This window comes from Balaenoptera borealis (assembly GCF_965194805.1).
Source record: "Balaenoptera borealis genome assembly, chromosome: 1".
Classification (NCBI taxonomy): Eukaryota; Metazoa; Chordata; class Mammalia; order Artiodactyla; family Balaenopteridae; genus Balaenoptera; species Balaenoptera borealis.
The window spans coordinates 115774113-115918291 of NC_138860.1; the positions used below are offsets into that span (position 1 = coordinate 115774113).

Here is a 144179-nt window from a genome sequence, read left to right on the forward strand (position 1 = left end):
AGAGGTAAAGCATTAAGATCTTTAATGTTAGTTGAATTTTTTTTTAACTTTTTATTTTATATTGGAGTATAGCCAATTAACAATGTTGTGATTGTTTCAGGTGCACAGCAAAGCGACTCAGCCATGCATATACACGTATCTATTCTCTCCCAGACTCCCTTCCCATCCGGGCTGCCACATAACATTGAGAAGAGTTCCCTGTGCTGTACAGTAGGTCCCTGCTGGTTATCCTTTTTAAATATAGCAGTGTGTACAGTTGAATTTTTAATGTTTAGAATACAAAGTTCTGTTAATCACAGAGGACCCACTTTGTCAATATTACTTGCATATCTTTAGAAGATAGTTTAACTCTTCAAGTAGTTCTAACTTCTCAGTCCATTGTGTAGCCTCTTATAATGGAGACAAAACTTTATGATAAGTCAAAAGCTTCCTTCAAAATCTCTCTCAACTCCTCCCTTTCCTCCATTTCCATGTGCACTTCTGCTCCCCCAGTTTAGCTCTCACCACTTCGTGGCTACACAGCGGCCACTGCCTCTTTCCCAGTTTTCCCGTCTTAGCTTCAGCCAGACCACCGTCCATGCAATCGCCCAATTTATTGCCCAAAGGTACTGCTCTCAGCACATACTATGAATGGCTGGCCATAGTAGCTGCTCAATACATGATAACTTCAACTTGCTTTGAGTAAGTCTCCACTGCCCAAAGGAAACAACTTAAACTCAAAGCCCTGATGGTTTGTAAATAATAAAAGACTGTGGTACAATAAAGAATATACTTGGTATTTGTCTATTCCTGGTACAGAGCTTCTGAAACCTTTGGAATTTCCTGAGTGATGAAGTGCCTTTGTTAAGTTAATGAGGTGACTCATCTGGGCCTCTAGATAGTTTCAGGATAAGGGCTGGACATCAGAAGGACCAACCATGTAATTAGAGTGTTGGAACTTTGGGCCAGCCTGACCTCTGGGATTGGGGGTGCCTGGAGATTGAGTTCAATCATGAGTCCGATGATTTAATCAATTATGTCTATGTAATGAAACCCCAATAAAAACCCTGGACACTGGAGCTCAGTGGAGCTTTCCAGTTAATGAACTCATAGATGTGCCTGGAGAGTGACATGCCCTGACCCCATGGGGAGACGACACTGAACTCTGTGTTCTCTCCTAGACCTCATCCCATGCATCTCATTTGGCTGCTCTTGGTTGTATCCAATAAAGTTGTAATCATTGAGCTCCGTGAGTCATTCTAGTGAATTTTCAAAATGGAGGGAGTCATGGAACCCCCAAATTTGTAGCCAGTTGGGTAGAAGAGTGGGTGGCCTAGCGACCTCCCAAGACTCATGGCTGGCATCTGAAGTAAGGGCAGTCCTGTGGGGGACTTTGCCCTTAATCTGTGGAGCCTGTACCAACTCCGGGTGGTCAGTGTCAGAACTGGGTTGGGGTAGAAACAGAGCCCACGGTACTGAGAAGCTATTACTGGAAATCTACGGAAATAGATCAAGTTACCAGAGCATGATTTTGTACATCATAGGTGTAATGGAAAGACTGATTTACTAAAAGTCTCCCCAGGACCACAAAATGATAACTCTGCTTCCTCTAATCTGGCTTACGTGGAACCTGTTAGGATGGCCTCGTGGTAAAGAATCATGTCTGTGAGTCATTTAAACACAAGAGGAGTCAAAATATTTTGACTAGCCTAGGGCAAGGCGTTTGGAATGCATTGTGATCTATGGTCTTAATTCCACAAGGTCCTACCAATGGTTTATTTTGGCAGAAGACAACACAAGTGTCCTTTTCCACTTAGTGTCTCTGAGAAACATTCCACCTAGACAAGACAACCAAGCCTGGCTGATGAGCTACAAGTCAATCGGGATGTTATGTACAAGGATTTGGAATTCTCTGTACTGTCTGCATCCCCAGTAGTAATTCTGAGAAGAATCGAGCTGCTAGTGCTGGTGGTAATAGTTATGGGAGGAGGGACGGCATTGCCTATTTATTGCTCAACAAGCTACCCTGTTTCCAATTTTGCCAGTAAAATATAGCAACAAAGGGAAGGAAAAAGAGAAGCCACAGGCACTGAGCACCTGTTGCCTACCAGGCTCAGGATGAGTGCTTTTACTTAAGCTAGCTTATTTCATCCTGGTAACCTCGCCGAGGAGGAGGTATCTTCATCTCCACTTTACAGACACTCAAACTATGGCTCTGAGCTCCCTGAGGTCTCCCAGCTAGTGAGTTAGTAAGCCGTCTGGATCCAAATTTAAACTCTACACTCAACTTTACTGCCAAGTTTCCAGCTTTGGGCCTCACCCTGGCAGCCTGAGTTACACTATGGTTTAGGAAAGCAGAGAAAGGTTATCTTTTCACCCTCAACTTGCCTGGGGGTTGGAGGAGAGTGGTGGAGGTGGTTTAATCAATCCTCAACTTAGGCTAGAGGAAGCATCTGAGCCAGTTTTCCCCAGACAAGTCAAAGATTGCCACTGGCAAGCAACACTGAAATCTTTTTGCAGCCTTTTCTCTCAGCATTCTCTCTTTTAGGCAAATTGGTGCTAATCCTGGGACAGGCGGCAACAAGCAACCATCACAGCCTCCTAGAGACGTCCTTGGTGCAGCTGCCCAGGGCCCCCTTCTTGTGTTTAGAACACTCCCGCCTCTTCCCCAAGTTAACTCTGCCTACTTGTGAGTAGCCAGCAGTGAGTCTGCAAGCAAGAATCCTTGAGGGTGCATCCCTCTGTCCACCAGAAGACCTGCTAGTGGGCTCAACACACGCTGAAACCACAGTGGGAGGACGAGGCTGGGGGCTCGGCACTGTTCAGTGTCTATTTGTCATTAGGAAGGGGCCCTAGCTAGTGTGGTTGGCTCAGGATCTAACACTGGAGGGCCTGGGGTAGAGCACCCAGTCCACTGGTGGCAGAGGCTCAAAGGAGTCAGACAAGACACACTGATCTTCACGGTGGCCCTTGGCCACCAGCAGGGCAAGCGGCCTAGGACAGCATCTCACCTGTCCGAAATTGTGAACAGACAGGACTGGAGTCTAGGCAGAATGCAGCCACTCCCAGACGGCACCTCGAGCTGAACAGTCTCCCTCCCGTCTCCTAAGGTTCCACAGCAGTTGATTTCCCATGGAAACAAGCAGAAATCTGTTTTAATCATCGGGCATTTTTAGTTTCCTAATTTGTATGGGAACCTGGAGATACAGACATATGGTACATTCATCATCCCAGAAAGCTACAGCTGAAAGATTAAAGCCAGTCTTAAAACTGGAAACCTTCAGCTTATGCCTTCAAGTGACTTTCCTTAATCTCAGAGACTGTCAGCAGTGCTGCCAAAAGACCTGGTTCTGTTTCAGCTCAGTCCTTCCAGCAGGATTTGCGTTTGAACCTTGGTGTGTGCTTCCCCTGCAGCACAGCACAGCCGGCCAGCTCTTGCGGTTCGAAGGGGAGCCCCCTTTCAGTGGCTGAACGAGATTGAGAGGGTGAAATGAGCGCTGGCTGAGTTCTAATTCTGACCCCGGCACAGACTAGTCCTGTGACCTTAGGTTAAAACTGAGCTTCTCTGTGCCTCGTTATCTTGCTCTGAGAATTTCATTCAGTCATTAGCAAATACTGAATACTTATTGAACATCTGTGGCAGGTACTGTTCTAAGAACTGGGAAGACAGCAGTGAACAAAATAGGGTCCCCACCTTTGTGGAGTTTAGATTCTATTGTGGGGAGATAAACAATAAAAGAGTAGGAGGCATAATATGTTAGCTGGTGATAAGGGTTATAATAAAGCAGGGGAAGGGAGTATGTGCGATGGGCAATTACCAGTTTAAGGTATGTGGGTCAAGGAAGTGCTCACTTGAGAGGAAGCAGCTGAGGAAAGGCTTGAAGGAGGAGTGAGAATGAGCCACGTTGATATCGGAGCATTTGCGTGGAGGCCTTGAAAAGGAGATTACCTGCTGTTGTTGAGGAATAGCAAGAAGTCCAGGGTGGCCACCCAGCCTCTGGTGTTTTGTTATAGCAGCTTGAGTGGACTGACACATAGGCTAGAGTTGGAAAGAGGGTATTTGTGACTAAGGGTGTCGAGAAGATCATGGGGAAGAGAATACCTGTGCACGTATCGGTTTGGAGAAGCTTTCTGGGCCTCCAAACAGAGAAGACTGTGAAGCTGGAGTTGAGTTGTGCAGTGGAAATTGTATTTAGCTTGCAAGGATGCCCAGGGCCTGGCTCAAGTAGGACCCAATGAAACTTACTTTCTTTATCTTAAGGATGAGAACTCCGTATTGTTAATCTTTGTATTCTTAATATGTGCACAATAAATTTACTTGTTTCTAGATTTGAATTTAGTCACTTTATATAGTTCTAAGGTACTAAGATACTGGAGACTTAAGGGTCAGGTCAGCGTAAAGTTCAGACTTCTGTCTAGAGCAGTTCTACTGAGCAGAAATGTAATGTGAGCCACACAGGTAATTTTAAGTTTTCTAGTATCCACGTTTTAAAAAATAAAAAGAAAGCAATGAAGTTGATTTTAATTACATTATTTAACTCTAAACACTCAAATTATATCCTTTCAACATGTAATCAATATAAAACTATTGGTATGTTTTATTGTTTTTCACTAATTTTTTGAAATCCAGCATATATTTTATACGTACAGAACATTTCAATTCAAAGTAGCCCCATTTCAAGAGCTCAGTGGCCACATGTGGCTGGTGGCTGTCATACTGGACAGGGTAGTTCTGGTGGCAAAAGGGAGGGATTTTCCTCTCTTGCTTTATATTTTTATGAGCCTGGCATTTGACTGCAGAAACGTGGTGTATTTTGTCAGTCAGGCTCAGGTATTACTTGTTCCTTTGCTTTATATAGCAGGCAGTTATGTGGTTGCTACTCCTGTACATGCTGAAAACAGGATCTCAAAGTGTCTTTATACCTTAACCACTTGGAACAGCAAATTCCCTGCAAGTCTCCTGCTTCACTTGTTCTTACCTCCCACAGGTAGGAACACACCCCAATCAGAACCACGAAGGAAGATCCAATCACAAAGCTTCTGCTGGTGTGGGTGGTCATCCTAATGGCTGCATTTAAAAATACTGCCTTTCTCTGATTTTATGTTAAAAATCTCTGTGATGAAAAAGCATAAAAATGCTGGAGGGGGGCACAAATAACTTAAAATTTATGGCAAGAGATCTTCTAGGCAATGGCATACATAAGAAATAAGAACAAAGGGAAAACTATCCTGAATAACATAGAGCTCACAGAATAAATGGGACCTTAACTTATATTTCTGTTTATAAAAATGACTTCATGTACTTTTGCTGACTTGTTCATGTTTCTAACTTACAGAATTCCTCCCTGACTCCAGAATGTTAACGTTGGCACTTAATGGGGAGGAATACTACAAGGAATCCTGTTCTAAGCACTTTGAATGTATTAATTAATTTAATCCTTATAACGGTCCAATGACCCGTATCATAAACCTACAACAGGTTTGACCTATACAAACAAACAAAAACCAAAATAAAATGATGGTTAGAGGATCAGGGGTGGGGGGATAAGACTGATGGTGTTTCAGGGTACAGACTTGTAATGAGCAGTGAATTTGCCATAGAGATCTAATGTACAGTTAATGAATATAGACAGTAATACTGTACTATAAGTATGTAATGTGATAAATAAATATCACCTTAAATTTACAAAATCTTATCTGTCAAATTTATCCAGTAAATAATCATAAAAAAGAAACATTAAAAAACCTCTAACAGGTTTGAATATCAGCTCTGTCACTTGCTAGTTAGCAAACTCTCTGAGACTCAACTTTCTACTTTGTAAAATATGAATAACAATGACTCAATTCACAAGACTGTTGTGCAAATTAACACAGATTAACAAGATTGTTGTGAGGTAGTGTGTGAAATGTACACAGAACAGTGCTTGACACAGTAAGGTCTCAATAAACATTACTACTATTATTGGTGACAAATGGTTACATTACAAATCTTGAGGAGAGAGCTTACAGATGTTCTAAGGGAAAGAGGCTGCAGGATTAGACTCTCTTCTAGCCTTTAACGGGCTATTATTAGACAGTGGTTTTCTGCTTCAAGAACCACAATTTCCCCTGTCTATATATTAGAAAGTTTTGGAGTCTATGCTAACATTCAAGGCATTGGAGAACTCTTTCTAGATTATCTAAGCCAAGAACGTATTCCAACATCACTGACATTTTTAAAGTAATTTTAAATAGGTATTACATGTACATGATGCAAAATTAAAAGAAAATACAAAAAGATATGCAGAGAGTAGGGTATACAGTGTTACGATTTTTTTGTGTGTGTATCCAACAGAGATATTGTGAATATCCAAGCTTACACACTCTCTCTTTCAAACATTCAATCAGCAAATGTATTCAACTGAGTCTATTGTTTTTACTGAGATACAGTATTGATTAGTGTTTCCCCAAGGACACTTTCTTACAGGTGCACAATAGCTACTGACTCTTGGTGATAGTCTCACCAAAGGCCCCAGAGAGGTGTCAATAATCAGGGAAAAGAAGCAAGCAGGGGGTAAGACGAGAGCTCAAGGGAGGAGGGTGAAGATGGTGAGTGACCCTGGCTGACAGACGTGGCTCTAAGCATTTTAAATGTACTGTCTTACTGAATTTTCCCAACAAGTTATTCTCTCCCATTTTGCAGATGAGAAAATGGAGGTGTGGAAAGGTTAAGTGACTTGACCAAGGTAACACAGCTAGAAAGTTGGGGAGGCAAGATTCAGACTTAAGTCTGGCAGGTTTCAAAGCCCCAAGCCCAAGGACTTCCACCCTAGGGGGAGGACAAAGGGATCAGGTACCCAGGAGGGTGGGGAGGGGCTGGATTGCCAGTTGTTTTAAATGCAGGGAGGGGGACTTCCCTGGTGGTACAGTGGTTAAGAATCCGCCTGCCAATGCAGGGGACACGGGATCGAGCCCTGATCCAGGAAGATCCCACATGCCACGGAGCAACTAAGCCCGTGAGCCACAACTACTGAGCCCAAGTGCCACAACTACTGAAGCCTGCGTGCCTAGAGCCTGTGCTCCACAGCAAGAGAAGCCACCGCAATGAGAAGCCCGCGCACCGCAACAAAGAGTAGCCCCCAGTCGCTGCAACTAGAGAAAGCCCGCGTGCAGCAACGAAGACCCAACACAGCCAAAAATAAATAAATAAAAATAAAATAAAATAAAAATAAATGCAGGGAGGGGTTGGGAGGTGAGATCTGAAAAACCTAACAATTATAACATCAAAACAACATGCAACAGGAAGAGACCATAGTCAACAACCCTTCTCTGTCTCAGCACCTCTTCAGACCTGTGGACTTTAAATGTTCACAGAGGTCAGCTCTAAGACAAGTACCCAATAATGGTGAAGTTTTGTTGGGGAAGACAGACGGTCTACCCTCGGTGCTGCCTTACTCCATCCCCAGAATCTTCACTTCAGAGGCTAAGTGGAAATCAGTTATCATCACTTGAGCACATAACCAAGATTTCTGTAAGTGAAAATTCCTGAAAAAAAATAAGATCTGTTCTTCAGTTCTGGTGGTGGTGCTGCTATAACAAAATGTCACAGACTGGGTGGCTTAAACAACAGACATTTATTTCTCACAGTACCGGAGGCCAGAAGTCCAAGGTCAACATGTCGCCAATTCAGTTCTCGGTTGAGGATCCTCTTCCTGGCTTGTAGACAGCTGAACTAAGATGAGGAGAGGGAAAGAGAGCTCCACACTCTCTCATTTTATAAGGACACTAATCCCATTGTGGAGGCTCCACCCTCATGACCTCATCTAAACCTAATTACTGCCCAAGGCCCCACCTCCTGACATCATCACGCTGGGGGTTAGGGTTTCAACATCTGCATTTTGGGGGGGGGACACTTACATTGAGTCCATAATATTAACAATGACAAAATAATGCATGCATACAGAGTTTGGCAGTTGGCACAGAAATTTCACATAAATCACCTCATTTGCACCTCACATATGTTATTGGTAAGTTAGTTTTTATTTTCCTTGTTTTAGGGATGAGGAAGCTGAGTTGAGAAGGATTCAGTGATTTCCCCAAGGTCACCCAACTAGTAAGTGGCAGCAGTGGGGTGCAAACTCAGGTCTTCTAATTCCAAATCCCGTGTTCTTTCAGCTGCATGAGGAATCAGGCCACTCTGCCTCAAGTATTAACAACAGCAACAGTGAAGCAGGAACAACAACTGACATTTATTTAGTGCCCTACTAAGTGTCATTCTCTTTGAAAACATTATCTCCTAGGACAGGTACAATTATTCTATTTTACATCCCTGAGAAAACCTAAAATTATCAAGATCAAGTCACTTTCCAAGATCACACAGCTACTACATGACAGAACAAGTATTTGAACCAGGTCTGGTTGAACCTAAAGATTATGTTCTTATTAAATGCTCTGCACTAGCGGCCTTTGAAATGCTCTTTGAAAAACAGTATGTAAGATGAAAATATTCTGTTAGACATATTTCTGGAGATTTTAGTCAAAAATGGATTTCTTGCCCTTTAAAAGCATTAGAGTCCTACAATGTACTCTATTGAAAGTCCTATTTTCTAGACACCACAGATGGAGGACAGATGTTTCTTTATGCTCTGAAAGGTCCACTCTATGTAGCTGACCATAATGAGACTGTATATTGTTCTGAATGTTTCAGAAAAATGGCATCGGACAGATCATTCCAAATGAAAGCCAAATCAAAGAAGTGACTGCATAGATTTGATGAAAACAACAACACAATGTTATTCAGTGGTTTGGGTGGGAACTTTTCATTTCAGAGCTCATTCTGAACCACACAGACATTTTCAGAGGCGCTCTACCCTAAAATTCAGCCTGAAGGCAGAGAAGTGCACGTATGTCTAATGGAGACTTATGTGATGGGGTGGGGTGCCGCAGGTCCAGGTAGTGTGATGCTGAACTTTCTTTCAGTATGTTACAGAATTACAGATAGAATAAAGGCCCTAAGCCGTGGAGAGTGAGTGAAAACTTTGCTGTGACTTAAATATGACTATTCACGTAAATGGATGCTTTCTGTGAATTCAAGAGTCATACTTTAGTGCCTGGGCATATTTTAAATGCCCACTCGGGAAGAATAACTAGACCTTTAAGATAATACTTAAGGTAATATGTCATAGCCTTTGTTGTGTTTTGGAGTCACAATTGCAAACTGTGAAAGTCTTTCAGGACCAATAAATGAGTGCACTTACGTTTTGACCACGCTGATTTCCAGGTTAGGAAGTCCATTTGTATTCCACAGAGAATCATAACATCTCAGAGCCTAAAATTGGCCTTAACAGTCACCAAGCTCAATGCTCCTCATTTTACCAAAGAGGAAACCGAAGTGGGCCTAGTCAGGGTTAGTGACATTCTGGAGTCACTTAACAAGCTGGGAGAATGTTCCCTGAAGACCTCAAGGACACTAGGTCCAGGTGGTGTTTGCAGACTTGGTTGAGTTTTTGCATAGTATCTAAGAACACAAACTCTGAAATCAGATCTGGATTCTAAAGCAGATTTTTTGTTTACTAACTGTGTGTGTTTTTGTAAAACATTTAACAAAGCCTCAGTTCTCTCATCTGTAGAATGAGCATAAGATTTTCATGCTATAACCTCATCATACCCATTATACCCTCAAATCATGTACCCAAAGTTCTACTGAAACTTCTTCATGCTGTTTGCTTGCCCACAAGCCTTCGACAACTTATTGTTTTCAGTCTGTCCACAGAAGTACCCACTAGCAGTTTCTGGCACATACACTTGTCCTTAGGCTTTCTGGCTGACCCACTGGCCCTGGGATGAGGTTTGCCAATGCCTGGCTTTCCACTTTTCATTCATTCTGTACCTACAATGTGCTAGGCACCATACTAGTTGAAGGGGATACAAAGACGAACAAGATTTGGTTTCTGTTGTCAATTTACTGAGGAGGAAATCTATAAATAACTTCACTACGTTGTTATAAAGTACAGGAATAAAAGCACTGAACTCCAACTTGGGGGAAGGAAGGTGGTCAGAGACAAAATATTTTGTCTTAGTCTTAAAGAATGAATGGAAGTTTGACAGGTAGATAGGTAGTTAGGTAGGTAGACAGACAGATAGATAGATAGATAGATGATAGACAGTCTTCCAAATTTATATTGAAGGAAGGGACCTCTGATTGAGAGAACAGCATGGGCAAAGGCATGGAGGTTTGGAAAGGTTTGGACTGCCACGCCGTTCCCTGTGCTGGGCCTGTAGGAATGCACATGGGAAGTCCAGCACTGCCCCGAGGATTTGGAGTCTGACCAAAAGCAAACCACTGGGGTCAGGTCACATGGCTGCTTTGCTAAATCCAACAGTGCACCAAAGGGCGAGAACATTAACATTTCCAGTGAGTCCCATGTAAATGACTGTCTCTTTCTCAAGGTACTCAGGTGGCGGTGGGGGGCTTCTTTCATACTGGGTGACAGAGTAAAGAGTCAACACAGTTACATCTCTGATGCTGACGTCATCCCCGTCATGTGGGCTTGGATTTCATTTTCTCAACCTTCTCTCTATAGTTACAAGAGGCAAGACTTCTTTTAATCACGCTGCCTGGCTGTGAGAGAACAGACAAGAGTGTGACTTAACCAGGGAAGGGGGGATGTGAGGAGCAGGGCCTTTCCCAGTCCCCCTGTGGTCCCTCCACAGGCCTTCCCTCTATCCCCTCAACCTTCCCCACACCCTGGTCCTCTCCCCAGCAGAAATGGCCCTACTGGGAGGGGAAGACAGAACCCCTAACAGGGCAGGGGTGCTGACTTGTCCAAGTGCTGGGCAGGCACCCTGGTTGCCCAGGGCAAAGTGAAAAAAAAAAAGAAAAAAGGACAAGGTTTAACGAGCTATGCAATCTTTCTCCAAAACCCACAGCTGGGCTACACCCGACCCTGCCTGTTCCTTCTCCCCCGACCCTTCCCGACGTGAAGCTGTGTGAACAGTGGGTCCAAGGGCTCTGTCCAGGTCCTGAGCACCACCCCATCTGCCCTCCCCAATGATGTGGAATTCTCACTGGTGTGTGCTGTCCACAGATTTGTGAACTCCTGGTACAGTAAAACACTTTTATGTCAAAAAAAAAAAAGAGTGTGACTTGACTTCTCAAAGAAGACTCTGACTGCCCTGTTCTCAGCAGTGCCCTCAGTGCTGGTGGATTAATGCTTGTTACCAATGGGAAACCCAACATGCCTTCCTTTGCACCGTAACTTGTTCACCTGATTGTTCCCAGGGAGATGAGGATGCTTCCCAGGGCATGGTTTTCTCAGCCATCTCTTGGCTGCCCCTCCTCTTCATATTAGAAGAGAGAAGAAAGGGAGGAAAGAAAGGGCCTATGTGCTCCTGATGGGTCAGGTTTTCCTTGTCCTGGTCTGGTGTACTTTTCTCATTCGGAGGAGAACATGCCCGTCACACGTCAGCCAGTAGGATGGTCAGACATTCACGGAGAACCTCAAAGCCCGGTGCCGAGGCTCAGGTAGCCATGGATGCTGTCTACACCAGGTTTACAGTCTAGTCAGGAACACAGACGTTAAAGAAGTAGTAGTTGCCAAGGTAATGGTATCTAGTATTACCAAGGTAATACTATGTCAAAGTAGAGTGCCAGTTGCCATGAGAACGCACAATGGGGGAACGTAAATCTGGTCAGGCAGGTGCTACCCTGAGGAAGTGAGCATTTAACTGGAGAAATGGGTGAACCTGAGTTAGTGAGACAAATGGAGCATGGAAGAGCCTTCCAGGCAGAAAGAAATACGTGTGCAAAGAGCAAGGTGGAAAAGAGCGTATTTTAAAAGATTTTTTTACCACCTTTGGAGGAAAACTCATTAGAGCTAACACGTAGTGCGCACCCACTGGGGACCAGACAAAATGCTAAGCATTGTACATAATTTCCTGGGATCCTCCTGAGATCGAGAGAGGTTTGTTTCCATGATGGTGGGACCCTGTTTGTCTTGTTCCCATTGATCCCACTGTATCCTCAACACCTAAGGCAGGCCCTGGTTAGGAGCAGACGCTAAATATTTGTAGAATAGAGTCTACATTTTACAGATGAGGAAACTGAAGCTCTGAGAGATAAGGTTACCCAAATCTTACTGGTAGAGATGAGACTCCAGCCCAGGGTGCAGCCGAGAGCCTTCCCGGCAGCCGGCTGACAGCCCAGCTCCAAGACAGTGGACTTGCTTTCTCCTCTTCTAGACACAGCAGAGCCACGTCGAGGCCTGGAGCAGTCCTGAGCTGGGCACCAGAGCACAGAATAGGTACACAGCACACAGCTCCAGGACAGCTCACCATGGGTCCAGTCAGCCTGATGGGCACACAGTCTGCCCTTGAGCTGGCACCCAATTGGGGCTTTACCCTAAATTCAGGGAGGAGCTGACATCTCTCAGTGCACCAAAGCCTGGAGGTGTGTCTCTCGAACTGGGAACCTGTTAGCTGACCAAACACTTAGGCCCAGAGTCCCATGAAACAGAAACCCAAAACTGAAAACTTGGAGGCATCTGTTGGTCCCAGATCAGACTCTGGGCTGGACATCAGTGGTGATGGATCAGCCTCAGATTTCACACTTCGGTGTTAAAGCCCAAGAGAACCTCCCAGGTCACCTTTGTACCTGTGCAACCTGAGGCCATTTCTCCTAGTAAGGGAAATGTGGCCTGAGCTGATGAAGGCCCTCCTGGGAATGCTCCTATCTGCCCTGCCCTACATGGCTCCTCTTCACCACACACCTGGCTCTCCTGATGGGGTGCTTGGCAGAGCAACACTTGAAAACCATCCCATCCTCCTTCACTTGCTATTATGCTTTAAGTTGTTCAGTGAATAAAAGACTTGTTCATATGTCATAAAAGTGAGTCATTTACAAAGCTAAAAAATAAATGTATGACATGCTCAAGCTCTTAAGAATATTACTCATTATTAACCCTCATCAACACTTCCCACTCACTGAGCATCTTATATAGATCTGAATACTGGAGTTGGAAGGCACCCCAGGGAACACCTAAGCTCATCCTCCCATTAGCCTCTGTTAGACGGGGACCCTGAGCACACTGGCGTCCTCAGATCACACTGGAAACGGCAGCAGCAAGGGCCAATGCCGAATCCTAGAAGTCACAAGGACCCCATATTCTCTCCCACTATGCGCTGGCCTCTGGCATCCTCAGCATCTCCAAACTCCCGAGCCACAGCTCACCCCGAGAAGCTGATTTCCTGCAGCCCCTCCGGTCAGGAGCTCAGCTGGGGCCTCTGCTGATTATCTGAGGCAGCACCCTAGCCATTTGGCTCATTTCCAGTCTTACAAAAAAAATTTTCTGTGGGCGCTCTTTTCTAAGCTGGGGTAGTTAGACTCACCACCAGAAAGAAAAAGGGAGGCGGGCCAGTTTCTTTCATCTTCTAGAAGAATATAAAAAGCAGCTAATGTAATGGTGCGAAGTCACTTGGTAAGTCATCTTTTCTTCCTGAGCCAAGCTTGGTGAAAGGGGTGGAGTGTCACGTGAGAGCTGCAGTCCCACTGTGTGAAGGGCCTTGGAGGCGGCTGATCTGGGCAGCTCACAGTGGGTCTGGCATGCCCCTTGTCTTGAAGGGCAGGCATTTTGAAAAAACCAAGGAGGAATGCCAAGTGAACCAGTGCTTCAGGGAGTGGGTTCTTAGAGCTTGAGGTGAGGCTTTCTCCATGCTTAGCAGTGTGTGTTCAGCTAATAGGCAGAGCCAGGGAGGGACACACCATCGGCTTAGGGTGAGGAACACAGCTTCTTATCTGTAGCACAGCAGGAATTCAATAAGGACAGCATCACCCGTCCCTCCTCCCCACTCTCCAAACGTCTACATCAGCAGAACGAATTTAGAACCAATTAAGCCTGAACTGTGATTGGTAGTCATTTTGCAAGTCTAAAATGTCTGCCAGCATCTCCCTATAATAAATCAAGACTCTCAGGGAGTTAAACTGGAACTGCAATTCTGTATAAAACCCAAACCGACTGGGAGCCCCATTTGTACCTTGAAGCAAAAGCCAAAATGTTGACAACTCTTTTTAACAGGATGAGGTCTTCATCCATCGTCTCCCACAGGGTCTGAAATTCAGAATGGCACTCTGTTCTTCTAATGAGAGCACATGTGCTCATAGTTTAGATTAGGACATTGAAATAAAAACTCTGCCGCTTCAAAAATAACCATGAAGTTTAAAATTACATTAGTCCTTTGGGTGAAATTGTTATATTTATACTAAAGGGTGTTTAAAACTGTGTGTTTGTGTATATGTATGTATCTGCATGCATATCAATCTTTTACCAGAATGTCTTGCACAGTCTAAAGGACAGAATACTGGATTAAGATGTCGAAACCCTAGGCTGTTCTCACACCACCATCATTTGCTTGTCATATGACCTTGGCAGCGTGCACTGTACAAAAAGCAGAAATTTGGTGGTACAGAGTCTCCAGTTCAAACCTGGGTCTGCCACATCCTAGCTATCTAATCTAACATATAACCCAATATGTCATTTAACCATCCTGGACCAATTTCTTTTTTCTATAAAATGGAGATCGTACCTATCTTAACACGTTTTAAACATTCGTGATGTTACTATGACAAATGCTTTAGTAGTTCTCAGTAATGGTAACTACTGATGGTTCCTTTCAGAGTCTAGTTTTCTTACAAGTGAAATGGGGAAAGAAGCCTCACATGCTTTGAGCCCAGTACTGCACTGGCACAGGAAGGGTTATTATCAGGATGCAGGACGTAACTAAAATGAATGCATCTTGTTAGAGAAGGCACAGGACCTGCAGTTAGGGAGGAGGCCTGGGTGCTATTCTTGGCTCTTCCACTAGGCTTTGCTTATAGACCATTTGTGCTCCTGAGAGCCAGACCCGAGAGTGGAAAGAGCACTAAACAGGGGGACATGCAGACTTAGGTGCCACCTCCCTCAGACAGTGGGTTTGTGATCTCGGACAAGCCATCTAGGCTTTCCTCTTCAGAAAAGTCTCCATGGTTTCTTCCAATTGGAAAGTTCCACAATTCTAGAATTACATTAGGAGATGAAGGGGGAAAATAAAAAGGTTAGGTGACTCTTTGGCTCAGGAGAAGGCAAACTAGGATAGATATGGAATAGGAGGAAGCGCTGGGCGTAAAGGTGATAGGAGACCAGTGAGCTCTGAAAACCAGAGCATGATCTGTGAGCCTTCAAACACCAGGTGGGTGAGAGGGGGTAAAGTGCTAATCTCGGGTGCTGTTTACCTAAACCTCTGAAGAAACGGCTTTGCAGACCTGTAGGTTAAATAGGATTCCTCTGAACAGTCATGAGATGTTGAGAAAGTTATTTTTTCATTTGTTTTCTCATCTGTAAAATGGGAATAACACACCAAATAAAACCTTGTTGGATGGATTGAGACAGCACGCATGAACAACCTGGGGGGTTACCTAGCCTGTAGCAGGAGGTAAATAATGTTACTGTTGTAAGTATTTCCCCCGATACGACGTTTCTCCCGAGGTGACAGACTCCAAGCTGAAGGAGCAGTGATGAAATGATTAGATTTTTATCTTTCCTCAGTTTGAAGCCATTAATGAGGCTTATGATGTATTGTTCTGCCCAGGTTATCACAGGTCTAGCGAATTTCCCTCAGGCCTCTTAATGCAGACTGAATCAATGCTCCTTCACTTGGCTACTTCTTCAGGATTTCCCTTTTCACAGAGCAGTTGCCTGAGACTGGTTCAGTCTATTATGAAAAGGGTGACAGAATGGCTCTTTTCTCCCCATAATGATCTGAGTAGTTTCTTTATGAAATACTATAGAGGCAATAAGACAAGGATGTGAATTCTAACCCACTTCAAGGAAAGACTAGAAGGAAACTCTCTTCACACAGGTGGCATTTGGTCTCCCCAGTGTTTAAACATTTGCCTGGGTACTAATTTACGAGGAGCACCAAATATCATTGGAATAATTGGTAATAGGTCAGGACCAGTTAACGCGGGTTTTCACATGCCATTCATTAGGTTACCAGCCTAAGGAATGCAAATTGGTCCTACTTCCATTCAGCACAGTGAATAAGTCTGTTATTTGGAATTTGAAGATTGTGACAGGAAACCACCTTGAAGGAAGGGAGAATCTTGATAACTGAAAGACGTTTATTTTTTCAAATACATTCTGACTTTATTCAACATGTTATATACAATGGTCCAAATCGATTATTCCTCTTCTGATAAAGTTACCACAACGTGAGGTAGCTGAGAAACCATCCTTTCCCTACTATAATCCCATTTGCCTCAGGTTCCTAAGGTTGCAAGCACGCCTCGCCAGCTGACAACCACATTCCCCTGGACATTGTGATTTGAAAGACATTTTTTTTTTTTTTAAAGATTTTTTTGATGTGGACCATTTTTTAAAAGTCTTTATTGAATTTGTTACAGTATTGCTTCTGTTTTATGTTTTGGTTTCTTGGCCACGAGGCGTGTGGGATCTTAGCTCCCCGACCAGGGATCGAACCCGTACCCCCTGCATTGGAAGCACCCCCTGCATTGGAAGGCGAAGTCTTAACCACTGGACTGCCAGGGCAATCCCCTTGAAAGACATCTATGTCGATGGGTACAAACTAAAACATCTCCCTTGATGTGATGGGTATTTAATACTCTCAAAGTTGGGATTTAGTAAAGGGTGATTTGTGTAAGCTTGGAATATGTGGTTAGGACAATGCTAAACAGCCCAGTCAGAGAGAGAGAGAGAGAGACTGGAGGGTGTAGGGCCTGAGATCTGGGAAGGGCCAAAAGAGTAGGATGCTCTGAGGGGGAAAAAGAGAGGGGAGACCCAGCAGCTGAGAGGCCTGCTCATGAGGCCTGGGAAAAGAGACTGTCTACTGGGAGTGTTTGACAGAAATGCTATGAGGACCCCTACCTCCACCTGTTTCTCTGCTCAATCATCTTTAAGCTCTACCTTACTCTTGTGAGAGTTTTGCTTTTGGAGAAGGAAATAGACAGCTGACATAAAGGTTCATGATTTTTACTAATAGAAAACCAGTTTCCCCCATCTCTACCAAGTACATATTGAATGAATATTCAAAGCATGTTTAAAGGGGTGACAAATTGTTACCTGCCCAGGGCACCTGCATGTCTGGTCTGGTCCTGGTGCCGGGCACTGCATGGGGTTTTCTAAGTGCATCTCATTTGAGATGGAGTCACTGAGATTCAGTGAAGGCCACTGAATTCTCAAGATCTTACCTTAGGTGGGGGGCGGGGCTGCATTTTATAAAAGCAGGGCAAGGAGAAACTGAATAAAAGGGGAGGAAATAGGAAACCAGACGAACTTCTATTTGATTTCTTCTCATCTCAGCGGCAGAGGGAGGCAGAGAGTAAAAAACGATGTGCCTGAGCCCTAAATGAATAAACAACAGGCCTGTGTAAAAAGGCACACAAAATTTAAGGTATTTGTTATAAGAAATAATTTGCAAAGCTTCTCAGCAGCACACAGGCAGTTCTATAGAGTCATTGGTATTTAGGAGGCAAGACTTAGAACTCTTGTCTAGAGCATGATGAGACAACACAGGGTGAAGAGAGACTCGTATTTTCCAAGTCGAAAAATGACTGCATTTTTCGCATGTTGAAAAATGACTTTTTTCTGATCCTTCGTTGGCATATTAGATAGACATTCCTCTGTAAATATGAGGCTGAGTTCAAGGTCTGGCTTTGTGCTTTTGGATAAACTGCTTTCCTCTGGACCTCGGAGATGAGAGGGACAGAGTAAACAAGCTAGGACCCTGGATTTCAGAGAATCCAGACTCATGTCAGAAACCCAAACATGAGCTGCAACTCCAGGGCATCAAACGGTGGCCTCAACGGCACCGACACAGCCTCTGTCTGCACAGCCAGGCCCCCTTCACAGCATGTTTGAAAAGTGATTTTGGAAAGTGGAGGCGAGTGCTGAACAACGTGGGCCACCCATGCTCATGGGGGCAGGTGACTGCCCCGTGGCCTGTTAGCACAGGACCCAGTGCCCAAAGCACCTTGCAGTGACGCCTTAGGTCAGGCACTGGCTTCGTTCCCTCAACATCTTCCCATTCCTGAGGCATTTAGGGTGAGGGAAAGCCTTGCCTGAAGTATGCATTTCCTGGGAAAAATAGGACCATCTGGTTTCCTTCATCATCTGGTTCAGTCTATAACGAGTTCTGTCCTCCAGCAGAGAAAAAGTTCTTACTATCTGCTTTCTAATGTGTCCCTGAAACTGTGTAGGTGGTTGAGAGAGAGAGTCTTCTATCCAAAAGTTCAAACTATTAAGTGCCTAGTTTACTTGATAATTCGTGTGTTTTCTCCCTTTACTAAACCTTCACAACATCTCTTGTCTTGTAGTTTTTTACCTTTTATTTACCTGGTCCACTATTCAATGCTAGTGCGAAACTAACAGTAGATGGAGAAACAGGAGCCAAGAAGAGAGGGAGAGAGATGGGTTGGTTGGTGAACATCAGTCCCCAAGGATGAACACTATTGGACAGATGGACTTATTAGGAGTGACAGATTCCACACCGTCAACACTCCCCCCCAGTGTACTCTAGGATCAATTCAACAGTTTTAAGGGACTTGATAATTTGTGGCCATTGTAGCATACTTTGAAAACTCATACTACTGTTATGAGATTCATACGTAAATCTAAAATCCATCATTTGGTGAACAATATAACAGTACAACTGCACAGGAAACCCTGGGAAGAGGAGGGAATCACTTCTGGAACTTGGGCACTGATACGTGTATACAGGTACAATTAGTCCAGTCAACTTCTTCCAATACTGAATCTGTTTTTATTTGCCATTTATTATAAAAATTGAATCTTTATTTTACACAAAAGTTATTTTAAAAACAGTAAAGTTTACCAAAACCTACTGAATCTCAGGCAGAGGGATTTACCACCAAAATGCAGATTTACATGGTAAACCTGAGGGCCAAAATCATTCAACTCAAGACAATCTCACATTTTCTAGTAATCCATTATCAGAAGCGAAAACCAATTATGTACATGTTTCAGAATATGTGACAAAGACAAAAAAACAAATGCTAGCCTTCACTGTGAAGCTAACCAAAGAAAATGTCTCTACTCAGGATTGGCCCATTATTTTGCTGAGAGTGAAACATTTGAAGAGTTTTTAAAATATTTAAGCATAAATATTTAGGTTTATATACAACACATATATACACAAACACATCCATTCTAATTCTATGCCCCTTTGTATTTTTTAAACTGCACCATCTCTGTTAGACATAATATATAACATGCAGCAGGCATTCCTAATTGTTTTCCCAGCAGTAGTGTACTATACAAGTCAAATGCAAAATTTAAATATGAATTAATTTCAACCAGAAGCAAGCTCAACTCAGTACTTTGGTTCATATGTTCTATGTTAATGCTTTAGGGTTGATGAAATTGTTCATATAAAAAAAAAAAAGTTGGAGAGAATGTAATCCATTACCAAAGGTACTTAGTAGATAGCTCCCAGTGGATGTAGAAGTGATGGACCAGAAACAGGAAGAAACCAATTAAATAGGACTGCAGTTTTTTTACCGCTTCAGCTTTCATATCCAGCGGAAGATAAGAAATAATTATATCCAGGGCATTTTGCAACAGTTACTAGTTTAGGCCATTTCATGTATATAATGTCTTCATAATTCAAACCAGGATGCAAAATAACTCCTCCCCCCTCCCACCAGCCTTCCTCTTGTTTCCAGAAAGAAATAAACACAGAGTCTGATGCAATATACGGTTCCTGAAAACAAAGTGGATTTACGGTTATATTCTCATGCTGTTGGTACAGATGAGGGATCACTGGATCAGCTCTAAACACTGCAGGGATGGGTCAAGTAGAACTACTCAATTAGGCATAATTATAGGCTCTGGCTTCCCCCCAAATAAATACATGCTCAAGTATTATCGCAAGTTCTCTAGCACACATATATTTTGTTACTATATAAATTTAAGGAGATGGGTGAGTGGAGAGGGAAAACAAAATACCTTATGTGGATGGGACAATGCTAAGAGAAAGTGACGATGGAAAGAGCATGTGATTGAAAATACAAGGAAATAAAGCTATAAATCCACAGAATAATTGTTTGATTATTTTAATGGTTTCTGAACCCATCAATATTATGCAATACTTTAGTTCAACATACAAAATTTGAATCATGAGACACCTGAAGAACAGAAACAAATATTTTCACTATCAAACAATAATGTTACACAGATAACTCACTGCAGCTCACCACAGCACACACATTGGAGCTATGCCACAACAATGAGACCTTGAGGATCTCTATTTACCCTGTTTAACACAAACATTTGCTAAGTGACAGTGAAACATGGTGATATCAGAGGAAAAATGAAGACTGAGGATGAAGAATGAAAACACCGTATCTATGTGCCACACAGATATACCCTGATGTATGTTAGTGAAGGAACACTACACCTTACAAGGAATGCTCAAAACCACTTAGGTCGCTGACCAAGTTTGAGCATTTAGTTTTCTTTTAACATTACAACTAAGAGAATAGAATACTCCATGATTACAAGTAAGGAATAAAAAATAATTAATATCCTAGCGTTAACCTACAACCTCTTACAACTTTGGAAAAATATTAAACATATCCAAAACTAATAAATTACATTTTGTATACGTGGGGCGTGTGTGTGTGCAAGCTCATCATTGTGTATCTGTGTGTGTGAAGGTAAATAAAATGAACCAATGCTAGCATAAGCCTTCAACTTTGTTCTGAATAACATCCATATTTACTTTTTGGAAAATGCACTACACATTCTTGGAAATCAAGCATCAACTAAAGTCTTAAAATTATAATTGAATAAACTTCATTTTCTTCATTCAAAATCCTCTTCCAAATTGAAGATCTGCTCCAACATTGCAGTAAAGGTGGCATCAAACACCATAGTTTTGTGTGTTAAGTGGTGGTTTCAGAGTTCATGGCATCAGTGCTACATCATTTCAAAAGTTACCTAAACACTGGAGTGTAGGATTGAAATAAAAAAGTAAACTTAAAAACTATGGCATCAAGAACAACAGAGTTTGCATTAGTAACCAAACCCTAGTGTTTGGAAAGAAGCTTACAAAACTCATTTATTGATCCTGATAGAAATTTAGAAGGGTGATAAGGAAGGTTTAGCTAGTGACTTATGCAGGTGAACAGAACTGGTGACTAGCCGGGAGGAGTTGTAGTTTGTCAGGGGAATAGTAGCAAATCTGAAATTTGTTTTAAAAACTCTTCCTTATAGAAGGGGGTAAGATTTTTCATACACATTATGGCTAATTATATGGCCCAAAACATTTAAACGTATTTCCATGTATCATATTCATGTTCCAAACATAAGATAATCCTATCCAACACTGGAATCGGTACACATGACAATTCTATTGTGCAACAGAGACGTGAAACATTAAAATGACAATGAACTCAACATTAAAAAGATTGAAAATAACACAAAACTCTAGATATAGTCAGAATCCGTTTTCTGAAATCCTACAAGAAAGTTTCATCAGTTATGCCTGGCTCCCTGAGAACTTGAATGTTCTGACTAAAGGCAAGTTTTGGTAAGAATTGCATTTTTACACTGTTCTTTCTCATTCAGAATAAACAATAATGTTTTAGGCAGCTTTTGGTGTTTTATATTTTTTATAGCTATTACTCAAATTTCATTTGATGTGAACAATTCTTTTCTCTGAATGTTAGTCCAGGGGTGTGTGGCAGGTGAGGGAAGCTACATTTTGCCATAACTTAGACTCACTTTCATCTTTCTGGAAGGGACAAAGCAAGAAAAAACATACCATACAACACAATTCCATGTTTACAGTACTCTTTACCCATAGTGTTTTCCAGTTTTGTCTAGGTGCAGTTAATAGATTACTTCATAGTTACATCCAAAATGAGACGGCATCACAATGCCTAGACCCATTAGAGAAAAACACATTGAAAATGTACATTTCCCCAAAATGAGTCAGTCGATTTTATTCATTTTATAATATGCATGATAATAAAAAGCCAAACACAAAGCTCTTTATAAAAAAGAGCAAAATGTATTCCAGAAAAGTTAGACAAAGGCATGAGATGGATTTGTTAACCAGGTCTATTTCTTTGTGAGCTTTGAGAACTCATTTTAAGCACTGAATTTTAAGCTGAGTGTTTTACATTATAATCCTATCTAGAGATCATGCAGATGGAGAAGAAAGTATTTTGCTTAACTCTTACTTAATTTCCACAGAACGCTTTAAAATCAGTTTTAAAGATCCAAATCTGCACCTCTCCCCTCCATCACAGTTTTTGAAGTAATTAAGAATTGTACCCGTACAATAGCACAGCACTAGGGAAGAGAGAGGTAGATGATGTGGCCATCCTCTTACAAGGAAACCCCCCAAATATTTTAGGGCATGAAACACAAGGCTTTCGTTATCCAAAAGTAATTAGTTGCAGAGTACAAAAACATTTTGGAACAGAATGTGCACAAATATGAGAATCATAAGCAGCCAAAACCAAGTATATTAATAGTAAATTCTTAAAGAAAAGGATGTGTTCTCTGTACCTTACAAAAATTATTCTCACAGATTTTGAATCCAAGATTATACAATAAAAAATATTTGTATGTTTTACATTTAATATAAAAATCATTAGCAAATAAAAAAGGCTTTGATGATATACAAGAAAAAATTTGAGCATACATTAATTTTTAGGATGCCCCGAGGGTGACATGTCCTAAGAACTCTGCTCCTGTTCTATGCAAAGGCCAAAGGCAGGCACTTTCTCAGGGTTCATCATTGTTGTCAAGAGAAAATCAGATGGAGGAAGACTCAAAACAAGCTGGGACAGGAAGTAAAAATTAAGCCAGAAGGAATTCTGCCTAGCACAATGTACCCTGCCTAAAAATATTTAAGACCATAAATCAAAGACAGTGCTCAGTGTACATCAAGGGAATTTATGTTGATGAGTTTATGGTCTAGGTGATAAATATCAAAACAGGAAGTCAGTTAAAACAAGTATGCAAATAAGTAATACCTAATCTTCAAAAGATACAAACTGCAATCTAGAGATTCAATAATTTCATGTCCCCATTCCACCCTCCAAGCGTACTTCTTTTATTTCCATAAGTTAAAGATCAATTATTCACAAAACTTTAGTTCAGTGTTAATACTTTTTACCTGTTTAATTTAGGGATAGACACTGAGTTGCTTTAATAAGACATTTGGTTATAGTTAGTCATAATTATCCATTGTTCACCTTTATAACTTAGGAAAACTGAGTTCTCAGATAAAGCCCTGGAGTGTACTTTTAAAAATTATTTTCCTCTTTAGGTCAACATTTATCTAAGCATGTCTGCAAACGTTCTGTTACAGGGGGAGGAAGAGTATTGAGCAAATTCTCCTCGACAATCAGACAGCTCCGTTTGAGGGACTGACATCCTTCCAGCTCAGGAGGAAGTGTTTCCAGGTAATTACCAATGAGCTCCAGGTGAGTAAGGTTCGCCAGCTCACCCACGTGAGGGGACAAGCTCATCAGGCTATTTTTCCCCAAAAGTAAACACTGCAGCTTTTTGCACTGAAACAGCCCATCTGGTAGCATCTCAATCTGGAAAGGGAAAAAAAGAAGCCAGTAAAACTGGTTTTTGATGGCCTACCATAATACATCTATTTATTTATACCCCTACCTTTTCCCCAAAACATTTTACAGAGGTACATATAACAATGATGATACACTTGAAGTAGATGGGAAAGATAAAGGAGAAATACGGACATCCTGACATGGAGTCAGGATTGAGGCTACCATGAACTTCTATAAACCCCTGCTGTATATGGCTGGGCAACAGATTTGGCTCTGAACATTCAAACAAGCAACTCTCAATTCTCAAAGGAAACCTTATCGGTTACATACTCATTTTCCCGGAGATAAAAAACAAACCAGTGACTGAGGAGAAGCCTAATTACTCTTGAGTCCTAGTCAGAAATCAGGGATCTCAAGAGTCCTCATAACGAGTTTACTGTGTGGGATAATGAGCTATAACCTCAAAAACATCCCGAGAACCCACACAAGGCTATTTTTTAGGGTTTCACAGTAGAGACTGAAAACTTTATTCTGTTAAAAAAAAAAAGCTGACAGGAGTAGAGACAAGAAGATATGACAATCTATACAATCTATACAGGATATGACAATCTATAGATATAGATATACAATCTACAGATATACAATAGATATAGATACACAATCTATAGATATACAATCTATGCAAGATATGACAATCTATACATGCACATTTCATTCCCCTCTACATACACACTCACGAGTATTTACTCTTCTTCCTGCTCTCTGAGAGTTTCAATTAAGTCAAAGGACACAGAGAAATCATTTAAAATACGATAAATAGCCTGCAATTAGGTCAACTCCTACAGCTGCTCAACTGAACTGCTCCCCTATTTGGTGGGAAGGTTGCATTTGAGTTTCTAAGGGAGCCACAGTGTGTATATGAAATAGGGTTTATTGGGGAAAGACACCCAGAGAAGGGCTGAGCACACTCAATGTCCTCAGCTCTCATCCTGCCACTGATGGGCAAGTGCGCTCCAGGAAGAGCTGGATTGCATGCACCCCATCCTGTAACATTCCCCATATTTATATAGGCCTGGACCAGGCATCTTTGCAACTATGAAACAATGTAGGCTCCTTTGTTCCGGAAGTGGCTTTGTTAGAAACAGGGATGAAAGGGGCGCTGCAGATTTCAATCTGCTCCTCTGATGGGCTAGTGTAGCCCCACTGAGCCAGTTCTCTGCTGGAACTTCCGGGGCCTTCCAGAACTGTCTCTTCAAAAGGATAAACATTCCCTATACAGCATAAAAAAATTGGTCAAATTGCATTCAAAAATGCTCATTATGTTGGAAAGTGCCTTCTCCATCACCCACATATACACTCAGTACTGGCTATCCTTGAAAATAAATCTAATGATCACTGTTGCTAAGTCAGCCATGCATTATAGCTCATCATTCTACACCAAAATACTAGGTATAAGCAAAGGAAAATATCTACCCTTTTATTTCATTCCTTCTTAAGAATGCAGATGCAAAACCATAGATATGTCAATTTCAGTATAGAGATACGACAGAGAGATGAGAGACAGAAGAAATGTAACCTCCCTCTGATTAGAGATTATCTGCAGCTCAAAAGTAGTGTCAGTGACGTACAAGTGGAGGGAATGATCAGTCCTGTGCAATGTGCTCAGGGTTGAGAGTGCCTGCTGGTGCAAAAGGAGTGACTTAGGCAAAGAGGCTGGGAAGAGGGAAGACTTGGCTCACCTGTATTCAGTGAATGCCTGCTGGGAGCCTCGTTTTGTGCCAGGTTCCCAGCTAGGCGTTGGGGATAAAGGGCTGAGCAAGACAGATGGGTCTTTAAGATCCACGCAGGGTCTCTCAACCTTGGCACTGTTGACATTTGGGGTGGGATAATTCTTTTTGTGGGGCTGTCCTGTGCATTGTGGAATGTTTAGCAGCATCTCTGGCCTCTACCTACTAGATGCCAGTGCCACTCCCCTCTCTAGCTGTGACGACTAAAGATGTCTCTAGACTAATGTCTTCCGCAGGGTAAAGTTGCTCCCATTTGAGAAGCACTGGTCTAACGGGGGAGAGAAGTATGAAACAATTATAGAAATCATTAGTCTACAATGGCTGTTAGGAAGAAGAGTGCCTTAACCAGGGCTGCATCAAGGAATCCCAATCTCCCTTCCTCATTCAGCTTCCAGGCCCCAGCAGGTGCCTTGCTTGATTGCACTGATTTCCTATTGAGTGAAGACCCTAAAGCCGTTGTCCTCATTCTTTTTCTGTCTGGCTGTCAACACTACCATGTCTCACCCATCTTCTTTCATCTCTTTGAATTTGTGATTTTAGCTTCTTCTCAGCCCCCAGAGTACAGGCGAGGGATTTCCCCAGGCAATGAGAGCGAGCCTCTGGGGTTGGCCCCTCAGTTGTGTCGTAAAAGTGAGTTAAGGACCGTGGTTAGTGGCACATTTCCGGAGCGGTAAGTATCGTCTCAGGGGCTTTCTCCCAGCATCGTCACCCAGCTCAAGCACAGGGCCTTAACTCACGTACTGGAATTCAATTTTGCTAAAGGAGGCTGGGCAGCTGTGTTAGAGACTCAAGACTTTCTTTCAAGTCGGCAGTTTTATCTTGAAAAATCGACTTACAAATTTTGCCTGAGCCAATAAATTTTTAAAAAATGTTTAGATAGCATTTATTTATACTGAATTCATTTAGCATGCTCTTTCTTAAACCATATAATACATGAGCCAGAAAGGAAAAAATTTCCCCAGTGGACCACTGATTTCTTCTCAAAAAATCAAAAGAAATGTTTACAGACTATCAGATGATAAACTATATAAACAGAATGGTTTTATAGAATAAACTGTATTACATATATTTAATAAACTATGAAATAAACTGAAGAAAAAACTCACTATGGTTACATTATCACTCTATATCCTAGAATTCTCTGGCAACCAAATACTTTCAACAAAATGTATTGAAGCCCCCAGAACATCCAAGGAAGGATGGTTCTCATCCTATATTCATGGCTGACACTGATAATTAAATATTCCACTGTTTCTCAGAGGCTGGGGCCTCATTTCAGAATTCTTTTTGGTGTCAGATTTCCTATCTTTCTGGCCATTGACACATGCTATCTCGGAACATGTCAACCTGAATCTATAAAATCCAATCATTTCAAGAAGCAAAGCTGAATATTTCCATATCTAAGTGGTAATACCAAAACCAACAAGGAGCATTGCCACATAAATGATCTGCAGAAGGAATTTCTACATTATTCACCTTCTGGGCTAAAGTCTTTGAGTTGCATTAAATGCAGAAATGGAGAAACTGGAAGACCTAGGTGTAAACTGGAGTGGTTTTTAAGATTTGAGGGAGGTTATTAAATCCTCCCCCTTTCCTGTGCTTCTCCGTCACATTCAACACCATCATCATCCGATTACACTTCGGCACTGGATAGAGGTGGACGCTGCCTCTTGCTCTCCCATCATCTACACACACCGCTGCTTCCCGTGGAACATCATTTGGACTGATGCATCTGAGCTGTAGGAGAAAGAGCACTAGAGCAGGAGCCGGAACATGGGTTCCATCCCAGATCCATCACTGGGAAGCGTCGGACCTCAGGCAAATTGCTCTGAGCCTCAGTTTCAGTATCAGCAAAGTGAAGGCAGTGGACTAGAACAGAGATTGGCAAAGTTCTTCTCTAAAGGGGCGGAACAGTAAATATTTTAGGTTTTGCAGGGCAAGTGGCAAAACTGAAAATATTATGTAGGTACTTATAATAACAAGAGAGAAAAAATTTCATACATTTAAGTGATGTAATTAAAAATACAATAACACAATTGAGTACAATTTCTTCGTAATACAGGCCCACTAAGGAGAACAATGCAACTTATTCATGGACACTGAAATTTGAATTTCATATAATTTTCATATGTGATGAAATATTATTATTATTCTTTTGATTTTTTCCCCCAACCACTTAAAAATGTAAAAGCCATTCTTAGGTCAGGCTGTGGGAGGATCTGGCTCCCAGGCTGTAGTTTGCTGACCTCAGGACCAATGACCCAGAGTGTTCCTTTCAGATACAACAGTCTCTTAATCTATATTCCTACTTCTAAATCATAATGATTAAACCTTTCCACAGGGTTTTGTTTCTTGATTGTCCTCTCCCAACCCTTGTGTATGCTACAACCAGAGCCTCCTTTGAAGGTACTGATTCAGGCTAACTAGCACCTTCAGGCTCAAGCCTCACCTCAGCTACTATCCAATGACTCAAACCTGAACTAGACTGGTAGAATTCAAGGCACTCTCCACCCTGACCCACCTTCTAAAGGCTCTCATCTCTTATTACATCTGCTGATGCCTGTTGCAATCCTCTGGGCATGACCTCTATCCTTTCACATTTCCCCAGTCAATGTTCTCAGGAACACTCTTCCCAAGAATTACCATGGAAAAGAACGCCTTGCTCAACTATGTGTGGCAAACGTTGCACACCATATCTCCCTCTTGGAGAAGCACAATGCATGTTCATAGGTTAAAGTCTCTGAGGAATCCTGCAGCAAAAATATGCTAAAAAATGTTTAATTTTTTTGGTGATAAAACTTATTACTATTCAGTGGAGTAAATTCTGGAGTGCCCTCTCAGTGAATGTCTGTCATTTGGGGGGCTGCCCCACATCTTCTATGTCCTGAGAATTCCCTACCTTATCTTGGTGGGACTCTTGGTGGGAAGCAGAGCCCACTTCAAACTAGAGGAATTGAAAACACAAGATCCTTGTGTTCCCAGATAACTTACAGCTCGAGTGTGAGCATTCTTAAGCTCTATCAGGTGCTCAGATGTGGACCTTGTGTCACAAAGAAGCAGAAACCATGAAGAACCGATTTTGTGGGAGGGCAAGGGCCACAGTAGCAGCAGCAGCATTTTCAGGGTAGCATTGGTGCCCAGTGCTGGTATGGTCAGTGTCAAGGTATCTTCTTCATTTTACTTTTCTACTATGATTTTGGCTGCATTTCTTTTGCTATCTAACTTTGTGCTTGATTGTTTTCCAAGCTTCATTCTTCAGCCTTTTCAGTGATAATATGAGATACATGACAGCCTTTCAATAAATGTCTTTTCTGCTTAACCCCAGAGTTAGTATTTGTTGCCTCCATCTATAAACCTGACACACTGCCCAAGTCTTTAAAAAAGAAGAGTCTTATATATACACTACCAAATGTAAAATAGATAGCTAGTGGGAAGCAGCCGCATAGCACAGAGAGATCAGCTCCATGCTTTGTGTCCACCTAGACAGGTGGGATAGGGAGGGTGGGAGGGAGATGCAAGAGGGAGGAGATATGGGGATATATGTATATGTATAGCTGATTCACTTTGTTATAAAGCAGAAACTAACACACCATTGTAAAGCAATTATACTCCAATAAAGATGTTTAAAAAAAAAAAAAGAAGTCTTTAAAAACTGTTCTTTCAGGAATCTTTACCAACCTCCATTCCAAATGGAGGAATCAACTCACGTTTCTGAGTATATGCACATCTAAGTATTTATGCAGCAGGTCTGATGTTTTATTTTCTAATTTTTATAAATATTTTGGTCTACTTCATAGACTCATGAGAACCTTAAGGTTTCAAGAAGGAACCTTGAAATTAGTTAAATCCCTATATGAAACATGAATCCTTAATTCCCTTTAACAATATTCCTACCAAGTGGTTAACAATTTATATCTGGACAGTTTTATTAATAAGAAAATCACTTCTCCCTTCTCAAATGTTCATTCAGTCTTTGGACAGCTTTCTGAGGAAAGATGAGAAATCTTCTCCTGCTTGTCCGAGCTCTAACACTTGCAGCTACTCCCAGTAAGCCTTCTTTCCTATGTAATGTCTTCCAAATATTCAAAGACCAATATTGTGGACTATTCTCTCTCCCTTCCCTCCCCAATACTTCCTATAATTAGGATACACTATCCCATCAGAGGGGAACTTTTCATCTCTCTGGTCACTGTCTTCTGAGTTCCAGTTTCTCCACATCCTTAGCAGGTAAGTCTCTTCATAGTTCTGATGAAAGTGGTCCTTACCCATTCAAAGGTGTCACGGTCATCATTATGGCCTGGAGGATGCTCCACAACTGCTGGCTATCACACTTCTGAGACAACACAGCCAAAGACACCATTGTACTTTGGCCATAAACTATCTTCAGCATAAGACTTTTCATATGCTACCAAGTACCCTTCAAGACAAAATATGTCTGATACTAATACCTAGTCTCCCTTTTAGACACAATCAAGAAGTCAGTAAACTTGGTGTCAAAGGTACCAATGATCTTAAAGTTAACACTGAACTACAGAAAGCTGTTAACCTGCTTATACATTTAGATAATTCATGGCCCGCTGACAATTTAATCAGCCACGACTTTCAAAAATGTATGGAGTGGTCAGGAGGAGCTTCAAGATGGCGGAAGAGTAAGACATGGAGATCACCTTCCTCCCCACGAATACATCGTAAATACATCTACATGTGGAACAACTCCTACAGAACACCTACTGAATGCTGGCAGAAGACCTCAGTCCGCCCAAAAGGCAAGAAACTCCCCACGTACCTGGGTAGGGCAAAAGAAAAAAGGAAAAACAGAGACAAAAGAATAGGGACGGGACCCGCACCAGTGGGAGGGAGCTGTGAAGGAGGAAAGGTTTCCACACACTAGGAAGCCCCTTCGCGGGCGGAGACTGCGGGTGGCAGAGGGGGGAGCTTCAGAGCCACGGAGGAGAGCGCAGCCACAGGGATGCGGAGGGCGGAGAGATTCCCACACAGAGGATCGGCGCTGACCAGCACTCACCAGCCCGAGAGGCTTGTCTGCTCACCCGCTGGGGTGGGCGGGGGCTGGGAGCTGAGGCTCGGGCTTCGGTCGGATCCCAGGGAGAGGACTGGGGTTGGCTGCGTGAACAGAGCCTGAAGGGGGCTAGTGCGCCACAGCTAGCCAGGATGGAGTCCAGGAAAAGGTCTGGACCTGCCGAACAGGCAAGAGACTTTTTCTTGCCTCTTTGTTTCCTGGTGCGCGAGGAGAAGGGATTAAGAGTGCCGCTTAAAGGAGCTCCAGAGACGGGCACAAGCCGCGGCGATCAGCGCAGACCCCAGAGATAGGCATGGGACGCTAAGGCTGCTGCTGTCACCACCAAGAAGCCTATGTGCAAGCACAGGTCACTCTCCACACCTCCCCTCCCGGGAGCCTGTGCAGCCCATCACTGCCAGGGTCCCGTGATCCAGGGACAACTGCCCCGGGAGAACACACGGCGCGCCTCAGGCTGCTGCAACATCATGCCAGCCTCTGCCACCGCAGACTCGCCCCGCATCTGAACCCCTCCCTTCCCCCGGCCTGAGTGAGCCAGAGCCCCCAAATCAGCTGCTCCTTTAACCCCGTTCTGTCTGAGTGAAGAACAGACGTCCTCAGACGACCTACACGCAAAGGCGGGGCCAAATCCAAAGCTGAACCCCAGGAGCTGTACGAACAAAGAAGAGAAAGGGAAATCTCTCCCAGCAGCCTCAGGAGCAGTGGACTAAATCTCCACAATCAACTTGATGTACCCTGCATCTGTGGAATACCTGATTAGACAAAAAATCATCCCAAATTGAGGAGGTAGACTTTGGGAGCAATATATATATATTTTTTCCCTTTTTCTCTTTTTGTGAGTGTGTATGTATATGCTTCTGTGTGTGATTTTGTCTGTATAGCTTTGCTTTTACCATTTGTCCTAGGGTTCTGTCTGTCTGTTTTTTTGTTTTTTTTGTTTTTTTAGTATAGTTTTTAGCGCTTGTTATCATTGGTGGATTTGTTTTTTGGTTTGGTTGCTCTCGTCTTTCTTTCTTTCTTTCTTTTTTTTTTGATTACTTAAAAAATTTTTTATTAATAATTATTTTTTATTTTAATAACATTTTATTTTATTTTTTTAATTTAATTTATTTTATTTTATATATTTTATTTTATTTTATTTTATATTTTATTTTATTTTGTATTTTATTTTGTATTTTATCTTATTTTATTTTATTTTATCTTCTTTCTTTCCTTCTTTTTTTTCTCCGTTTTATTCTGAGCCATGTGGATGACAGGCTCTTGGTGGTCCAGCCAGGCGTCAGGGCTGTGCCACTGAGGTGGGAGAGCCAAGTTCAGGACATTGGTGCACAAGAGACCTCCCAGCTCCATGTAATATCAAACAGCGAAAATCTCCCAGAGATCTCCATCTCAACGCTAAGACCCAGCTCCACTCAACGACCAGCAAGTTCCAGTGCTGGACACCTTATGCCAAACAACTAGCAAGACAGGAACACAACCCCACCCATTAGCAGAGAGGCTGCCTAAAATCATAATAAGGTCACAGACACCCCAAAACACACCACTGGATGCGGACCTCCCCACCAGAAAAACAAGATTCAGCCTCATCCACTAGAACACAGGCACTAACCCCCTCCACTAGGAAGCCTACACAACCCACTGAACCAACCTTAGCCACTGGGGGCAGACAGCAAAAACAACGGGAACTATGAACCTGCAGCCTGCGAAAAGGAGACCCCAAACACAGTAAGTTAAGCAAAATGAGAAGACAGAGAAATACACAGCAGATAAAGGAGCAAAAAAACCCACCAGACTTAACAAATGAAGAGGAAATAGGCAGTCTACCTGAAAAAGAATTCAGAATAATGATAGTAAAGATGATCCAAAATCTTGGAACTAGAATGGAGAAAATACAAGAAATGTTTAACAAGGACCTAGAAGAACTAAAGAGCCAACAAACAATGATGAACAACACAATAAATAAAATAAAAATTCTCTAGAAGGGATCAATAGCAGAATAACTGAGGCAGAAAAACAGGTAAGTGACCTGGAAGATAAAATAGTGGAAATAACTACTGCAGAGCAGAATAAAGAAAGAAGAATGAAAAGAATTGAGGACAGTCTCAGAGACCTCTGGGACAACATTAAACACACCAACATTCGAATTATATGGGTCCCAGAAGAAGAAGAGAAAAAGAAAGGGACTGAGAAAATATTTGAAGAGATTATAGTTGAAAACTTCCTTAATATGCGAAAGGAAATAGTCAATCAAGTCCAGGAAACACAGAGAGTCCCATACAGGATAAATCCAAGGAGAAACACGCCAAGACACATACTAATCAAATTATCAAAAACTAAATACAAAGAAAAAATATTAAAAGCAGCAAGGGAAAAACAACAAATAACATACAAGGGAATCGCCATAAGGTTAACAGCTGATCTTTCAGCAGAAACTCTGCAAGCCAGAAGGGAGTGGCAGGACATATTTAAAGTGATGAAGGGGAAAAACCTACAACCGAGATTACCCTACCCAGCAAGGATCTCATTCAGATTTGACGGAGAAATTAAAACCTTTACAGACCAGCAAAAGGTAAGAGAATTCAGCACCACCAAACCAGCTTTACAACAAATGCTAAAGGAACTTCTCTAGGCAGGAAACACAAGAGAAGGAAAAGACCTACAATAACAAACCCAAAACAATTAAGAAAATGGTAATAGGAACATACATATCGATAATTACCTTAAATGTAAATGGATTAAATGCTCCAACCAAAAGACAGACTGGCTGAATGGATACAAAAACAAGACCCATATATATGCTGTCTACAAGAGACACGCTTCAGACCTAGGGACACATACAGACTGAAAGTGAGGGGATGGAAAAAGATATTCCATGCAAATGGAAATCAAAAGAAAGCTGGAGTAGCAATTCTCATATCAGACAAAATAGACTTTAAAACAAAGACTATTACAAGAGAAAAAAAAGGACACTACATAATGATCAAGGGATCAATCCAAGAAGATATAACAATTGTAAATATTTATGCACCCAACATAGGCGCACCTCAATACATAAGGCAAATACTAACAGCCATAAAAGGGGAGATCGACAGTAACACAATCATAGTAGGGGATTTTAACAGCCCACTTTCAACAATGGACAGATCATCCAAAATGAAAATAAATAAGGAAACACAAGCTTTAAATGATACATTAAACAAGATGGACTTAATTGATATTTATAGGACATTCCATCCAAAACAACAGAATACACTTTCTTCTCAAGTGCTCATGGAACATTCTCCAGGACAGATCATATCTTGGGTCACCAATCAAGCCTTGGTAAATTTAAGAAAATTGAAATTGTATCAAGTATCTTTTCTGACCACAATGCTATGAGACAAGATATGAATTACAGGAAAAAATCTGTAAAAAATACAAACACATGGAGGATAAACAATACACTACTTAATAACCAAGAGATCACTGAAGAGTTCAAAGAGGAAATCAAAAAATACCTAGAAACAAATGAAAATGAAAACACGATGACCCAAAACTTATGGGATGCAGCAAAAGCAGTTCTAACAGGGAAGTTTATAGCAATACAATCCTACCTTAAAAAACAAAAAAAATCTCAAATAAACAAAGTAACCTTACACCTAAAGCAATTAGAGAAAGAAGAAAAAAATAACCCCAAAGTTAGCAGAAGGAAATAAATCATAAAGATAAGATCAGAAATAAATGAAAAAGAAATGAAGGAATCTATAGCAAAGATAAATAAAACTAAAAGCTGGTTCTTTGAGAAGATAAACAAAATTGATAAACCATTAACCAGACTCATCAAGAAAAAAAGGGAGAAGCCTCAAATCAATAGAATTAGAAATGAAAAAGGAGAAGTAACAACTGACACTGCAGAAATACAAAGGATCATGAGAGATTACTACAAGCAACTATATGCCAATAAAATGGAAACCTGGAAGAAGTGGACAAATCCTTAGAAATGCACAACCCTCCGAGACTGAACCAGGAAGAAATAGAAAATATGAACAGACCAATTACAAGCACTGAAATTGAAACTGTGATTAAAAATCTTCCAACAAACAAACGCCCAGGACCAGATGGCTTCACAGGCAAATTCTATCAAACATTTAGAGAAGAGCTAACACCTATCCTTCTCAAACTCTTCCTAAATATTGCAGAGGGAGGAACACTCCCAAACTCATTCTACGAGGCCACCATCACCCTGATACCAAAACCAGACAAAGATGTCACAAAGAAAGAAAACTACAGGCCAATATCACAGATGAACATAGATGCAAAAATCCCCAACAAAATACTAGCAAAAAGAATCCAACAGCACATTAAAAGGATCATACACCATGATCAAGTGGGGTTTATCCCACGAATGCAAGGATTCTTCAATATATGCAAATCAATCAATGTGATACACCATATTAATAAAGTGAAGGAGAAAAACCATATGATCATCTCAATAGATGCAGAGAAAGCTATCGACAAAATTCAACACCCATTTGTGATAAAAAGCCTCCAGAAAGTAGACACAGAGGGAACTTACCTCAACATAATAAAGGCCATATATGACAAACCCACAGCCAACATCGTCCTCAATGGTGAAAAACTGAAACCATTTCCACTAAGATCAGGAACAAGACAAGGTTGCCCACTCTCACCACTATTATTCAACATAGTTTTAGAAGTTTTAGCCACAGCAATCAGAGAAGAAAAAGAAATAAAAGGAATCCAAATCGGAAAAGAAGTAAAGCTGTCACTGTTTGCAGATGACATGATACTATACATAGAGAATCCTAAGGATGCTACCAGAAAACTACTAGAGCTAATCAACGAATTTGGTAAAGTAGCAGGATACAAAATTAATGCACAGAAATCTCTTGCATTCCTATACATTAATGATGAAGAATCTTAAAGAGAAATTAAGGAAACACTCCCATTTACCACTGCAACAAAAAGAATAAAATACCTAGGAATAAACCTACCTAAGGAGACAAACTACCTGTATACAGCAAACTATAAGACACTGATGAAAGAAATTAAAGACGACACAAACAGATGGAGAGATATACCATGTTCTTGGATTGGAAGAATCAACATTGTGAAAATGACTATACTACCCAAAGCAATCTACAGATTCCATGCAATCCCTAGCAAACTACCAATGGCATTTTCCATAGAACTAGAACAAAAAATTTCAAAATTCGTATGGAAACACAAAAAATCCCGAATAGCCTAAGCAATCTTGAGAAAGAAAAACCGAGCTGGAGGAATCAGGCTCCTGGACTTCAGACTATACTACAAAGCTACAGTAATCAAGAGAGTATGGTACTGGCACAAAAACAGAAATATAGATCAATGGTACAGGATAGAAAGCCCAGAGATTAACCCACGCACATAAGGTCACCTTATTTTTGATAAAGGAGGCAAGAATATACAGTGGGGAAAAGACAGGTTCTTCAATAAGTGGTGCTGGGAAAACTGGACAGCTACATGTAAAAGAATGAAATTAGAACACTCCCTAACACCATACACAAAAATAAACTCAAACTGGATTAAAGACCTAAATGTAAGGCCAGACACTATCAAACTCTTAGAGGAAAACAGGCAGAACACTCTATGACATAAATCACAGCAAGATCCTTTTTGACTCACCTCCTAGAGAAATGGAAATAAAAACAAAAATAAACAAATGGGACCTAATGAAACTTAAAAGTTTGCACAGCAAAGGAAACCATAACCAAGACGAAAAGACAACCCTCAGAATGGGAGAAAATATTTGCAAATGAAGCAAATGACAAAGGATTAACCTCCAAAATTTACAAGCAGCTCATGCAACTCAATATCAAAAAAACAAACAACCCAATCCAAAAATGGGCAGAAGACCTTATTAGACATTTCTCCAAAGAAGATATACAGATTGCCAAAAAACACATGAAAGGATGCTCAACATCACTAATCATTAGAGAAACGCAAATCAAAACTACGAGGTATCACCTCACACCAGTCAGAATGGCTATCATCAAAAAATCTACAAACAATAAATGCTGGACAGGGTGTGGAGGAAAGGGAACCCTCTTGCACTGTTGGTGGGAATGTAAATTGATACAGCCACTATGGAGAACAGTATGGAGGCTCCTTAAAATACTAAAAATAGAACTACCATACGACCCAGCAATCCCACTACTGGGCATATACCCTGAGAAAACCATAATTCAAAAAGAGTCATGTACCAGAATGTTCATTGCAGCTCTATTTACAATAGCCAGGATATGGAAGCAACCTAAGTGTCCATCGACAGATGAACGGATAAAGAAGATGTGGCACATATATACAATGGAATATCACTGAGCCATAAAAAGAAACGAAATAGAGTTACTTGTAGTGAGGTGGGTGGACCTAGAGTCTGTCATACACAGTGAAGTGAGTCAGAAAGAGAAAAACAAATACCGTATGCTAACACAAATATATGGAGTCTAAAAAAAAAAAAAATGGTTCTGACGAACCTAGGGGCAGGACAGGAATAAAGACGCAGATGTAGAGAATGGACTTGAGGACACAGGGAGTGGGAAGGGTAAGCTGGGACGAAGTGAGAGAGTGGCATGGATATATATACACTACCAAATGTAAAATAGATAGCTAGTGGGAAGCAGCCGCATAGCACAGGGAGATCAGCTGGGTGCTCTGTGTCCACCTAGAGGGGTGGGATAGGGAGGGTGGGAGGGAGGGAGATGCAAGAAGGAGGAGATATGGGGATATATGTATATGTATAACTGATTCACTTTGTTATAAAGCAGAAACTAACACACCATTGTAAAGCAATTATACTCAAAAAAAAAAAAAAATGGCTTGTTCCCTCATGGAGTAACCCTAAGCAGCAGAACTGAAGAGTATTGGGGTACTATTCTTCCTACATATATTCAGAGATTGCTTAATAAAAGCGTGTTAATCTGTTCACACTGGAAGAAAAGAAAAATTTATGGAGTGATTTAACTGTACAACAACTTGGTGAAACCAATGCCTTTCAAAAGAATTATTTATATTTTTTATTATAGGTTTAACAACAGAAAAAGTGTAACCAAAATCTAGTATTAATCAACTGCATAATTAAACGACACTAATGATAAATCTCTAGACCTGTAGTTTTCAAAGTATGGTCACCAGACCAGCAGCACCAGCTTCACCTGAGATTTTTAGAACTGCAAACTGCAGACCTACTTACTGAATCAGAACCCTGGACTGGGGCTCAGCAATCTGTGTTTTAACAGGCCCTTCAGGTAATTGTGATGTAAACTGCTAATCTAGATCAATCTTAAAGGAGTTTTAAAACCTCATAATCCTTTAAGACATGAAGATGTTTTGTTTACTGTATAATGGGTTCTATCCTTTTACATATGAATATAGTCATAGAATTCTAAAAGTCAGTATGAATTTTGCCTCATTCCCCAACTCTCTGGTATTTTTCCAACAGTCCATGGTTTCTGAAAATACTGTCTGGTGATTAATATGTTTACTAGCCAACACCATGCTTGTAGCTATATTTAACATGAAATATGAATTATAAAAAGTCCAGGAGATAGTAACTTTTTGGGTAGAGCAGAAGAAAATAGTTCCCATTTTTAACTAGAGGACGATCACTTTCATCTTTTGGCAGACCTGATTTCTGACAGGTTTTTTTTTCTTCTTCGCATATGGATGTTACCATCATTCTCTTGCCCTTTCAGCCAGCATGATTTTTTGTCTTTTTCCTCATCCTTCACATTTTAACCTAGGAAACTACTCATTTATTTTGTTTTTTCTTGTTTCAGCAAAGTTAAGTTTTCCTTAACTTGGCTTTACTGTTGCAAATTATGGTTCATTTTTAAAGCACAGATGCTGGAAAAAGCTTCTAAGGAGCCCTAGTGTTGCATTATAGAACCAGGCCTTTCATTTTGAATTGTCTTTCTAGACATGCATGGAGATTTCAAGTCGTTCTTACTGTATCACAAAAAAGACTTATGAATAATTCATGATCACAGTATTTTTAACAAAAAGTTCTCCTATGACAGATTTGGAAGCTGAAAAGTTTTATGAAACTTTCTAAATACTTAAGACTTTTCCAAAATGAAAGCAAGCACTGCCATAACTAAGTAATTAGTTTAAAACACTTCAATTGTAATGTTTATGTAAAAAACAGAGAAAGAGGATAAAGAGAACACTTGTTGAGTACCTACTATGTGCCATGAACTGTGCCAAATGCTTATATATTTTTTCATAAAATCTCCATGACAACTTGTAAATTAGATGAAAAACCGATGCTCAGTGTTTTGATAATTTCTCCACGGTCACATGTCTAGAAGTGGCAGTCAGGCCGAGCTCAGGAGGCTTAGTATGACTTAAAGTCCATTATCTTTAACTACATCACACACTGCAAACAGCAGATGCTCAAATGACTGGCCGAATAAAGGGCAGAATGGATTTACTTACGTTGTTGTTGGTCACAGCAAAGTACTGCAAATTACTCAGATACTGGATTTCTTCTGGAATGAAGGTCAGGTGGTTACAGCTTAGATCCAAATAATATAGTTTGGTGCATAGGAAAAGCTGCAGGGGCAGATTCTCAATGTTATTATGGTCCAAAGAGAGCTGCTCTAGATTAGATAATGCCCCAATCTGGGCCGGAATATAAGCGATGTTATTGTGCCACAACTTTAAGCAGGAAAGATTCTGGAGATGCTGAAAGCTAATGATCTCTTCCACAGTTTTAAGGTTATTTTCTTTGAGGTTTAACTCATGCAAATTGTTCAGACTGAAAATGGAGTGCGGAATGCGTTCCAGGTCGCAGCTGATCAGCTCCAGGCTTTTCAGATTGACCATCTTTTTCAAGTTGTTCAATACAACCAGCTTGCTCCCCTCGTTATCGAGGGACAACTTCTGCAGCGAAGGCAGGAGGTCTGTAATGACTTGTGGGATCCGGGAGATGCTGCTCTTCAAGTAGAGGGTCCTCAGGTTTTTCAAGTCCTGAAAGCCCTCCAACTGCATGGTACTCACCTGCTCAGGTAGAACACAGCCTGACAGGTAAAGTTCCTTGAGATTCTTCAGATGAAATACCCAGCGTGGAATTTTCCCCATTTCAGTAAATTTCAGGCGGAGGATTTTTAAATTCTCCTCTAGAAAGGCCAGGGCAGGATGGTCGACCACCAGGGACGAATGGTACACGTGGAGCTCCTTGAGGTTGACCAGCTGCGAGATTGCAGAAGGCAGCTTGACCTCAGGGATCAGCTCCAGGCTTAGCACTTCAATTTCTGTCAGCTCAAAGACATTGTCTGGAAGACCGTTTAGCATGAAAAGATGCAGTTCTATCTTGTCCTGGGAATTTTTCACAAGCTTACTTTTCAGTTTCTCGACCGTCCATTCGTTGTTGAGGTTGATCTGTTTCAGTTTGTTCTCACTGACCTCCGACAGGAATATGGAGAAGCGTTTGGAGTAAAGGGGATCATACTGATCCGCCAGATGGAGAATGAAGGCGAAGTCATTCTTGACATCCGGGATGTCGCTGTAGTTGCTTTTTTCTCTCAGCGCCTCAAAAGAATATTGCTTCAGAGAATTCCGCAGCATCCACCACAAGCTGTAGGAGGAGGTAAGACCATAGAGTATAACCAAGATGACATAAAATGAAGCCAGGACCTTAAATATTTCTGCCAAGGAGTAGACGCACTGGTAGCGCTTATATCCAGTGAAAGCCTGCACATCCACTGAACAGTCAATTTCAAGAGTAATGTAGGTTAAAAAATACGGAACGTAAGTTATGATGAGGACAAACAAAATGACTTTGACTATTATCTGCTTCAGATACACTCTATAAATGATATCCTTCTGTTCCACGTGCATGCGGAACCTCTTCACTTTTTCAAAGATGGCTTTGGCCTGTTCGCCCTCCTTCTTGTCCAGGACGCTAGAAGTTGGGCTTTCTATGCCAGCTGACTCTAAGCCAGGCTGCGGGTAGGGTAATGACTGCTTGTTGCAATCAACATCAGCTGAGCACCCTGAGGGAGAAAGCAAAACCTTGGACTTGGAGAGCGTCAGGGGCCTCACTGACTGCTCAGCTACCGTCTCTGACAGGGCACGGGTGGTCCACGGAGAATCGAAGCACTTGTGAAGGATGGCCACAAAATGCTCGAGCCTGGAACTGGTACTGGGGTAGTTCAGCCAAAAGTTGCTGCAGGCTGCAAAGATGAGCGTGTGCAAGAGCACCAGGTAGGGAAAGAACTTTGCGAACCAGTGGAGCTGCTTCTCATAACACACGGCGTCGATGTAGGAGTACTGCTGTCGGTGGAGGTCGTTCTGGATTCTGAGGGGGGGCGGAAGCGGCGTCCCGGGATCGGAGGACGTGTTCACGCTGGCTTTCAGGACGTCCCAAGGCACGGCGCAGTGATTGTCGAATTCCACCTTACACGGAAGACAGCACAGAACCCTGCTCTGTGTGAGCTGGAGGGCTCCAGCCAGCACGGCCACCAGCAGCATGATCAGGGTGATGTAATACCAAAAGACGTCCCACCACGGTTTTAGGATGTGATAAGACGACTGGGCGTCTGCTAAACATTTTAGCTCTGTTAGTGTAATCATGACTTTCCCTTGTAGGAGGACAGAAACTGGAAGAGGAAAATAAAAGAAAAACCACTGAAGCAAGTACCCCAAATAAGCTTAAACTCTTAGGCTTGTACATAACCAAGTAGGATTTAGCTCAGGGGCAAAACCTGGGAAGCAGGGCTGATGATCAAAAGGTATCAAAGTTTCCTGGTTTCATTCGAAACCTTAGGCTATGCCAGCTGAGCACTGTGAAGTCCCTTAGATGAGAGACCACTTGGTGACAGCCAGATTGGATCTGTAAAGGTATTTATTTGGTGCAGGACGTGAAGCAACTATCTAGTTTCCTCCTGCATCTTCATTTCATGCTAAGCTACTAAAAACCAGAAGCCGAATTTTCTTGAATCAACATTAGGAAAACTTGTTCTTATGCTACTAATTTCTAACGGCCACATTTTGTACCTTCCAAATGGTCTGAATAAGTTCTCTTTCACATTCCACTCCCAAGTCTGGAGCATCGGTTACAGCCTAAGAGTTGTGTTTCAACCATGACAAGGAACTTCCTTTGAGCAAGCACTGCTTTATAAAATTATCCCTTAGGATTAGAGGGATGTACCAATTCTATGTTCAGAACAAACTGTGATTTAATACATTATCTCCTTTCCCCCCAAGCTCTTGCTTTGTAACTTACGTTCACATCCAACTTAGAATATTTAAAAGCTGGCACAAAACGGTAATGGCTTAAAAAATGGATGGGGAAGAAAGCCCCAGTTACAACACTGTGGAAGGGACTCTCTCTCATGTTTAATGTTTTGATGGCAAAGTACTAATAGTATAAATGATTAAGGGCCCATGCTATTACTATTTTTGCCTTCAGAAAAACAAGGTGGATTTTGCATTTTCATATTTAAAGTATTCAAACAATGCTCTTTACAGAAATGATTTATGTAGTATTCAGCCTTACCTAAATCGTTTAAAAAATTGTTAACTAGTAAAATCCAGACCACCTATAAGATGGCACAGAGTAAGACAGATAAAAGGAAATATTTGGTTTATAACAATTCTGGTTAAAAAAAAATCACAGTAGCATGGTCATCTTTGCTGGTGGTTCAGCTGCAACCTTCATCCATGGACTTCTCTTGCACTTTTTTGAGTCTTAAGTCTTATCATCTTTCCTGGGTCTGAGTTTCTCTCTCTAGATACCCTAGTACTGGTAGCACCCCCAGGAAAAACTGTTTTGCTTTCATTGGTCTTCCTTCAAGGGACTGGTATCCTGCCTTGAACCCTAGAATCCCATTACAGAGGCTCTGATACCTATGAATAAGTGTCTTTTCTTTTGCTGGTCAGCCCTAACATATTCCTGACCATCTGACCATGAACCCTATACCTTCATGCTCTCCCCATTGCCAGGGCATCCCAGGATCCTTGATTTTAACTACTAGCCTGGAGCACCACTTTCCACCTGCATCCTATAGTATGATGATGGCCATCATCATACTATATGGATTCAACTTCCTCTTAGGACCTATGGCTTGATTAAATAATTTTCCAGGGCTTCCTTCCCTTACTCTAGTTTAGTGGGTCTATTTCTAACTCTCAACTCCTCCCCTTCTGCTTCACTCCACTGCAGTTAATCATAACTGTGTGTCAAGACAAGACAAAAACCAAAAACAAGAGGATTATATGCGACAGATAGAAAGTCTGGGCTTAGACCCCAAAATACCATCAACATGACGGGAGGAAAGGAGGGCAGAAAACATTGCTGGATGAACATGTGAAAAATACCTAAGGATTTTAGTTGACATGAATGCATGCATTAAGCTAATTGTGTCATAGCTATTACGCAAAATATAGCTATATGCTATCTTTACGCTAAATATAGCCATAATATGACTATAATCTGTGGCCATATTAAATCATGAACCCAGATAAAGGGTCAACAGTCCTTCTGTGTCTGCCTGGTAAGATCACACCTGTAACCCAACATTCAGTCATAGGTTAAAGACTAATCGGGCAACAAAATAATCAGGAGCTACTTGTCTACGAACCATTTCCTATGGAGGAACACAAGTAATTGATGATATTCAGCTGAGATAAAAGATGACTAGGGGAACCTGAGAATTTATCTTTACATTTTTGCAGGACTACCTCTTGGATTAAAGAATAAGTGGATTTGTTCCAGAGGCAGAACTAGGTGGGTGCACATTTTAGAAAGTGACATTGTGATTTAATTTGTAGTAGAACATCCATAGAAATAGTTCTGTGAAATAGTTCAGGCCCTTCTCCTGCCAGGGCTGAGCTGAATAAGATGACCATCCGTCAAGGATGTTGCAAAGGAATTTCTTGTAATGGATAAAGAAAGTGAACGAGATCATCTCTAAGGGCTCTACCAGCTCAAATTCTATGGCTTTATTTGTCCCCTCAAAGATGCTGGGAGTTATATTCATTTCAGATACACAACTGAAATTGTAGAAGAATGTAAACACAAACAGCTCTAACAATAAGGGTATTTGACAGACAGCAAATATTTATTCAACAAAGAGCACAGGTCAACATTGGCCAAAACAATATACTTTAAATATTTATACTTACTATAATGAAAAAAAATGAATCCAATAAGTTGACTGTGCTTCAGTCAGGAGGCCTACACCTTTTGAAATTTCTTAGACACACCATCTCTGTGATTGTCTTCATTCTGTGAGAAAGTATAGATATCTTGAAATAGCTGTGGTCATCCAAACAAACAAAATTGGAGATACTGTCGTTAGAGACCCTCTCCATCATAAGACATTACATGGCAAGTGGATTTTCATAGACCAGTTGACTTTTCACACTGGGAGACATTCTGGCAAAGCTATTTATATAAGACCCCATCCACATACCAGATTGCGCTCAGCCTCTGAACTTCCTTAACTTACAGAGAAGTTTCTACGGAAATTTAGATGTTAACATATTTTAAAATGCTGTATCTACAACACTTAGCTTTTTCCAAGCAGTCTCCATATGCTAATTTCGCTCATTCAATCCTCATACACAGTTGGTCTTATTTGCATTTATCAGATGGCCTGTCAAACCATATAATTTCTGTACTTTATCATACATCTAACCAAATGAGACTCAGTGCTCTTAAAATTTAGCCTACTGATTCATTAAATATAGTTACAAGTTAATAACTTTTTAAGACACAGCTCAGAAATATGACTGAAATTCTCTGAAATTATGACATTATTAAATGTAGCTACCCTTTATATTAAAACCTATTGGTTTTTGTTCCTTACCTTATAGGTTAATAAAAGTCATTTTTAGCATCTACTTCAATCATTTGCAATAGCTTAAATTACATATATACTAATTAGTTTGAAATGTGAGAACATTCTAAAACACACAAAATTTTTAGTTGGGTGTGAAAATTGCATTTTTTAGTGCCTATGTATCCTCTGAAAACTTGTTGAGAAGGTTTATATATTTGCCTGGAAGATACAATCCTTTTCTGGTTTATTAAGTACTCAAAATCCAGCTCAGAGTACTGACCCCAAATTGTATTTACGGTATTTTTAGCAATACTCTTGTAACCTTGTCATTTTCAAAGATCAAAGAGTTAGCATGTCTGAAATTTACTTTGGATTTACCAATCCATGTGTAAAGCCTTCTTTATAATTACTACTGAAGATCAAATTATTTTGCAGGCCAGAAAGCACAGTTAGTGTGTGACAATTCAGCTGTGTATTAATTCATACTTAGCACCACTGGAATATGAGTTTCTTATTCACAATTCATTTTTAAAAGACTGACAACATATGATACACAACTGCATTTATGTGTAGTTAAGCACAATAAAGACATTTGATCTGTGAAACATTTTACATATTCTTCCACTGCATTGCATCTGTAATGTGCCAGGAAAGAATTTATTGCATAACTCCAGAATGCTACCCAGCCATCATGATAATTCCTGTACAATACAGTTTCCTTTAGATATTGCAGATATATTTTCTACTTTAAACACAAAAAGAAAGAAGAGTCACAAACCTCCAACTACAGTAATATTTTAAAATAATCAGAATGAGAAACTACTATAACTAACCTGTTAGTGAACCACAACTGACTACAAGTTCACCATATTTATTCTTTCTTATTTTTATTTTATTTATTTTATTATTATTATTATTTTTTTTATTTGGCTGCATTGGGTCTTTGTTGCTGCGTGTGGGCTTTCCTCTGGTTGCGGCGAGCTGGGCCTACTCTTCATTGCGGTGCGTGGGCTCCTCATTGCGGGGGCTTCTCCTGTTGTGGACCATGGGCTCTAGGCATGCAGGCTTCAGTAGCTGTGGCACGTGGGCTCAATAGTTGTGGCTCACGGGCTCTAGAGCACTGGCTCAGTAGTCGTGGCACATGGGCTTAGTTGCTCCACGGCATATGGGATCTTCCTGGACCAGGGCTTGAACCCGTGTCCCCTGCATTGGCAGGTGGATTCTTAACCACTGCACCACCAGGGAAGCCCTGCCATATTTATTCTAACTGAGAATTATTTGTAAAGAATTTTTCCTGTTCATCTTTTTAAGAACTATAAACTTTTCCTCTAATCATCTAATTCAGATTTCCTTTGATGAGTTCCTTGTCAATAAGAGAATAAAAATCTGTTGTTAATAATCTAATATCTGTTTTCCTACTTTCAAAATACTTTCATTTACATTAATTTGTTTCATACCTACAACAAACCATTAAGATAAATATTATTCTTCACATTTAAAAAAATATTTATTTATTTATTTATTTTTGGCTGTGTTGGGTCTTCGTTTCTGTGCGAGGGCTTTCTCTAGTTGTGGCAAGCGGGGGCCACTTTTCATTGCGGTGCGCGGGCCTCTCACTATTGCGGCCTATCTTGTTGCGGAGCACAGGCTCCAGACGCGCAGGCTCAGTAGTTGTGGCTCACGGGCCTAGTTGCTCCGCGGCATGTAGGATCTTCCCAGACCAGGGCTCCAACCCGTGTCCCCTGCATTAGCAGGCAGATTCTCAACCACTGCACCACCAGGGAAGCCCCTTCACATTTTATAAACATGGAAAATAAGGCAGGCCCAAAGGAGTTATCTTGTCCAAGGTGACGAAACTGGCAAGAAATAGCAACAACTAGAACCCAGGTCCTCAGGCTAAAATCTCAGTCCTTGTCCACACCAGACCACACTGTCCAGATCATTCAATCCAATTAAGCCAGTCTGAGTTCTTTCAAAAGCTAAGAAAAATTTGAATATTTAACTCCCTCCCCTAACTGCAATGGACTGAATGTTTGTGTCGCTGAAAAATACATATTTTGAAATCCTAATCCCTCAATGTGATAGTATGAGGAGGTGGGGCCTTGGGAGGTGATTAGGTCATGAGGGTGGAGCCCTCATGAATGGGATTAGTGCCCTTATAAAGGGGACCCCAGAGAGCTCTCCTGCCTCTTCCACTATGTGAGGAAACAGCAAGAACGTGGCCATCTATGAACTAGGAAGTGAGTTCTCATCAGACACTGAATCTGCTGGTGCCATGATCTTAGACTTCCCAGCCTCCAGAAATTGTGAGAAATAAATGTTTGTTGTTAAAGTCATACAGTCTGTGGTAGTTTACTATAGCAGCCTGAAGGGACTAAGACATCAACTTACCCCAACATCTGCATTATAACTGGGTTCCATTTTAATCTTTGAAAGATAAGGATACAAAGGATATAGCTTTCCACAATGTCTCCGTTTACATACTATATAATCTGCTTTCTCAGCTAGACTTTTTCTACTGAACATTTTCCACTGAACAATTTAAGACTTTATATAAATATATAGCATCTGGATTTAATGATGTATGAAAAGTCTCAAGCATTCCTATATGTTAAATGATGTTAATTTTTCTAATTGAAGTGCTTAACTGGAGAGTTAGAGCATAGCTGTCCTTTGTCATTACAACATTTAATACTGTTTGTGTGTCCAGGAAATTTTTTCCAGACCATATTTTTGCAAACAATGAGGATCCAATCCAAATCAGATCTCTATTTCTAATATACAAATGCACTAAATCAGTTCAAAGAAACAAAGTTAAAAGTAAAGGATTTTATGGTCCTAATCCCATTCCTTTAGCTTTTAAACATTGTTAAAAAATCATAAAAGCTTTTCAAAGCAGATGAATTCATCTGACAATCTCACCCCAAAGTCTCTAAGACTGGAACAACAACACTCAAGTTAGCCAGTCTTTACTTCCCACTAGTCCTTGTTTTACTTTGAAAGCATTTCCAAAACAACCAGTGAAAAAATAAACAAATGATGATCAGATGGTATTTAGAGTCATTGTATAATGAGAACTGGATGCTACTTCAAAGCTCTCTGTCTCTGGCCCCAGGCAGGGACACAGCCAAACAATACAGAATGGGGTTTCTCTATACTACTCTCACTGAAAATTGATTTTAAAATCGCCTTACATCCTTTCAAAATGCTTAGTCCTACTTCTCATCAAGATGTTTCCTGGGTCTGGGCTTCCCTGGTGGTGTAGTGGTTAAGAATCCACCTGCCAATGCAGAGGACACAGGTTCGAGCCCTGGTCCGGGAAGATCCCACATGCCGCAGAGCAACTAAGCCAGTGTACCACAACTACTGAGCCTGTGCTCTAGAGCCCACAAGCCACAACTACTGAGCCCGCCTGCCACAACTACTGAAGCCCGTGTGTCTAGAGCCCATGCTCTGCAACAAGAGAAGCCACTGCAACGAGAAGCCCGCGCACCACAACAAAGAGTAGCCCCCGCTCGCCGCAACTAGAGAAAGCCGGCATGCAGCAACGAAGACCTAACGCAGCCAAAAATAAAAAAAATAAAAATAAATAAATTTATTTAAAAAAAAGATGTTTCTTGGGTCTAACATATATCTAACTGCAATTTTATTTTGTCTTTTTTTTTGTTGTTTAATATCTTTACTGGAGTATAATTGCTTTACAATGGTGTCTTAGTTTCTGCTTTATAACAAAGTGAATCAGCTATACATATACATATATCTCCATATCTCCTCCCTCTTGCGGCTCCCTCCCACCCTCCCCATCCCACCCCTCTAGGTGGTCACAAAGCACCGAGCTCTTTGAGTTCTCTCTCTGAGAAACGATGCATTAGTATCCAGGATTAATTTGCTCCTTTGCTTTATACTATTATAAATAACCCCCTGAACCACTCACTCTTCAGAAAACTGATGACAATTACTTAGCATTTCTCAAGCACTTAAATGATCACTAGCCAGACACTAGCTTTGAGATCTAGAAGGGAACTAGGATTCATCTAGTAAAGTGTTTCTCTAACATCAACGTTCATAAATCACTGGAGAGCTTATGAAATCACAATGTGATAGGTCCCACCCTTGGAGTTTCTGATTCATTAGGTCTGCATTAGGCCTCAAGAATGTGTATTTCTAACAAATTCCTAGTTAATGTTGATGTTGCTGGTGCAGAGACCACTTCTTGAGAATCACAAATCTAAGACAGTGGTTCTCAACTTCGGCTTCACATTAGAATCCCCTGGGGCACTTTTATAAGAAACTTAAACCCAGGGCCACTCTTAAAGAACACTTTAGTTGGTCTAGGTGAGGTCAGCAATTTTTTTTTTTTTCAAATCTCCCAGGAGGAGAAGCTCACAAGATAGATTGGCAATGAAATATCTGGGGAAAGTGCCAACTTTTTAAGTCTTCCTGAAGTTTCAGATGTCTAGAGTGCTCCTCCTCCCCACAAACTACAAAGTAACAGCTACCATCAACTAGAGGAACCTTCAGAGACTCAGGTGTACGGTAGGAGAACACTGAGTCACTGAGCTAGAGAGATTTGCAGGACGGATTTGAGGAGAAGGATTAGAAACAAGGGGGTGGCTGAAAGGCTATTTCAATCACGTGGGCCAGAAATAATATGGAGAACTTTTGTAATATATTTGAAAAGAAAGCAGTGAATGAAATAGTCACTGTAAATGAAAATTCAATGCCACTTAGCAACATCAAATGTCCTAAGAGAGGTCCATGGAGAAACAGGGTCAAAAGGATTCCGATTCTGATCCTATGGTATTATAGGATCTTCCACAGTTTATAGCACATGGTGTACAGTAAGTATTTGTACAATAAATAACTGAACGTACAAAAATGCAGAAGGCAGAAGAATATTTCGTTCACATGTTAGGCAGGGTGTATCTAAGATGATTAAGCCTTTCCACAGAGAGGCTAGAACTTGGAAGCATATAGATGGGAAGGATTTTGGCTAACTATTCTGCATATTCCAAACCTCAACAGCTTAAAAATAGTTTTATTTCTTGTGATTCTGTGGGTGGTTCTTTTATTTCCTGGTGTTGGCTGGCACAAAGATGGCTGGAAGGTCCAAAATGTCTTCATTCATCAGGTTGGTAGTTGGTGCTGACTGCTGGCTGGTACTTTGTGTGAGACTTCTTGTGGCTGTTCGAGTGTCCTCACATAGCTTGGTGGTTGGGTTCTAAAACAGTGCATTTCAAGCAAAGAGGCAAAACCTGCAGTTCTTTCATGGGATAGCTCTCAAAGCTACACGGTGTCATGTCCACTATATTCTATTGGTCAAAGGAGTCAGGTACCAGCCCAGATTCAAGGAGGCAAATGCCTCCTCTCAGTGGGAAAAGAGGCAAAGAATGTGCAGCCGTGTTTAATCCACTGCAGTCTACTCTCTGCCCACAAATGATTTACATTCCTCTCACATGAAAGCCTCACCCTCTGCCAAGCCCCCCAGACGTTTCATTCTGCTATGGCATCAAGTTCAGGCTTGAAGTCTAGGATCTTGTCATCTAAATCATGTCCAGTATGCTATGGGACAACACCCTTAAGATTCTTAGAAGCCCTTCTGTCTAGCTGAGAAGAGGCACTGCCTTAAATCTTTTTAAAGTCTTAATACAGGGTCCTATACCTGTTGCCTGGCTTTTATTTGTACCTTAAGACCAAGTTTTACTGCACTAGTGCTGCTCTGGATCTGATCTTTCAACCTGAGGCCGTTTCTTACTTTGAAAGAAACAGTTTTATTCACGACCCCAGAAAATTCTGGATTGGAAATATGTCCTCTAAAGTCTACTTAAAATCTGAACCGTTTCTTCTATAATTAATCTCTCTCTTACAATACTTTGGTCATAAGTGGTTTTAAAAAGTCAATTGGTACTTCCAAACTTCTGCTGGGAAATCTAAGCTAGATCCACAAATCGGTTAGGTTCATTTTCTATCTTCCATGTTACTGTAAGTGTCAATCTTAATTTTTTTGTCAATACATAACAAGGGTACCATTTTATATCCTCCAATAGCAATTTCCTCACTGCTCTTCGAGCCACCATTAAGAATCTTCTGGGACTTCCCTGGTGGCGCAGTGGTCAAGAATCTGCATGCCAATGCAGGGGACACAGGTTTGAGCCCTGGTCCGGGAAGATCTCACATGCCATGGAGCAACTAAGCCTGTGAGCCACAAGTACTGAGCCCGCATGCCTAGAGCCGGTGCTCCACAACAGGAGAAGCCACTGCAATGAGAAGCCCACACACAGCAATGCAACTAGAGAAAGCCCGCGCACAGCAACGAAGACCCAATGCAGCCAAAAATAAATAAATAAATAAATAAATTTTTTAAAAAAAGAATCTTCTTTTTAAAAAACTTTTATTTATTTATTTATTTATGGCTGTGTTGGGTCTTCATTGCTGCGTGCGGGCTTTCTCTAGTTGCGGTGAGTGGGACCTACTCTTCGTTGCAGTGCACAGGCTTCTCTTTGCGGTGGCTTCTCTTGTTTTGGAGCACAGGCTCTAGGCACGCGGGCTTCAGTAGTTGTGGCACGCGGGCTCAGTAGTTGTGGCTTGCGGGCTCTAGAGCGCAGGCTCAGTAGTTGTGGTGCATGGGCTTAGTTGCTCCACGGCATGTGGGATCTTCCCGGACCAGGGCTCGAACCCGTGTTCCCTGCATTGGCAGGTGGATTCTTAACCATTGCGTCACCAGGGAAGTCCAATAATCTTCTTACTTCCCCTTCAGGTTCACTGCTACCTGGTCTCAAAGCCAATGCCAGACGTTTTCTTGTGGCAACACCTCACTTCTAGGCACCAATTTTTGTTTTGGTTCTTTATTGCTATGTAACAAGCCATCCCGAAACGTAGCAGCTGAAATAACCATTCATCATTTCTGATGAATCTGTGGGATGATGAGGCAGTTCTGTTTCATGTGGTGTTGGCTGAAGGTCCAAAATGCCTCAGTCACAGGGCTGGCATTTTGGCTGGCTGCTGGCCTGGAGCTCAGCTTCAGCTAATGACCAGGGGCTTTGTCACTCCTCCACACATGGCTGTTTAGGCTGCCTCAGAGCAAGGTGGCTAAGTTCTAAGTAGGAACATTACAAGCACACAAAAGCAGAAGCTACAAATCTCCTTAAGGTCTAGCCTTAGAAATTACTCCACACCATTTCTTCCTTTTGATGGGGCAAAAAGGAAACAGATCCAGCCCAGATTCAAAAGGAAGGGAAATAGACTCCATCTCTTGATGGGGAAAATCACAAAGTATTTGCAGCCATCTTTAATCCACTATAGGAAGTCAAGAGCATTTAAGTAGTAGATAGTGCCACAGAAATGAATTAATTCTTTGAAAGAATTTAGTGAGTGAAGAATAGAATCTCTCTCCCCTTTATAACATATCAGATGAGGAAGGACTATCAGACAAGGAAGAGTAAAGGGGGATAGAATAGCAGGGTCAGTGAGGTAAAAAAGCAGCACAGTGTTTCTGGAGCACAGAAATCAAAGGGTCTGACATCATAGTCAAAACAGAGAAACCAAAGGAGAATAGTGATGTGTAACTATCATTCTGCAGCTTCTTACACAAAGCTGTAGAGTGGAAATGGATCTGTGAAACAATCAGATAATATGCTAAATATTAGAAAAATTACCCGTATCATCTAAAGTCCCAGGAGAAAGTTACTGAATACGACAACTAAGAGCACGTGAACAACTCTAGAAATCCTAATTAAATTGGAGTTGTTGAACTTTAAGGAACATTGTTTCACTATTCCTTGTTTCTGATGGTTATGAAATACATCGTGCATTTAATTTAGATGGTAATTGTGTTTTTAGAAAAAGACCTCTCAATTCTTTGATGCTTTAAGTAAGCTACCAGATTATCTAGACTACATTTAAAATGAAGAGAAGCTGCAGTCCTATTACTGTAATGTTAACACTAGAGCATAAGCCACCAGTGGCTACATAATTCCGAGAATCTGTAAACAGACAGCAACTTCAAACCCTTCTCCGCCATCTTCATTGTTTATAAAACTGTTCTCCTGACCCCCTCCCATCACCCCAGAGTCAGCAAGCCATAAAGTCGAGCCAAACCCAGTCCCTGTGCAGTCCCTGGGGAACCACACACGCTCTCCTTTCAAATGACTGGCCGATAGCAGTGATCATCAGTCCATTTGCTTCTACAGTAATTCTTCCATAGGTGACCTACCTTTCACAGCAGCAGAATCATATGGACTGTTTAACCCAAGAAGAAACCACAGAGATCAGAGTCTAACTCTTCACACATAAGGAAACTAAATTTCAAAGATGTTCAAGCAGCTTCTCTAGGGTCACAGGGTAGTAGAACATGGGCTTAAGGCCACCTTGCCTAATTTGAAAAGAACTAGGAGGTTGAGAGCATTGCTTCTGGTCACCTAGCCTAAGTAATAATAGGGCTTATTAATAAAATAAAACAGGGGTTTGGAACATGAAGTTGCAAAAATAGTCCAGAACATTTCTGTGTTATAATTTTTTAAAACTATAAATCAAAATGAGATTTTTCTTTTTTTTTAGCTCTGGGACACACAAACCAGTGTATTCTAGAAATACTTAAACATATGATTAAGCCACTAGTCTTAACCCTTTCTCTAAAGTTAACATTTATATACATTCAATTATGGAGGTTAGGACTACAAAGGCATACCAAGGAAATATGAGGCCTTGTTTCTGCTTTCATGGGATTTACAATCCTATTGTGGAGAGAAGGCATGCATAGTTGAGAGTTAGCAGCACCATCTTATACTGTCATTTCAGTGCCAAAATGAGTGGGATGATGGCCAAAAGTAAGCACTGCATTCGGTTCTACACAAACAAAATATCCAAAGAGAATGGGTGAAACGTTACTGAGAATGGTAAAGCAGTACTTGTCAAACAAAGGTCAGGATTTAGTCTGTTCATGCAACAAATATTTAGAATGTCTACTATGTGCCAGGCAGAGTTCTAAGTGTTAGGGAAATATAGATGTGCAAGACAGACAAGATCCCTGCTCTCAGGGACCTTACTGTGTAGTAAGGAAAGAGAGAAAACCAAATACACACACATGATAAAATCAGAAATGTTATGAAGAATACATAGCTACTTTAGACTGGGGAGTGAGGAAAGGCCTCTTTAGAAGGACTACCATTAGAACAGGGGTCTAAATGGAGCCTACCAGATGATGATACTGGGGAAGATCATTCCAGGGAGAAGGAGCAAGAAGCTTAGGATGTGTGCAGATCAGAAAGGAGGACACCTGGCTGGAATGTCAGAAGCCTGGGGAAAGTAGAGTAACAGAGGGCCTGCAGTCAAGATAAAGAGTTAGGATAACTATAAGTAGTATAGGAGTGGTGGAAAAGCCACTGAAGAGTCATAAGGAGAGAAGTAGCTGATCTATTACTAGCTTTTAAGAATTCGCAGTCAACTCAATGAATCAGCAGGGAAATGCGGATATACTCGAGAAGTCCAAGTATCTACCTTCATCTTTAAAAAGAAAGGTGTTCAGAATACAGCAGGGGATAGATCCACTGTCCCCACCACTGCTTTACCTGGACTCTATGTTCAGAGCTGAGTGACACAGCTTTAAGACATATGTCATATTCACAACACTGGAGAGCCATGCAATTTAATACAGTGTACAAATTAATCATTCATCATGTCAAAGTCAAAAGCTCTGCCACAGAGCTAATTTAAGATTAAACTTCCACAACTGTAAAAGATGAATGATGTTTGCAGGAAGCAACAGGATATAGAACTTGTTTATTTCTGACTTACCTACTCTAGAAAAGCATGGCCATGTTTTCATTACGGAAACATGGCAAACCAATTCTACACATTAAAAATGCTACCCTAGGGACTTCCCTGGTGGCGCAGTGGTTAAGAATCTGCCTGCCAATGCAGGGGACACGGGTTCGAGCCCTGGTCTGGGAAGATCCCACATGCCACGGAGCAACTAAGCCCGTGCATCACAACTACTGAGCCTGCATGCCACAACTACTGAAGCCCACGAGCCTAGAGCCCATGCTCCGCAACAAGGGACACCACTGCAATGAGAAGCGCGCACCGCAACGAAGAGTAGCCCCAGCCCGCCGCAACTAGAGAAAGCCCATGCGCAGCAACGAAGACCCAATGCAGCCAAATTAATTAATTAATTTTTTAAAATGCTACCTTAAACAAAAATCAGAAAAATATAGACATGGAGTCATGGAATCTAAGTCTCTCATAGACATTTATTATATTCCTTAGATCTTTAATGTTAAAAAAATGACAAATATCAAACACATACACATATCCTTTCCTACTACAAAACCAACAAAGGATAGGAAGATGACATTTTACCAAAATGTATACAGATTTAATTTTCTGTTTAATTGGTTTAAAAACATCAAAAGGACTTTACTCAAAACATCTGTAAGAATAGTAATCTCTTTTTACACACTAAGTATTCAGTACTTATTTGCCCCAAGCTACCAGTGTAATAGTAATTATCTTTACCATGTGTTCACAATTCAGAATATTAATCTTACCCTATGAATGCCTGGTCAACCGGAAACTCTGCAATTAGTTTCTATTTAAAAAATTCCTAAAGAGAAATCATAAACATATTGTTATATTTTATGCATCATAGGACTTTTTATCCACTTTAAAGACAATTTTATCCACTTTAAAGAGACGATATATCCACTTACGTGGTTCTAAAGTTTCAAACAGCTATAATAACTTTATGAAACATATAAAAGATAACTTTTTTAAAAAGCCACTGCTGTTAAAGAGATCACTTTCTGACCTCTTACAAAAGGTGTCAAATAAAACCCAGGGAGAGAAACAAAATCACTGTCACAAGCTACACATTTAATCCCATCAGCATGGCAATTTACAAGGCATAAAATATGAACTTTAAATTTTTAATGAAGAATGAGGTAAGCATTATGAGGCACCACTCATTTTATAAATAAAAGATAGAAAAACTCATTGAAAATATCTATGCTTCTTACAGAAAATAGGAAAACATGGGGAAAAACAACTTAATGTTTAGGATTGTTTTCCCCTTCCAGTTTTGTTTTTGTTTTTGCTGGCCTGCTAGTTTTACACAACTATGCCATTATAAAATTCAGTGTTATGATACTGAGATCTCTTTTTGCCTCATCATTTCTCAGAGGCTTTCTCGATGTTGTTGTAGTTTCTCGAAACATCATTTTTGAAGCATAGTAGTTCATACATGGCTATGTCATAGGTTACAAAATCATTTCCCTACTGAATCTTGTTTTCCCTTTTTATTACTAATAATGCTGTAAACATCTCTAACTCTGTTCATATGATTTCCTTTGCATAGACCTCCAAAAGTAAGAGTAATAGATCAAAGAGCATGAACATTTTAAGGCTTCTGATACATAACATCCAATTACTTCCCAAGAAGATTATACTAATTTTCTTTCCTGTAAACAATATGAGTAGTACCCTCACCAGATGCGGGAATCATCATTAAAAAGAAAAGTCTTCGCTAATTCCACACATGAAAAGGATCTTGTTGCTTTATTGTGCATTACTTTGAATTGGGTTGAATGCTTCCCAACATGTTTTAACGATGAGTTTCATTCCTCTTTTCTGTTTCACATTTACCTAAACCAGAGTAATATTTTGCGGAGAAGATATAAATGCAGAACTTAATGAAAGCTCTCTCACAATGACAACTTGTTATCTCAGAGTGCAGCCATTGCTGTCAAGTAAAAAAACAAAATGTAGCTCAGTTTCTTTATCCAGCCTAAAATCAAATCACTCAAACTAATTTTAGAAACAACAGCAAACATTATCACCTTTCTTCCTCCCCAGCAGCGAACCAAAGTATAAGTTGCAAGAATGAAATGTGAAAGTACTAAATGGCGACGCTTCTAAGAATAGAAATAAACAGTCCATATTAGGCAAGATCAAAACAGGACTTGGACTGTCACAGTAATTGTGACAGACCCAGCTGCCGAGGAAGCATCAGTGGGCTCCCCAGCTAGCTATGCTGGATGGGGGCTATAAAACCGGCTTTACCTACCCTCTGAAAAACATTTACTCTCCCCAGAGGCAAGACACAAGATGTGTATTTTCACTGAAAAAATCAATTCCAAGATAACCTAAAAAAATGTATCCTGGAAGATTTGGAGATGACAAGCCTAACACTGAGAGCTCCCTTTCTCAAATAAGAGCTCCTTTCAGAAGGTTCCCAGTGAGGGACACAGAAGGGAACGCTCCCAAGTGACTGTGGATTAAGAAATAATAGGGAGTAATCAGCTTTCTGATAGAAAAACAAAACGCCCCAAGGCTTTTACTTTGAAAACTGAGAAGTCTGGGTGCTCTTATTTCCTTCTGGTCAGTGGAGACAGCGGAGATTGACAAAACAAACTCCTTTGTAGTAAAAGCAAAGGCCTACTATAAAATCTTAGAATCTGAGAAAGGCTTTCCATTTGGGAGAATTTGTCTTTCAGTGATAGATTCCTTTTAAGATTTAGCAAGAAGTCAAGAATCTTTGCAGGTCAATATGGCAAGAATCCCTGCAATGTCACACTTATTCAACCTGCCTTGTGCAATTCCATAAGATTAAGGCTTTAGGTTGCGTAAAATTAAAGTATCCTATTTTCATCAATTTGAAAGGTTCAGACTCTGAATACCAGATTTACTGAAGAGAGGGACATTTCACTTCACCATCGGTCCCACCCTAGGATCACTCCATGAATCACCGCCATGAGCCACACTGACCTCCACAGGCTGCGTTCACTGCTCTTCCCTCTCCTTTCCTGGAATACTTTATCAATAGTTCTCTCACACTGTTTCATGACATGTAATAAGCTACTGCCTCAAGTTCCTTGAGGACTGGGGCAGAATCTCATTTACCTATATTCTCAGGATCTATCCCAGCATCTCTTTCCGAGGCTAGGTTAAGCGCCTCGATATTACGGCAGCTTCCCTGTACCAATTCATCAATGGGGTGTTGAAACATCTTTGGAAAGTTAGCTAAATTAAACTAAAATAGTATCTACCAGACTTTTCTCAGGGATTGTTCAGAATGCGGTTGGAAGGAAAGACAAAGAGTCTGCTACTTCTGGTCAGTTGAGATCCTGGCAACTGGCAGAAGTGGGAACTAGAGGGGCTCTTTGGCTACCCTCTTCTCTCTCATACAGCTCCTGGCTTCTCTTAAAAATGTGAACAAATATTTAACGAATAGCAGTCTGAAGTGACATCAAATCATTAGCCTGCCCAGAGTAACAAGTTAATAGCCCACCCAGGGTGCTCCCATGTCCCAGTTCTGCCCCTGCGCTCATCATGAGTATTGAGTAAGCAATTATTGAGTGAACCAATAATACCAGATCAGGTTTCCCCACCCAGTTAGGAACCAAGGGTATGGAGGAGCAGGCCTGGCTCTCTGAAAGATCTGTGCACACATCTGGGGTACAGACACGGTGGGCCTGGAAGGGTGATAAGCAAAGCAGTGGGGACAGAGCCTCAGGCATTTCCATCTGCTCCTGACAGGTACAGAGATTCAGAGGCAGAAGCTAAGCCTTCACCCTTCAGAAAGAAAGGAGAAAATTTCATATTTGCCAGCTTACTCACCAAACATGACATCTGACAAATCTGAATGCAGAAGTGCTGTCAAATTCAGCCTGACTGGCTACATTATAATGACAGTGAGTCAATTTGAATCAGTGATGGATCAATGGATAAATGCCACAGCAGTCTTAAATGACCTTAATATCACATCAAATTATAATTTCAAAATTCTTCTTTTGTACAAATTAACAGTATAATGCAACAGGAATAATGCTGGGACCAGCGGAAGCGTCAAGATACCACCCAACAAGGATACCGTGTGCCATGCTGTTCTGTGCCCATTTCTTGTCCAGTCTACCTTCTCCCAACACCACAGGCTCTGGGAAGGTGAGGACTTCCCTTGTCACCCAGGGCCTGCCACATATTAGATGCTCCCTAAGTATCATAGTTCCACAACCCTGTGTGCTATTAACAAGCTAACAATATTTCAGGTACAGGGGTGGTTTCAGTCTCATAAAAGCAGTAACTTCTGATAGGGATCACTATAAGGAATGCTGTATCTGCTCGACCATATTGTTAACTCAACAACAAAAATCAAATTGCCATGCATTGCAAATCAGACTAGTGTTTACGTCAAGCTAACTTCTAACCACAAAACACAAAAGTTTAATGTTCACCAAGTACTGAATGACCGTTAAACACAAAAGATGTTTAAAATAAACACTGCTACTCACTCAACCCCCTCCCCCCCACCCCCAACAAGTACTTGTTCCATACCTGGTGCTTCTTTGGCATCGAGCGAATGGTGAGTGTTCTACCGTTTCTATTAAACTGCATCACAAATAGCTGGTCAGATGCCTCCCTGCCTCTCACTATGAGCTCTTAGAAGAGTTCAGTGTGCAAGACAGGAGCTAACACACAAGAGATTCTCAGTAATTGTCTGTTGAATGGAGAAAGGTGGTGGGAGGTGGAAAGAGGAAAGCTACCATTTACTGGGCACTTAGTGAGGTACGTATTATGACCTCAACTCTAATGGTGGGAAAGGTGAAGATGGGAGGAACTGAGAAGCTTGCTCAGGCTCAAGCTCACAAAGGAGAAGAATTCACACCAGCTCTGACTAAGAGCCATCTGCTACACCACCCCTCCAATAAGCTATGTTAAAAGGAGTTTTACATAGAATGTGACATCACTTAAAAAAACACCGACAATCTATCTTTTAGAGAAACTGAAAGACAATCTAAAAATCAGATCTATATAGTCTTCCTGTTCATTACTCAGTATTGCATCTAGTGAAACAGAATCAACAACTGCTCCCTCCATCCTGCTTGCCTCTATTAAGTAATTAAGATCAACATGAACAGGAGTGCATCCTACTGGCACAACCTCTTACGGAGAAACATTCACCCACCCCTGTAACGACAAGAGGAATAACCCAAGTTTAATCTGTATTTAAATGATCTTTTACATGGGTTTTCTTCCTGGCCTTCCTATTAAAATGTGGTTAAACTAAATTTATGCCATATCACCTAAATACGACCTTCTTTCTGAATGACTTAATAAAGAAGTATCGCATGTCTTCAATCTGTTAGTTACTTTGTTAGGCTTAGTTCTTACCTGACACTCTTAGGAGGAAGAGAGTATAGCAGAATGGTTAAGATCAAGTTCTGACTGTGTCATTTACCACCTGCTTGATCTTAGATAAGCTAAGTATCAATTTTCTCATCTGTAAAATAGAGATAATAATGGAGTTGTTGTAAGAATTAAATGAGATAGCTATAAATCTAATGTTTAGCATAGCAGGAGGTACAAAGTAAATGCTCAAAAATGATAATTTATTAACTGAGTAGTAGGTTTATTTAAGGTGAATTCTTTAAAGGTTGGCTTTAAATTACCCTGTAAAGAGAAACCAGACTGGATATTAGGGGGTTTGGTTTTCCACCCAAGCTAGAGATTTCCATGCCACGTTTTGCAATGTGTCACATGACTCCAGTTACTAGAAAGTGTTGTGCAATATAAATATAAATGTAATTTACCTCTATTATTTAATATATGACACATAGGGAAGACCAAGTATCGTGAAGCCAAAACAATACAAGGTGATGCAACATTCGTAAAAAGTTAACCTGTGCAAGTACCCTCTACTTTTTGATGCAATGCCTGCCTTCCCAATCAAGATTCATGCTTCAGACAAGTCAGATATAGCCAGAATCACCCAAGGCCATGTTTTAAAATCTATAATCACAGATGCACAACAATGTGAATGTGCTTCATGCCACAGAACTGTACACTTTAAAATGGTTAAAATCGTTAATTTTATATTACATATATTTTACCACAAAAAAAAATCTATCATGTAAAACAGGAAGACTGTTCTGACTGCTTTAAAATGAACACAAATGGATTACACAAAATAAATATACAGCAGGCCCCTATGTACTAGAAAACATACCAACACATAAAAATATTATTTTACTGTGTCAAATTTGCTTTGTCCATAATTCATAGGTTATTATAATAAATACTAAATATTTCATTATCAATTTTTTGTTACCTTTAATTGGAAGGATTTGGGTGGGGGAGATATGATCTCACTAATTTGCCTAGAAAAGGTGTGGGTCTCTTTTATACTAGATAAACAGCCATATATGAAGCTAACACATTCAAATATCTTCTAGTGACTAGCTAGGTAAACACACACATGAGATCTTTTTTTTCTCCTAAAATAACCACTGAAGCACCCACATGTTTACAACAATCATTAATAACTTGAGATGAATTTGCAAAGTATTTGATCCTCTTGTTAATCTTCTTTTATTTAGAGGTCAGTTCAGCAGAAAGCATCTAGGACAGCCTTATAGGGTGCAAGTCGGGGTGAGGGAGAGGTTGGTGGTAAGGCAGAGAGATTGTGTGTGTGTGTGTGTAAGTGGTTAGAGAAGAGCCATCATAATCCTTTACCTTAGTGATAGCAGACATACTTATCAGGCACTTACACTAGTCAATCAATCAATCCCTGAGGCTTTCATAATAACGCGTATTTTTGTAGGACTGCCTTGTTACTTCCTTGGTCTCTGGATTATGTGTGGTAGAAATGTCCATTCAAGGCACGAGTGAATAAAGGTAGTGATCCATATCAAATGAGAGCCAATTTAATAAGAGCAATAGCTGCTCTGCCTCTCTATAGGGCTATACTGAAGAAGGATGAGGGGACTGTAGTAATGAAACGGGATGTTTAAATGAAGGAAAGTAACCATCACCATGGCACACAGAAGAAGACTATGAGGCATCACACCCTAACAGAAAGAACCCCTGACTAGGTGTCAGGAGACCCAATTTCTACTCTCTACTTTACATTTAACTGACAGTATAGTGTTGGGCAAGTCATCTCACATCATCTGACCTGACTTCCCCCTCACTTGTCATGTTCGAGAGAGAGACAAATGATAGCTGGACCCTCCACTTCCTGCATTCCACTATCCTGCGAGTTGATTAATTGCCGCTGGAGCTAAGGGAGACCTAATCTGAAGAGACTCCTATGGAGTGGTGAGAATCAAGAAGGGCTTTGAAAGAAGAAGGTGACAGCACCAGGAAAAGCATTAACTCGAAGATGGCTGCTGCATGTTTCCTTAGAAAGAGAGCACACTGAATGATCTGCAATTGGAAACTAATAAATTGGGCTGGCCAAAAAGAGAGAAAAAGTGGGTCATAGCAAGAAAAGAAGGTCATCAGGTCAAGCATATGAGGAAAGCATTGATTTTAATTGAAGGGAAAAAGGTAAGAGGGAACCTTGGAAGGGTCCTAATACTACCATCTCTCAGGCAGCAGGGTTCGCCAGGATTCAGTCACTGACCAGTAGCTTCTCTGCTCATGCACATGCTCTCCTGGGATGACATCCTCTATTCTTAAGAATTATCCAGGGCTTCCCTGGTGGCGCAGTGGTTAAGAATCTGCCTGGCAAAGCAGGGGACATGGGTTCGAGCCCTGGTCCAGGAAGATCCCACATGCCGCGGAGCAACTAAGTCCGTGCGCCACAACTACTGGGCCTGAGCTCTAGAGCTCGCAAGCCACAACTACTGAAGCCCTCACACCTAGAGCCCGTGCTCTGCAACAAGAGAAGCACTGCAATGAGAAGCCTGTGCACCCCAACGAAGAGCAGGCCCCACTCCCTGCAACTAGAGTGAGCCCATGCACGGCAATGAAGACCCAACGCAGTCAAAAATAAATAAATTAAATAAATTTTAAAAAAAAGAAAAAATAAGATAAAGGAATTATCCACCACCTCCCTGTAGATGATCCCCCAAAATTATATGACAAGCTCAGCTCCCTAGTCCTAAACTGCAGAATCATCTCCCCGCTATCTTCCCAGCTATGCACTGAGATGTGTAGAAAACTTAAACTCAGCATGTCCCAAACTGAACCTGCCATTTCTTCTCACACCCACACCAAATCTGCTCTTCCTGAGTGCCTGAATATTGGAAGCAACATTAACACTGATAGCTGAATGATGCTGAAGGTTGACAGCAACATCAAGAGCTCAGGCACCTAACCCCAAACCTTCTTTTCCTCTATTCTCTGAAATCAATTGGTTCTTTTCTTAAACTACTCCCTTCTTCTGCATCCCTGCTACCACTGCCTTGGGTGGAGCCTGCCTCATCTTTGGGGAAGACGGCTGAAATATTCTCCTCTCTTCCCTTCCTTAGTCCCATTTCCATGTTGCAGCCAGAGAGCTCTTTCTAAAACACATCACCTCCTGATTTGGTTATTTGTTATTATAAGGACAATGTCTCAGGGAGGTGGTGGGGGGCAGCAGCTGGCACTGGCACACGATGGAAACGAGTACTATCCAGCTTCTCTTGTGGTTTTATTAGCTCTTGCTATTTCCTTCCCAGGAATGCTAGTGTCTGACCGCAAAAGGCTGGGCAGACTGGACATATTCTGTGATCACCACTCACTTGAGGACAGCTGGAGTAGGGAGAATCACATGGCCACGTGGCTCACCCTGGGCACGCACACAACCTCACAAGTTGGATATGGCTGCCTTTAACTTCAGCTCATGCTGCTCGTGTCATGGATTCTGATACAGTTTGGACTACCGCTGTGAGGGGAAGGAATTTTTAAAGCCTCTGGCTCTGTTTTTATCTACATGTTACTGGTGTCTATGCTCCCAGATATCAGGCATTTTTACAGAAGTTTTATTCTACTTCCTGGTCAGCAGCAGTCATCGGTAGGGCAGTCAATTCTGGAGGCACAGAGTGATGATTACTCCTCCTGCTGCGATGTTGCCCTGTGAATGTTCTGGAGCTGCTTTAGGTAACTGCAAACTGCCCACTTTTTATTCATCTTCATATCTTTTGTTCCCCTAACCCTCCACTCCCCCCACAAGTGAGGGTAAGAGGTAGGGGCTGGTTTTCTCTGCTCCCGGTGTGGAAAACATGCCCTGGAACGATTCCAGGCCTGTCTCCACCGCCATCTGCATGGGCTAAAGCAAACCACTCGCCCAGTCCAGGCCGCCATGTCCTTGGCTTCAAAACGTGGCCAATCATACTGGCCCTGAGCTGACAGTAGTGGTAAAAGAAATACTGTGGAAGCATTCTGAAATCATTAAAGGTGCACATAAATGTAAAGGGGAACTCATTAGAGAAAACCATTTTTTTTTTTTTTTGCCAGTAAAGTAATTTTAGAAGGGGATGCTTTTGACCTTGGAGCATTATCCTAAACTGAAACAAAACAACCCATGAAGTGAGCCTTACTGACACCATCTTGGTTCCAAGGAAACAAAACGGCAAGTGTTACAAGGTCACTGACACCCCCTCACACTTAAGTCCTACTACAAAGTCAAAAAGAATTTTTTAGAAAGGCACAGGGGCCCAGGTAGCAATATGTGACCAAAACACAAAACTGGCAGTAGTCTCTTCACTGTGAGAAGACAATAACTTGAGCAGAAAGTTCTTCTCCAAATCCACCTTGCAATAATGGACTGAAAATGGACCATTCACACTATCAACTAGGGATTTAAAAAAGCAAGAAAAAAAACAACACCTGCAACCTCTGGCTCACAGTGCCAATGAACTGCAGCCATACCTGTCTGCCCAACCCAGAGAGGACTTTCAAAACATTACAGTCAGCCAAGACTGCTTACCTCTTCCAGCTCCTATTTTCGCTGGAAGAAGGTGTGGAAGTAAAGGATTGAGCAAGAGCATTAAGAGAGAAATAGGTCAGTTTCGAAAAAACCAGCTCTTATGTCATCTATGTTTCAGGTAAAAAGTCCACTTTCACCTTGGTGTTAAATCAGTGCTTCATGTTTGCAACTTGGTTAATGGCTGCTGGTGGTCAAAAACATTGGTTTTCATTTGCTCCTCTGCTGGAGCAGAAAAATGTCTGGTCTCCATTTACGGTAAACATAGTGAGTTGTCTCTTTTTCTGACATTACCTTCTCTGACGCCACCTGGGTGTCCTGCGATGCAATCCTATCCTGATACTTAAGTTAGTGCAAGATTCCACAGGTCTAAGTGCTCAGTCCGACAAGACTGCCCCCACTTTAGATGCCAGTCTCAAGTCCCAGGTACTCAGATTACCCACACTTTTGTCCAACTTAATTACAAATTCAGGGGCTCCCACAACCCCCTCCTCAAGGTTGACAATTCACTAGAACGACTCACAGAACTCAGGAAAACACTTTAGGTTTACAGGTTTATTGTAAAGGATACAACTCTGCAACAGTCAAATGGAAGAGATGCATAGGGAAAGGTATTTGGTGGTGTGTGTGGAGCTCTCATGCGCCGTCTGAGTACGCCACCCTCCCAGAACCTCGATATGTTCACTAACCTGGAAGCTCCCAGACTCTGTCGTTTAGGGGTGTTTCTGGAAGTTTCATTACATAGGCATCATTGATTAAATCACCGGACATTGGAGACTGAAAATCTCTAGTCCTTCCCCTGTCCTCAGAGGTCAGGGGGTAGACTGAAAGTTCCAACCCTCTAGTCACCTGGCTGGTCCCTCTGGCAACCAGCCCTCATCCTGAAGCTCCCTAGGGGCCCACCCACAGTCACCCCATTAGCATAAAGCCAGGTAAGGCTGAAAGGGGCTCACCATGAGTAATAAAAGATGCTCCTGTCAGGAAATTCCAAGGATTTTAGGAGCTCTGTGCCAGAAGCTGAGGGCAAAGACCAAATATAAATGTATTTCTTATTATACCACTCATAGCCTCCCACTGCATGAGAATAGTCTTACAGGAGGGCTAATTCTTATTCAAACTAGTTGCAATTTGAAACAGTGCCAAGCAGTCCACTTAGAAGGCCAAGCTCACCTGCAAGGGCCAAACAGAGCAGGCAGTCATTTAAGCCACCGGACGTCCTGAGTTAATGATTTAGAGAAGTTATGTCTTAAGGGACCCCTTCTCTGACCAGGCCCTTCACAATGTGTTCTTTTAGTTCTCTATTCCTTGTTTTCACAGCACTTAGCACACACCTTCGTGTAATTGTTCAATTGAGGTTTACTTCTCTCCCACTAAAGTATAAGCTCTAGGAGGTCTGGTCTACATGTCTCATGCTTGTCATTGTATCCCCAGGGCTTAGTAGGCAGAAGCTGCTAGTAAATATTAAATGAACATTAAAAGAATTAAAATTAGAACCCCCTCCCCCCCTTGCTTGGAGCAAAGACCAGAACAACTTCCTATAATCACCACAGTATCTTATCTTCAAATCACCTAATTCCACATGACAGGCAAAGGTCCCTGAATCCTTTAGGAGATAAAGTCTCTATTCCAGCCCTATCAAAAAGAGAAAAGAGATTTAGCTTAGCCATGGCCTTAAGAATAATTTGAGGCAGCTCTGGGGATACTGAAGTGATAAGAGTAAGGTCAGGCTTCTAAAAGAACCCACAAAGAACTAACAGGAATCAGGTAGATTGTCCACATTCCAAAGAAGGTGAGTGGTAGGGTTTCTGCATATTGGGTTGGCCTTGGGCTTTAGAATTCAGAGGACTCTGCAGCTTCACTTGGTGTGAGCAAAGAAGAGAAGCCATGTTCTCTCTGGAACTGTGATGGCTTCCCAGGAAAAAAAAGCCACATTCCCAGTCTGGAAGTTTAACACAAGACTTCTAAACGAGGGTGGGGCGTGGTCCGGCTCAGTGACAAATCCAGCTGCACAGCACGCCTCATCTCCTGTCAGTGACCTAGGTTTCTCCTTTGTGCACAGCAAATGAATCTACGGTTATTTCTTAGCAACAAACTTGAAGGTAGAAGGATTGCAGCAAGAAAGCTAATGGTGTCTTTTCTTCCTGTCTCCATTTTTTTCCCCCTAACCCATACACAAGAAATAACATTTTTCTATTTACATTTGACAACATCGTGTGTTTCCATTGTGGGAAGTCTTATTCACTGAAGGAAGGCAACAACTTAGTCACTGTTAGTTGAACAGAGATAGAAATGAAGAGGGCCCTATGTGCCACCAACTTGCGTCATGGCCAGAGATGGGGTACCAAGAGAGTATAGGATTGTCACATCTTGCGTCCACTAAGTGTCCTCAGCAATCATGACCTAGCTTCTGCTGGGTACAAAGCATCATCTTCCCAGATTCTGAAGGGGACAGAAAGGTGTCAAACTTAAACATGAACTTCAAAAAGACCTTATGCTTTGGTAAATAAAGCATGAATACAAGAAAGGTCAAACAAATGGATTACACAGTTATGTTTTAAGGCAATATATGCCAAAGAAATAATAGTCATTGCACAGGTGTCATGAGTTGGACCAAGAAAAGTGCATAGGATTTATATAAATGGGAGGTGAAGGGATGAGTGGTAGAAGGGAGGATTAGTATTTTATGTGAAGGAATGAGGAACAAACAAACAATAAAGGAACAAATAGGAGGAAGCCAAGGTGAATTTAAGGAGTTAGTGAAGAGACATGTGTGGATTGAGTGGAAGTTTTGAGACAGTAATAATGGAGATAAGAGTGGAAAGTAGATTTGGGTCAAATAAAGTCTAGAATGTCAGGCTAAGAATTTTTCAAGACACAGCTCAGCCCTTAGCATATAACAGGCACCTGAGAAATAATTGTTTTCAGATAAAAATATCACTTGTAGAATTAATAGTCATATATTTTTATGAGAGCAGAAAGGAATTTAGATTTGATCATACAAGCAGTAGGGAATCACTGATGGTATCTGAGCAGAGGAATGATGGAAAAAAATACATTTAAGGACATATCAGTGTATATTAGGGAAATTAATTTGAAAGCATCAGGAAGAATTCATTGGAAGGGATCTGAGAATGAGAGCAGGAAGCCTAATTCTGTATTAGGGTATATATCAGATCACCTTGTAAAATAAAACATAAAGGACTTCATAATTAAAATATCAAGTAGAAAAGTAGTTATGCTTAAAAAAATTACGCTTTCAGATTAGCCAGTAAAATGATGCAACTGGACAAAACAATTAGATTTTGAGGGAGCAGACTTTTCCTAAAAGTCTTAATTGATGTTTTCAAAAGAGAAATGGATTTGATTAGGTTTTCTACACTAGATGGTACTTGAATACTTTGGTGGAAATTAGATGCATTGGGATAAAAATATCAGTTTTAGAATTAGTAGCCAAATATTTCATGCAATGTTATAACACATAAGAACAGTCATTTAAAACACACACACACACACACACACAGTGGTGCCTGATACACTAGTGGCCATGTTAGATACACCCTGAGCAAGCCATTAGCCCAAGAGTATACTAGGCCTTCCTTTTGGAAAAATCATTAGGCATTATGTCACTCATCATGCAATCAAACCTCTGTTTAAAATCAAGTTACAATTACTCTAATTATGGGCCTACATTTCACTTGATTCACAGCTGGTGCCTAATCAAACAGTTCTGTAGGCTTCAACACAAGGTAACTTAATTAAATTCAGTGGCAAAACGTTTTTTTTTTTTTCCCCCTAAGCAACTGACTTACCAATTTAGGCAACAGAAATCTTATTTCTATAAAAATTACTACATGAACTAAATCTAAATCAAACCAAACTGCATCCATTAAAAAACAATATTCATGTCTCATAAATACTTTATTTAAATATTTCCCAGCAACAGCCTTGTGAGGACAAACCAGGAAGTGAAACCAAATATGATCACATTGTGAAAGCAGAGTAAAATGAAAGAGTACATTTGGAATTAGCTGAAGCACTATTAAGATTTCATTTAAAAACTCATTCCTTTGGAAACATCAATTTAATGAAAGCAGTAATAAGAGAAATTGCAAAAGCAGAAGTCTTCATTTTGTTGTCTGGCAATGTCCCTCAATGCAAATGCCTTTTCCTGTGGCCAGGCTGGCTCATCTGAAATGCTAGGTTTACCCGCCCACCTGGTGAACCGAGAACAGGGTTAAGCTATCATTTTCCTGCTACTAAGTCAGCCCTGCAACAAAACAATCACAGTCTTTAATGACTTACTTTGGAGAAATGTACCTTTTGCTTCTAAGGTAACAAGCAAATCCCATTTCTCCTAACTGTTTTGCTGGGATTACTGTCATTCCCTGTATTTTACTCTAAATTTATAAACTCCTTTAAAACAGGAACCATATTTTACTGTTGGATTAGTTTGTTTTTTAACTGAGTATGAAGACTCAGTGACCCAGACATAGCAAGAGTTATAAATATCTAACGATTATTCTTATTGTTCAAGGATAGTGTCATCAAACAAGACTTGTCACAGTTCATATTTTCCTTCGAATCAGAATCATAAATCCCTGCACTCCACCACCATATCCCTCATTCCTAGAAGGTTGCCTGTGGAAGAGGCAGCTAGAAGATACCTGTGCAAAAACAGAATGAATTCTCACTATTATTTTTTATTCTTATTTTTGATCTTAAGCAGGATTTGAGTAAGCTTAATATGAGAAATAATGCAATGTTTGTACGGGTATTTCTTAGCAATCTAAATAAGGTAGTTCCTAAACTACTTATGACTTCAGCAAGTAATCAGGTACCCCCTGTCAGACACTGCACAAACACAAGGCAAATGCGAATATCAGTGATACTCTGCAGACAAAGCAGACACACTGCTGCTACACACGAGAATGAAATTTAAAGGGAAAAAAAACTATGTAAGTAGTGACATCCATTGGCATGTATATGTGCCTGTATAAACATGTGTGCATAACAGTATACATAATCATGTGGGTAGTGAATTCGATAAACATTTGCGAGCCTACTCTATGCAAGAAGTGTATTACTCCTAAGAAGATGAGGTAATTCTATTGCCATCGTGTAAATAGACTGAAGAGACTGCCTCAGAGTCTAATGAGTTCGTCTATGAACCCATAAAGTAAGTCAGTATGGAGGCAGGCCAGTTGCCTAGGCAGTCTCCTTCTCTCTGGTCACCTCATTTTCTCCCGGTTACTCTCTCACTCCCTGTACTTTCACTCTAGTGCCTGATACTTTATGCTGTAATTACTGGATTCTCTTGACAGGGGAGAATGTGTTGAACATTTGCTGTGGTGTGGGCTAAATAGGACAAGAAGGAATGACAGTCACTAAATGAGAATTCATTTTACTTCTGCATTTCACCCCATATCTACCCTTAAAATACTCAAAGTTAGGGAGATGGGAAACATACACAAAATGAATAGGGAACAGGAATACATATAATCAAGGATTAAACAGTATAGTTGAGACAACAATGAGATACATCTGCATAATGCTTTAAAGTTTATGGAGCATTTTTTCCCATAAGTCATTTAAATCACTCACTTGACTTTACGATAAGGATACCAGCTCAGAGAGAAAAAAATAAGCTGCCTAAATCAGATGTCTGGTGAACAAGAGCTTGATCCCATAACTGACACCAAATACCATGTTGTTCTCACCATCAGAAGCTGCCTCTCAAAAAGGCCAACAATTATAGTTCAGGGAATGGAGAAAGCAGCACGGGTGACGTGCATCTGAGCCTTTCGGGATATGCAGGAGCTAGATCAGGAAGAAGACCTCCAGCTGGGGAAGGGCAAGAGCAGAGAGTCTTGAGTGGGGAAGAGCAATGAGGCAGCAGGTCCCACTGGGGAGGGAATCTTCATAGCCAGAGATGACTTCACAAATAAGTGAGGCACTAAGGACAGTTAGGACTTAAGATTCCAGAATGAAGAGTATGGCTTGACTTGACTCACAAAAGAGAACCATTATAGATTCTAAAACAGAATGCAAGCAGTGTTTTAGGAAAAGTAACCTGCTGGGGCATGGGAGATACACTGGGGCAGGAGAAGGGAGGGGAGGCAGAATGGAGGCAAGGGTACCAGGTAGGATCCTACTGCAGTAATTCAATAACTGAGTAGTCAGGACCTGAACAGGGGAGTGTCAGTGAAAAATGACAGGAGTGAATTTAAGTAGCAGTAACAGAAAAAATCAGACAAGTATTGGCTGATGGGAGAGATGAGGAAAGGAAAGAGGAATAAAGTTGGGTGAAAGGCTTGATCATAAAGTGTGAGTTAATATTCCAATATTCATTGGAAGATCAATGAGCAATCTGGTGAATTTGCTCTTTCACTATGAATCAAGGATAATTTACTAACATAATTAAGGTTTTATACCTTTATTAGGGATTTGGTGTAGCTCAGTTTTGACCAAGTACTGCTCTTGGGAGTGAACCCTGTGGAAAAGTTGAAGAAGGTGAGGTAAAAAGGCCACTTAGGTTCAGATCATAAAGAGACTTGGGTACCATGCTATGGAATCCATAAAGGTTTTTATACAAGGAAGTGAAATGATCTGGTCAGTGTCAAATTTCAAATTTAGAAATTTAGTATTTGCTGCTTTGGTAGCAGCATGGAGGGTTCATTAGAAGGGGGAATGTACGATATAGGTTAAGAGACCAGATCAATAGTCCAACGGATAAAAATAAGAAAGAAGGCTTGAACTAAGATGTGACTAAGTGTGAGGAGAAGGGGGGGATAAAAGCAAATAATTTTAAGCACTTTTAAGTACCAATCATTCTTTAGTACTTTCAAGCAGGTACTCTGCTAAATAGTTTATGGGCATGGATTCTAGAGTTACTCAGGTGTTGATCAGGACTGGTGGCAGACTAGATATTAAGGAAAGCCAAGACTCAAGGACAAGAGACCACCCTGGTTTTGGCCACAGGGTCAATGGTGAAAACTGGTCAGTGGAGAAGGCTGATGAATGTGGTTTTTAAAACACTGAGTTTGCAGTACCTGTGGGTCATTTAGGTGGTAAGGTCTAGTAGGCAGATGGAAATAAACTGGAGCCCTGGGGAGAGGAGAACATATGTGTTTGTTAGACTGTTTTTGCTGCTGACCTTGGCCATTGTTGGATTTAAAGGCTTGCACTTGGTAATTTGGAATAGAGAAGTAAATGTAGACTGAGTCCATCTCCTGCATAAAGGAGTTCATTAATACTTGCCTTTGTGAATATTTCCATTTAAAGATGAGACAATTTAATTTTTTTATGAAGGCAATCAAGTTGACTGAAACATAATGTCTATATGTTATAAAACACACACACACACACACACACACACACACACACATACACATCTCTTTGTGTGGCTTCTACTTGTCTGCCCAACTGGAGGTAAACAGGACGGGAAGATTTTAAATAACTTCCAGCCTCCCTGTTGTAGGTGCTCACTACCATCCTGATCATGAATGGCCAACTCTAACAAAATGTGTAAGGGCGTATTTTTCATTGTACTTCAGTGTAAAAAAGCTGCTCTCCCACGCTACTTAAACTTCATTTTGTGCTTTAAACCTACTGGTTGGTTGTAGAAACAGTGAATGTATTTAGCTCATCAACAGAGTTAACAGAAACAGGAAGGAATTTCAGATGTGGTATGTTTTGTATTTTTATAAATATTAATCTTTCCTTTGCTAGCTTTGATAGAACTGGGAAATGTATCCTTGGGGAATCCAATTCTGAAGAATACTTCCTGTTTTGTTCTTCTCTATGTAATTTATCTCTGTTTAATGTACTATATAATTGTCTATTTTCTGTGTCTACCCACAAGGCAGTAAGCTCTAAGAGCACAGACCTTTTATCTGTAAGGTTCAATGATGTATCCCCAGCTTTTAACTCAGATAGTAGGAGCTCAATAAATAATTGCTGAGTGAATAAATCACAGTCCTGTGATTACTGTACTTCAAGAACTTGACATGTGTTTTCCCTTAGCAATCATGACTCAATCTCCATGTCCCAACTTCATCTTGAACCATGCTTTCTATTTACATACTCCAAAGAAATTCTTTTAGGACCTATATCATGGTGGGATCCTGCAGGGCATTGCAGGTTATTGGTACACAGAAATGAACATGGGGAAAACTGTAGCCAAGTGTCAAAACCTCCCAGGTTCTCCAGGTGATTCCTCTGCGTGGTTCTGTCTCATAATGAAGAGTTATGATTCTTCAACCCTCCTACTCTGACTTCTGGTTTCCGAATCTCAATTCCTGTTTTCAGCATCTGCTTCAAGCTAGACTTCCTTTTGGTATTCTGACCCCAGGTTACCTGAGTTTGACATCTGTTATTTTCATTGCTTGACATTTTGATTTTGTGTGTGTGTCGGGGGGGGGGGGCGGGGGTTAAACCTAGAGAATGGTCTAAGCCTGTATTTCTTACACAGCCTAGAAACTCACATAACTTAAAATTATAAGATATTATAGACTACTTTCCCCTCAAGGTTCTTATTGCCCTTCCTTGTCCCCCTTATAAACCTAATAATTTCCGCACCACTCTGTCTGATGGGCTAATCACCGTGACCACTTGTATTCCTTATTCTACATAAATTTTTTTTCTGGTCAACTACATTTGGTAAGTAGGAATTATTATACAATCAAAGACACGAAGAAAACTACTACCATTCTCCAGATGTATATTACGAATGAAATTTAAAAGGACCTCAAACTTAGAAAAAAAGAGATGTATTCTAAGCTACAAATTTATGCTACAAATTACCCATTTGATGTCTAGATATATACTAGAAAAAATACTGTGCTTCTGCACTCTTTGTGAGATGCAGTCAGTACACAACCTAGGCTATGTGTTTTAAGTCATTGGATTGGGTCTAATTTAATTCATAGGCCAACAATTCCAAACACATCAATTTTACCAGCAAGGCAATGTTTAGAAAGGCTCTCTTCATCAGCAGAGAAGACAATTCACTTGACAGCACTCCTTTCTTGAGAAATGACTCAAATCAGTTAGACTGAAAATAAATCTAGAGGGCACACAGCTGTCATACAGCCCAAAGTAGTCCTCTGAGCAATAACTTGATTCATTTTTCCCTATCTGTACAACTGGTTCTGCAAACAGGATTGCAATCCAACAATGCATTTTTGCCCCACTGTGAAGAGAGAGCTTTTCAGTGCCCTAGGGAAGGCTGTGTTGGATTCCTTTATACTTACAGGTATGGTAAACTGCACATAGTGATTCCTTTATTTTATTTAATGAGAAACAGACATTTAAGCTCAATGATCTATGTCAACCAGTTACAAATAAGGTCTCTAAAATTAGAGAATAATATTTTATCAATGTTAGCATCAAAGTTTGAGGGACAGACAGGTACCAGACTGTCTCCTGGGTATAGGCAACTTATTTATTTATATTGTAACATTCCTTAATTATTAACTTTTTATTATGGAAAATTTAAAACATACACAAAAGTAGAGAGAGTAGTAGTATAATGAAGCCCATGTGCCCATCACTCTGATACAACAATCATGATACCCACTTCAACTGGATTATTTGAAACAAATTCTAGATATTATATTTTATCTGGCTTATTTCAGTATGCATCTCCAAAAGGTAAAGAGTTTAAAAAATATAACCACAATATCATAATCATACCCAATAGTGTGCTGGTAGGTATTTTACAACCAGTTCTCTGGCCAGGGGGGCGGGGAGGGAGGAGGGGGAAGGCCCTAATTTGTAGTCTTTGCCAATTTCCGTGGGTTTGATAAGAAATGTGGAGCACACATTCAGCACCTCGACTATGCGGAGACATTAGATATAAATAACCTTAAGAGCACAGATAACAGCAAATTATAGAAAAATTAATAGGAAGTGATAAATTTTGGGTGTTAGTTTTATTTTAATACTTCAAGTTTGTATAATTTTTTAATGGTTGTGTTTAACAACTGGCTTGCAAAATTCCTGAAAACGTAACAATCGTCTCTCGTCAACTCTAGCATACCACTGAATCACATCCAAATAATTAATAATTCCTTAATATTACCAACTATCCAAATTTCTCTCCTATTTTTCCTCAGCAATAGAGAAACATTTTAAGCAGGAAGGAAGAGGGAACTTTGCTTCAGAAAGCTACACCAAAGAGTTAGGCTTTCTAAACGGTTGGGTGCTTCTGTGTGTAACTGTCTGCTGTTAAAGGCTGTTTCCAGGAGGTTAAATTAGGTGCCGTCATGCACATGTGCCTCTATATTACTGGGCAATCAGCAGTGTTTTTACTTCGCTTTTACTGCCCATTCTCAGGCACACGAGAGAGAGAGTTTAAAAAGGAGTAGAGAAGGAACTTGGCAGATGGGAAAATAAGTCCTTTCCAGATAAACAACCATAAAATGATGGAGTGTTCTACAAGAAAGATTCCTAAGATGTGACACCTTCTGTCACACCACCATTGAAACTCAGTTTGTAAAAGCCCTCTTTAAATGTGCCTTCCAGAACTGAATACGGCATGTCAGGTGTGGTGGCGTCTAAGAAACCCCCTAAGTGGGTCTGTTGTCATCCTTGACGAGGATGCCAGGCTGCATTGTGACCCCACCTTCAGCTCATAGTCAAGTCAAACTTAAGTCTAGTAAATGAACCAGTGTCTACCAGCGCTCACCCAGACTCCAGAGTGTACATTCATGAACTCCCTCCCACCACCAAATCTGTTTCCAAACTATCTTTCCAACATCATTTCCCACTGTGCCTTTGAACAAACCCTTTATTCCAGATAGGCCAGCCTACCCACTGTCCAAAAACAATACATACCATTTTCATATTTTAAACTTTTTATCATGAAAAATCCCTAATATAAAAGTATAAATAACAGTATAAGGAAGCCCCATGTACCCTTCACTAAGCTTCAACAATTATCAACTCATATCACACCCATGCCCAGGATTATTTTGAAGCAAATCCTGGACATAGCATTTCACAATTATTTCAGTACTGCATACATTCTGTCCTGTACGTCTCTGCTCAGATATTTCCCTTCCACCCCCCCTCACCTTTCCAAATTCTATCTCATCCTGCCAGGCTCAGCTTGGGTCTCACTTCCTACATTGTTTCCACTGAACTTGTCACTTAGTTATATGTCTCCTTGGGCATCTCTCTTATTGCTGTCCTGTTGTTCTGTACCTCCGAAGCTGTATACTCACAATGTCATTAGCCTGGAAAGCAGGAAACTGCTCTCACTACACAGACAGTGCAATGATAATGCTTAGTAGGAAGAGTACTAAAGAATAACAACCTGGTTTTAGAAAGTTTATTAAAATTTGGTACACCAATTTCACACAGCATATTGACTCAATTGCTTATATGGCAAACATCTCATGGCATAGAACAGGGTGTGCCCACAAAGTATGACAGGCCAGAAAGAACACTAGACATGAAGCTAAAAGAACTAGTTCTTCTCCTAGTCCTTCTGTTTGTGCGTTATTTTTGGGTATATTGAGTGACTTCTCAAACTTCACCTATAAAATAGGAATTAACGGTAGCCATTCTCTCTCTCTCTCTCTCACTGGAGTGTCAGAGTCAAATGCGATTATGTATGTAAAGATGGCCTTGTAATTATAAAGCATGTTGTTGATACACATCATTACCTGTAAATGCAGAAACGGCTGGCCATCTGATTTGATAATAAGAAAAACTATTGCTTTGGATCCTGAATATATGAGAATAAATTTAAGCTCTCAACAGGGAAAATGGGAATGTGAAAGATAGTATAGAGATCAGATGGGATTTAGAACCAACAAAATTAACCCTAGAGGAATTCAAGAGCATACCTAGATTCTAGTTCAAAAACCACTGCCTTATAATTAAAACAGACCAATTAAAGGTCCCCTAAAAAGAGACTGCAAAGGAAGCAAGATATACTGTCAGCTATTTAAGAAAAGTTCCTGTTACATTACTTAAATGAAAAGGCAAAATTCAGTATCTGATGCCCTCCTTCAAATAAAACTGCAGAATTATCCCCCAAAATGGCTATAATTCTGAATTTATTTTCTCCTAGGACATTTTCAAAGTCTTTGACTTCTCAACTTTTCCTTTTGCTTTGTCAAAGAACAATCATTACTATCACTCTGTAAACATTTATCATATTACACTAAACACTACTTAAATTACAATAGAATTGAGGTCTCTCCTTCCTCCAGCAGAAAAGAGGATAGATGGCTTTATCAAAAAAAATGCTGTTCTGCAACTGACACTGCAAGCTGTCATTGGAGTCCTATGAGAGACAGGTTCAGCCTGTTTAAACCATCCATTAGAATATTAATATTATACGTTTTCTTGCAAGTAAATGAAAATTAAAAGGGGTGAGGAAAAGGCTTAAATTTTTTAAAACTCTGGATAATCTAGGCTAATGTAGAAAAAAGGGTTTTTCAACTTTGGACATTAACAGAATTTAGCAATAGTTGGTAAAAACAACAGCTGCTAAGCCTGGTAAACCCCCATGAGATTATTAGGTCAAAAATCACAGAAATACACAGAGAACATTTCAAAACTCCCAGCACACTGACAACAAAGCACCAAAATGAAATCTCATTAGGAAAGGAAATGTTTTTAGAAGGAACGTTTTTTTAAATAAGACTGCTGCACCATGTATAACATCTCTGAGAACTTCACTAGAGAGGAAAAACACAGAATCAAGAGTGAACTACAGAATAGTTTCCTTCCTCTGTTCCCTTTCCCCTCTCATCATTCTCCAATGCACACACCAGGCAACTCTGCATCCTTACAACTCATTCTCCATTCACACATACACTGATACAGAGATTGAAAAAAAAATCATCATTTTTCAAAAATGAGATCATATTGTTAGAATAAACTTTCTCTCCTCTAGATCACTTTAAGATAAGGAAACTACGAGTCACTGATTCAGTCACCTTCATGCAGAACAGGAAAAGAAACAAAGGAGCTCCAAGGCTTCTTACAGATAAAAATGAGAATTCTATGCTATCTAGATTTATGTGGCTTTTGAGTATTGTTACACATGCTGATCAATTATCATGAAAGACTTTTCAAAGTTAAAGTCTACATATCTCAAAATATGCATTAAAAATGTGAAGGACCATACTTTTTTTTACTTGTTCATTTGCTGAATAATTCAAGGTTGAATTTCAGAGAATGTGAAGATTGAACAAATTTCAGGCTATAACAAAAACTTAGAGGCTTTTCCAATCTGGTCCTGGGACAGCTATAATTTCTTCTAATTTGTAGTGTTCCTGTACAATCAATAACTATATAAAAGCCTAATTTTCCAGCACTAAGTAATCTGACTCTAAAAATAACCAGGAAAAAGTCCATTTAAGCCTAGTTAACTGAAACAACAAATTATAAATCATCAAAAGACAAATCAAGCGGAACCTACCCTAATAGTTCTTCCTAGGTAGATAAGACAAAACAAGCCCAGTGTTTTGTGAGGCCCATATAAGTAGCTGATGTGAGGCTGAAGCAGTCAAGTTCGCTCAGTATATTGTAACACTCAGTTGGGGAAGCTAATGCTCACTCACCACAAGATAACCACATGTAAATACTCTACTAAACCCTTTACATCAATTAACTTATTTATGCTCCCAACAACTCCATGAGGTTATCTCCACTTTACAGATGAGGCAACTGAGACAGAGTTATGGGATTTATCTATGCCTGCACAACCAGTAAACTCATAAGACTAGCAAGAATGTGAATAATCTTCAAAGAGATCTTTGAGGGGAATAAAAAGTAGCTCAGCTCAATAAAATGAATAGCACACTAAACATACATTCATTCATTCATTCACCCCTTCCTTCAGTCATGAGTGTAGTAGGAGAAGTCAGCAAAACGACTAAGGAGAGTGAACTCTTATCCTGACTAACATCTACCTTATTTGGGAGCTAAGCTACACAGTCTCTCAGAAGGGTCAGCTTAATCGTAAAAATAGAAATAGTTCTACCTGGCCTTTCTCCCTTCACGTAGATGATAACATCAAATGCAATGGATACTCCTTTCGCCCAGGAGGCATCAGAAAACAATTGCCCATGAAGGGGGAAACTCCTGGCAAATACAAGCCCTGCTCCCCCCATAAAATCTACCCAACGTGCCCACAGTTTTCAAGCCTTCTGGGAAACAAGGAACTGTCCTGTGTGGAGTGATTACCTGCTTTCCACAGACTTCTCCTGTGCAAAAAGAGTCATTATTCTTCCCACAGAACACACACTACTTCTCCCAGGTCTTCTCTCTTTTCTAGTAAGACACTCATGTTTAGAAGCTGTCTTTTTTTTTTTTCTAAAATTAATCTTCACAGCATCTTTCTTTTTTTTTTTAATTAATTAATTAATTTATTTATTATTTTTGGCTGTGTTGGGTCTTCGTTTCTGTGCGAGGGCTTTCTCCAGTTGCGGCAAGTGGGGGCCACTCTTCATCACGGTGCGCGGGCCTCTCACTGTCGCGGCCTCTCCCGTTGCGGAGCACAGGCTCCAGACGCGCAGGCTCAGTAGTTGTGGATCACGGGCCTAGTTGCTCCGCGGCATGTGGGATCTTCCCAGACCAGGGCTCGAGCCCATGTCCCCTGCATTGGCAGGCAGATTCTCAACCACTGCGCTACCAGGGAAGCCCTAGAAGCTGTCTTAATCCATTCGGGCTGCTATCACAAACTCCCATAGAATGGGTTGCTTAATCTACAACATTTATTTCTCACAGTTCTAGAGGCTGAGAGGTGCCAAGAAGATTCAGTGTCTGGTGAGAGCTCACTTGCTGGTTCACAGAAGGACCTCTTCTCGTGTCCACACATGGTTGGAAGGGCAAGGGAGCTCTCGGAGTCTGTTTCATAAGGGCACTAATCCTATTCTTGAAGCCTCTACCCCCATGACTTAACTACCTCCCAAAGACACCCCCCCCCCAATACCGTCACCTTAAGGGTTAGGTTTTAACATATGAATTTTGCGGGGGACATACTCAGCCTATAGCAAAGCTATGATTTTTAAAGTTGTGCTAATATAAGTACATTCACTGGTAACCTGAAATTTGAGGATTTGGGGGACTCCATAAATAATCAGAAGGAACTTAATCCCTTCCTTCTACAAAAAACTGAAAAGTTAGAAATTATAGTAAAACTAGTAAAACTTCAGTAAGCATAGTTGGACTTACGTAATTACCATGGGATGCTTGTGATGAAAGAAAATGAGAATATGTACTCCTCTGACCTCTTCCTCAAGTTTTTTTCATATGAGCCTCCTCTGCTCCATCCCCACTGCCCTACTGGGTCTCCCAACATGATCTCTCACATTGCCAACACATCCTCCACATGACGGCCAGCATCACTTCCCAAAACAAATCTGATGTTACCTTCTGCTTCAAAACCTTCCTTGTGGCTCCTGGGCTCCTCCTGATGAAGCTGAGTGCTGCTTATGGGGTTAAAAATGTATCTCTTAAGGCCACCCCAGGCAGAGGCTGAGCCAGAATCAGCACTGGGAGTTCCCACTCCCACTCTAGTCTCCAGTGCTCTCATTCTTCCATTCATGACACAAAGGGGAATAGCTGACTTTGGCAGGGAGGGCTACACTGGGTATATACTTAAAAAACTCAAAGTGTGAGATTGATTCCAAGCATATTTTCACATCAGTGTAAGAGACATTACAGCAGATAAAACTGGCACAGTACTATTTCATCAGGCAAAAAGAAAGGAGCCACATGGCCAAAGAAACAAGAATTTAGAGCCAAAAAGAACTTCAGGACCTCATGCCACAATGCAACAGACACATAGAATGTTCACCTTCTTTAGCTCCAAAAATTTGATTCACATCCCATGACTTTACATACTGAAACATTGTGCTAAAAACTATTTTCCCTCTACATAAAACACAAACATAAAACGTAAGTGATGCAAAAGTGTTTTATAAGTGATTATAAAACATAATATTCAATTTAAAAATAAGTGTCTAGAAATTGGAATTGGTTAATTAGAATATTTTATTTAATCTTTGGGTATTTCATTATGGGTGTCTAAGAACCTGATACTTGAAGATGTAACATATGAAAGAATGAACACACATGTGGGAAGGTTAAAAACTACCTGTGGCCACCTTCTCCCAGATCTTATGGAAAACACTAATTTCCATAACATAGAGAGAATATTTCATTGTAATTCTAAAACAAGCACAAAATAAGTGCACATTGGTTTAACCACTTATTTTTTAAAATTCAGTGGATGGGAGCAAACACTGCAAGCTATCAGTAATCAAGACAGATTTTTAATTAATTTTTTTAAAAAGTCTAATACTGACTAAATACTTTGAAGGGAGGAAAACCTAAGCTGGCAAATCTCCTCTACTGAAAGGTTAAGTTGAATAATACTAACTCAAGCAATAGGATTAACAACTGGTAAACCGTAAAACCAGCCCAAGATTCCTCCCATGTAATACGCTTCAGTAGATTTGCCTTTTGCAGTGGGGTGACTCTGTGGCATGAATTTCTGTACTACATCCCCTCCACAGGCTCCTAATGCTCTTTGCTCACCTTCATGATTATGGGTAAAGAAGGGTCTGGTGAAGTGTAGAACAATGGGAAAAGTAGGGCCTGAATCAGCTCATAACCCCAGTGCCCCCTCCCAGTTGGGTTGGTCCAGTTCTATCACCAATAAAGAACCACCCATGCCTGAAAAAACCTAGATCCCTTTTTAGCATTGTGAACCATGTTGGAGATGCTTATTATATCTGCTTTGTTCTCTATTTCTACAGTGCCCATCACCATAGCAACAAGGCACACAGATGGAAAAGTAGGCTAGAAATACCTAGAAATGGGGGTGGGGATGGGGAATATGGAAGAAAGGGCCTTTCACTGGTTAAGAGAGAAAAGGCTAGAATTCTTCTATCAACACAACACTACGGGGCACTTCTAATGGAAAAAGTAGGTTTTCTTTGCAACAACAGAAAGCAGCCTAAAAATTCAATAAATATCAGTGCTTGTAGGAGGTAGAGTGGCTAACTTTTGGAGGCTTTAAAGCCAGGTATATTTTATTAGAAAATCTTGTGTGAACGTAAAATAGATAGCTAGTGGGAAGCAACCGCATAGCACAGGGAGATCACCTCGGTGCTTTGTGACCACCTAGAGGGGTGGGATAGAGAGGGTGGGAGGGAGTGAGACGCAAGAGGGAAGAGATATGGGAACATATGTATATGTATAACTGATTCACTTTGTTATAAAGCAGAAACTAACACACCATTGTAAAGCAATTATACTCCAATAAAGATGTTAAAAAAAAAAAAAGAAAATCTTGCGAGCAAATCAAAACCTTTACACAGCAACCAATTTTGGAAATTACACATTAGTTCCACAGTGTGGATGATTACTACTTAAAATTTTTGGTTATTTTGTTGTACTAAAAGTTGAGACATCTGTTAAGGAAGTGTGGCTGGGAAGATAAGTTGATACAATGAATATTTTCCTGAAAGTGACAAGTTTATCTTCCAAGTTTTTGTATAAAATGTCCCCAGAGGAAATCACTGGGTGGAGTGGTGAGCCTGGCTGTTGTTTCACCCTAGGGAGTCCCTGTCCCCTGTCAAAACTGGGACAAGCCCTTTCCCACCTCCAGCCCCTCTGCTGTCTGTAAGAACATCTTCACACTCCAAGGTCTCCATTTTGGTTTTTGTTTGTTTTTTCCTTTTCTACTGCCAGCCTGAGTCCTCCTTGTTCATAATTTTCTAGGGTATTTGGAATGCTTGGGATATTATTTATATTGTTACTGGTCAGGAAGTAGAACAAGGAGCCACACTGGCCACATAAGCTACTTGGGGAGGTTTTCTACGTAAATAAAAATGGTGTAGATATTAAAAAAACAAGAGATGCTTTATGGACCAAATTGAGAAAGTTTAACACTAGCAACTTAGAGAGTTTAGCAGAAAAAGCAATGGACAACTTTATGGGAATCTTAGGTCCTTGACTCAGTCGCTAACTAGCTGTGACACTGGATGATTTTTACTTTGCCTTTTTCAACCTTAGTGTCTTATCAGTAAAAAGAAAAACTGAGATGGAACAGGGATATGAACTTGAGGTGTTCTAAGGAGGATTTCAAGGCATGTTAAAATGTTATGCATATGTGTGTAGTATTCTGGGAAAGACCCTCAAGGATGCCTATAATATAAAAAAGGTTAAAAATCGATACTCTGTAAGATCTCTTCCACACAACTCTAGAATACCATGACTTGAATCAACTTACCCAAATAAACTCAAGGCTTTGAGCTCAGACTCAGGTGAGTGTAATACTCAGGTCTTCTCAAAAGTCCTCACCCAAGGGACGCTCTCCCAGACCACGCTGTGTCACCAACCACTACCAGCCGCCAACCACTCTCTAGCCCTGTACCCTGCTTCATTGTTCATCAGAGCACTCAGTACATGATATTATATGTTGGATTTGCTTATCGTCTTATCTTCCCTCCTCTAGGATGTACGCTCCATGCTGTTTTCTTCATTGTTGGATTTATTCTCAGTGCCTGGCAAATATTAAGTGCTCAAAAAATATTGAATAAATTTTTTCTTAATCCATAAAATGAATCATGGCAGACCCAAAATTCAAATACATTTTTTTTCTTTTTAAAAAATCTGGGGGCCTGCTAAGAGCAATGTACTCTACTAAGCATTTTGTGAGCATATCTGTCTTACTTAATCTTCATATGATCACATTAAGGCAAGCTTTTCAATTTTTAGAGCCTTCTATAAAATAACACATCTGGGAAAAGGAGGCAGGCAATATACTGTAGAAAAAGTTGTTTCATCAGGTACCAGATCTACAGCTAACTTGTAGAGTCTGCTGCGACAAGCCACAATCCCCTTATAAACTCAGTATCCACATTTGTATCCTGGGAATCACACTTGCCCCATCTCCCACAGGTCATCAGGAGAATAAATATGAATATAAATGCTTCAGTATGTGAGAAGTGATGTACAAATGTATAATAGAGTAAGTAACGTGGTGGGGGTCCCTGTAAAGTGTTTCAGGAGAGATTTGCTACAAGCTGCTGGGAGAAGGCAAGAGCACAGGGGACATCTGTACAGTGCCCTTACATACAGGGTGTCAAGAGCATCCAGGATCCAGGAGGACCCAATAAAGACTTACTGATCAATGGGAATGGCAGCCAGGCTCAACTCCTCTCCCTTCAGAATGCATTACTCTGTAAAGAAAAAAATGTCCCAAACCTAGCCTGGGACCAAACCTTTTTGCATGTAATTCACAACCTCCTCTTGGAAAGAAATTAGCATTCCTGATAAAACACTGCAGGAAACTGTTTTTCAATGGGATTAAGACTTGTCCTTAGTTATCAGTCACCCACTGACCTAGGTGACTGTCAGTCAAGCACCTGGTGATCCTTACCAACATTCTATTTGTATATAGTCTAACAATGTGTACAAAAAATTATGTATTATTTCTAAATATTCTAGGAGAGTTTGAGTGTACATTCCTAAAATGGATAATGGTGATTCTATCACTTTGGTATCAAATTAGCTTCCATCAAGTCTTTTTAAAAGAACCATGTTCTTTCCCTTTTGAATGTTCTTGTCCACAAAGAAGAAATCTTTAAATTGGCCTATTGGGGCCTTTTTCCTTAGAGTTGATAGCGAATTTGACTGAAAAGTTTTCTTTAGCACCCAAACCAGTTGATCTTCAAAGTGGGGTAAGGGGTTTGGGGGCTTTTTGTTTTTGGAAGGAGGAGTACTCTGGTAGAATCTACTTCCAGATCACCAATTAACCCTCGTCTAAAAGTATGTGCTTCAGAACACCTGATGTCCAGCTGGTTCCTTCTGGCCATCTCCCTTTCTTCCCTTTTCACAGTCATCTTCTCCCCACGTTCCACAAGAAAGGTAAAAACATCTCACTTCTCAGGAGTCTGCTTATGGTGCATTGTCTTGGGGAGTAAAAATCTCCAGGGCTCCAAGCTGAGGGTCATTTGAAACACCTGTAGGGTTATAGATGTTAAGAAAGTGATTGACTTTCAAGACTGAGAAATCCTTTTAGGAGCTGGGGAAAGTATCCATTTCTTTGCTTCAAACAACACTGGAGGGAGACCCAATCAAGCTGTTAGACAACAGAACATGGAAAATCATTTTTGTGATCAATCACTAGGTAACTTTTGTCATACACCTCAGGAGTTTAAAAAATAGAGTGGAATTATACTGCCTTCATTCCCATACACTTATTTATGTGGTAAGGTGTCTTAAACATTTACATTTAAAAAGAAGCCTTGATTATGAAGCCTATCTTATTTTAGCAATAAGTTTTACTTATGCATAAATAAACTCTTTTTAAGCCCCAGGCATCTCACTGAGAAGTTATTTTCCATAAAATTTTACCTATGCTTAATAATTATTCATCAAAATTCTAATATACTTGTTCTGGTCAATGGTATATTAGTCAAAATCATAAAAACTCAATCCAAATGAAATTCTGTTTAACATTTAGAGGCTTATTGTCACAAGAACTTAAAAAAATATAGTGTGTATATATGTGCGTCACAAGAGTATGATAAGGTAATCAATGAAAGATTTTCAAACATAAGACTGTTAAATGGGGATTAGGTTATATAGAAGAAGAATGAAATGAGTTCCACAAGGGAAACAACTATGTAAAAATTCCCAGCTTTTCTAGACCAGCTTGTTTGTGTGTTTTTTAAATGGATGACATAGTAGATATGAAATCACTGTGGTATTTAATTTAGCTTCCAATGGGTACATTAAAAAGAGTGTTTTTTAAAATCAATATTTATAATATCAGAAGTGCCATTTTTTACAATTATAAAAAAATTTAGATATTAACTTTTAAAATGTATGAGGAGAGGACATAGTGTTTCAAAATCCTTTTAGGGGGTACTGGACAAAAAACATTACCAGAAACTTTATTCTAAATTGCCTGTAAGGACTTCCCTGGTGGTCCAGCAGTTAAGACTCCATGCTCCCAATGCAGGGGGCCCGGGTTCAATCCCTGGTCAGGGAACTAGAGCCCGCATGTCACAACTAAGACCCCACGCAGCCAGATTAAAAAAAAAAAAAGTTGCTTCTATCTTGCTGTACTCTGTGCCCAAGTTCAGTCTCCAAAGCCTGGAATTGAAAGCACCCTTGGAGATCCTAAACTGCCTGTAAGCCAAGAACCTGTGCTGACCATCTAAAATTTTGACTTCTTATAGAAAGAGCCAGAATTATTTCAGTAAAGTCCAAAAGCTGAGTCAAGCATCCCCTGCAAATGGCCAAATCCAAAACTCTAAACACAGTAAATGTTCAGTAAACACTAGCTCATTAACAAAATATTTTGGTCATTCAACTGATATCTATTAACAGCATATATATAATAACTCTTCTTCCTACTTCTAACCTTCAAGGAAATCTTTCAAATTTCCAAATACCAGTCAAAAGTACATTATTGAAACAAAGCCCTGGACTAGATAATAAGTATACTGAATTTTACTGCCTAATTCTTTCCCACATATCAGTTTACATGCCAAGTATAATGCCTAGCTCAGGAAGCTCACTCGGGAGATGAACAAAATAATCTTTATCATGAAGGAGCACCTAAGAGGAGGCAGAGGCATTCTCTGGCAGAGGGAATATAACAGATGCACAAGCATCAGAGGCAACACAGGGAAGGGATTCAGGAGCTCTTACGAGTGGCAGGCAGAGGGAAGGGTCTGGAATGGTCTTTCACAATAGGTATGCTTGAACTGACTCTTGAAAAGATGGGCAGGTGTTTGACAAGGGGATATGAACACAGATAGAGAAAAGGAAAAAAAAAAGCCATGGAGGGAAGGCATCTGGCTACCTTGTACCTTCCTCCCTGCACTGCAGACAGTTTAGGATGGCTGGTGCATGGGGGTGTGACTGTGCGCGCTGTGTCCATGGTGCACGCGTTGGTGATTTAGAAATGATGGGGGAGCGGGGAGCGGGGGGCAGTGAGAGGTGAAGCTGGAGAGCTGTAGAAGCAGACGGAGGAAGGCTGTTATTATATGGCTCTCCAAGGCATTGGAATCGATCCTTTGGCAAAGCAAGTCATTAAAGGATTATCAAACCAGGTAGTCGTGGTATGAAATTTGCCTTTCACAATGATTATTTTCCTGTTGTGTGGACAACCAATTTGGTGGGGGGAAGATAGGAAAGACTACAAACTGAACTACCATTTGGAGGCAATTAGCAGCAGTCCTGGAAAAGACTCGCGGCAGTCAAGAGACTGTAAAGGAAGGGCACTGATGGGAGGTACCTTAAGGCTGTGGCCTCTGGACAAACTGGTCACCATCATTTAAGGAGCAGTTAACGGGGGAACAAAGCAAAGAGAAGCCCAGAATGAGTCCTACGCATTTTAGGGTTATGTGATTGGGTAAATGGTATTGCTATTTACAAAAATATGGACTCTAAAGATGATTAGCAAGTTTTGGTGGGGGAAATAGTATCTTTGGGACACTAACTCCAGGCCCTTACTGTTCCATCAGGCAGGCAGCACCGGTGATATCAACCCCATTTTAAGTTCAAAGGGGTAATTTTTTTTTTTTTGCCCAAAATCACATATAGCAGTTTGGGGAGCCCACTACATACCAGGCTTAAGGGCAGATATACAAGGGAGACAAGATCCATGCTTTCACATAACTTATATTCTGGTGTGGGCGGGGAGGGAAACAGAAGATAAACAAGCCAGCAAACAATAAACCAAAGCCTGAAAGACTATGACTGGAGAAAGGCAAGGGTACTTTATCTGAGGTGATCAGGGAAACTATATCTGAGGTCGCTGGAGCTGACCTTCCATTGAGAAGGAAGCAGCTATGCAGATTCATAAGAGGAGAGCGGTCCAGGCAGAGAGCAGCAGCTGAGAAGCCCCGGAGGTAGGAATTCCAAATACCGGGCAAGTGGTGAGCCAGAGGAAGCCCCAGCTCCAAAGGCATTCCTGCGAGGGTGGAGGTGAAAGCCTTGCGCCCCCTCAGGGCAGTGCTAGCAGAGCATAAATACTCTGGGAACCTGCCCACCAAGCACAGCATTGTGCATCTAGAAACTGCACCATGACTCACACTTTTTGAAGACAAGTCATAGCTCAGTTGCCTATTTCGGCATTGAAATAGGGCCAGGAACAAACTCACTTAGTTTTGCCTGGAGAGATGAACTTTAAAATCTTCAGATGAACAGAATTCATCTTAAATTCATCTGCTCAGAGCAAGAAACAACCTGCAGTCCAATGGCAGGCGGCCCTGCCCCCAAGGCTCCGTCATGTTCTCACATGCTACACGGGAGCTGAGCCTCCCAGCCACCCTCCAAGGCCCTCAAAGGGACTAGAGAGGCAACATTTTCCCTAAAGGATGCCCCATTAGCTCAGCTGGACAGGATAAGGAGAAATGGTACCCCACTGCCAAGGTGCCAAGCTGGGTCCTGTCAATGAGAGCCTGAAAGCCTTGGGGAGATTGGATGTTGGGCTGCCTGCTGGCTCCGAGATGCGCCATCCCAAGCACGGCAGTCCAGCCAGCTCTCTGGAACACACTGCCTACGCCTCCCCTCCTGTGGTCATCTTCCACTCTGCTTTGTGGTCTACCTATTCTGCCAACATTCCTTCATGTGCCCCCATTCAGCCAAATGGCTTCAAATTCCCCTCGCTAAGGGTGATGCAGATCAACCCTCTGACCCTCTCTGAAAAGAGCCTACTTTACAGCCAATTTTCTCAGATGCATCTGCTTGGTGTATCCAAAAGAAAAACGCAGCTGAATTTAAAGTTTGTCAATATAGCATGAATAAATTATAAAAGAATTAAATGGTTCCTGAATTAGGTGACCCCTTTCAGAGCATCACACGGAGAAGTTATATATTATGAACACTTACAGATGACTCCAAACATTACGGCTTCTTTGGAATGGTGCTGGAAACCTGTGGCACACTCTGATCCCTGCTTAAGGCAGGCTCATCTCGTGTCCAAGCTCATTTCAAGCCACACTTCCATGACATCTCTTTGCTCCCACTCCCTGGCCAATTTTTTGTTCCTAAAGTCACCATACAACCTACAACCATAAGACGCTTGCACATACTTTCACAGCACCTGTACGTCTCCTTCCTAATAACATTGGTAGTAGCAATTTTTCATGTATTTGCAGTGATTGATTCTCCTGTCTCCCCCAGTAACCTGTAACCTCCATGGTGGTATGGACCACGTGCATTTTTGCTTACTGTTGTGCCCCTAGAACCCGGCACAGTGTCTGGCACACAGTAGGTGCTTAACAAATAGCTGCTGAAAAAAAATACTATGAAATATACTCATTGGTGGAATGTTTCTGCTTCTGAGAGTGGATGTGGGAAAAAATCATTCAAATCAAGGCTGGAAAAGGTTAAGGTTGAGCTATTCTGGTTTTTATAAAATATATATATACACATACAGGAAAGACTTTGCTAGGTTTAAACTGATCTTGGGGACAATTCTCAAAAAGTCTGACTAACAATTTAACAACACTCATTTGGATATGTATGGAGGTGACCAATTTTAAAACTTTTTTTTAATGGAATAAGAGTTCATTTTCAAAAAGGTTCATCTAGATTAGGCCAAATTAAAAAAGAAAAGCTACCACTTACTTCATCAGGCACAGCTTATTAGGTACTCTACATACATTTTTTTCATTTACTCCTCATATCTGAATCTTACCCCCAGGTTACAGATTAGGAAATTGAGGATGCAAGAGGCATACTGAGTAAGTGGGAGAGCCAGGATTCATATCTAGATCTATTTGATTCCAAGAGCTATATCTTAAATCTAAGCCACACTATAAGCTAAGAAATAGGTGTGACATTGAGTTATAATGCATTGCTCCCTCCCATGATAAGGTACAAGACTACAGTCTAGTACCATCAATTGGGGCCAGTATTTAAAATAGGATTTGGATGCCAACGATGTGGTAGCAGAGAAATGAGACAATTCGTGAAAAAGGAATAAGGAGGAATATGAACTAACATTTACTGAAAGCTTGCTTTATGCCAGATACTGGATACTGGATTAGATGCTTTCATGTTAAGATTTCTTTTAATCCTAAGAATCCTGTGAGATGGATAACAATAGTCAAGAAAAAAAAGGTGTAGAATAACAGTGGTGTTCGACTACTCCAATGTTCCTTTCCCCCATCTTACTAAGGATGCGAAAATCCCACGTTTTAGCTGGGCATAAGGTTGTCTACAGTAAGGACAATATTCCCCAGTCTCTATTCCAGCTAGATAAGGCCATATTGCTAAAGTCTTGTCAATGAGATATAACAAGAAATGTAAGACAGCCTCCAGGAAATTTCCTTAAGAGACCCTGGGCTCTTGCTTTTTCCCATCTTCTTCCGTTCCGTTCGTCCTCCCTTCTACGCTTGGAACCTGGATGTGATGGCTGAAGTTCCACTTAGGACCATGAGATTGAGGGCCTAATTTGATGTTTGGTAGTTCTAAAAGGTGGAACCAGCCTAGGTCTCAGAGGATTTGTAAAATCGTAATACCAGCTCTGGACTGTCTCTCTATAAGCTTTTTTTTTTTAATGTGAAAGAGAAACAAACATCACTTTGTTTAAGCAATTTTTCTTTGAGGTCTCTGTAACTGACAGCTAATCTTAACTAATCCAGCAACTCATCCAAAGTGATAGTGTAGGGTTCAAACCCAGGCTCATCAGTCTGCACAGTTCACGCTCTTAGGCAGAAGCCTGAAGAACTCCTGATTATAATCTGCAATAGATTTGAGGGGGAAGTGTAAAAATGCTGAAAAATATTTGAAAGAAGAAAAGAAGGAAGGTTTGAATATGATTTCAAATCTGCATACCTGAGACAATCAAAGGGAATGTGCTACTCGACAGTAAAAAATTTAGTCTCCATCAGAGATGGGCAGAGGAAGATCTCAGTCACCTGCATGGAGCTGGAAAGAGAAGAGAAATAGAAGCTGTGTAGCTGATAATGTCTCTGAAAGATGCTGTTGACCGAGGAGTGGGCATTGTAGGATAGAGCCCTGAAAATGGCCACAGGATGAAACAAACAACAAAGAATTACAAGGAATCCTGAAATTGAAGAAGCAGGAGATGAAGTTCAAAGATACACAGTCTGGAAAGAAACAAGCAGAATCATATGACCCATATCAAGCAGAATCACATGACCCGTATCAAGACCAAAAAGGCAAAAGTAAAGGTCAAGGTTGAAGCTCTGACAACTCATTTTTATTCATTTCCTTTACATGGATTCACAACAGCATTGCAGAAGTGAATTTAAATTGTGTTGCAATTGAGTAGAATCCTAAATAAGAGGAAGTCATAGAACAGGGAGTTTATTATTACCCTTTGTTCAATTTCTAAATGAACAGCACTGAAAAGAACTTAGCAGAGAGATACAGTGATTGGAGTTAGGCCTAATTTTATTTAAGATCAATCTTAATGATCCAGAAAAGGAAAAATAAGTTGTTGTGTCTGCCAAAGACATTATTTTAAACACGAGAAAAAAACCTAAGTCATAATAAAGGTGTGTAGGAAGTTTAGAAAATATAGATAGGAAATAAAATGCAAGTGGGCAATAGCAATAAAAGAAAAGGCAGCAATATGAAAACAGACATGACAGAAATTAGAATGTATTTTACAATTGGTTAAAGAAATTCTATACTATAATTGGGCCTCCCAAATTCCTATGAGTGGTCGCAGGTCTGTACTGTTTGCAGAGTAAGCAATACTCCCTGCGTCAGGAAAGCAGCGAGGGACATGCTATATAGGAGGCAATGAAAACCATGCCACCGAGTCTGGAGCAACACGACAGATTCAGCATATATTTGTTTCTGATAATATCAGTGTAAGCTAGAAGGATGCTGGAAAGAGAAGCAAAAATGAAATTTGGAAATTCAACTTGAGAAACACTAAATGAACATCAGATATTAAATAGGCTACTTTTTATGGGCAGTAAAAAATCAAAAAGGAACATAAAAATACTTGGATACCATCAAAAAGGATTTTAAAATTACAAAAACTTTTTTATAAATAAAAATTTTGGCTCAAACAAGAATCTTCTACATATTACTTCCAACCTTCAACTCCAGAAAACAAAAAAAATCACAAATTTCAAACCACGGCAGGAAAATACCCACACGGCCTAAAAAAATGTGGAGGGATAACAGAATATTATTCAGTACTAAAAAGAAAAATTATCAAGCCATGAAAAGACATGGAGGAAACTTAAATGCATAATACTAAGTGCAAGAAGCCAATCTGAAAAGGCTACAGACTGATTCCAACTATAAGACATCTTGGAAAAGGGAAAACTGTGGACACAGTGAAAATATCAGTGGTTGCCAGGGGTTGGGGGGGCAGGAGGGATGAATAGGAAGATCACAGAGGAGTTCTAGGGCAGTGATAATATGATATAGTATCATACTCTGATGATATTATAATGGTGGATACATGTTGTTATATATTTGGCCAAACCCATAGAATGTACGACACCAAGAGTGAACCCTAATCTAAACTCTGGTCTTTGGGTGATAATGATGTCTTAATGTAGGTTTATCTATTGTATCAAGTGTACTGACTCTGGTGGGAGATGTTGATAATGGGGGAGGCTATGCATGAATGGGAGCATGGGGTACATGGGAACTCTCTGCAGTTACTCTCAATTTTGCTATGGACCTAAAACTGCTCTAAAAAATAAATTCTATTTAAAAAAAACAAACAAAACTTGAAAGACCTGGTACCCTTTTCCAGAGATATTGATTAGGGCCCTTTTCATTTTAATTAACGTTGGTGCTTTCATTCTGAGGATTCGGAGGAATGAAACAGCAATGGGGAGGAGAGTGGTCTTTAAAACGCAAATCTTAACTAGTCAAATGAAATCACTCCCAATGTGAGAATCTTCCTGTTAGGCTGGACATGTTGGAACACTTTTCCAATTTAAGAAAAAAAGACCGTTTCAAAGAATAGTAAATTTAATTCTAACACGTAGTAGATGGATAGTAGGTATCATGACTCAACTGTACACTCAGCAACAACACTGTCTCCCTCATTACCTGAGCTAAGAGTAACATCTGACATGTTAGGGGCCCACTCACTTGTGGGATTGGCTGTCATTTTATATCCCTTCAAGGGTGAAGCTGTTGACTAGGGAAGCCAGGGGCAAAAGAAAGTCACCTTGGCACTCACAAATCAAAGAGCATTTTCGGTTCTCAGGAGGTGGAACCTCAGCACGTGGAGGGTACTGGAATTTTTAAACAATTATACTGCAGTTTGATTGCTTCTGTGTACTACAACCTGACCCTTAGGTTTTAGGAGACCTAACAGTCTGATAAAGACACATACCATTTCATTTCCTCTTAGAAAGCAGTGTACACTTTGCCTATTTTAAGTTGGTTAGCTATTTGCAATTTAAAATCTTCATACCGATATCTTTTTACGGACTTAAAAAGTTTTTGGCAAGGCGAATTTATTCAAGGAAGTTCACGGGCAGGTTTTCGTTTTTAAATCAGGTTTATCCTTTTTTCTGGGAAGGTGGGAAGAGGGCTGCTGAGAGGGAGTCTTTCTGACCACAAATAAGTCTTTCACAAATGTCATCTGACTAAAGGCAACCTATGGACTTTGGGAAGTCAGGTGAGGACACAGAGTGACGAGCCAACACCCAGCCTCCCCCCTCTGACCTCTCAGCACCTGCTCAACGGTTTCCCAGTAAGGGGAAACTCTTAGCTTCTCTCTCGAAATGGGTATAGGTTGCTCCCTTCTCCCTCAAACAAACGAATGCCAACACCACCATTAAATTGCAGGCGAACAATTGTAGATTTCCCACGAGTAGAAAATGTTTGCCAACAAACAGCGCCAGGGCAAGGGGCAAAGGAGAGCGACCCAAGGGCGGACGCCCTCCGGAGAGATCTGCTCATCTAGGGAGGGCGAGAACCCGGTTCCCGCACCACCCCGAGGACTCACACTCAGGTGCGGCACCGTGACTGCTGGGGGAGACATGCGACCGCCTCGTCGCGGCGCCCACTCCTCCTGCCCCGAATGATCCCAGCACCCAGAAGTCCCTCGGGGGTATCATTCCCCCTCTCCTAGAGACGAGGGAGTGGCAAAACCGCGCCTCATCTCTCTAGCGCAGCCACCTGCCCGCAGGCCCGGCTCGCAGGTGAGGCGCGGACAGGTAACCGCACCTGCTGCGTCCCCTCACCCGGTCCTCCGCCCCCACCAACTGGGTCGGCTCGGCTCCTCCTCGGTGACCAGAGGCGTCCCGCCCCGACCTACCTGCGTGCCTCCGGCCCCGGGATCCGGCGCTCCTCGCGGGGTGCGCCCCGCGCCGCTCCGGGCGCGCCGGCGGCGGCCCCGCGCCCGCACTTCCTTGCTGCCGGCTGCTGCGGGCTCAGCGGGAAGCCCCAGCGCTGCCAGGCTCACCGCCTCCAACCGGCTCCATTGTGACGCGGCGCGTTCCGCCGGCCAATCGGGGCGCGGCGGCGCGAACCGCTGACTAAGTTCGCGGGGGGAGAAGGAAGGGACTGGGCGGAGGCAGGAGGTGGGGGCGTTGGCCGCGCGGCGGCGGTGGCGGCGGAGGAGAAGGAGGAAGGGGAGAAACGGGTAGCAGCTGCTTCGGTAGTTGCTCCTGCTGTTAAATTTGCAGCAGCCTCGGCCCGAGTGTTTGCCCAGCTTAGGGACTGCGGGGGCCTGTGACTCACCCCTTGCTGATGGAAACAAAGCGCGGCTGCCATCACCGGGGAGCGCGCCATGTGGCCGCCCGGCCCGCTCGGCGCAGCCTCGGGTGCGCAGGCAGCAGTGCACAGCTCACGTCTCGCTGGGGCTAGAAAAGCGGGGGGCTCTTTTCAAGAGACGGCAGAGGGGCTTAGGGCTATCCAGGTGCACATGCAAGGGACTTTGGAAGTACAATATTTATGTGTCGGACCACTGCCTTCTCATATGTGCACCCCGAGTAACTTGTTATTTACATAACGTGTTTTGAACCTGAAGGGAAGGCTCGGGTGGAGCTTGCGGGAAATCCCTTTACCTTTCCTTATACTGCGTACTTAGGATGCAGGGCCGAGCCCCTGTGTGGCAGTTTACAGTTGTACCAAACTAAGCGGCTTAAGATTCTGGGCCTCCAATAGCATCCGTCTCTCTCATATGTCGTTATCCTCGGGATGGGGAGGGAACAACGCGGTAGAGGAGTCTCGCTTTACTCATAACTAGGCTTTTAGTGCTAAGGAACTGCCGGTCTACCCTATCTACTGACCCGCTCTTTTCCCTCTACAGTTAAGTGGGAAAAGTTACAATGTGCCTTACAGAACAAACAAAAAAATCCAAACCTAGGAATTCGGGGGACAAAATTTTTATCATCCCCATTCACCCCCTACTCTCATCCTCACCCCAGATTTAAGACAGTCTTTTTGCAGACTATCATCCTCAACACTGCGATTCAATTAGGCAACATTTATATCTTTGAGTTGCTATGGCAATCACATTACCATTAAAAAAAAAATGTGCGGGAACCTCCGAAAGGAATAAAATAAAGACTATAAAAGACTCAGCATTTGGAGCATATCTGATCGTTTTGTATAAATGGGAGTAAAGAAAATGGAACAACTGAGTTATATGAGACCAAGTGGTGTCAGACAGAGACTGCTGAGATTAGGACTACAATTTAAATTACCCCAAAAGGGGATAAGAAGGTTGTCTTTGTGACACAGCTCTATTCTCTCCTTGTCCACTCCATTCTGGGTTGGCAGCTGTCTTGGAGGAAAGGCTGAAAGGGCATTCCTTCATTTAGTCATTGATAGAGTTTTTATCGAACTTATGAGGGTGAGACACTGTGTATGTACAGATCTGTTAAGCTAATTTAGATTGGAATTTGGTCCTCAAACTGCTTACAACCTGGAGAGGAAGATAAAAAGTATTCAGAATTAAATATGAAACGAGGAAAAAAGTGAGTGCTATGAGAAATACTGATTGACTGTAAAGTCATGGCATTAAAATTTTTAAATGTCTAATTTTCCATATGTGTCTTTGAATGTTTGGAAAGGCATATTGTCTCCCCTTCCAAAACCGCGAACAGAGAATCCATTCTTCTATCACAGCAATATCACTACTTGTGTGACTTGGAGTAGTAACTTAACCTCCTTGGGACTCAGCCTCTTCATCTATAAAATAAGAGGTTAAAAACTAGATGATCTGTTAAGATTCCAATTCCAATGAAGGTATGAATAAAAAAGTGACTCCCATGCTTGGTAACCCAAGTCACCATTAGCAGGAAGTTAAAGTGCTCAAGTTCATTAAAACTGTATTAGCTCTGGGTTCATCTCAGATATGTGGCTTATGAATGTATTTATTCCAATTCTCATTAACAAAATCACCCTCCATGGTGACAACATTTATTACTGACATTGAAGAAATTGGGCTTCTGAATTTGTGATATATTGCTTCTGGGAATCCTCCTCTGAAACTGTAGCATCAAACAGATGTTTCTCTCGTTTCTTCTTCCTTCTGTTTCACTTCATATAAGCTCCTGCTTATATCACAGGAGAAAAATGAATGACCCCAAATGCTGTTCTCATAGAACTTTAATACTCTGCACATGATTCAAGCTCATAAAGAAGAGTATTTAGTAGTAACTAGAAATTATTGGCCCTGGGTAGGCCTTATAATGAGAAATAAAAATACTGTTTGACTTTTTATGCCTGTGCCCAGTTTTTCTACTACACTGTAATCTCTTTGAAAACAGGACGGGTGGAGTCTTGAAATATGCTCAGTCCTTAGAGGAGTATCTGAAATTCTCTAAGGGACTCTGGTCAATTATTTTGATCAGAGGAAGTCAGTTATTCTGATCAAAGGAAATTCTAAAAGACTCAGTCACTATTTCCACAGCCAAATTCGTTGAAGTCTAAAATAGTGTTTAAAAGTCCCATCATAGATATTAAGCACTTATTATGTCACCATCAGTATGCTAGACATCATGGACAATACCAAAAAAGCATCAAACTTGGTCCCTGAGCTCAGCAGCTCATAAGTTAGATGAACACATAGAAAACAATCAAGTGCTACTTATGCGCCAGTGAAGAGAGGGATCAGTGCACATGGTAATAGACAAAGTCTCATGAAGAAAGGGAAACTTTTAAGTATTGAAAGAGAAGCAAAATTTAGAAAGACTAAATCCTATACCTTTGTCTTATCTACCCCAAATATTGTCTTAAAATGACCAATCAGGGCTCAGTCAATCTCTTTCTGGTAAGCCGAGACTGTCTAGAAGAAGCAGAAGTAGAAATACTTTATTTTCTACAACATCCCATTGAGTAGAATAGATAGTGGTAGGTTGATCACATTCATATGAAACAGAGGATGACTATGGATAGCACATGTGGCTGGTTCCTCTGTCGAATGACACAAATAATAGAAATAAAAGGATCACTGCAATTTGGTCATCTGGTTGTTGAACTGCATGACCCACATGAAGTAATCAACTAACTCCTGGGTTTGGCAGGTCCCTTTTGAGCTGATTCCCTGAAAAAAAATAACCTGAGTGACATCAGCATTAAGCTATGCTCCATGCGGCTGCCTTGATAAGAGTTCCATTTTCTCTTTGTCTTGAGAATTTTTATGATTAATGGAAGGCAGAATATGATCCAGTATTAACAGTTCTTTCCTAATTCTAAAATTATTTCTGATAATGAAAAATCCTCTATTTCTTTAAATTAATTAAACATTGAATGTCTGCAGTGTATAAAAGAAAGCACTGGACATCTGACAGAGGTGAGGGAGAATACCAAGATAAATATAATAATTCCTTTCCTTAAAGATATGTACTCTAGTGGAGAAGGTTTATCCAGATAGCATATAGCATCTTAGAGGGGCGGTGAGGTTGGTGGGCTATGTAGGGTTGGAGGAGAATCATATGAACTTGGGTCTGAAGAAGTTTGGCTAGCTTTAAGGTTCTAAATTGAAATACTGCTTTTAACTATTGTCTGAGCATTATGGTTCAAGTTTGTTAGTTCTACCAAGACATCAAATCAGAAGAAAAGAACAAGAGCAAGAAGGCATGGTTTTGCATTCTCAGAACGTTTTCCAGAATCCTCCTGGTTCAGCTGTGTATGACTGAGCATATTGTCACTGATAAAGAATTTTTATTTATTTTTGACCAAACACTTCACCATGTTTTCCTGACCTTTTCAATCTCCTGGTTGTAGAGGCTTAACATGAGCTTCCTTGGGCCTGGGGAAAATTCTGAGAATGAGCTCAGTAGTGAGAATTCCGAAGATAGGATGAGTAGGACATTGCACATGTTTTTGGAATAAGGTAGCTTGACTAGAAACTAATTGCGCAGGGCCGGCTGTGCACTTCTGTGTGAGTTGATCCTTTATCATGGTCCCAGTATGGAATATTCATGACTAGTTACTCTGTGTTCTCACTACCCACTGTGCTGATTGCCCCCTCTGCCTTAAGTATACACTGCCCTTTCCTTATGAGACAGGGGCTAGGAAGATGACTTTCCAGCCTCTTCTCCGAAGGAAAAACAAGAATTCCTGCAGCAGGATGCCCAACATTCCCAGTTGATCTGTCTTCTGGGAAGATGCCCAAATATTTCTTTGGAAGTTTCCTACACATCCCATTTAAAGACTATATACTGTCATCTGGGTCACATATTGGAATCCACCACAGAGCAGCCAGCCAATTATTGAATCTTGTCCCTTTCCAATCCATAAAAAGAAGACTTCTAAGAAAATATTTGCAAGTGAAGCCAGACTGAAAGCTTAGAATTAAAGCAGAGCTGGTGCCCCTCAGCTCCTGCAAAGTGGTCTAAAAAAAGCCCGGAGGAGTTCTGCTAGTGGCTGAGACAGTGCTTGCTGAGATCCCTGTGAGGATTCAATCTGTGTTCCCTAAACCATGTTGAAACCTGGTCAAAAAGTTTCCTGGTACTGTAAAAGCAGCTGGTATCTGAGGGTCCCCAGGTCCGACACCAGCCAGACAATGACTCTCCCCACCAACTCCCACCCTTTTTTTCTCAACAGCTGTCTGTGTATGTGCTTCTGTGTGTGTGTGCTTCTTGGCCTAATATAAGGCCATCTGTTAATTATAATACACATCGAACACTAGCCTTCAATTCTCATATAAAATGATTCTGTAAGAGTAGGAGCTAATATATATATATATCTGTGGTTTATTAAGAATTTTTAAAAATCAAAATAAATTGTAAAAGAACAAGATTCAGAGCATTTTAGAGATGGAGGAGAAAGAGATATATGCCAGAAAGAACACAGAACCTGGTGTCTTGGGTTCTACTGGTGGCTCTTCTGGCCATGAGGCCTAGGGCAAGCCACTAACAGTCTAGGCAGGAGTTTCTAATTTCCAATGTGTTTAATATATCTATCCTGGACTGTATAAGAAAAGAAGATAAGTATAGTTCATGTTTCAGATATCTCAGATTTCATTTCATTTTAATCATTTACCATCCAACAAATATTTATTCTGTGCCTACTACGTGCAAAACACTATGCTGGTTTTTGGGGATACACTGGTCCATGTGATAGATGTGATCTTTGCCCTCCTGGGGTCTATAGTCTCCCAGCACGCCTCCAGGGAATATAAGACTGGACATGATAAATCAGTGAGGACTGACTAACCAAACTCTAGTGTGTCCCCACAGCACCATACTCTCTGGCTTTATCTCCTGAACTCTATGTACCCAAATGCAGACACACCTTTGAATTATCTGCTTCTTCTTCTACTAACTTCTCTCTGCAGACTTCTTTACATCCAATTCACCATCTGCATGAAATTGCTGTTTTTGGAGCATAATAGAGTAATAAAACATGTGCCCTCAAGAAGCTTAAAGTTTTTAAAACCTAAAATAATAGAGGCAAATAGGTAGCTGGTTATATGAGCAAATATGGGGCCAAGTAGGATCTCCTAATACAGGATATTATCATGGTTCAGAACCTACAACTCAAATACACTTTATAATAGCTGTATGTAACTAGATTACCTTATGAAAAAGAATAATAAACCAGGTAATAAAGATAATAAATAAACCAGGTGTCCTGTATCTCATTACAAAATTGAAGAGCAAAGGTAGTCAGGTCTTACACTGGTAGAGGAAAGAGTGGGTTAAAGTAGGGAAGACTTCGCAGAGAAATTCAGACCTAATGGGTAAATTACTTAGGGCTCAAAGGAAGCCTGTTGTTTTGGTGAGCAGAACAGCTTTTGGTGGCTGACAAAGGCCTCTGTGTAGGTGGGGGAGTTACAGACAGCTTGATTACAAGTAAAGATGAGGCAGAAGCAAACTGAAGGATGAAAACAGATATATGGGTGGGTGGAAATTTATAATTTTATCTTCTTTGAGTGAACTCTATTGTCAAATAAAATTCCTGGATTTCCTTAACTTACTTACCAATTCAATAAGCAGATATAATATTTTGTTCTCTAGGGTCCTCAAGGACAAAATATAATTATAATACAAATAATTTCTATTTATGGACTATTTTATAGTTCATGCAAATCACTCAAATAGTGTATTATAGGTGTTTCTAAACAATATGCTCTTACCTCTATAGTCTGTATAACTAAGAGTGATGGCATCTATTAGCAGTTTCTAGCCTTGCTGAGTCACTCCGTTAATCCTCCTGCAGCTCAGTCATCATTCAGAGGCCCAATAGGTTGAAAGTTGACAGCTGCTTAACTACAGATCCCTAACATCCTCTGGAGGAATGCTGCGAGACTGTGGAACTCAGGAGGGCAAAGGTCACATCCATCACATGGACTAGTGCATCCTCAGAAACAGGTGCAGTGTTTTGAATGTAGTAGGCACAAAACAAGTATTTGCTGGGTGATAAACGAAAGAGTGAAATGAAATGAAGTCTGAGACTTCTGAAATGCACATCTTCTCTATCTTGTGTATTCTAAGGGTCATCTCAGGATTTAACCCCTAGCTCTGTCCACTTTAGTTCTCATATTTTAACATGTTCTTACTTGATTGAAAAATCAACAAATTTAAAAGACTGGGATTTGGAAGTGGGAAGGAGTACATGGGGGTGAGTCAAGAAGACAAGGGAATGATATACAGGTGGCAACACTTGTCAAAGTTAGCTAAAAAAATTACTTATTACAAGATTACTTATTATATTTCTCATGGCTATGTATGTCTTCATCTCTTCCTCCTGGTAACATATACATCCACATTGAATTAGGCCACTTTTTCCAACTTGAGTGTCTTGTGACTTTAAAGTGCCATAATATCTTAAGATTTCTTTGATAATTTTTGACCAAAGGATTGGCTTTAGAGATGCTGGAAACCATTTTGCTAGCATAAAGTAACAAGACAGTATAAAGACATGAGTCAGAAAGTCATGACCATCTTTAGAAACAGTTACTTGAATATAGCATAGTGTAAAAGCATGGATTCTGGAACAAGACTACTTGGATTCAAATCGTGGCTTTGCCCTGATGAGCTGCTTGATGTTTGTCATTACTTAATTTCTCTGTGCCTTAGTTTTCTATTTGGAAAATGGGTTGTGAAGATTAAATGAATAGTATGGTTAGAGTAGCTCCAAGCACATAGTAAATCCCATATTAATCTTAGCTTTTATCATGATCTTGGGGAAGTAACTTACTGGGTTTAGAGTTTCCATGTATAAAATGAGAGACTTTGACTAGATTATCTCTAAGGCCCTCCTGTACTTACTGTTTTCAAGTGAAGACAGTCCAGGCATTTTTCTACCATATATGTATGTGGTTAGAGATGGGGAAGTGCATGAGTAGTTAGTAAATGCTTTCCTTGACTGATGGAAGACGGGGCTATTGGGAGATTGAGATAAGCTTCTTCACTAGACTCTAAATTCCTTGAGGATAAGAAGTATATCTTTTCCTCTTCAGGATCCCAAGGACTAACATGGTACCTGGGGAGAGTGAGTGCTCTATAAACTGTTAATGAATGTGGAATAAATGCCTGTGTCTTATGTTCCCAGGTGTGTGGGAATGGAAAAGAGCATAACTGCTTCCTAAGCCTTTTCTAGCTTAAAGCTACTTACACAAAATATTCAAGAAACATTAGTGCTCTCTACTGGAGATATTCATAGTGCAGGAATTCATGATAGATTGGTTTTTTGATGGCAGATTCTGATTTGAGTTCAGAAGTCTTGGATTTTAGAAATAGAATATAGCAGGTAGACATATTTTGCTGTGTTGCAAGTACAGATTTGGTGTTATGGCATTGAGAATGGCGTGATTTGCACTAAAACCCAAGACTCTTTTCCTTGCCTTGCATTTCTGCCCTTTCTCCAGAGCACTTGTATCTACACCTTTGTACAAATGTTGTGTTCTTTCTCATTCATTTTAAATAAAAACAGAGGGGTAGCATTAAATAAAATATTAATGTTAAGAAAGTGAAAAGACAACCCACAGAATAGTAGAAAATATTCACAAATCGTATATTTGATAAGAGGCTTGTATTCAGAGTATATAAAAACAAAACTCAACAATAAAAAGAAAAATAACCCAATTTTAAAATGGCAAAGTATTTGAATCAACATTTCTTGGAAAAAAAAAAAGATACTGATGGACAATAAGCACATGAAAAGAGGTTCAATATCATTAGTCCTTAGGGAAATGCAAATCAAAATCACAAGGAGATACTACTTCAAACTCATTAGGATGACTAAAATAAAAAGAAAATGAGAAATCTCAGTAAGGATGTGGAGATATTGGAACCTTTATAACATTCCTGGTGGAATTGTAAATTGGTGTATCCACTTTAAAAAACAGCCTGGCAGTTTCTCAAAGTGTTGAACACAGAATTACTATATGACCCATCAATTCTACACCTAGGAATACATTCAAGAGAATTGAAAACACATGGCCACAAAAAAACCTGTACATGAATGTTCATAGTAGCATTATTCATAATAACCAAAAGGTAGAAACAGCCCAAATGTCTACCAACTGATGAGTGAATAAACAAATTGTGGTATATCCATACAATGGAATAATTTGTGACCATAAAAATAATGAAATATTGATATCTGCTACAACATAAACGAACCTTGGAAACATTATGCTAAATGAAAGAAACCAGTCATGCAATGTTACATAATATGTGATTCATTTATACGAAATGTCCAGTATAGGTAAATCCACACACACACAAAAGAAGGTTAGTGGTTGCCAGAGGTTGGGGGAGAAGGGGCAGAAAGTGACTGCTAATGGGTACAGGGTTTCTTTTGGGGGTGATGAAAATGTTCTGATATTAGATAGTTATGATTGTTGCATAACTCCATGACTATATGAAAAAAACAGTGAATTGTACACTTCAAAAAGGTGAATTTTTTGAATTGCGTCTCAGTATACCTGCTGTTAAACAAAATCGATGTCCTCTAAATATACACAATTCTAATAACCATAGGACAAAGTTTCAGGCTTTGCTGGATCTTTTTAATCTGGACATTGCCCTATAAAGATCTCCTGTAGGGCTATGCCTGTCAAGGGATTTCTGTTTTTTTTTGTTTGCTTTTTTTTTAACCAAAGAAATAATCTGAGATTGTGTCTTTTTTTTTTCTTTAATATATATATTTTTTTAAATTATTTACTTATTTATTTATTTATGGCTGTGTTGGGTCTTCGTTTCTGTGCAAGGGCTTTCTCTAGTTGCAGCAAGCGGGGGTCACTCTTCATCGCGGTGTGCAGGCCTCTCACCATCGCGGAGTCTCTTGTTGCGGAGCTCAGGCTCCAGACGCGCAGGCTCAGTAATTGTGGCTCACGGGCCTAGTTGCTCCGTGGCATGTGGGATCTTCCCAGACCAGGGCTCGAACCCGTGTCCCCTGCATTGGCAGGCAGATTCTCAACCACTGAGCCACCAGGGAAGCCCTGTGTCTTTTTAATACCAAAAGAACTGATTAAGAAGTGACAAAAGCAATCTAGCAGCTTATTTTGGTTTTATCAAATTTAAACTTTTTGCCTTTTATTAAGCAAACTATTAGTTATATTAATTTTTAAAAATAAAAACTATAAAAGAATGAATCCTCTCTCAAGTATTCCCCAAACTGTGCATTTGGGGTCTTATAATAAATGCTGTCCAGGACTTAAGGATGATGTGATAGGGGGAACTTTATGTAAACACAGTCACCCCTCTGTATCCACAGGTTCTGCATCTGTGGATTGAATTTTAATTGGCTGTTGATTGAATTCACAAATGCAGAACCTGCAGGTATGGAGGACCGACTGTACTATACTATAGGGATTTGAGCATCCACAGATTTTGATATCCGTGGCAAGTCCTGGAACTAATACCCTGTGGATACTGAAGGAGGACTATATATTTCTCTTTTCATTTCTGTCAGTTTTTGTTTCATATCTTTGGGGCTCTATTGTTAGGTGCACATATGTTTATAGTTGTTATATCTTCCTGATGGATTGATAGTTTTAGCATAATAAAAAGTCCCTCCAGCTTTATTTTTGTTGTTTGCATGATGCATCTTTTTTCATTATTTTACTTTCAATCTATTTGTAATTTTGACAATAACCTGTGTCTCTTGTAGACAGCATATATTTGGATCTTTTTTTTAACCCAGTCTGACAATCTCTGCTTTTAGATTGGATTGTTTTGTCCATTCACATTTGTTATTAATATAATTGAATTTACACTTCCCATTTAAGTTGTTGTTTTTCTATGCCTCACCTTTATTTATTTTTTTTGCATTAATGCCTTCTTTTTCATTAATTGAATATTTTCTAATATTGCATTTTAATATCTTTAATGATTTTATTGCTTTATATGTTTAGTTATTTCCTTTAGGGCTTACCATATACATCTTAACTTATCAAAAAAAGTTTCAGAATTATACCAGCAATTCCAGGGCAATGTAGAAACATCATTCCCATATAGCTCTATTCTCTTTTCTCTCTTATTGTGGTATTACTGTTATAGGTATTACCTCTATACATGTTATAAACCCAACAATACATTGTTATAATTATTATTACTTTACATAATTTTATGTCTTTTAAAGAAGGTGAGAGAAGAAAGGAGAGCAAGTATATATGTATAGCTTTTGTTATATCAGCCTTCTTATTTATCATTTTAGGTTCTCTGCATTTGTTCCTATGGATTCAAGTTAAGTATCTGATGTCAATTCTTAACCCAGTATGGCTTTATTCTCACCAACCTCCTTGTGCTGTTATTGGCGAATACATTAAATTTCTGTATGTTATAGGCCCATCAATACAATTAAATATACATTGCTTTACGCTTTTTAAATGATTAAGAGAAGAAATGATAAGAAACAGGCATTTATACTCTTTTATAATAACATCATTACCTTTATCAGTGCTCTTTGTTGTGTGTGTGTGTGTGCGTGCGTTGTGTGTATTCAAATAAGTGTCTGAGGTCCCTTCCTTTCAGCCTGAAGGACTTACTTTAGTATTTCTTGTAAGGCAGGTCTGCTAGCAACAGATTCTTTCAGTTTTTCTTTATCCTAATATCTTTATTTCACTTTCATTTTTTTTGAATGATAAATTTGCTGGATATAGGATTCTTGATTAATAGTTTTTTAAATCTGAGGACTTAGAATATGTAATCCCATTGCCTCCAGCCCTCTATTGTTTCTGATAAGTCAACTGTTAATCTTATTGGAGTTCCCTTATAAGTGAGGAGTCATTTTTCTGTTGCTGTTTTCAACATTTTCTTTGGAAATTTTACTATGATGTGTCTATTCATGGATCTTTTTTAGTTTATCCTATTTGTAGTTTTTTGAACTTCCTGGATACGTAGGTTTATAATTTTTCAGTAAATTTGGGAAGTTTTCAGCCATTAATTTTTCAAATATTTTTTCTGCTCCTTTCTCTCTCGTTCTTTTTCTGGTACTACCATTACATGTCTGTTGGTACACTTAATAGTGACCCACGTTTCTCTGAGGCTTTGTTCATTTTCTTTATTTTTTTCCTCTCTGTTCTTTGAATTACATAACTTCTATTGATCTATTTTCAAGTCCTTTAATTTCATCTTCCGCCAGTTTAAATTTACTACTGAGCCCATCTAGTGAATTTTAAAATTTCAGTTATTTTACTTTTCAACTCCAAAATTTCCATTAGGTTCTTTTAAATAATTGCTATCACTTTATTAATGTTCTCTATGTGATGTGACATTGTCATCATGCTTTCCTTTCTTCTAAAATCATTGTTTCCTTTAGTTCTTTGAACATATTTATAATGGCTTCTTTGAAGTCTTTTTCTGATAAATCTGACATCTGGTCACTCTTACGGGCAGTTTTATTGCTTGCTTTTCTTCTGGTATACAGGTCATATTTTCCTGCTTATTTTTCATGTCTCATAATATGTTTCTGAAAATGAACATTGTAGATAACATATTGCAGCAACTTTGGATACTTGGCTCCACCTCTCCCCTCTTCTGGGGCTTGTTGTTGTTATTAGCTTGTTTACTTGTTTAGGGACTGACTTGGTTATTTTAGTGAAGTCTAGTCCCTGACCCTCCTCCTCTGCGCCCTAAACACACATAAAGTCTCTGATGTTTTTCCTCAGCGGTTCATCCTTGGATGTGCCCAGTCATTCTGGGATAGCAGGGTTTTAGCGGGACTGTTTGTCTATTACCTGACCACACCCACCTGTGAAAGTCCACTAATGTCTGGTTAATTGCTCTATTGTTTGTAACAATGCCCTGGGGAATAAATTGCTTTACACATTAATCCAATCAAATTCAGGCTCCTTTGAAGTGATAGTTCCTGATAGTCAGTGTTTGAGGTTTATTCAGATTCTAGGAGGGTTCTTGCAGCTGTTTTCTTATTTTTCTCCAGCAACTGTTTGTCTTATCATTTAGCCTATATATCCTCAAGTAATTTATCAATCTCCTTCCAATTGCCTCTAACCAACAATTCTACTGTTTTTTTGAAAGTACCCTTAGGCTTGAACTTCACATGCTGTTTCAGATAAAGTTGATTCCTTTGGGGAGAGAATTTGAGCTCTTCGTTCTATGGCCGGCCTTTTCTCCCATGCAAAATCTCTGAGCCACAACTCTGGTGCTGGAGTAAGGAACTATAGCTCAATTCTCTCTAAGTGACACCCCAGCTCAAAGAACTAAGTGCTCAGTGTATGTGGGGGCACAGCCCCAGATGTCCTTGGCTTGTTTCCCTTGGCATAAACCCCCTGTCCTTTGGGCTGAGGCAAGAGCAATTGGGACCTTGATGTCCTACCATGCCCAAGGTAGAACCTTTGTCTCATGAGTGGGAGAAGGGAGACCCCACCCCTTGGCTGCACTTATCCAGAACTTCACCTCAGCAACAAGTCGCTGGGGGCAGCATGAGAAATGCTGATGTCTTGTCCCTCCCAGGAAGATAGGCTTCCAACTGGGAGCTGGGGGGAGTCAGAACCTTGTGTTCTCGGCTGTACCAGTCTGGGTGGAGTTCCCATCTCATTGAGCTGGGAGTGGTGAGGGATAGTATGGGTCTTGGTTCAAATACCACAGACTCTTGTAGTTTTATGGAGTTTTAGTAAATATTCTTGAGTAAATGTTTCCTCACTTGCTGTATGCCTATAGGGCCATTTCTATTTTTGTATGCCCAAACGGCCAACTACTTTTAAATGGCTGTTTAAAAAATACTTTTCATCAGTTTTGCTGAGGAGTGAGTCTGAGTTGCACACTGTCATGCCAGAAGTGGAACCAGGAAGGAGAAACTGAGCCAGTATAGATTAGCATTGTCTTTAGCTGAGTGCTTGAAGTATTTGTGGTTGCTAATGGAAGGCCTAAGATATATTTGTAATACTACTACTACTACTACTACTAATTTTCTTAGGTTAGTATCCCAGAGGCAAAGCCTAAGATAGTAGTTCCTGTAGATGATTGGTTGATTGAGTCCTCTTAGAAGAAATCTTTAGAGAAGTGGTGACGTGGGAGAATACAAGTTCCCAGGCATCTCTCAAGGGAGGTGGTGTGGTCCTCTCTAGCAGCCAACACTCATAGCATCTAAGGATGGATACTCTGTAGTAAAGAGACTCAGAGTAGAGTTCAACAGCAGCTGCTGTACGAATCTAAATCAACCGGTCATGAAAGTAATTGTAGTAATAGTAATAAAAATAATATAACAGATACTTTTACTGGCCACTTTCTGTCTTTCAAGAAAGCTTACACTTACTATCTCTGATTCTCCTGACTACACAGTAAATTAGATATTACTCTGTCATTTCTACAGATGAAGAGATCAGACCTGACCTGTTCTAGGTCACTCAGCTTGGTTGTAGGTATTAGTCTCAGATGCAACCTGTCTGACTCCAAGTCCTGTCCTCTGTCCATTATCTACACAAAACTGTCCAAGAAGAGGTAAAGAAACAAGGAGTGAAAGAAAAATAAAGGGAAAAAGCAGAGAAATAGTAAGCAAAAAAGCACAGGCATGCCTGGGAGTGCATACCAACAGCCCCAGTAGCTATTCATTAGCACAAATACCCTTGGTTTTGGCCTAAGCCTTCTGGGGTCAGCCTTGTCAGGGCCCAGCAATGCTGAAATCTCTTGGTTAATATCATCCAAGGAGTGAGAATTTTGGGGAAAATGTACATGGGCCCATTACCCACTCAACATGCTTAAATTATTTGGTTTAGCAAGGAGCAGAGCTATTTCTCTAAAACAAGAATCCCACATGGCAATATTTTCCTTCAAATTAATTGGCAGTGGAGAGACTTCAAGTGGTGCTACATACGCCCTAAGCCCCATTGTGGTTCAAGTGCTAAATGTTTAGGTGCTCTGTGAACATCAATTTAAACAGCATCCTGCAGCGATTTATACCAAAGGAGCCAGATTTTTGTAAATAAAAGATACATGCACCTGGTCTCTTTTCAATAAGTGACAATGTGATATTTCTTAATAAGACTGACGTAAAAGAAGTCTTACAGGTCGAGCCATACTCACTGTTAGGTGCAATAAATGCTTTCTTTTTACATTGAAGATGTTTCGTGAAGTAGATTGTAGAGATCATTTCAAAACCTTTCCTTTTTTAGATTAGGTTAAAGAGAAATTGCCATTCGGTAAGAATACAATTCTACTTGAATGATAAGTTAGGCATCTAACTAAACTGATCTATGCCAGTGAACAGTGTAGTTGAAGTTAGAAATCACTTTCTCACTTTGTCTTGCTAATTTAAAACATATTAGCATATAAGTAACTTTCTCAATAGCACCTGTGACTCCAAATGGTATGCCATTTGAATATCACAGAAATATTGGAAAGTGGTGATTTTTATCTCAAAACAGGAACACTCCTAATCTCCTAAAACAGAAGTTATGCTTTCAGACCTAGAAACACCAATGCAATCTGACAAGTTAATAACTCCAACAACAAAATTACAAAGACTTCATTGGCATATGAATAGTGTGGAAGTTATAACAAACACATTTGAGAAAAATTTAGATTTATTATATTCAAACAAAATCCTTTCAAAGTTTAGTCTCACATCTGCTTTTTCAATGCCAGCCATGATTAGTAACATGATTGAACCATATTTCTAATCTCTTGGGTTTCACATTGTTTTAATTTGTCATGCAAGAATATTTTTTAGCATATGGCATTTCAATATTTTTTAAGGTTTCTTACAGCAGTTTCTAGGAGAGTTTAAAACTAAATTTTCCTTAGAAAATGATTCCTTGTCTGTACTAGTAGAAATAAATTCAGAAATCACAGCTGGATTAGACAGAACACATGAAGCAATGATACTAATGACTGATATCTGTTGCTAGAGGACCACTTCTGATGTTTAATTCCTTACAAAATCAGACTGATCTATGATTCACTATTATTTTTTATTATTATTTTGATTTTATGATACAACTAGAACAATGGACAGTACTTTAAGACATAATCCAAGAGGAAAATAACCTGTACTCTGCATACACCAATTTTTAATATTTCTATGTGTTTTCTCTCGGATGTATTCCCTTTGCAGTGAATTTTTATCTTCAGTGGCCCTATATTCGCCTTCAATGCCCCACAAGTCCAGACTCTCGGTGGAGGGGATAAGACCTTCTCCATGCTTTCAATCTTATTTCTCCTTTTGCTAACCCTTAAAAGTCTGACCCAGTTAAATCAATTCAAGAAGTGTCAGTGTCTGACAATAGCTTAATATTTGTTAAAATCAACAGTCACAAAAAGTCATTAAGCATCTACTATGTACTAGGTGAAGTATATGCTTATATTCCATGTTATAACTACACACGAACATGCACACGCACACACAAACGCACCCATCAGGCAGGCCCTTTCCATGGAAGACTAAAATGTAACAATGGCCCTGTTACTCCAAAAAAAATCAAATATTATTCCTGACAAGAGTATGTTTTTAAATACAAAATATAATAAACATTATGCAATAATTGCAACATTATGCAATCTTTTTCAAAGTCTATTGACATTGATGAGTAAATATATAATTATAGGCTTACAGAGAACTGAGAAGAGACCTATCCCATTTTAGGCAAGATCTTCGTATAGGATCCAGAAACCCAGAATGACAAAACAGATTAATTAGGGGTGATTATTTTTTCCAAGCAAGGATGCCACCTCACATGATTCTTTTAAAGTACGAACTCTGATTTAAAATATTTAATACTTCGATTTTAAAAATTCATATTTGTGCACTAGCTTTACCCGTAATCATTTCAGAGGCATAGATTTACCTCTCTGAGCTACTTTCTGAAAAATATATCCATATGGACAGAGAGCTAAATTTAGGTCAAATTACTTTTTAAAATTTAAAAACATTGTGTTTGATTGTCTTGGAACATTGAGGGTAGAGAAGAAAGAAGCAGAAGTAACTAATATTTATTTAATATTTAATTTTTCCAGACTCTTTGCAAGGTGCTCTGTGTCCTGCTCAGCATTAACAATTTTTGAGGTTAGTGTTCCTATTCTTACTTTGTAAATCAGAAACAGAGGCCCACAAATAACCACAGTAATACAGCTAGTAAGGACTGAAAAGAAGTTTATAATCCAGAGCCATAGGACTCCGTAGTGCATGCCTTAAAAACAAAAACAAAAACAAAAACAACCCAGTTTATCAACCATAAAAAAAAGCAACTTAAAAAAGATCCTTGATTTTGGAAGAAAATAGTATGAATATTTTTTGAGTACAAAGGCCCACATTGTTATACTCCAACAACATGTAAATTAACTTTTCTTTTCTAGTTAGCTTGCTTTAAGGTAAAACAATTTAGGCCCTTGCAAATTGTGGATTTAGCCTCTTGAAAAATACTGAAAATTTACCATGCATGAAGAAAACAATTCATAGCACACTGGCATATTAAATGCTCAGTTTTTATGAGCAAGCCATGCCAAATATAAGGTAATTTTAGCCATTGAAGTCTGTCTTTATGTAAATAGATGTCTGTTCTCACTGGTGCCATCCCGGCAATACAGATGGGCTATTTGTTGCCTGGTGCCAGACTGTAGAAAGATCTTAGAGTACCACAGATTGGTCTGCTGTTTGAGTTGGAACTGAACCAACGACCATATGATAACTGCAGTCATCTATTTTGATAGTCAGTTCTCTTCATTAGTATTCATTTTTGCTCTGGGGATTCAGCTCTCACACTAAGGGTGGGTCCCTAAAAGCATCTGGTTTCCCCCTTCCATATCACTGGCTTTGGATATTTTATTAATTGCAGTGTGAGTTGGCATCATTTACTAGTTTCAGATACTCTTCAAATGCCATCAGTATAAATAATCCTTTGTTCCTTCTTTGTGAAAAAAAAATCACAGGGTTCCGAATCTCTGGCCCATTACGATGCTGTATTTTATTTCATTTTTGATATAGAGTGAGCATAGCCAATCTCTCAGAATGTGGTGAAAGATTTTTGCCGCGTGACTACAACATTTTTCTTGTATGATTCCATTCCATACTGACTTTCCTTTAATCCATCCTGTCTATTCTGGGAAATCCTTCTACTGCTTCTCTCCAACTTTCAACTCTTTTTCAAAGTGGTAGATGTCACATCTATGCTACTTCAGAACTTTCATGTATCCATATTCAAGTAATGCCTTTCAACACCTTTACACTACTATATGAATATGGACCAAGAGGACTCAGGCAACTGAGGAATCTAGGTTATGAAATGCCTGGTTTATCGTTTTCTTGACCCACCCTACCTCCAGAGTAAGAGTAAAACCTGGAAAAATACTCAAATTAGATTCATGAAAATTCTGAAGTGGCATAGACGTGACATCTATTATTCTGAATGAATCCTATATATTAAAAGCATCAGAATATCCTATAGCATGCCAGTGTGGCAGCAATACCGAACCCTGCCTCAGAGTCTGCAAGACCTAGAAGCCCCATGAGATACAGAGAATGACAGAACTTCAGATGACACATCAGATGTCAGCACATATGCTGCCCTATCTTATGCAAGCAACTACATTCTGGGTCTTGAGATGGAAACACTAAGATTCATTTATTCCTTGTCTTACTCCTTTATTCACACAAATGTTTATTGATTGCCTACTATGTGCCAAGAACTCTGCTAGGAATACAGCTCACGGTCCTTTTCTTGGCATCATGGTGGTCTTTTCCCTCCTCTCCCCACAAATCACAATGGCACCACAGTTAAGTATTTGCCAAGCATCTGTGCTGTGCTAGGCACTGTGGTGGTTATTTACATAGTACCTCTCATTGTCATCATAATCTTGCATGGGAGATAGTAATATTCCCACTGTATAGCTAAGGAAACTGAGACTCAGAAAGACCAGTTATCTTCTCAAAGTAAGTGGTGGAGCCTAGAATCCAAGAACCCTAGTTTGGCTGGACTCCAAACAGCTGTACTACAGCTCTTTTTCCCAACAGGCTGTAGAAAACCCTCCTGCACTGAGAGTTAAGGTGCTCAGCGAGCCAGACCAGACAGCTCCCGCAGTACTTTGGAGCAGTTCCAGCTCTTGGACAAGAAGCCTGAACAACCAGGGCTAAGTTCAGGCTTCCTTCCCTCTCTAGGGTTTTGGCAACCGAAGGTTCTTCTCCTGAAACCAGTCTTTTTCTCTTGTGTCTCTTGCCAACGGTTGTCTAGTTGCCTAGTTAGCAGATTCAACTCTTATTTTCCTCTTTATAGCCCTTCTCACCTGTGTATCAACAAATTTAAAGTCATTTGTTCTCACTTGTTTTTCCTTTTTCTAAAATGCACTTAGTCTTTTCCTACATGTGGTTAAAGTTTTTCTGTCATTTCCTAGACCTATTTAATGCTTTATTTTCTGGTGAATGTATGCATCCAATTATCAATTCTTCCCCCTCCTATCCTATGCTGCTTCCTTGCAATCTTACTTATCAAGCCTGGTCTCTGCTGCTTCTGAGCAAGAAATATTAGGCAAGTTGTCTCACCAGTATGTGCCTCAGTTTCCTCATTTGTACAAGGTAATAGTACCTATTTCATAGAGTTGTTGTAAGAAATAAATAAAATAATACAGTACTTCACGATGACTAGAACTTAGTAAGATATAAATGTTAACTGTTATTATTGTTGAGGTTTAGTAGCGCATGTCAATTCTTTTCATCAGAATAGGCTCATAGGAGGGACTAAGACCTGGCAATAAACCCACCTACAGGGGAGCTGGCACCTGATGCATGTGCTGGGCTGGAGGTTTAAGCTGTCGTGTAAGAATGCTTTCTGACTTTCTGAGGGCTAGGTCAGATTCAGTCAGGCAAATAGTTGGTAACAGAATTGACAATGATGTAGCAGGGAGTTCTGGCATTTGAGAAGATACAGCAATGAAGACTTGAAGATTTGTCAAGTGATATGAAGGCTAGGTTCTCTAGGCTGATTTCCAGGACAGGCCCCCAATCCTTTGGAAAGGACCTTTGAAAGAAGTTCTGGTAAGGAACTGGAATATAGGAGGGTAATCAAGAACTTGGAGATGGTCAGAAACCAACTGTAAGCCACGGAGGTAGATGTCAAAACTTGGGAATGCAGTGAAGGTCCAGATATCAGACGTGGGGCCTCACACCAGAGTCAGATTCAGAATAGAATAGAATAGAATAGAACAGAATGAAATAGAACAGAGCAACATGGGGCTCTGGGACGTGAGGCTGGGGCAGTCCCAGGCCAGGACTAGGGACCCAGCCAGCTGGTGAGGACTTGGATCCAGACCCAGCGATTCTGGGTAGGGACAGATATAGAGATGAGAAACCAGGCTGAGCTGGATCCTTTATAAATCTAATATTTTATTAGTCTATATTAGATTTATACACCCTGAGAGTTTAGATAAGTATGTATATGTAGGTATCTTGATGTGGTGTTAATTAACTTCTTATTCTGCTACTACTGTGAAGTATCGTAGAGATAATGAAAAATAGATGTGAAGGTGATTTTTAAGTTTTTTTTTTTTTTAAGCTTTTTAAATGTAAGGAATTGTGGCTGTTATTTATAATCATACCTTTTCACAACAGCAATGAAATTTTCCATTTAAATTCTTGTTTTTCTTCATAATCTAGCCTGAATAATATTGCCATTAATATAAAAACAACTGGTATATTGAATAAGCATGGTTTGAGGGATATAATAAGAAAATCAATTTTTTTTTGTCTCCCACTGATACTTTAAAGTGTATTCAGTAAGATAAATGTTTTTCCTGCGGCTGAGTAAAAGCTCGAGGGGATTTAATGACAGAAAGTCCCATGGTTGCTTTAACTTGCAAAACAGAGCTTGATTCAAAAAGTAGAATGTCTAGGCTAAATTTTAGTTTCATTTATAGGTAAGAATTCCTTCCCCTTTCCTTCCCCCTCCCATCCCTAGCTGCCTCCTCGCAACCTTGTCAGGGAGGGACTATGGGTTGCTTGTCCCACCTAAGCAGCCTCAGGGACAGACAAGAAGAGGACCAGAAAGTTCTTGCTTAACTGGTACTTTCATTCTGTCTCTTTGCTCTCTGGGCCTGGGTGATGTTTAAAGCTGACGTTCTCTCTCTGGGGCCATTCTGGATTATCTGACAGCTCACCTGCTGGGCGTCTCTGACCTCCACTCCACAATGTGGGTCGTGCCCCTCGTTTGCTGACTACTGGCTCCCTCTTAGCTTCTAGGTTTTCAGCAGTCCACCCAAGCCCAGATTCTGTTGGGATCTCTTGCCATCAGGCCAAAGCCCTGTTTGAACAGATGGGAGCACTTTTAAAATGATTCCAGGATGAGAGTCGACCTGTAATCAGTCTCTGTTGATGAGCTAACAGCAGCCAATCTCTTGGATGTCTCTCTCCTGATACCTCAGGCCAACAGCCATAGTATCCAGCCACAGTCCTCAGACTTGTCACACCCCAGTCCAGCTTGCTTCCACAACTGCGGGGAACACAGATTGTCTCCCAGAGTCTCCTTCGGGATTTCCTCGCCTCATTTGAAGAAGGACAAAGCTCTTTTCAATAGGTAAAACTCCTTTATAATTCCACCCTCTCAGTCTGCCCTCAACCTTTTATATCATCAAAGTGGGTCAGAGATTTTAAAGGTACCAAAATTGGTTCTCATAATTTTCTTTGAAAATATATACGTGGTCTGGCATCTCACTTTGGAATTCAATATCTATTGTATTGTGATGCATGAGACAAAATTTCCAGTTTGATATCCTACCATATAAACAAAAATGTATCAGTCAAAGAAGCTTCTCAACTATTTATGTTTAGGATACAGGGAAATTAAGAGTTCATTAGGCTATAGAATCACTGGGAAAAATAAGAATCCTTACTTATTCTTAGAGTTCCAAGTCCAAGTATCTCCTGATCATAAGAGAACAGGGAAAGTACGCTTGCCCTTTGCTTCCACTGTACTTGGTATATCACCACTATCATTGCTCTCACCATTTAACTTTTACATTTACTAGATTTTAAGATCCTGGAGAATAAGGACATGTACCTAATTTTCCTTGTATTTTTTGGTACCTAGCATAGTATTTGGGATACTGAGGAAACTTAATAAAAGTTTATTAAGCTAACTTAAAGAGATATGGATTTCTACTTGGGCTCTGGTGGTAACTGGGTGAGTGGCATAGGAATGCAGTATCCCTGTTTCCTAGGCTCCTTATCAGTAAAATGGGGAAACTGCTGTTATGCTAATTAATAACGATGAAAACTATTAAAAATGACCTAAAAACCATTCTGAAAACAAAGTGATTTATAAATGCTAGTAATTACTTCTATTATGCCCTATCTCTTGCTGCACCATTTCTACAGATGTGCTATCAAAATGACCTAGAATCTCAGATTTTGCCAGGCTTGTTGGTCGAGGGGGTGACCTCTGTGTTCCTCTACAGGATTTCTTTCTTTCTTTTTTTTTAATTTTTTGACCAAGGCGCATGCAGCACGCGGGATCTTAGTTCCCCCACCAGAGATCAACCCATGCCCCCTGCAGTGGAAACATGGAATCTTAACCACTGGACTGCCAGGGAAGTCCCAATATAGGATTTCTTGATTTCACGGTCCTTGATAAGTCTTTATTTATTATGGATAAAAGGAAAGAAGCTAAGGCAGCTTTTGAACTGAATTATACTTTTTGTTTTGTTAACCATGAAAGGTCATAGAGTGACATCAGAAGTGGTAGGAATAGCACATAGTCAATTTTTGAAACATCTTTTTTAGAAAAGAAAAAAACCTGGAAAACCAAGAGAGTCCCAGTCTGCTGTTCATATAGGCCCATCCAATTCAGCATATGTCAATGTATCTCTCATCTAGTGTTATATAAAAAACTACCTCAAACCTTACCAGCTTAAAACAACAAACATATTTGTTGTTTCACAGTTTCTGTGGGTCAGAAATCTGTGAAAGGCTTAAGTGGGTGGTGTTTCTCAAAGTTTCTCATGTGGCTTTAATCAAGGTGTCTGCCAGGGCTGGAGTCATCTGAATCTTACCTGGGTCTAGAGAATGTGCTTGGCTGACAGCTACAGCTGTTGGCAAGAGGCCTTAGTTCCTCTCCTTATGGGTCCTCCATAGGAGTGTTCATGACATGGCTCCTCACACAGTGAGTGGTCTAAGAGAGAGAGAGAAAGAGAGGCAGGAAGTGTGGGTGGTGGGTGAGGAGACAGAGGAGAGAAAACAATTCCCCAAACAGAAGCTTTAATTCTTTATAATCTAGTTTGGGAAGGAACATACCATCACTTCTGCCATATGCTCTTGGTCACACAGACCAACCCTGGTACAGAATGGGAGGGCACTACACAAAGGTCTGATACCAGGAGGTGGGGACCACTGGGATTCGAGGAAGCTGGTTATGGCAATGTGTCCTCTGGCCCCCACTGATTCACTTCCCCTCCTACTCTCACCTCCTCCCATGGCCCCCATTGCAGCATCTGGAATCTCATCATTTAATCAGGTCCAGGTGTGGATGAGGCTCCTTGGGTGTATTTTCTTAGGTATAGTAACCTAGATCTATATATTTGTGAACTAAAGAAACAAGGATCTGTTCCTCTCAATATTACTCAGTCATAAAAAAGAATGAAATAATGCCATTTGCAGTGACATGGATGGACCTAGAGATTGTCATACTGAGTGAAGTAAGTCAGAGAAGAACAACTATTGTATGATATCACTTATATGTGGAATCTGAAAAAAATGGTACAAATGAACTTATTTACAAAACAGAAACAGAATTACAGATGTAGAAAATATTCTTATGGTTACCAGGGGAGAAAAGGGGGGTGGAGGGATACATTGGAGATTGGGATTGACATATATGCACTACTGTATATAAAATAGGTAACTAGTAAGGACCTGCTGTATAGCACAGGGAACTCTACTCAATACTCTGTAATGACCTATATGGGAAAAGAATCTAAAAAAGAGTGGATATATGTATATGTGTAACTGATTCACTTTGCTGTACAGCAGAAAGTAGCACAACATTGTAAATCAACTATACTCCAATAAAAAAAAAAAAAAGAATCTGTCCCTCTCAAAACACCCAGTGATCACTGGTGTGAAAGGCACAGGATAACTGCTATAGACATTTCTGTACAAAAAGGGGGAACTGGGTCCCTCCATTGGGCTAAGTGGCCTGTATTCCTGCTCCCCTGGCACTCTGCTTATTACAGTCTTACAACTTCAAAACCGCCGTGACAGCCTCAGGAGCAGGGACCTGGTCAAAAAGGGACTCAGTACCTAGTGCCATCCCTGGCACATAGGTGGGCTAAAGATACGTTGTTATGGGAGGAGAGAAGATGGCGGAAGAGTAAGACGCGGAGATCACCTTCCTTCCCACAGATACAGTAGAAATACATCTACACGTGGAACTGCTCCTACAGAACACCCACTGAACGCTGGCAGAAAACGTCAGACCTCCCAAAAGGCAAGAAACTCCCCCCGTACTTGGGTAGGGCAAAAGAAAAAAGAAATAACAGAGACAAAAGAATAGGGACGGCACCTGCACCAGTGGGAGGGAGCTGTGAAGGAGGAAAGATTTCCACGCACTAGGAGCCCCTTCGCGGGCAGAGACTGCGGGTGGCAGAGGGGGGAAGCTTCGGAGCCACGGAGGAGAGCGCAGCCACAGGGGTGCGGAGGGCAAAGCGGAGAGGTTCCCGCACTTCCCGCACGGAGGCTCGGCGCTGACCAGCACTCACCAGCCCGAGAGGCTTGTCTGCTCAGCCGCCGGGGCGGGCGGGGCTGGGAGTTGAGGCTCAGGCTTCTGTCGGATCGCAGGGAGAGGACTGGGGCTGGCTGCGTGAACACAGCCTGAAGGGGTTAGTGCACCACAGCTAGCCGGGAGGGAGTCCGGGAAAAAGTCTGCAGCTGCCGAAGAGGCAAGAGACTTTTTCTTCCCTGTTTCCTGGTGCGCGAGGAGAGGGGATTCAGAGCGCCGCCTAAACGAACTTCAGAGACGGGCGCGAGCCGCAGCTAACAGCGCGGATCCCATAGCAACAGGGGCGCAGAGGGAAAAACGGAGAGACTCCCGCACAGAGGCTCGGCGCCGAGCAGCGCTCACCAGCCCGAGAGGCTTGTCTGCTCCCCCGCCGGGGCGGGCGGGGCTGGGAGCTGAGGCTCGGGCTTCCGTCGGATCGCAGGGAGAGGACTGGGGTTGGCGGCGTGAACACAGCCTGAAGGGGTTAGCGCACCACAGCTGGCTGGGAGGGAGACCGGGAAAAAGTCTGCAGCTGCCGAAGAGGCAAGAGACTTTTTCTTGCCTCTTTGTTTCGCGGCGCGCAAGGAGAGGGGATTCAGAGCGCCGCCTAAACGAACTCCAGAAACTGGCACGAGCCGCGGCTATCAGCGCGGACCCCAGAGACGGGCGTGAGACGCTGGGGCTGCTGCTGCCGCCTCCAAGAAGCCTGTGTGCGAGCACAGGTCACTCTCCACACCGCCCCTCCCGGGAGCCCGTGCAGCCCGCCACTGCCAGCGTCCCGTGATCCAGGGACAACATCCCCGGGGAGAACGCACTGCGCGCCTCAGGCTGCTGCAACGTCACGCCGGCCTCTGACGCCGCAGGCTCGCCCCGCCTCCTCTGTACCCCTCCCTCCCCGCGGCCTGGGTGAGCCAGAGTCCCCGAAGCAGCTGCTCCTTTAACCCCGTCCTGTCTGGGCGGGGAACAGACGCCCTCAGGCGACCTACACGCAGAGGCGGGTCCAAATCCAAAGCTGATCCCCAGGAGCTGTGCGAACAGAGAAGAGGAGGGGAAATCTGTCCCAGCAGCCTCAGAAGAAGCGGATTAAAACTCCACAAACAACTTGATGTGCCTGCATCTGTTGAATACCTGAATAGACAACGAATCATCCCAAATTCAGGAGGTGGACTTTGGGAGCAGGATATATTAATTTTTCCCCTTTTCCTTTTTTTTTTTTGTGAGTGTATATGTATATGCTTCTGGGGTAGATTTTGTCTGTATAGCTTTGCTTTACAATAGCTTTATTTTACTTCACTATATTATAGCTTCTTTCTTTCTTTTCTTTCTTTCTTTCTTTCTTTCCCTCCTTCCTTCCTTCCTTCCTCCTTCCTTCCTTCCTTCCTTTCTTTCTTTCTTTCTATTTTTTCTCCCTTTTACTCTGAGCCGTGTGGACGAAAGGCTCTTGGTGCTTCAGCCAGGCATCAGGGCCGTACCTCGGAGGTGGGAGAGCCAACTTCAGGACACTGGTCCACAAGAGACCTCCCAGCTCCACGTAATACCAAACGGCAAAAATCTCTCAGAGATCTCCATCTCAACATCAAGACCCAGCATCACTCAATGACCAGCAAGCTACAGTGCTGAACACCCTATGCCAAACAACTAGCAAGACAGGAACACAGCCTCATCCATTAGCAGAGAGGCTGCCTAAAATCATAATAAGGCCACAGACACCCCAAAATACACCACCAGACGTGGACGTGCCCACCAGAAAGACAAGATCCAGCCTCATCCACCAGAGCTCAGGCACTAGTTCCCTCCACCAGGAAGCCTACACAACCCACTGAACCAACCTTAGCCACTGGGGACAGATACCAAAAACAACGGGAACTACAAACCTGCAACCTGTGATAAGGAGACCCCAAACACAGTAAGATAAGCAAAATGAGACGACAGAAAAACACACAGCAGATGAAGGAGCAGGGTCAAAACACACTAGACTTAACAAATGAAGAGGAAATAGGTAGTCTACCTGAAAAAGAATTCAGAATAATGATAGTAAGGATGATCCAAAATCTTGGAAATAGAATAGACAAAATGCAAGAAGCATTTAACAAGGACGTAGAAGAACTAAAGAGGAATCAAGCAATGATGAAAAACACAATAAATGAAATTAAAAATACTCTAGATGGGATCAATAGCAGAATAACTGAGGCAGAAGAAAGGATAAGTGACCTGGAAGATAAAATGGTGGAAATAACTACTGCAGAGCAGGATAAAGAAAAAAGAATGAAAAGAACTGAGGACAGTCTCAGAGACCTCTGGGACAGCATTAAACGCACCAACATTCGAATTATAGGGGTCCCAGAAGAAGAAGAGAAAAAGAAAGGGACTGAGAAAATATTTGAAGAGATTATAGTTGAAAACTTCCCTAATATGGGAAAGGAAATAGTTAATCAAGTCCTGGAAGCACAGAGAGTCCCATACAGGATAAACCCAAGGAGAAACACGCCAAGACACATATTAATCAAACTGTCAAAAATTAAATATAAGGAAAACATATTAAAGGCAGCAAGGGAAAAAAAACAAATAACACACAAGGGAATCCCCATAAGGTTAACATCTGATCTTTCAGCAGAAACTCTGCAAGCCAGAAAGGAGTGGCAGGATATACTTAAAGTGATGAAGGAGAAGAACCTACAACCAAGATTACTCTACCCAGCAAGGATCTCATTCAAATGTGATGGAGAAATTAAAACCTTTACAGACAAGCAAAAGCTGAGAGAGTTCAGCACTACCAAACCAGCTTTACAACAAATGCTAAAGGAACTTCTCTAGGCAAGAAACACAAGAGAAGGAAAACACCTACAATAACAAACCCAAAACATTTAAGAAAATGGGAATAGGAACATACATATCGATAATTACCTTGAATGTAAATGGATTAAATGCTCCCACCAAAAGACACAGGCTGGCTGAATGGATACAAAAACAAGACCCATATATATGCTGTCTACAAGAGACCCACTTCAGACCTAGAGACACATACAGACTGAAAGTGAGGGGATGGAAAAAGATATTCCATGCAAATGGAAATCAAAAGAAAGCTGGAGTAGCAATTCTCATATCAGACAAAATAGACTTTAAAATAAAGACTATTACAAGAGACAAAGAAGGACACTATATAATGATCAAGGGATCGATCCAAGAGGAAGGTATAACAATTGTAAATATTTATGCACCCAACATAGGAGCACCTCAATACATAAGGCAAGTACTAACAGCCATAAAAGGGGAAATCGACAGCAACACAATCATAGTAGGGGACTTTAACACCCCACTTTCACCAATGGACAGATCATCCAAAATGAAAATAAATAAGGAAACACAAGCTTTAAATGATACATTAAACAAGATGGACTTAATTGATATTTATAGGACATTCCACCCAAAAACAACAGAATACACATTTTTCTCAAGTGCTCATGGAACATTCTCCAGGATAGATCATATCTTGGGTCACAAATCAAACCTTGGTAAATTTAAGAAAATTGAAATCGTATCAAGTATCTTTTCCGACCACAACGCTATGAGACTAGATATCAATTACAGGAAAAGATCTGTAAAATATACAAACACATGGAGGCTACACAATACATTACTTAATAATGAAGTGATTACTGAAGAAATCAAAGGGGAAATCAAAAAATACCTAGAAATAAATGACAATGGAGATACGACGACCCAAAACCTATGGGACGCAGCAAAAGCAGTGCTAAGAGGGAAGTTTATAGCAATACAAGCCTACCTCAAGAAACAGGAAACATCTCGAATAAACAACCTAACCTTGCACCTAAAGCAATTAGAGAAAGAAGAACAAAAAAACCCCAAAGCCAGCAGAAGGAAAGAAATTATAAAGATCAGGTCAGAAATAAATGAAAAAGAAATGAAGGAAACAATAGCAAAAATCAATAAAACTAAAAGCTGGTTCTTTGAGAAGATAAACAAAATTGATAAACCATTAGCCAGACTCATCAAGAGAAAAAGGGAGAAGACTCAGATCAATAGAATTAGAAATGAAAAAGGAGAAATAACCACTGACACTGCAGAAATACAAAAGATAATGAGAGATTACTACAAGCAACTCTATGCCAATAAAATGGACAACCTGGAAGAAATGGACAGATTCTTAGAAATGCACAACCTGCCGAGACTGAACCAGGAAGAAATAGAAAATATGAACAGACCAATCACAAGCACTGAAATTGAAACTGTGATTAAAAACCTTCCAACAAACAAAAGCCCAGGACCAGATGGCTTCACAGGTGAATTCTATCAAACATTTAGAGAAGAGCTAACACCTATCCTTCTCAAACTCTTCCAAAATATTGCAGAGGGAGGAACACTCCCAAACTCATTCTACGAGGCCACCATCACCCTGATACCAAAACCAGACAAAGATGTCACAAAGAAAGAAAACTACAGGCCAATATCACTGATGAACATAGATGCAAAAATCCTCAACAAAATACTCGCAAACAGAATCCAACAGCACATTAAAAGGATCATACACCATGATCAAGTGGGGTTTATCCCACGAATGCAAGGATTCTTCAATATACGCAAATCAATCAATGTGATACACCATATTAACAAATTGAAGGAGAAAAACCATATGATCATCTCAATAGATGCAGAGAAAGCTTTCGACAAAATTCAACACCCATTTATGATAAAAGCCCTGCAGAAAGTAGGCATAGAGGGAACTTTCCTCAACATAATAAAGACCATATATGACAAACCCACAGCCAACATTGTCCTCAATGGTGAAAAACTGAAACCATTTCCACTAAGATCAGGAACAAGACAAGGTTGCCCACTCTCACCACTATTATTCAACATAGTTTTGGAAGTCCTAGCCACAGCAATCAGAGAAGACAAAGAAATAAAAGGAATCCAAATCGGAAAAGAAGAAGTAAAGCTGTCACTATTTGCAGATGACATGATACTATACATAGAGAATCCTAAAGATGCTACCAGAAAACTCCTAGAGCTAATCAATGAATTTGGTAAAGTAGCAGGATACAAAATTAATGCACAGAAATCGCTTGCATTTCTATACACTAATGACGAAAAATCTGAAAGTGAAATTAAGAAAACACTCCCGTTTACCATTGCAACAAAAAGAATAAGATATCTAGGAATAAACCTACCTAAGGAGACAAAAGACCTGTATGCAGAAAATTATAAGACACTGATGAAAGAAATTAAAGATGATACAAATAGATGGAGAGATATACCATGTTCCTGGATTGGAAGAATCAACATTGTGAAAATGACTCTACTACCCAAAGCAATCTACAGATTCAATGCAATCCCTATCAAACTACCACTGGCATTTTTCACAGAACTAGAACAAAAAATTTCACAATTTGTATGGAAACACAAAAGACCCCGAATAGCCAAAGCAATCTTGAGAACGAAAAATGGAGCTGGGGGAATCAGGCTCCCTGACTTCAGACTATACTACAAAGCTTCAGTAGTCAAGACAGTTTGGTACTGGCACAAAAACAGAAATATTGATCAATGGAACAGGATAGAAAGCCCAGAGATAAACCCACACACATATGGTCACCTTATCTTTGATAAAGGAGGCAAGCATATACAGTGGAGAAAAGACAGCCTCTTCAATAAGTGGTGCTGGGAAAATCGGACAGGTACATGTAAAAGTATGAAATTAGAACACTCCCTGACACCATGCACAAAAATAAACTCCAAATGGATTAAAGACCTAAGTGTAAGGCCAGACACTATCAAACTCTTAGAGGAAAACATAGGCAGAACACTCTATGACATACATCACAGCAAGATTCTTTTTGACCCAGCTCCCAGAGAAATGGAAATAAGAACACAAATAAACAAATGGGACCTAATGAAACTTAAAAGCTTTTGCACAGCAAAGGAAACCATAAACAAGACCAAAAGACAACCCTTAGAATGGGAGAAAATATTTGCAAATGAAGCAACTGACAAAGGATTAATCTCCAAGATTTACAAGCAGCTCATGCAGCTCAATAACAAAAAAACGAACAACCCAATCCAAAAATGGGCAGAAGACCTAAATAGACATTTCTCCAAAGAAGATATACAGATGGCCTACAGACACATGAAAGAATGCTCAACATCATTAATCATTAGAGAAATGCAAATCAAAACTACAATGAGATATCATCTCACACCGGTCAGAATGGCCATCATCAAAAAATCTAGAAACAATAAATGCTGGAGAGGATGTGGAGGAAAGGGAACACTCTTGCACTGTTGGTGGGAATGTAAATTGATACAGCCACTATGGAGAACAGTATGGAGGTTCCTTAAAAAACTACAAATAGAACTACCATACGACCCAGCAATCCCACTACTGGGCATATACCCTGAGAAAACCATAGGTCAAAAAGTGTCATGTACCACAATGTTCATTGCAGCTCTATTTACAATAGCCAGGACCTGGAAGCAACCTAAATGTCCATCGACAGATGAATGGATAAAGAAGATGTGGCACATATATACAATGGAATATTACTCAGCCATAAAAAGAAATGAAATGGAGGTATTTGTAATGAGGTGGATGGAGTTAGAGTCTGTCATACAGAGTGAAGTAAGTCAGAAAGAGAAAAACAAATACAGTATGCTAACACATATATACGGAATCTAAGGAAAAAAAAAAAGGCCATGAAGAACCTAGTGGCAAGACGGGAATAAAGACACAGACCTACTAGAGAATGGACTTGAGGATATGGGGAGGGGGTGGGGTGAGATGTGACAGGGTAAGAGAGTGTCATGGACATATATACACTACCAAATGTAAAATAGATAGCTAGTGGGAAGCAGCCGCATAGCACAGGGAGATCAGCTCGGTGCTTTGTGACCACCTAGAGGGGTGGGATGGGGAGGGTGGGAGGGAGGGAGATGCAAGAGGGAAGAGATATGGGAACATATTGTATATGTATAACTGACTCACTTTGTTATAAAGCAGAAGCTAACACACTATTGTAAGGCAATTATACTTCAATAAAGATGTTTAAAAAAAAAAAAAAAAAAAAGGGGGAACTGGGAGTCACTGATCAGAGCAGTTATAAAATCCAGTCAGACATGGTAGAAGTTCTTGATTAGGTCTCCAGGCCTGGAAATACTTCATCATGGCTCTCTATGCCTTTCTCTGGCCTTCTGGCATTGCCCTCTGAGCAATCCTTCCTTTGTCATGAAAGATAGGGTGTGTTTACAGCTGAGCAGTTTTCTCAGCCTGCTTCCTTCCAGTGAAATTTTTGTAGTCCAAAGGCCACTTTTCATATTGTACTGATTCTGTCCCTCTCAGGCCAAGCTGATGATGTTTCAGAATGTGTAATTCTTTTAAAAACATTGTGGATTTTCTGTGAATCTTATTAAGTTGAACCATTAGACAAAAGCCATACCTACAAATCCTTTCAGTGGAGCCCTGGCTCTTCCTTGGGTTTTTTCTGAGAAGGCTGGGGAACAATACCCTTAAGCTTTCCAGAGGCCCTATTGTTTGAGAGCATCCGTGATACACACTGTAATTCTCCTCAGAGCGTCTTTTTCTGATTAGATCACACTCTGAGGAACCACCTTTGATGATCCTGAGGTCTAAACAAAAGACTTTTCAGTCTTTGGTTTCATATTTGACCCGTTTCCACCCCTGCCCCCAGCAGTGCCCTGGATTTGTTCTTTGCGTAGAAGCCGTTTCTTAATCTTAGGATCATTTGTCATCGTGAAAAGCTAAGAACTTTCAAAATCATTGATTCCTGGCTCCTTTGTGTTTATTAATTCTTCCTTTAGTTTATATCTATCCTCCTGCCTTCTACTTTAAGCAGCAAAAAGAAGGCAGGTAGCACTTTTAACACCGCTGTTGGAAATCTCTATGTCACCCAGTTCATTAGTTACATTTTTCTCTTACATTTAACACTTTTCATATAACTATGTGCAACACTGTTTCTGAGCTTTCTGCTATTAAAATGCAAAGCTCTTCTTGATTCTGTGTTCCAATAACAGTTGCTTCACTTTCCTGTAAGCCCTCACTCACTGCCTTATCAAACACTACAAGGCATCTATTAACAGCTACTTCAAAGCACTTTAGGCTTTCATTAATGCTCTCTTCAATGCCCATTGCCCAGTTCCTAAGCCATTCCCACATTTTAGATTTTTGTTATTGCAGCATCCCATTTCCAGATACCAAAATCTATACTAGTTATCTATTGTGTACTAAACTACTCTCAAACATAACAACTTTAAATAACAAATATTTATTATCCCACTGTTTGCAAAGGAAGCTTGGAGCAGCTTAGCTGGATGGTTCTGACTCAGGATCTCTCACGTGGTTGTAGCTGAGCTGTCGGCTGGGCTGCAGTCTTTGGAGGCTTGGGTGGGGTTGGGGTTCATTTTCTAAGCTCATTCAAATGGCTTTTGGCAAGAGGCTTCTGTTCCTCCTTACATGGGCCTCTCCACAGGGCTCCTCATGACATGGCTTCTCCCAGAGTAAGTGATCCAGGAGAGAAAAAGCACATTTGCAAGCAAGAGGCTGCAGGTTTCTTATACTCTAATCTCAGAAGTGAATACCATAATATCTTCTGTATCCAAGTCATTAGAAGTTAGTCATTAAAACTAACCTACACTTAAGTTTTACCTCCTGAAGGGAGAAGGTTCAAAGAATTTGTGGGCATACTTTTAAAACCGCCACAGGCAACATGCTGACTGCAGAAGACAGTTTTAGATGGTTTTAATTTCTTTGATTCCCAGTAGTCTGATTTTAATATATGAAATATCTTAAAGTAACACAATCCCCTAAAAAAGAAGACTTAAGTAATATTAGCTATACATTAAAGGTTGGTCATTAAATTTCACAATCTAGTTGAGGCAAAAAAGAAAAGGAAAAAGAAATCTTGCATGTGTGGCTAATTTGTAAAGCATTGACATCAATGAATTGAGCATATTCTTGTATTAGCAGTGAAAATGGGCAACTCCTACTGATGACTTTATCTTGTGGTTCAGATTTGTGGTTAAATAATATGTGGTCAGAGGTTTTTCATCACCTACCTTGTCATTATATACACTTCCTCTTTGTTGACTTACAGTTAACTTTGAACAATCAATTCATTCCAAACTAAATAAGTCTTTTTGGGCTTCCCTGGTGGCGCAGTGATTGAGAATCTGCCTGCCAATGCAGGGGACATGGGTTCGAGCCCTGGTCTGGGGAGATCCCACATGCCGCAGAGCGACTAGGCCCATGAGCCACAACTACTGAGCCTGCGCGTCTGGAGCCTGTGCTCCGCAACAAGAGAGGCCGCGATAGTGAGAGGCCCGCGCACCGCGATGAAGAGTGGCCCCCACTTGCCACAACTGGAGAAAGCCCTCGCACAGAAACGAAGACCCAACACAGCCATAAATAAGTAAATTAAAAAATAAATAAATAAATAAATAAAATAAGTCATTTTTAGAGAAAATTCATGAATTTGAAAAAATATATAATAAATGATATAAAAGCCACAATTAAATATTATTGCAGATATGGAATAGATATAGTATAATTGTACCACTTAGAGAGGTACAGAATTGTTATAGAACCTTGCTAATTGTAATTTTCTTTCAACTTTTACATTTTCTTACATAGATGCAGAGCAGGGTAGTGTCAGTTCAATAAATACAGGCAACATTCAATGATTATAAAAGGTTGGAATGGTTCTAGAACAGTTATATTTTCATACATTGTTCTGGTAGGAACTGGAGGTCATTAGGAGAATTGAGGATAGGAGAAAGAAGCTTATTCCACTCTTCCTTAATATATCCACATGAGCTGTCTGAGTTAAGTATACAACATCGGGTCCTGAAAATGGAAAAGAGGCCTATACATTAAGTAGAGTTGGCAAACAGGAAAAATACTGCCATTCATTACCTCTTTTTTCTTAATTTACCCTTCTTGGCCCTGGACAGAAAATTGTACGGGATTTGGAGTGGCTGAAGCTAGTGATGAAGATGATGTTAGTGATTTGTCTCTTAGCCCTGAATGGCCATTGATCGCAAAGACCTGGAATCAGCTCATTCTGCACCTCACAACTCCCTTTTGTGGCCAAAACTTAATCTTCTGGCATAATTTCTCCCTTGTTTCTCACAGACCCCTCTTCTAGAGTTACATCGAAAACAAAGGATTATTTCTCACTCTCTACTTACTCCTACAACCAACTCATTAGAAGGGGGAAAATCTAATTATTATGAATTCACCTGCTTTATGTGTTCAACAGTTGTAGAAATCAAGACATGCTTGTCGGGCTTCCCTGGTGGCGCAGTGGTTGAGAGTCTGCCTGCCAATGCGGAGGACACGGGTTCGTGTCCCGGTCTGGGAGGATCCCACATGCCGCGGAGCGGCTGGGCCCATGAGCCACAATTACTGAGCCTGCGCGTCTGGAGCCTGTGCTCCCAACAAGAGACGCCACGATAGTGAGAGGCCTGCGCACCGTGATGAAGAGTGGCCCCCGCTTCCCGCAACTGGAGAAAGCCCTCGCACAGAAACGAAGACCCAACACAGCCAAAATAAATAAAATAAATAGATTAATATTAAAAAAAAAAAAAAAAAAGACATGCTTGTCAACACTGACTGGTTTGATTTTTACGGTTGCCCTCTTGTACCTAGAGTCCATACAAGACTTTAAGGCTTGTTCTATTGTTGTTTCCTCAATGCATAATAATTATAAGTAGAAATTTATGGAATCCCTGTATATGTACGTTGACAAAGTCATACTCTTATAGGAGATAATAAAATGAATAACATCTCGGGACTTCCCTGATGGTCCAACGGTTAAGACTCTGTGCTCCCAGTGCAGGAGGCACGGGTTCTATCCCTGGTCGGGGAACTAAGATCCCACATGCCATGTGGTGTGGCCAAAAAAAAAAAAAAAAGAATAAAATTAATAATTTCCATGATTATGATATTTGTGTATATGGAACAAACTACAGCTACCAGAAGTAGATAATGTCATGAGAAAAGTAAATTAGAATAGTATTAGAAAAGATATCTGATGGTGATTGGTAATGGTAATAAAAGAGGAACTTCCTAAACATCAAACTTAAAAGGCTCTAGTGTGCTCATTTTCTAATAGATTTCTATGATTGTCATAGCAGGTGCTATGTATCATCATTAATATTTTGCCAGATAATTTTTTCAAATGAACTCACTTTCCACTGTAGAACTATAATAAACAAAAGTAAAGGAATGCTTTTTCCATATTTCCATTTTTAAATTAAAACATAGAATTAAATATGACAATTCAGAAAAATGAACAGATTATAAGTGTTCAGCTCAATAAACTATCACAAAATAAACTTACTGGGTAATCACCACCCAGGCCAAGGGACAGAGTATTGTCTTCATTCCTCTCTCAATCAATGCCTCCTTCCTTCTTTCCCAGGAGTGTACATTATCCTGACTTCTAGCATCATTTTGGCTGTTTTAAAAGTTTACATGAAAGTAATAACAAAACATGTATTCTTCAGCGTTTGGCTAATTTTGCTCAACATTATATTTGTGAGTCATCAAGGTTGTGGTGAGCTAGAGTTCTTTAGTTTTAATTGTTATATACGATTCCATTTTATGGATATTACTATGCAATTATTCATTTAATGTTGGTAGACGTGAATTATTTCCAGTTTAGGGATACTAGAAATAATGATATTAGGAATGTTCCTGAACATGTCTTTTGGTGCACGCATGCATGCATTTCTGTTGGCTATAAATCGAGGAGTGGATCTGCTGGGCAGGGTGGGCTTCATCGGCACGCAACTTGTACAGCTGCACAGTGCCCTGTGCTCACAAAAGCTCGGTACTTGGTTTAGTGGTCTGTTATTTCTGTTCTAAAATGCCTTTTCTTTATGGAAGTATATTTGATTTACAATATTGTGTTAGTTTCACATGTACAGCAAAGTGATTTGGTTATACATATATGTGTATGTATCTATATTCTTTTTTTTCAATTCTTTTTCATTATAGGTTATTACAAGATATTGAATAGAGTTCCCTGTGCTATACACTAGGTCCTTGCTGTTTATCTATTTTTATATATGGTAGTGTATATCTGTTAATTCCATCCTCCTAATTTAGCCCTCCTCCGCTTCCCCTTTGGTAACCATAAGTTTGTTTTCTATGTCTCTGAGTCTGTGTATGTTTTATAAATAAGTTCATTTGTACTGTTTCTAAGATTCCACATGTAAGTGATATCATATAATATTTGTCTTTCTCTGTCTGACTTACTTCACTTAGTATGATATTCTCTAGGTCCATCCATGTTGCTGCAAATGTCATTATTTCATTCTTTTTTATGGCTGAGTAATATTCCATTGTGTGTATATATATATATATATACACACTACGTCTTCTTTATCCATTCATCTGTCGATGGACATTTAGGTTGCTTCCATGTCTTAGCTATTGTAAATTGTGCCACTATGAACACTGGGGTGCATGTATATTTTTGAATTAGATCTCTCATCTTTTTCAGTCTCGAAATTCTTAATAATTTTATGTTGAAGCTTGTCTTTTGTAATTGAAGCCTGATGGAATAATGAGCATGTCCATAACAGAGGAGAAAGGCACAATGTCCATGTTCGCAGTTCCTGGTGGCTTCATTTGCCTGTGACCGAATGCCTGCAAGCATAGAATTCCGGTGGAGCTACTATTCATTGAAGTTCAACAAGATTCAAAACAAATTTAAGATAAGTGTATTACATCTACAGACTGGACTGAGTAAGCAGGGCACTGACAGCCTCAAGAGGCCATGCTTTCACTCAAATCAGTATTTGCATCAAGTGCAGGGAGAAGGTAATGCATTCTAAGAAAAACGACTTCCCTTTATTAGCCAACCACTTAACTCTGAAAATGATGACAGAGAAGGAAAGGGAAAGATGGGACAAACCCTTCCTCTTAGTCCTTTCTTAGTAAGGGCTAAAGTAAGCCAAAGGTAGAGAATGTAGATAGAATATGAACACATCAAGAGGTGAAAAAAAAATAGCAGAGTTAGTTTTGTGCAGTGTTTCCACTGTTTTGGTAGAATAAGGTACATCTCCATGTATGGGCTATAAAATACAAATTGTGTAATACTGGCGATTCCACATATGAGCAAATGCCTTTATACGTGCACTTAAAACTGGCATTGCACAATACAGAGATTAATAGTAAAATTCAAGATAATAATTTAAAATTTTAATTTTTCTTTGCTTAGAATGGCATTAAAGAGCAAATAAACAACATCATGACATGCCAGAGATACTGTGCAAGAAAGGAAAAATTTTTATGTTTTAGTACCTTTTGAAGTAGTTTCCCCCTGCTATTTGAACAGGTCCTGTATTTTTATTTTGTATTGGATCCACAAATTATGCAGCCAGACCCGCTACATAGGACCGTAGGATGTGCGTGACCATTTTAGAAAATACTTTTTCAAAGTGGTTGTGCTAATTTACACTCCACCTAAAGGGGACAAAATTTCCTGTTGTGTCATAAGTTTGTCAGCACTTGATATTTAGATTTAGATATTCTGATGGGTGTGTTGTATTTCCCTAATTATCAGTGAGATTGTGAGCCTTTTCATATGTTTAGTGGCCAGTTGGTCATCATCTTTTGTGAAGAATCTTTTTAAGAGAACCATTTTCTAATTGATCTATTTGTCCTTTTTTTATCAATTAGTAGGGTTCTTCCTATATTCTGTATGTGCACTCGTAGATTGTCTGGGTTGAAAATTTCTTCTCCCACTTGTTATTACTTTAATAGAGTCTTTTTATGAACTTAAGTTCATGATTTCAATTTAGTCTAATTACTTAATCTTCTTCTTTATGATTTTTGCTTTCTGAGTCCTGTTTTAGATCTCTTTCCCTATCCCCAGATCCTGATGTTGCCCATGATATCTTCTGGAAGCTTTGTTGTTTTACTGTTCACATTTAAGTCTACAATCCACCTGGACTTGATTTTTGTTTATAGTGTGAGGCAGAGGTAATTAAAAATGTTTAATTTTTTTCTCACATAATCCTTTGGGCCTGGAGATTTCTTTATGGAAAATGTTTAAATTACACACTTGATTCTTTTAATTGTTATAGCACTATTTAGATTTTCTATTTCTTTTTCTGTCAGTTCTAGAAAGTTAATGTTTTCCTAAAGAAATTTATTGATTTGCGCCTAAATTTTCAAATGTATTTGAACACTATTTTTCATGATATCCTCTTAGGATATTTCCAGTGTCTTTATGATTCATACTGATGTCACTTTGTAAATTCCCAATATTTTTTATTTTGTACCTTGTCTCTCTCTTTTCTTGATTGCCAGGGATCAATCAATATTTTTATACATTTCAAATAATAAGTTTTAGGCAGTGCTGATCTTCTTTATTCTACATTTATTTTTCTATTTTTTTTAGTTGCTCTTACCTTTCTTTCCTCTGTTCTTTCTTTGGGTTTAATTTGCTGTTCTTTTTCTCAGTTTTGTAATTGAGCTTAACTCGTTGATTTTTGACCTTTTTCTTTCTCTAACATATGTATTGTAAGGTTACAAATGTTTGGCTTTAGCCACATCCTGAAAGTTTTAGTATTGACTGTTTTCATTATCATTTAGTTCAAAATATTTTATGATTTTCATTGCAATTTCCTTATTGGCTAATGAGTTATTTATAAAGTGTATTTTTAAAATTCTAAATGTGTGAGGATTTTTATTTTATCTTTGCATTATTGATTTCTAGCTTAATTCCATTGCTGTAAGATAATATGCTCTGTATGACAGCAATTTTTGAAATTTGTGATGACTTGTTTTATGACCCAGAAAATGTTCAAAAAAAAGATAACTGTAGTTGTTTGGTGCAGTGTTTCATATATCAATTAAGTCATTATCATGTTGTTAAAACTTTTCTAGACTTATTAGTATTTTTATCTCATTGCTCTAGTTAGTGAGAGAGACAGGGTAAAATTTCCAACTATGCATATGGATTTATGAATTTTTCCTTGAAGTTTGATCAATTTTTGCTCTATATCATTTGAGACTCTATTATTATTATCAGATGCATACAGATTTAGAATTATTATAATTTCTTGGTGAATTGAAATTTTTATCATTAAATAGCTCTCTATCTATAGAAATGCTATAAAAGACAAATAAATTAATGGATTGGAGGGGTTCCACATTTATTACTATGTAAAATTCTTTACTTGTTTAACTAAATGCCTTATACCATGCTTATTACACTTTTTAAATACATGTATTTTAATTGTACTGATAAATTTGTGTTATTTCTATTCTACTGTAGTTCAAGGTTTGACATAAATGCCATTTCTACCATGAAACCATTTTTGATATCTCAAGGTAAAATAGTTGCTTCCTCTGTAGGACCTCATATTAATTTGTATGGTTGTAAAATTACACTGCAACATTCTATCTTATCTAAATGGAGTTTATTTCCACTGTACAATTAAAGTTATTGGGAAGAAGAAATTGTGTCTCACCCAAATATATACACTTCAAAACATCTAAGATGATATTTTGAATGTAATGGGAGCTCAATATATATATTTGCAAAATAAATGGAGGGATGAATGAATAAACAAGAATGCTGGATTGCAGTGAAAGGAATGTTGATTGAAATAAGAAAACCTAGGTTTATGTGCCATCTCTACCTTGGGCAAGAGTTTCAAGTGTTTTTTGTGTCCTCATTTGTAAAATTGGAACAAATGCCTACCTCAAGGAGTTTTGAGGCTTAACATAATTTATCTTAATGTATATTGAAGAAAAATATACAAATATAAGGTGGCCATTTGTATTCTAAAAGCATGGGAAGGGGAAAATATCTGCCTCTAAAGGCATAAAATATCTTTAGATGAATACGCAGGAAACTCTAGGCAGGGGAACTGGGTGGTGAGGACACAGGATAGGAATTTGACTTTTAACATTACATACACATTTGAATTTTGGACCATATGAATATGTTTTACATATATACATTCTTTTTAATATTCCATATTAATATTTTAACTATTTAGAATAAAACAAATAGAATTTAAGAAAAACATAATGTATTGTTATTTCATTTTGTGTCAGAGAACTTGGTTCAGTAAAAAACACTTTTTGTGCTGATAGTAATAATCAAGATTGAGGTCATTATGTAAGCAAATTAACCTTATGGATAGAAGTTTAAAGAATTTGTGAATTAACTACTTTGCTTTTATTATTTATTAGAAAGTTCTTGCTTTGATATTTGTACTCTAGCTCAGAGGATGGAGCATATATTGATTATTTCTTAAATTCATTATGTAGTTTAGGTTTGTTAGATTAGCACATAACTAAATTTGGAAAGGTAAAATAACTAGAGATTTCTGGAATGTGAGGTTCCTTGTCATTTAATATAATTTAGAAATCTTTCCTGAATACCCTGCCACAAATAGAGAAAATTATTTAGGGCATCAAGCAGGGAAGTACACCTACTCATGTATCTTTGGTGATGAATATTGTCCTCCTGGGCTGACCTGGCAGCATGTGTAGGGATACACATGACTTAATGAGAGGGGATAGGGCTCTCAATCACCTCAGTCAATTATCAACCTTGGTGATAAATGGAGTGACACATGTGGGAGACTCCAGAATTACCTCCAGAATTTCTGTAGAGGTTTTCTGAGTCAACTTTTCAGTCATTTAAAATATTTTTTGATATCCAGGAACACTTCCTAACACTTGGCTTTGTCTATGTTCCAGCCATTTTCAATTGCACTAGATGACTAGGGATCTGAAATCCAATCTAAGGAAATACTGTTCTCCTTAAACAGTTCTTGTTGAACTTTAGTGGAGGAGGGGATTGAAACTAATGCCTAGTCTGAGGATGAAGGTTGGCTCTGGAGCTCATTCATCTCTGTCTCCCAGGTTGACAGGAATAAAGAAAAAATTGACTTCACTCTGTCTGCAGCTATTATAAAATGATTTCTGATTTATTAAAAACTTTTCTTATCCTCCTTTTCAAACTCTCTAGCTTCACTAAATTCAGTTTATGATTTTTTAAAACTAAATAAAATGAAAAAGACTTTAGGAGGAATATTTTCTATTTATAATTTGTTTAGGTATCCCAGTTTCTTAATCATATCTCTCAAAAGACTCAGGTGTTTGTTTTTTTTTTTTTTATCTTTCAAAAAGACTCAGGTTTCTTATCTTTCAAAAGCTGTTACATTTCCCTTGAGAGGTAAATGAGATGTTTGCCAAGAGCCCTGTAATTTCCAAATTTGAACATTAAAAATAAGTCACTATTGGCATTATATTAACACTTTTTTTATAGTCACCACTAACCTGCAAGTAATAAGAACTTGTTGTTTAGCTTCGGCTTGATTAAAAAACTGAGGAAGTCATTATGCAGTCATAATTCTTGGTTCTGTTGCTCAGTGCAAAATGTAGTATGAAACAATTTGCTAGGTGTTTCATTTATGTATTGCTTATGATTTAGGGTGGTTTGCTATGGAGCAATAGGTAACTAAAATAACAGGCAATAACAACTATTCATTTTCTCCTTATTCTGCGATTTGAGGAGGGCTCGGTGGGGATGTATTGTCTTTGGGCCACGTGGTGTTGGCTGGGGTAGTTCAAGCTTCATGTACATGTCTGGTGCCTCACCTGGAGTGGCCGGATCAGATGGGGGCTGGCTGGTCTTCTCCCTTTTCTTTCAAACTCTCTTATTATCCAGGGCTTCTCTCTCTATACATGATTATCTATCTATCTATCTATCTATCTATCTATCTATCTATCTATCTATCTATCCAGCATCTATCCAACTATCAATCATTATCTATCTACCTATCTATTCATCTACCCACCCACCCATTCATGCATGCACCCGTCCATCCATCCAAGAGGCTTATCTCTCTAACATAGTAGTTGAACTTCTTTATATGGCTGCTACATTCCAAGAGAATTAAAACAGGACCGACCATATTTCTTAAGGCCTAGGTCTGGAACTGTCAAAACATCACTTCTGCTATATACTTTTTGACAAAACGAGTCACAAGGACAACCCAGATTCAAAGAGAGGAAAAATAGACTCCACCTCCTCAGGATGAAGTGTCATGGATATACAGAGATGAGAGGAAGGTGGCCATCTTTACCATGTCAAGACAGCAAGATCAGTCTATTAAAATATCTCTTTGATGAGTCCCTTTACTCCTAAAAAAGAATTAGTTCATTCCCCTAAAATGTGTCCTTTGATGGAATCTGGTCTTTTAATCTTTATCTGATTATCATCAATATGCACAGAAGGTTTTTGTACTTTGCACATTACAGATTAGATGCTTAAGTTTGCCTTCCTTATTCCTTTTTTTGTAACAACTACACAGACTTTTATGAAATATACACACTCATACACATACACAAAAAACACATGCAAAAAAATGATTTCTACAATAAGACAGATATAGGTTTTAATCCCAGATTTTATCACACATTAACTGTATGGCCTTGGACAAGTTACTTATACTCTATGATTCTCAGTTTCCTCACCTGCAAATTGGATTGACAGAAATATCTATTTTATAGCATAGTTCTGAGATTTGAATGAGATGGGAAATTTCTCATGTATAAGCCTTCAATCATTATTAACTATTATCATATCTTCTCTTATGACTTCAAAATCATTTATAAAATTATGTTTATTTTCACTCTTATTTTTCAAGGCTCCTGTAGCTTGAGCAACCAGGGGAATGGTAGTGCCATATACTGAGGTGAGAAAGACTGAGACGAGAGTATGTTTTGGGATAAGTAATTTTCCTGATAAGAAATTATCCCAGAGGCTATTAGATGATATATGAGCATATACTGAATTGTGCATATATATTCATATATACATGTAAATGTATACAGATACATAGCAAGACATGCAGACCCAGAGAAGGGGTGGGGGAAGAAGAGAAGGAGGAAGAGAGAGAGAGAGAGAGAAAATAATAAATTTTGGAAACAATGATCCCAACTGATGATGAATGACTAAGGACTATTCATTACTCTTTGCTCTCAAAGGCAGAGACTTTACCTTATTCATCTTTCTAGTTTCCATAGCACACACCACTGTCTATCACCTCCATGTGGTAGAGTATTCATATAATTTTTCTCTGCATTGTATTAACACATTCTTTATAGAGTTAGCTTGAGAAATGATCTGGCAACAATGTTTAGAGCTCTTCAGTATTCCACAGATTCAGTTATACCCAGTTATGACTTTCATTTGCTGGGTCTTTGAAATACCTTTCTTTGCTTTCTCAATATTGTAATAGAACAAGGAAGAACTTAAAATGTGAGTATTCTCTTTGTCTTCTAAGGCCAACAACTTCTATTATAATTTGAACAAAATATACGTCTTGTAATTTATTAACATTCAATACTAATTAACATTTATAATTCATATAACATTTTCATAGTCATTACAGAATTTGATAAAATAAACCCTTGGAGTATCATCATTATGCCTATATGACAGATAAGGAAATGCTCAGAGAGTTTAAGCCTGAGCCGGTGCGTGGCAGAGCTAGGACTCAAGTGCATGTCTTTCAACTCCAGGATCGATGCAATAATAAAAGTTTTGGTAGAAGAATCATCTTTGGGGATGTATGTGAATTTAAATTATTCCTGACTCCTATTACTATGACTAATTTGAAATGACTCTACATATTTCAAAATTTCTAGTTAAATTTTGATAACATCTTTTTAAAATGTACCATCTGTGATTCTTCAGCAACTTTTCATGGTGGATCTGTGGTTTATTCTAAATAGATAGGTTATTAATTCATAATGAAAGTGACACAATGCTAGTAGAAGAAATTCACCAGAAATGATGATAAATCTATCATTAAAAAAGGATTTTAAAAAGTTATTCTTTTGGCTAGTTATCAATAAGATTTTTGAAATTAAAATTATTCCAATTATAGCAAACTTGTACTCGTTCTAGGTTTTTCCGTCCCACCACAGGTTCAGTATTATACTGAACTTCATTCATGGCAAATGGATTCTGTCCTAGCACCGAAATTCAGTGATGTGGAATTGTGGTTTCAATACCAGTTAATGGACTGGCTACTGCCCTAGATGCTGTTATTGATCATCTGAGCATTTGCTAAGATTGCCTTTCTGAACAGCTACTGATTAAGGCTCTTCTCTTACTAACAATAGCAAACACATAAGCCCTCAGCCTGTGCCAGGCATTACAGAATTGTTTCATAGAGGTATTTAGTTCCTGACATGTTATGATAGTTTTGTCTAAACTTTCAAGAAAAGATCTAAATTAGATGACACAAATAGTCATTGCTCAAGGGAAGCTGAAACACTCTTGTCGTTTGTATATTCTTAAAAGCTTGCAAAACACTTTCTTAGAATGATCTAATCCTCAAGATGGCTTCAGGGGCGGGTATTATAATTGAAATCTTACAGTAGAAGGAATTGAAGTTTACAGAGGTTAAGTGACTTACCCAAGACCTCTTTGGTGGTGGCAGAGTAGGGACCTGGGGCATCGTGGAAAGAGCAAGGAGTCAGAGAGACTCGAATGCAAGTTCCACCATCTTTGCCATTTCCCAGCTCTTGACCTTGGGCAGGTTCCTTAAAAGTATCTGAGCTAGTTTCCTCATCTGCCTTGGCTTTGTCAGAGGGTTGCTGGTAGGACTGAGTGAACTGATGAGTGTGAAGTGTCTGACACCTGAAAAGTGTGTGTGTGTGTTAGTTACATTATTTAACCTTTGAGGAGGAGATGGGAGACGGCACAGCACTGTAGACCACAGCACTTCAAGGCAGAACTGGCTCTAACATGTGCTGCATGATCTTGAGTGTGTTATTTGAGCTCTCTGGGTCTCTGCTTTCCTCTGTTGTGAAATATGTATCACAATATGACTCTGTGGAGCTGTGAGCATCGACCATCGTGACGCAGGTCGGAGCACAGCACCAGGCTGTCAGGAGGCACTCAGTGAACATCAGGGCTCCTCTCTCTGGCTTCCAGCCCAGTGCTGGTGTTAGGACAGCACTCGCTCCATAGACAGTGCTGAATGATTTGGTCTAGCATGGAAGAGCTGTGGTGGGCTATGCAGCTCATTCCATGGGTGAGGAATCTGAGACCCGGAAGGGCGAACTGACTTACCCAGATCACAGAGCTAATGGCAGAGTTGGAAGTTGAACCCAATTCTGATTTCAACTCCAGTAGTCTTTTTTTTTCTTTTTTACAATATTACAGTAACTTCATAAATAGCATTATTTATACCTCTTTCGCCTTTTGAAAATGATTTTTAATAAAAACTAATTAATATGTGTAGATAGCATTGCTGGAGCAGTTGAATCAAACCTGAGTTGTTCTACTTCACTGATAGCCAGGTGTAGGACTTCAAGCGTAGAAACATTTCCTTTTGTATACTGAGCTATTCTCTGTAACAGGACCCCAGGGATTATTTGGTTTCTTTGCCTGGTGTCTAAACCTGTGCCCCCTTGGAAACAAGTCACACACTTTCAGTGTCTACTTATTTGATTTCAAATTCCCTGTTGCTATTACTCCAGAGACTTTTGTGTATCCAATGAAAGATGTAGTGGAAAGAACTCAGTACTGAGGCATAAAGAAATCCAGATTCTAGTTCCACATTTGGTATTATTAACTGGTTGTTAAACCTTGTTGGTAACACATCTATTACCCCTCTGATGGCTCTAAATATCTGAAGTGAGTCTGGAATATTTCTATTGCTGCTACAACAAATTACCACAAACAATGGCTTTAAACGACATAGATTTATATTCTTATAGTTATGGAGGTCAGAAGTCAGAAATGGGTCTTATGGGGCTAAAATCAAGATGTTGGCTCTTTCTGAAGGTTCACAGGAGAATCCATTTCTTTGCTGTTTTCACCTTGTAGAGGCTGCCTATATTCCCTGGCTCATGGCCCCTTCCTGGCATCACTCCCATCTCCTGCTTCCACGATCACATCTCCTCCTCTCTCTGACACTCCTCCAGTGTACCCCTGGGATTACACTGAACTCACCTGAATACTCCGGAATACTCTTCCCATTTCCAAATCCTTGACTAGGTCATATCTGCAAAGTCCCTTTTGCCACATAAGGAAACATTCAGAGGTTTTAGATATTAGGATGTGGGCATATCAGCCTACCACAGTAACCAAAGTGGTCAATGATAGAGGACTGGGGATTGGAGTAGGAAAGAATGAACTTGGTTTTGGTAACTTCATTTATTTCTTAAAATTGTGAACAATGGCAGGAAATATAGTACATGAACTTCAGAGTTATGTAGACCTAGATTCAAATTCCAGCTATGCCACTTACTAGCTGTGTGACCTTAGGCAGATAACATAACCTCTCTGAGTCTCTGCTTCCTCATCTGTAAAATGGAAATAATAATGTGGATTTTTTTTTTAACGTGAGGTTTGAATAAGATAATGCATAGAATGTCAAGCTATTAGATAATGACTAGTACAGGTCAAGGTCTCAGTAAATGAGGCTATCAACACTACCAAAGCCCAGGTCTTGCTTCAAATTCAGCGTGTGACCTCAGGAAAGCTCTCTCACTTTTTTTTTCTTTTTAAAATTTGGAACTTGGGTGCAGAGTTGAGATCATTGTACTCCTCAGTGCTCATCTGGGCAAGGTATCACTTTTGTTTAATTTTCATTTAGTCAAGTTTCAATATTCTTATCTCTTCCTCTGGTTCTTATTCCCATTTCCTCCACTGCCTTCTCAACAAACCCTCTCTAATGTGCTTGCTATGTGTCTTTGGATTCATATATATTCTTCTAAAATATACATTATGGTATAATACATGTACATGTTTTAAATTAAATGTTATGTATTGTACTCTACAGTGTGTCTATTTCTTACTTTTTTTTCACTCACAGTTGCATTGTTCAGGATTTGTCTGTCCCAGCCCATATTACTTATCTACTCCGTGGTGATGGGCATCTCTCCCCTCTACAGACGAGTATCCATTTATATACATCTTTATACACTTGTGCAAAAGTTTCTCTGGGACATACACACAGTAGTTAGAAGAAGGGCAATGGGATAAGTATTGACAGATTGCCCTATAGAAAGGCTACACCATTTCTTCTTCCACCTCTTGAACAAGTGTTCCTGTTCACTTGGTGTTTTTTGACTTTAATTTTTGCCATCTGAGGGGTACAAAAAGCTATTATTTGTTTTTCAATTCCTTTAAGCACTATTGGACTTAAGCATAGTTTTATATACTTGCTGGTTTACAAGTTTCTCTGTTCTATAGATACAAATAATATGCATAATTTATATAGATATTAATTCTTTGCTCATTTCTTTCTTGGCTTAACTAACTTTTTGTCGTTGTTATTTGTTAATTTATTGGTGTCACTTGAATGTTTTAGATGCTACTTCTTTGTTGGGTTTAGACATTTCAAATTTCTTGTCCAAATCTTCATTCTTCTGTTAACTCTATCCATAATATATATTCTAGATATACTCAGATATAGATATCGTGTCAGTTATGCTGTCACTAACTTTGCCCAATCACATGTATTTTAAGACTGGGAGGGTTTCTTTGATGAAAAGAAACTCAACCATTTCCCCCCTTATGATGTATGATTTGGGGTCTTATTAAAAATTTCCTCCCCACCCCGAGATAACAAAGATGCTCTTCTGCATTTTCTTCTACTAGCTTTATATATTCCTTCATACTTTTAGTTCCTTAAACCTTCAAGGCTCACTTTTATGTATGGTATGAGGTAGAGATCCAACTTAATTGTCTCCCAGGCGATGACCAGTTTTTTAATACCATCTCATACACAACACATCCTTTCTCCCCTTGTCTTTCGTACTGTATCCATCATATGGCAAGTTTCCATATGCACATGGACCTATTTTTGAACTCAATATTTAACTCCATGGTCCATTTGTCCCTATATGAATACCATGTGTTTTAAAAAATTACTATGGATATATAGTGTGTCTTAATTTCTGGGGCAGAGTCCCTTCCCTTTTCTATACTTAAAGAACAATTTTTCGTATTCATGAATTTTTATTCTTCCACATCCTAAATGTGCTGAGGTCCCCTAAAATTTCTACTGTAATTTTGATGGGGATTTAATTAAAATGAGAAGTATAATCTTTGATTTTTGGCACTGGATGAGACATGAAGAGTAATGTCTATATATACTACAGAGCTATTTCTAACATTACTATAAATTTTTGAGGGATAAAAACTGCATTTATGCATATGGACTGGGGAGTATCTTTGAAATACAAACTGTGACTTTTTGTTTAACTTGCAATTACAGCAAAAGGTGCAGTGTTGTGAGAATGTTTCTATAGTCATAAAATTATAGCATTTGAATAACATTTTATGAAGTCCTTACATGTACAGACACAATTGCCAACAGAAGCTCCCAACTTAAGAGATTCTGTGGCCATGGATCACTTCTACATAACGTGAACCCTGTGAGCTATCAAGTTCCTTCTGATGTGTTTTTAGTCCAAAGTCTTAATTCTGGAGCAAGAGATTAAAGGTACACTTTTTGGGTGGTGTATCTACAGTTATCTAAACATTTATTTTACTCTGGAAGCACAGTTATTTAAATATTACCATGGTACATAAGCTCTCTGACTATATTACAAAAGCAGATCTCTGTCTCCAGAAACAAATATTCTGAAAAATGTGACCATTGGAGAGGTGCCGGCCAGAAAATATTTTGCTCTATTCTAAATAGAGTTAGATGGGCCTGGCAGTAGCCCCATTGGCTTCAGTACCCATCTTATGAATAGATGGGTGTCCATTTCCCATTTAGCTGCTCATTCTCCCACTCCTTATAGTCTCGGTCTTTCTTGCCCTTGTCAGTTGGCTCTCAGGAAGTAATCTGAAGCTCATCCAGATCAAGGCATAAATGGTCCAGAAGACATAAAGTCCTGCACTCCCAGTGATATTTGCATTAGAACAGATATCTCAGTCTCAAACTAAAGATATGGATCTGCAAGGTAGGCAGTAATCCCTTCTGAAGCCCCTGAAATTATAATCCACATTCCATTTATGCACAATCTCAGCTTCAGAACTAAGGCAAGGATGCCAGCAAAAACAAAAAACCTAGACTTGTCATTAATTTTTTTTAAATGTACTGTTACCAGGTTACCTGTAGTGACTATAAAACTCCATGTAATTGCTGTCCTGTTCTTCCAGCCCCAAAGGGCTAGATTTGTTGTGAGCCTCTTGGGGAAGGGTGTGAAGATTGTCACTTGTCTCCCCTCTCCTCTCCTCTGGGCCTTCTGCAGGAGAGTGAGGGGGCGTCTGAGCACAGAGGAGAGTTCCAGGAAGGCTGCATGACCCACCCAAACACAGCCTGGCCTTATTGGCTCAAAGCCCATCTAAGATATGGGACTCCAAGGGTCATGTCCTTGCATTTGTCCTAGACAATTACAATTGCCTACAAAAATACTTCATCTGGAAGGTATTTAGCATTCTTGATGGAAAATATGGTCTTAGGCAGCCTTCCTGAGAAGTAACCAGTCACAGAAGAGGCTCCTTCCAGCTAAGTCAGTAACTTTCAGAAGCGATATCACTTGACTACTATAGCAGTTCATCTGTAGGGAATATGATGGTTGTTTTGGTTGAATTTTACTCAAAAGGATTCAACTTAACCTTTAAAAAAAGCTTAGGTCAACAATTAGTCAGCACCTAGTTTCTGCCAAATGTGGACTGAGTTTTCCAAAGGTGTGTTGGGGTCGGAAAGAGCCAATGGGAAAAAGGAAGCAAAGGTCATGCTGAGTTCAGCTCAGGATTTGGGGTGTGCTTTCCCAAACTCTGCCTTACCAGGCTACCCACCGATTAAGTGGGGCAAAATGATTAACAAAACTGTTCATGTACTGGGGACACAGTCAACCATTTCAAAAATGCCCTGATTGGCAAGAATGCATTTCTCAACCATGGGTCAAGAGGAGAATGACCACACTTCACAGCAGATTCTGGACATGCACTGCTTGCTTATGGTGAAAGTCTCAGAAAATTAATTGTGGAGCGGAATAACTTCCACTCTGTCCCTTCCTAGTTACCTGGAACTCCTTAAAGAGAGAGACAATGGCTTACTTGTTTTGACTCAGTAATGTGCAGCACAATGCCCAGCACATAGTAGATGCTTAATTAATATTTGCTAAGTGATGGGATCACATCAGCAGACTAATGCCAAGGAGCAACTTCATAATGTGGCTGTGCTATGAGACCTCTCAGTGTGAAAGGATGTGAAGATGTAAGTTCATTGGGGGTGGGGTGGGGAAGCCTTCTCTAACTTATAGCCAATCACCTCTGTGCTTAGAAACTAAAGAATGCAAAACACATAAAGCCAATGATTAGTTTATCAGACAAGGTATCTATCACCTTGCACTGGATCCAAAGGAATGCCATTATTTAGGAAGGGGTGGAAATTGTGGGGAGAAGGGATGTCTGGGGCTTAAGGGCAGAGAAAAGAGAAGGAGGTACTTCAAAGGAAAAAGGAATTAGAAGAGGTCAGAAGAGACACTTCTACCCCAGTGGATATTCAGACTTCTGGGACTGTGAAACTATGAGAACAGGCAGACTTCCTGGATTTATGGCAGCCCAGGAGGTAGTAAGCACGTGACCTTGTTTTTAATGAAACATTCAGTAAGATGCAGGCAGCTCACTGGTTCCTCACTGGCATTAAGCAATGAGAATAGTATGGGAAGGGGCTTCCCTGGTGGCGCAGTGG

General features: G+C 40.1%; 1 protein-coding gene across 8 annotated transcripts; it reads right to left on the reverse strand.

Annotated features, from left to right (window-relative positions):
* Positions 1–20064: 20064 nt before the first annotated feature.
* On the reverse strand, positions 20065–93486 carry LRRC8B (leucine rich repeat containing 8 VRAC subunit B). 8 transcript variants are annotated; one of them, XM_082384123.1, is made up of 6 exons: positions 93156–93486; positions 59368–59476; positions 54750–54805; positions 43547–43649; positions 38855–41019; positions 23591–24828 (listed from the first exon to the last, which is right to left on the reverse strand). In XM_082384123.1, the coding sequence occupies exons 5-6, from the start codon at positions 40991–40993 to the stop codon at positions 24535–24537; spliced, it is 2433 nt and encodes an 810-aa protein (XP_082240249.1). In that variant the 5' UTR covers positions 40994–41019; positions 43547–43649; positions 54750–54805; positions 59368–59476; positions 93156–93486; the 3' UTR covers positions 23591–24534. The 8 variants fall into 8 exon arrangements, with proteins under 8 accessions (XP_082240251.1, XP_082240249.1, XP_082240248.1 ...); XM_082384122.1 differs by lacking the exon at positions 59368–59476 and adding an exon at positions 83804–83883; XM_082384121.1 differs by lacking the exon at positions 59368–59476 and adding an exon at positions 83708–83883.
* Positions 93487–144179: the final 50693 nt, after the last annotated feature.

Coding starts and splice junctions, on each gene's coding strand:
- LRRC8B (XM_082384124.1), bottom strand. CDS start 40,993: ATGATTACACTAACAGAGCTAAAATGTTTAGCAGACGCCCAGTCGTCT. Junction 24,829..38,854: donor TTGCTGTGACCAACAACAAC/GTAAGTAAATCC, acceptor TATGCTGTATAG/GGAATGTTTATCCTTTTGAA.